Source organism: Tursiops truncatus, chromosome 20 (assembly GCF_011762595.2).
Source record: "Tursiops truncatus isolate mTurTru1 chromosome 20, mTurTru1.mat.Y, whole genome shotgun sequence".
Taxonomy (NCBI): domain Eukaryota; kingdom Metazoa; phylum Chordata; class Mammalia; order Artiodactyla; family Delphinidae; genus Tursiops; species Tursiops truncatus.
Genome location: NC_047053.1, coordinates 50,445,726 through 50,560,414, shown reverse-complemented (window position 1 = coordinate 50,560,414; position 114,689 = coordinate 50,445,726). Strand labels below are relative to the sequence as shown.

Sequence of the window (114,689 nt, the reverse complement as noted above, 5' to 3'; positions counted from 1 at the left end):
CCAGCCTCTCCTCTGTATACCTGAGGAGTTGAAGCTGGGGTGGGGGAGAGCAGCGCTCTCTAGCCCTCTCCTGCCCATGCTCCCTCAAAGCCCTTTCTTCTCTTTTTTTCATATTTTATTTATTTGGCTGCACCGGGTCTTTGTTGCTACATGCAGGATCTTTGTTGCCACGTGCGCGGTATTTGTTGCGGCATGCGGGATCTTTTAGTCGTGGCATGCGAACTCTTAGTTGCAGCATGTGGGATCTAGTTCCCCAACCAAAGGTCAAACCCGGGCCCCCTGCATTAGGAAGGCAGAGTCTTAGGCACTGGACCACCAGGGAAGTCCCTCAAAGCCCTTTCTATCACCCCCAGCTTGAGCTTCATCCGAGCCCTTTTACAGAGAGAAGCTCAGTGCGTTCCTCCCCACCTCGTGGTGACCTTCAGTGCCCTCACTCAGACCTGAGATGCCCTGGACAAGGTTTGAGTCTTGACTCCTTCCCAAACCCCCAGACAGTGTCTCTTTACATCCAGGCTGGCGAGTGGGGTGAGCCTGGATGGAAGCGACTGCCTGATTTTCATTTTCATAATTGTTGAATGAAAAAAACCCTGTATTCCCCAATGGAGAAACCCCCTTCTCTCATGGCCCCAACACCTAGCCCTTCTTGGCAAAGAGAGATGCTTCTTGGGAGAATTTTGCTTATTTACAAATGTGCCTGCCAGAAGCTGAGCTAGCCTGGCCACTCCCCTTGCTTAGGAGCTGGCCAGGTGCAGGAGGCAGCAGAGCTGACAGCAGAGTGAGCTGATCTCTGGGAAGCAGGCCGTGTCTTGTCCCTATCTTAACTGGCCACTGGCTGCCTCTCCAGACCCATGCATGAAGTGTGCACGGGCCCCACACCGCCCGCTGGGGGTGCCTTACCCTGCCCAGCCTCTCCAAACCTCCGTGTAGGAGCAAATTCAGATGGGCTCAGAGAGGTCCTTCTACCCTGCAATGAGTGTTTGGGGGCTCTAGGCTGGCTTCAGCACTGGGGGCTTTAGTTCAGAAAGTGGGACAGGAGGGGAGCTGCCCTGGAGAGTCCTCCCACACCTCAGTGGCTGGCTGGAGAAACGCCTCTGAGATCCAGCTGTGTGTTGCTCTAGAATCACGGGCTCTTGGAGTTAAAGGGGCTCTTCTTGTCCCTGGAGCCTCACCTCTCCTTGCATTGATGCCCTGGGAGAACCAAGTGTGGGGTCTGCCCAAGGTCACCCTGCAGTTCAGTCAGAATCAGGACCCAGACCAGCTGGCTTTTGGCCATTCTCACTCCTGACTCTGAGGATGGGTTGCAATCCACTGCGTGAAACACTTTGTGCTGAGGGCAACAGTGGGAAGGCTGAGCCATAGTGAGAGCCCAGGCTTGGCAGGCTCATCCTGCTTCCCTCCTCCTTGAGGATACAGGGGCCAAAGACAGCAAATCCACCAGACCAGCTTGCAGAACAACAGGGCTGCAGTGGCTTAATCAGGCCATGCTCTTCACCACCGACAACCCAGCACCAACACGTGGGTGTTTCCTGGATGACCAGCCACGGGTGCCAAGTGGCATCTTCTCCCCAGACCCCTTCCTTTTCCCAGAGTCCTCATCCAGGTTGATGGCAGGGTCACTTACCTGGGTACCAAGTTGGCCACCTGAGGGTCAGCCCTCGATATTGAGCTCCGTAAGTCATCAAAGCCCAGGTCATGGTCCCTCTACCCCCTTTTCACAACCCCAAATCCAGAGCTGCTCCGCGGAGGGCAGCTCCACGGGGGCTGGTGCAGGAGTGGTGATGGGATGGTCCAGTGGCTAAGGCTGGGGTTCTGCCGTTAGATGAACGTGGGTTTGAAGCTTGTGCTGCCGCTGACTCACTATGTGACCTTGGGCAGCTTATTTTACTTCTCTGAGCCTTGGTTTCCTTTCTGTAAAATGGGAATAATAACAGTACCTACTAGATAGGGCTATTGAGAATTTAACTGACATGATGAATGGGAGGTGCTTTGCACCTGCCTGCACAATGTAGGCGCTTGATCAATGTTACCTGCTGCTATTAATTCATCTCCATCCCTTGCCTACGCCATTGCTGTAGTCGCCTCACCACCTTGTTCCCAGGAGATTGAAAATATAAACATGATCATTCGACTTCTTTGTTTAGCGTCTTTCTGTGGCTTTCCATGGTCCACCAGAGAATGGCACAAGGGCCCCTTCATGAATTGGTTCCTTCCACCTACCTCCCACCCCGCCTTCCGGCTCTGCACCCCAGTGCACACAGTCCACGCTCTGGCCTCAGCTGCTCACGCCAGGATCCCAACGTTTTGGGGCCACCATGCCTTTGCACTTGCTTCACCATCTGCTTGTAATTTTTTCTTTTTTTTCTTTTTTTTTGGGGGGGGGGTACACGGCCCTCTCACTGTTGTGGCCTCTCCCGTGGCGGAGCACAGGCTCCGGACGCGCAGGCTCAGCGGCCATGGCTCACGGGCCCAGCCGCTCCGTGGCATGTGGGATCTTCCCAGACCAGGGCACGAACCCATGCCATGTCCCCTGCATCGGCAGGCAGACTCTCAACCACTGCTCCACCAGGGCAGCCCTGCTTGTAATTTTTTATTCCTCTACTTCAACCCATGGTTTTACCTAAAGAACTCCTTTTCATCTTACAATACTCAGCTTGGGGCTTCTTTTTATTCTATCTATCTATCTATCTATTTATTTATTTATGGCTGAGTTGCGTCTTTGTTGCTGCGCACGGGCCTTCTCTAGTTGCTGAGAGCAGGGGCTACTCTTCATTGCGGTGTGCAGCCTTCTCATTGCAGTGGCTTCTCTTGATGCGGAGCATGGGCTCCAGTACTTGTGGCTTGCGGGCTCTAGAGCGCAGGCTCAGCAGTTGTGGTGCATGGGCTTTATTGCTCCGCAGCATGTGGGATCTTCCCGGACCAGGGCTCAAACCCGTGTGTCCTACATTGGCAGGCGTATTCTTAACCACTGCGCCACCAGGGAAGCCCCAGCTTGGGGCTTCTTATCTATGAAGTCTTCCAAGAGCCCTATTTTCCCCACTTATTCCCCCACTTACCTTGGTCATACCTGTCTGATTGCATTTATTTCCCTCTATTACAACCATTTATTTGCATGCCTGTCTCTCCTGTGGGACCGTATCTTCTTTGTATCTTTGTATTCCAGCATCCAGCATAGTTCTGATTCATAGTAGGTACTCAAAAGATTTTTGTTGAGAAAAAGACTCACAGACATAGAAAACAGACTTGCGGTTGTCAGAGGGGAAGGGGGTGGGGGAGGGATGGATTAGGAGTTTGGGGTTAGCAGATGCAAACTATTATATATAGAATGGATAAACAACAAGGTCCTACTGCACAGCCCAGGGAACTATATTCAATATCCTGTGATAAACCATAACGGAAAATATATGAAAAAGACTGTATATATATGTATAACTGAATCACTTTGCTATACAGCAGAAATTAACACAACATTGTAGATCAACTATATGTCAATTTTAAACAAATTATGTTGAATGATTGAACAAAACAAACCAACTTCTCTCAAAGGTCCCGATGGTGCCAACAGGTCTCTGGGACACCTCTGTCTTTGCTCAAGTCCCAAGTTCTCCATTTGTCCTAGACACACACCCTACACAGGCACATTCACCCCACGTGCACATACGTACATATACACGTGTATACACACACACGTGCACACACATACACATGTGCCTCCCCCCACCATTGCTCTCTCCTTAAACTTCAGTTTCTAGATCTGGGCTGCCCGCTGCCGTGGCCCCTAACCACCTTGGGCCTTGAGCACTTGAGATGTGGCTGGTCTGAATTGACACTGGATTATGAAGACTCAGTGTATAAAAGAAAAAAAAAAAACAGAGTATGAAACATGTCTGATAATTTTTATATTGATTCCTTGTTGAAATGACAATAACTTTATATATATTGGGTTAACTACAATATTTTTTTAAAATCAAATTAACCTGTTTCTTTTGGCTTTTTCTCGTGTGGCTACTAGAAAACTGAAAATGACATATGTGGCTCACGGGATCTTTCCGTTGGAGAGCTGGGCTCCAGAGGCTCAGGAAGCCGCAGGTCCCTTCTTTCTCCAGGAGGTGGCGAACTCTTCCTGCTTTTGACACCTCCGTTGCAGAAAGGTCTGGAAAGTTCCTGAGGAAACTGCCTGTGTAATATGGCAGATTTTGAACCCTAAATAAGGACGGGGCCACGTTCAGCCCTGCAGTGATGTCAGCCTATCTATGCAAAGGAGGCTTCAAAATAAATCCACAGCAAATCAACGAGCTAAGTGTCATCCTCCTCAACGGAATCGCCACCCAGTTGATAGGCTCCTAGTCTCTGTATCTAGCACATCGCCGCCACACGTTCAATACAATTTCTGTTTTCCAGAGGTTTATACGCTCCCGGGAGCTCGCCCAGTGAAACTCCTGCACACAGTTCTCCATCTCAGCCTCTGTCCCCTGGGGAACCTGCTAGTGACAGACTATGGTTGGAAAAGTAACTATGATTAGGCAAAATGTGCCCCGTGCCAGGTGTGCAGAGCCTATCTTAAGTGCAGGGGAGGACTGAGAAAAGGATGCCACCCTCAAAACCACCAGAAAATGCAACTAGTTGCCCAAGTGCCTGAACTGAGGGCTGCCTTCCCTGCCTGTCCAGGCCTTTTGGTTGCTCTGCTGGGAAAACTGGGGTCTCAGAGGTATCATCAGAGTGTTTCGGGGCCCCCCAAAACACTGCATCTGGTCCCCACCCACCCCACCCCTCTGTCCTGGAAGGACTTTTTTTTTTTTTGCGGTACCCGGGCCTCTCACTGTTGTGGCCTCTCCCGTTGCGGAGCACAGGCTCCGGACGCGCAGGCTCAGCGGCCATGGCTCACGGGCCCAGCCGCTCCGCGGCATGTGGGATCTTCCCAGACTGGGGCACGAACCCGTGTCCCCTGCATCGGCAGGCAGACTCTCAACCACTGCGCCACCAGGGAAGCCCTGGAAGGACTCTTAATGACCATCAGAAGCCTCCTTGTTAGGGGAATCTAAGATCTTTTCTCCACTCTGGGCTGCGTGAGATGCTGCTGGCCACCCCCTCCTTGGGTTCTGGGGTGTGTCCTGATCCTGGGTCTGCTCATTTCCTCATCTTTCTTCCTGTTAATGGTTCCCCCCTCCAACCCAGAGAGAACATCCCCAAGCTTGGGCCCCAGCTTCCCTGTGGGGACACGCGGTCCCTCAGAACGTTCCTCCCATACTGTGACTCAGATGTCCGCTCCATCGTGAGGACAGCCAAGTCTGTATCCATCATCCCACCGCTATGGAGCATTAGTGGGGTGGGGGCTCAGCCGGATCAGAGGCCAGGCTCTGCTGGGGCAGGTGGGCAGTCAGGTCCCATGGCCCTCTGGGGTTCACCATGTGTCCTGGACAACCTGCCTCCAACTGTCATAGAATGTTCTGGAGCCCTGGAGCAGGAGCCCAGCCATAGCCCAGGACTTGCCTGGGACTACAGAGCCTGTAGCAGAGACCTGGCAGCCAGCCACAGCTGATGCCCAGATGTGTGTATCCCTGTCTGGCGGGCTAGGAGGCCCCAAAGGAGACCAGGCTGGAGCGGGTGACGGTGGGACCCCTAAAGGGGAGAAGAAGTGCAGAGTGGGGGCAGGGTGAGCAGAGTCAGAGCTGGGGGAGCTGTGGTCGCAGGACCCTCTCAAGGGAGCTGGTGCTGGAGGGAGACTGTGGCACAAAGAGCAAAACCCTACGAACAGGGGTCTGGAGAGAAGCCCCTGAGCCGTCCCCACACCGGGACATTTGATGACGTTGACTTTACATCCAGCACCCGGACTGTTCCCTCCCCTCTGGGTCTGCAGTTCTAATTGGCCACCAGGCAAGTGCTCTAAATGATAGCACACTCAGGCTGCCAGAGCTGGAAGGACCCTCAGAGCTGGGCTTGCCCAGGCTTCCAGGGGACAGAGGGTGAATGCCTGTGCCAGCCAGTTGGCGCCAAGGCAGGGATTAGAGTGGACCCATGAGTTTAGCCCCGTGCTCTTCCCCCCAAACTCTGGGGCCTCAGCCAGCCACTGTAATCCTCTGCAACCGTGTGCCATCTGAGGTTTCACCCTCAGCACGCAGGGACAAGGCGCAGGGTGGCCGGAGCCCTGCTGACTTCGACCTTCCTGTAAAAGGGAGGCGGGGCGGGTGGGGTATTAGACATCTCTGAGATCAACGTCACGTGCTGCCCGGCCACACTTGCTGCAACAGCCGTGTAGCCAGGAGTCTGGATTTTTCTGGTCCTGAGCCTGTGGATGGCCCCTGGGGTGATTGGCTCTGTGGGGGGAACATTGGAGCCCCTGCCCCACAGTCCTGATAAGTGGGACCCCTGCCCCTGGGCTCCCAGAATTCAAGAACGGGAGTCCCCTGCTTGGGGCTTGGAGATGTGGGGAGAGAAGGTGGAGGAGGGAGGGCAGGGCGACGTGCAGGACGTGGGGCTTTGTAAGGGAGGGACGGCCACCTCTAAGAAGTGCACATCAGCAGACGGTCAGGGAAAGAGACAAACAGTGACCCGGGGACCCAGTGAGCAGGGACAGGGCAGGAAGTGTCCACGCCCTGCTTGCCCGCTCCACCCCAGCCCCCAGATTCCCCACTCCAGGTCCCCTACAAAAGAGGCAAGATGCACCATCACCCTGGACGGCCCCCCGGGAGTTGAGGACCAGACCCCTGACCGTCGCTCCTCCGCAACAGGTGCAGAGGGGCCCTCCTCATCACAGAGGCCACTTCTGAAGCTGGGGCCCCCCAGGGTAGCAGCAGCGGCCAGGAGGTCCACTCAGAGCATCCACTACCTAAAGCCTGTGGCTCTGCGCCTGCCACCTGGGATCCCAGAGTCCCCAAGTCACCAGCGGCGCCACACACTCCCCACCGAGTTTTGCTGCCTCACCCCAGAGGATGCTCCTGGCGTGACTGAGATTGAGTGAGAGGGTGGGTAACCCCCCAACAGGATCCAGGACGCTGCTGAACTCTGTCGCTGTTGCCCTTGGAGAGAAGACCCTCGAGTCTCCTGCCCTTGGCAGTTGGGACCCCAGAGTATCTGACTCTGGGTGTTTCTGTGCATGTGCAAGAGCACATGTGTGTTCAGCAAAGTGGGGGGAAGAGCAGCCCTGAATCCTCTGCTTTCCTGTGGGGGAGGGCTGGGGGCTGAGGGAGCCCACCCCCAGCATCCGAGCAGATGCTCAGTGGACAGTGGGCATGTGGCACGGTGACCACCGAGTCACCACCAGGGCCGGCTCCACAGCCTTCATCTCTGTCTCGGGCATCTGCCCCCTGAACCTGGACCAGGTCCGGCACTTCCTGGCCCTGTGTCCTGAGCTGTCCCTGGACTGGTTCGTGGAGGGCCGCCTCGTGGCCTTCATCGTCGGCTCCCTGTGGGCTGAGGAGAGACTCACTCTGGTGAGGAAGGGGCTGGGGGCAGAGATGCCCAGCCCCAGGAGGGCCTCCGGGGGAGAGGCCACTGCCCGATGGTGCCAGCTCCTCCTGTGCTCACAGAGGCAGCCAGGTGGGGGGAGGAGCCTGGAGGCTGGGATCTCTTCCTCCGAGATAAGAGATGAGCACAGACGTGGGTCCTCTCCAGGGCAAGACCAGTCCTTTGCGGTCTCAAGGCCCTCATGAAGGGACCGCCATAGGGCTGGGAATGTAGGTCCCAATTTGGGGTCTCCTTGGGTAGGAGGGGGGTCCTGATTAGAGGCACTCAGGGGCACCTGCCCTTGGCCCAGGTGGGGGTGGTTTGGGGGTGCAGGTGTCCACAGAGGTGACCTGGACTCGTGTCCGTCTCTTGCCCCCAGGAGTCGCTGACACTGCACAGGCCCGGGGGCCGCACAGCCCACCTGCACGTGCTGGCCGTGCACCACCCCTCCGGAGGCAGGGCAAGGGCTCCATCCTGCTCCGGCGCCACCTGCACCACCTGGGCGGCCATCCAGGCGTGCACCTGGCCGTGCTCACATGCAAGGACAGGCTGGTGCCCTTCTACCAGGGGTTCGGCTTCCACCCTGTGGGCCCGTGTGCCGTGGGCTCACTCGCCTTCGGGAGATGTAGTGCTCCCTGCGGGGCCACGCCTCCCCGCGCAGGCACACCGACTGCTGAACTGGCCGCCCCCGGGGAGCCCACGGACGGGTGCCAGGGGTGTGGGGAGGCAGGCTGGGGGCTCCTACCCAGTCCCGCTGTCCCCTTCTCTGCCCTGCTGTCGCTCAGCTCAGCTCAGCCTGAAGGGAGACAGTGATTCCCAGAGGGTCCTGGGGTGGGGGGTGGGGGTGAAATAAAGAGAGGGCGGGGCGGCTGCTCCCGGCCCAGGCTGCCCTGTTGGGGCACGAGTGCTGTATCCTCCAGTCTGTCCACGCGAGGCCTCCTGGACCCCCTGCATCCAAACTGTGCCCACACGTGGCTGGGTGGGTGAATTGGGGACAGTGGGAGGCGGCCTGCAGCCCTGCTTCAGCGTCCTCACCAAAGGAGCCGGGTGCCCAGGGGGCCCTTATTCCCCCAGGCCCAGGGCTGCCCCTTCCCATCCTCATCCCTGGAATGGAGGCAGCCGGGAGCAGGGAAGGGCAGGGGCCACCTCCCAGCTTCCCCACCCACCCACCCTGGGCACCCACGGTTACTGTGGGTCCTCTGTCCCACGGGGTGTGATATGAAGGGCTGGGGGGCGCAGGGAATGGACCGCACTGCTTCTGCCAGGACGGCCCTCCTCTCCACCCAGCCAGACCCCTGATGGGGCTTGGGGAACGCAGGGGTCTAAAGATTTGACACCACCTTCTCAAGGGCCCCCTTGAGCCCCTCCATGTGACCCCAACCTGGCTTCTTCTCCAACCAAATCTCCCACAAGACCCACAGGCATCCACTGTCCCTTTGGGCCAAGCCCCTGCCCCCTAGCTCCTCACGGCTGACCCTGCCACCCCCCACTCCCAAAATAAAGTTCCAGTTTTTATTCTATGCGAGGCTGGAGGTCAAAAGACGATACTTTCTTAAAGAATATCATTTAATACATTTCAGACATCGTCCATACAAAGTTAGCGTTACTTTAAAAAAAATTAGGACCATAATATAAACTGGTAAAAAAAAAAAAAAAAGGTCTGACTGACCTTGGACAACCCCTGGACACGGGTCCTTGGGGTGGCCCTGCCCTCACCTGGGCAGGAGTGAGGCAAAGGATGGTTGGCTGGCTGGCGTCAGTCCAGCCCCAGGAGGCAGAACACTGACTTGAAGGAAGGGACTGGGCTGGGAGGGGCTGGGGGGCCTGGGTGCGGGGCAGGTTCAGCCTCTGTTTGCTGAGCTCAGCGGAGGCTCTCGGATTGCCAGTCTGTGTCTCTTGGCTCCTTCTCTGCCCCAGGCCACTGCCAAACCCTGTCCCAGAAGGTTTGGACCCGGAGGTTATGGGCAGGCTCACCAGGCCACGGATGAGTGCAGGGCGTGGATTCACAGGGCAGAGATGGGAGGGGAAACAGGTAGGGGCCGTGGCCAGGCAGGGCTGGGAACCTGGTGGGAACCCCAGCCAGGTCCCCAGGAGGGGCAGGCTCACAGCAACGGGGAGGGGGAACGTACCAGCAGAGCCAGAGGTGGGAGATGGGCAGCAGCCCAGGACCTTGGGAAGAAAGGAGCCCACCCCCCCAGGAAGTGGTCCTGACAGCAGGGGAGCAGGGTGATGTCAGGGCCTGGGCCCTGAGCTGCAGAGAAACACATGTTCGGAGTGTCCCCCAGCCCAGGCCTGGGGAAGGGGGCCCTCAGTCCCCCAAGGAGCCGCCCTTGATGACCGTCTCCCGCGGACTCAGCCTCTCCTGGGGGCAGAGCTCCTGGGAGCAGGGCCGGCCCCACAGGGTCTCTGGAGCGGGGGTGGGCGCTGTGCAGGCAGGCAGCCTGGCCCGGGCACAGTCTCCACGTCCTCAGAGCTGCGTGGGAGCAGCCGTGCCAGCCCCGCCAGGCAGGTGGTCAGTGCAGCACCTGGTCCAGCTCGTACTTCTCGCAGAAGTGGCTGGTGAAGGGGAAGCAGGTGAGGTACTCGATCCAGGGCCAGTGGATGGGGTAGACGTAGAGCCAGATGACCAGCGAGGCGAAGAGGCCGGCGAAGACCAGCAGCGACACGAGGATGAGGGCGCGCTTGCGGTACTTGTCACTCGTGCCGAAGGTGATGTAGGGCAGGAAGGCGAAGGCCAGCAGCAGGCCGCTGAGGAAGCCAAAGATGTGGGCGATGTTGTCGATCCAGGGCAGGAGGCCGCAGATGAACAGGAAGAGCACGATGGCCGACAGGTTCAGGAAGGCCTTCCAGGGCCGCTCCAGCAGCTGCCAGCTCTGGAAGAGCTCCACGAAGAGGCAGGCCAGGAGGCCGAACTGCGACCCTGCCGGGCCCACCTGCGGTGGGTGGATGGGGAGGGGACAGGGTCACTTCCGGGTGCCACGTGGGAGCCTGTGGGGAGGCCTGGGCACAGCCGGGCTGGAGCCCCAGGACCTGGGTCATCCTCTCCGTGAGCCCCTCCCAGGGTGGGGACCCCGAACCTGATGGCCGGGGGGCAGGAGAGGTGCAGCTGGAGCTGCTGGAACAAAGCTGGGCTCGTTCCACCCACCCTTTCTGCGACACTGAGCACCTACTACGCGCACGCCCAGTGCCATAAGCAAGACAGACTGCTCCAGGCAGCGCACGTGGGGAGGGACAGACCGACACTGAACAAGCCCACAGCGTGAGGCTGGCTGATCAAAACACTGCCGTTTCTTTGGGTCAAGAACGGTTGCACGAGGGCAACTTCATATGGCCCAACTCACAGCTATGGGACGCGCTGCAGGCGGTGGTCATGGTCGCGGAGAGAAATGAAGCAAAGAGGCAGAGTGAGGGACGGGGTCCAGGTCTTCCTGGAGGTGACCTCTACACGTGACCCAGGGGCATCACTGCTCCCTCGCGCCTCGGGATGGACTAAGGAATTGGCTGGGAAGCCCCCAGCTTAGCTGTCCATCCGCTGTTGAGCCTGACGTGGCAGGGGCTGTGCGTCCCTCAGGCCAAGCCAGGTGGGAGGCGTGGAAGCAGTAGAGCTAGCCCTCCCTGCCGCATCCTGGGTCCCTACCTCCGCGCGGTACGGGAGGAAGATGGCACTGGCAAGGTTGCCGGTGATGCCGCTGAGAATGAAGATGATGGCGATGCGGTGCCAGCCGGCCAGCTTCTCCAGGTCCCGTAGGATGGTCATTTGGAAGATCACAGACACGAGGCAGTGCACCACGCTGGGCGGGGACACACTGGGCATCAGCCCCCCGCCCCGTCTGCCAGCCAGTGACTTCGGGAGCAGCGGGGTCTGGCAGGTCATGCCAGCTGCACCCTGGCCCAGGGGCCCCTCCTCCGGGAGTCCAGGTGGGCGGGCACCACAGGGGTCTGGGGGGTGGGCAGCGAGGCACCTCTTACCCAGCGTGGAGGAACAGAGACAGCCAGAGCCTGTAGAACTGATCTGGGACCTCAGGATTGAGGAAGGGCAGCAGCCCACACACCTTGTCCAAGCAGTGCACCTGGGGGTGAGAGCACGGCAGTCAGCGCCTAGGATCCCGCTGGGTCCGAGGCCCCGATGTAGGGGGTAGGACCAGATACCCGCTGCAGGAGAGCATACAGGCTGCTGCACCTGGCTGCTCGTGCCCAGGGCCCCACCAGACCCCACCTCACCTGGGAGCAGAGCGTGGCCTCTTCGTGGAAATAGCCGTGCACGAACTCGCAGTATTCCCGAGTGGTGACCTCACAGCTGGGGGACAGGGAGGCAAGGCGAACGCCAGGGCCCTGAGTCCTGCCCGCCCCCGCCTAGTGCCCAGTGCCCGGCCGCAGCAGGCACCACTGGCAGGACGCGGTGCCCCTCTGCAGGAACCTGCCCACACCACGGACGGCCCCCGAGTGGGGAGGGAGAACGCCAGCTGGGCGGTGGGTGACAGAGGGGGAGCACAGGGGCTCCGGGCCCAGGGCCCAGGCCAGCTCACCTGCCCTTGGTGCCGATGCAGCAGGGGCGGCCCCGAATCTGGCAGTCCATGTGCGGGAAGCCCGAGCGGTTACTCTTGGCCTGCTCCGTGCAGATCTGCCAGGAGGGGCACAGGCAGCGGCTAGGGCTGTGCAGCAGCACGCAGGCCCTCCCCACCCTTCCCGGACCACTCTCCCCCCTGGACACTCACCGGCCACTTGGTGATGTCATCGGGCCAGATGTGGGCACCACTGGAGGCCGGCTCCTCGCAGGTTCTGGAAGCAGAGGTCGGAGAGGGGCAAAATGAGGGGCCACGGCATCCCCGGCCTGCCACGCCCACTGGCCAACATCCCCATGGGTGGCACAGACCACGTGATGCTCAGCCCCATCTCCTCAGCTCAGCTGTGGGTCTCCCGGGACTGTACCTGGGGTCCTGGTTGCACACGGCCCCCGATGTCCGCTTTTGGCCCAGCGCAGACTTGTCCATGGGGGGCCCCGTATCATCCTGCCACTTGACAAAAGTGGCCAAAGTCTCCTGGAGGATGGAGGCAGGCTGGTCACGGCTAGGACAAGGTCACCACCATCAGAGTGGGCAAGGGCCCCTCCAGGGCCGGGGCTCTTGCCCTGCTGTCCAGGGCTCAGGCTCATCTCCCAGACCCCCACCCCCACTGACACTCCCAAGACCCAGCTTTCACCGCTCTGGGGCTGGGGAGGTTGGCACCCTCCCTGTGCTGAGCTGCGTGCAGGGGTGTGTGATGCCAGGGAGGGTAGAGGAAGGACAGAGGCCACGTAGACACTGCCCTTGAAGGGCCCCTCCCCCAGGCTGGGGCAAGTGGAGATGGTGCAGGGGACCAGGGTGGGGCTCGCAGGGGTCGGAGGGCCTCTGCCCCCACCGAGCAGTCCTGCTGCAGCGTCTGGATGCAGCCCGAGTGGTCATTCTGGACACAGCAGCCCGAGTCCCGCTCCAGGTCTCGCTCCCGCAGCACCAGCTGCTCGATCTGCTGGTCCTTCCGGATGCAGGGTGAGAACTTGGCTCCCAGGTGGATCAAGTCAATCTGGGGGCGGAGGGTGGTGGGGAGTGAGCTCGGGTCCAGACCTGGCTGCTCCGTTGAGAGTCTCCCCCTGGGGGCCCATGATGAGGGGGGCTTCCAGGCAAGCCAAGCCCCTTCCTGCTCAGCTGGGGGTGGCAGAGGCCAGAGGCTCCCTGCTGAGATGCTGTCCCTGCCTGGGCCCCTTACCGAGCTGGGGCCAATCCAGAAGTTCTCCTGCTGGATGTACTTCATGCTCTCGTACACACCTCTGTTCCTGAGTACCTGGTGCAGAGGTGGAAGGACGGGGGGGTCAGGGGTTTCTCTGTCCCAGGAAAGGGCCTCCGGGGAAGGGGCTGAGAAGCAAAGCAGTGGTGAGCCCAGAGCACCCTCCTGCTTGGGCCAGGTTGTTGCTGTGGGAGGGCCTGGGTGGCCCAAGATGCTGCCGCCTCTTGGGGGAGGCTAGGATCCCCAGGGCGGAGCCCCCCTTCCCTAGCCCCACTCACCAGCTGGGTGGTGACGTGCTGGGCGAAGCCCACCGGCGCGATGCCGTACGTGCAAATCACCAGCAGTGTGATGATGACGTGGACGAAGGTCAGCCAGTAGGTGAAGTAGGGCCTGCGGGCAGAGGCCTCGGGTCAGCGGAGCCAAAGTCACATCCCAACCCTCAGCCCCAGCCGCCGACAGCTCGCACCTGCTCCCTATCCTCCACTACTCCCCTCCAACTCATCCTTCTCCACAGCAACTCTTAAAATGCACCTCTCTGCGTCTCTCCCAGCTTAAATCCTTTCCATGGCTTCTCGCTGCCCTGGGGATAAAGTCTAACATGGCTCCTTCCCCACTGGTTGCAAGGCCTTGCTACGTCTGCCCACCTCCCTGGCCTCCTTCCTCTCCTTCTCCTGCAGTTCCTGGAACAAACCCCAATCCCCGCAGCCCCAGGGCCTTTGCACATGATGCTTCCGTTGCCTGGGATGCCCTTGCCGTCTCTCTTCACCCAGCTAACTGCTGCTGCTCCTGACGACGCTGCCCCCCACCAGTTGTTCACTCCCAGTCTCTGTCCTCCTTCTCCAGGACACTCACCACACCTGCTATCACTTAATTTTTTTAAACTTAGGGTCCAATGTCTAGCAGGTTGCTGCTAATTGTACGTTCTTTGAGAATGGCCTCTTCCCAATCCTCTGGCTTCCCCCAAGGTCTGTGTGCAGGCCTCTTCACAGTCCCTTCACTCGTGGTCACAGCTTCTAACTGCCCCTCTGACCTACCCCGCCCGCCCTGCTCCCCGCAGAGGAAGCAAGTCCAGAAAGCGGGGAGGGTGGAAAAGAGGCAGCAACAGCCGACAACCCTTCCCAGGTGACGTGCATGCTTGTAGGGTGACCCTAGGGGCCGTCCCTGCTCCCCTGACCCAAAGACTCGATGAACAATAAGGGGAGATTCGGGAGGGGCCCCAGGGGAACCTGGAAGCTCCCAGGCCCTCCTGGATGGCTCTCAGCCCTTCTCCCCTGGGCCTATGCCTGGGAGTGGCTCTCCCCGCACTGTCACAGAGTGGGTGGGGCCCCAGGCCCGCGTGGCTCACCGGTGGCTGTCGAAGCTCTCCAGCTGGCGCTGCACGGTGCTGCTGATGCTGCGGCGGTAGCTGCGGTTCAGCCAGTTGCCCACAACACCCAGGCCGTAGTGCCGCTTCTTCCGGTCGAAGGCGAAGTGCTTCACCTTGGATGCGATACGCTTGCCACGTTTGGCCGCGGGCACCGGGGCTCGGTCAGACTCCTTCCTGGTGAGGATGGTGGTCTCAGCCTGGTGTCCTCCCCTCCCACATCCCATGACGGGGGTCCGGAGGGACCTGTGGTCTAGGGAAGCCCCCTGGCAGGGTCGTTGGGCTCTTCCTCCACAGTGCCACCTCCCTCCACCTGGAGGATTGCCCAGAACTCACAGAGGGATCTGCACCTCTTCGGGGGAGACCGGGGAGGCCGAGCGTGGGATGCCCCGGAAGTAGCTGGCAGAGAGTGGGGGCGACTCAAACACATCGTCAGGCACGGAGCTCATTTCTTCCTGGAGTGGGTGTGGAGTCGGGGACACAGAAGGAGACAATGTGAGGAGTCACTGTCTCCAGCACTGCCCCCAGTAGCTCAATCAAAGGGCAGGACAAAGCCGGACAGGCTCTTTGGAAGGGAGGTAGAAGGCACGTGTTTGTGGGCCCTGATGGGGACTTTCCCGGCTGGCACCCTTCCTCACCCCAGGTCCTTGCCCTGCCGACAGAAAGACGCACCCCCATCCCACCGACGGGCCTTTGGACATCCCAGGGGCTCCCAGCAGAGCATGACTGAGGCCGGGTGACCTCTCCTGGCTCCCACCCACCCCGGTCCCCCGACCCCGAGGGCCCACACACGCCATGCTTGCCTTACTAAAAAATGAGGAGTAGAATGTCTCTGCTCCATCGACCGCGTCCTCCTCCAGGAAGCTGGGGTAGGCAAAGCTGCGCTTGACCACCCGACACCGCTGTCCTGCGGCATCCATTACCGAGCGCCCCTGTGCCAGACAGAAGCATGGGCGTCAAGCCCAGGTCAGGTACCCCTGCCCCTGACACCAAAGGAGTCTGTCAAGCCCATCTGTCTGGGGAGGTGGGACCCTGCCCAGAGCATGTGCATCTGCGAGAGAGGCCAGGACCGGGCTCCGGCTCCTGCGTAGCCTGACTGCAGCAATCTCTACATGGTTGGCTCTTAACTTCTCCCTGGTGACCTCCGGCCCTCTGGCTTGGGCACCTGACACCCCACCACTCATCCTGCACCCTTATTCCCACCGGCTTCTTGGCACGGCACACCAGGGCCCTGCTGACCTTTTGATCCCATCTCCTGTCATTCCTCTTGTAAACACACTTCACTAAAACCACCTGCTACTCCCTCCTACCTCCAGGCCTTTGCACAGGCCGTTCCCCTTGCTGACAATGCTGTTCCCTTCCTGGCAAACCTTTCCTTATATTTCTCAAGTGCCTTCCCTGACACCAGCCTCTCCTATGGGTGGGCCCCAGCACTTATCACACTGAATGGTTGACACCTGCCCTCACCCGAGCTGAGGGCTCCTCTAGGGCAGCGACACTGGCTCAACTCACTCTGTAGCCCCTGTGCCCAGCACATAAGGGGGTTCAGTAAACACAGGTCAGTGAGTGGTGCCTGCACATTTCACTTCCTACTTTCCACCTTATGTGTCAGTGCAGAAACCAGCTGTCCACACTAGGGACAACTAGAAGTGGACCACTTCTAGTGGGACCACTAGAAGGACGTGGGTCTGGCGCCCAGGGATCCCGGAGCAACCACTGCCCTTGGCACAGAGGAAGATGCCTGGGGACAGAGGTGCTCTGGAGAGAGAGATGCTCTGGGGAGAGAGATGCTCTGAGGAGAGAGATGCCTGGGGAGAGAGATGCCTGGGGAGAGAGATGCTCTGGGGAGAGAGATGCTCTGGGGAGAGAGATGCTCTGGAGAGAGAGATGCGTGGGGAGAGAGATGCTCTGGGGAGAGAGATGCTCTGGGGAGAGAGATGCCTGGGGAGAGAGACACCTGGGGAGAGAGATGCTCTGGGGAGAGAGATGCCTGGGGAGTGAGATGCTCTGGGGAGAGAGATGCCTGGGGAGAGAGATGCCTGGGGAGAGAGATGCTCTGGGGAGAGAGATGCTCTGGGGAGAGAGATGCTCTGGAGAGAGAGATGCGTGGGGAGAGAGATGCTCTGGGGAGAGAGATGCTCTGGAGAGAGAGATGCGTGGGGAGAGAGATGCTCTGGGGAGAGAGATGCTCTGGGGAGAGAGATGCCTGGGGAGAGAGATGCCTGGGGAGAGAGATGCTCTGGGGAGAGAGATGCTCTGGAGAGAGAGATGCGTGGGGAGAGAGATGCTCTGGGGAGAGAGATGCTCTGGGGAGAGAGATGCCTGGGGAGAGAGACACCTGGGGAGAGAGATGCTCTGGGGAGAGAGATGCCTGGGGAGAGAGATGCCTGGGGAGAGAGATGCTCTGGGGAGAGAGAGGGAGCAGGCTGGGCAGAGGTGTCTTTACCTTGAGGAAGGCCGTGGCAGCTTGAAAGCTCATGTGGGCCACAGAGATCCTCTTGCGGTGGGGCAGGTGGGAATAGCCGCTGGAGCGGACGCTGGTGAAGGAGGTGAGGGACAGGACCCCAGGGGTCAGGGGTGGGTGCGGGGCGTGGGGCCGGTCCACCTCGTCCGTGTGGCGGAACGCCCGTCCTCGGGCCAGGGGATCCACAATCTGGACGGGAGGGAGGTGGTGAGCATAGTCAACTGGGCCCTGGGCCAAGTCATCTGCCGCCCCGCAGCCCCCGCTGGAGCCCACCTTGGGCATCTTGCAGGGTCTTGGAGACTCGGTGCCCTGGAAGGAGGGCAACTCTTGGCTGGGGAGCTCCAGGTCCCGCTGGCATGAGGCCTTGAGCCGGCCGTAGCGGGCGCTGCAGTGGCGCAGGCTCCTGCGCTGCCAGTGCTGGTGCTTCAGCTCCCAGTCGCTGCTGACCCCGAACCACTGGGCCGTGCCCCTGCGGGAGCAGATGGGGTGGGGAGCAGGCAGGTGTGTGACAGGGGAGCGACCGCAATGAGAGAAAGGCCATGTGCGCAGAGAGGTGACAAGAGAGGTGACAGGGCACGTGTGTGTGCAGGGGAGGTGACGGGCACGTTTGTGTGTGCAGGGGAGGTGACGGGGCACGTGCGTGTGTACAGGGGAGGTGACGGGGCACGTGCGTGTGTGCAGGGGAGGTGAGGGGGCACGTGTGTGTGCGTACGCAGTGGGAGGGGCAGATCAGCTTCCCCTTGACCCCTGGTTCGGTGCCCAGGAACCAGATGGGCAGAGGGGGATTCAAGTCAAGAGCTTGAGGGCTGAGCTGGGAAGGCCCCGGGAGCTGCTGTGAAGGGCAGGGGTCCACCCCCAGCTCCCTGACTCCCCTCAGCCTCCTCACTGTGGCTTCCTACCAGGCACAGAGCAGCCTGGGCCTCAGTTTCCCCACCTGGACCATGGGCTGCCTGCCCGTGCCTCCCGGGAAGGGCCCAGGGCCCAGGTCCCAAGAGTTGACTGGCCCAGGGTGGGTGGGGAGGAGGTGGGGACGCGGCGGGCGTGCTCACTTGCGGATGCTCTGGGACAGGGAGGCCTGTCGGCGGCGGAAGCCGGGGCGCTTCTCCGAGCCGCCCTCCTGCCATTGTGCCCTCGGCTCCTGGAGGCTGACGCTCTTCAGGAAGGCTGGGTTCCTGGGCCTCTGTGGACAGCGGGCAGGAGCATGGGCTGTGACTGCCTGCAGCCCAGATCCCAGGCTGGCTCTGCTCTGGCTCCCAATGTGAAGACCCAGACAGAACAAACCTCGACCCGAGTCTACCCCAAGCTGCTTTCATTCCGAGGGTCAAATCGTCATTTTCTAGTGTCTTCGGCGATCCCAGCACACGCTTCCCTAGCTCCCTATCCAGCGCTCCTGCCTTAGGCCTTAGCCGTGGCTAAGCCTTGGCCTCGCCTGGCTTTACATGTTTGAAAGAGCCCTTGGCATGAGTGGGCGGCATGAGACAGCCTCCCCGGTGCCCCAGGCTGCGCGGGGAGCCCACGCTCTTTTTTTCTTTTTTTTTTTGCGGTACGCGGGCCTCTCACTGCTGTGGCCTCTCCGGTTGCGGAGCACAGGCTCTGGACGCGCAGGCTCAGCGGCCACGGCTCACGGGCCCAGCTGCTCCGCGGCATGTGGGATCCTCCCGGACCGGGGCCCGAACCCGTGTGCCCTGCATCGGCAGGCGGACTCTCAACCACTGCGCCACCAGGGAAGCCTTTTTTTTTTTTTTTTTTTTTTTTTTTTTTTTTTTTTAGCCCACGCTCTTTGCAGCTAGTTCTCAATGAGCTCTTTATGGAACGCTGGTCCGGACCGGACTGCTGGCAACGTTGATTCCCCCCCCCCCCCCCCGTTCCCCCGCAGGAGCTGGGCGCTGGGATCCAGCTGCTGGTGCTGCAGGCGCGCTGTGCCCCTTCCCCCAAGTCACAGGCAGCCCACCGCCCGCAGAAGGGCCAGGGCTCGGGCAAGGGAACGGAAACAGCCAATTCCCGGCGGAACCGGCAAGTGTTTCTTATTTTCCCTGGCCCACCATGAGACAGAGACTGAGCTCAGGGCCCACCCCCTGTGAAGTGTGGGGCCAGGAAGGACGGGGTACAGCCTACAGCAGGGACACAGGGCAGCTGTGGCTCCAGAAAGCCCTCCTCCGGGAAGTGAAACTGCCCGAAAGGTGTCATGGGAGCACAGCGGTGGCCGGTGGCAGGGCGCCGAGCGCCCAGCTGCTCCCTTACCTGGGGCAGCATGCTGGCCTGCTCGCTGGGGTCCGGGGTCCCGGGCGGAGGGATGGCGATGGATAGGTTGGGTGGCTTCCGGCTCTGCAGGCGGCTACTGGACACCGAGGAGACGCTCTCGCCATTCTTGTCAGCGGAGGCCATGGTGGGCGGGGGGGTGGGGCAACTGGAATGGAAACAGGGAGGGGGCACAGGTGTGTCAAGAGGCGGCAGGACAGGAGGGGACACGGGGACAGTCCAGGGTGTCAGGGTGGTACCTGGGCAGGCAGCCCAGACTGAGAACAACCTGTAGAAAGTTGGTTCAAACCTAACTCTGGATTTCCGGGAAGGGAGGCGAAGGTTGAAAGAAGTGCAGCCGAAATTGTAACCAAAGGAGGCATTATGCTTCCAGAAAAATCACAAGGAAAAGTACTGCAAGCAACGGTAGTAGCTGTTGGATCCGGCTCTAAAGGAAAGGGTGGAGAGATTCAACCAGTTAGTGTGAAAGTGGGAGATAAAGCTCTTCTCCCAGAATATGAAGGCACCAAAGTAGTTCTAGACGACAAGGATGATTTCTTCTTTAGAGACGGTGACGTTCTTGGAAAATACGTCGACTAAAATAAGTCACTATCGAAATGGCATCACGTGAAGCTGCCACTGAAGTTCTGAAATCTTTCATCATGTAAATAATTTCCGTGTTTCTTTTACCATAAAGTAATGATATCCAAACTCATGATATTCAGTGTCTCTGAAATTTAGTTTCTCTGTATTGATTTAAACATTCTCAAATAAAAGTATATCAATGAAAAAACAAAACAGAACAAAAACCTAACTCTGGACACTAAACCATGAAGCAGAGACTGACTCTGGGCTGTGTGGGGCAGGGTGAGAAGGTGTATTTTCATCCTTCATTTGCATTCCAGGGCAGCAGGGGTCTGGGAGGTCCCCAGCTCACCACCTCGTTCCATTTCCAGTCTCTCTGCTTCAGGCAAGGACCTCACCCAGAAAGGAACATTGAGGGCCAGGGATGCAGAGCTGCCGTGATCTTGGCCACCTTATCAGCCTGGCCAGAGCAGGCCAGGGGGCCAGAGGCAGCTTCCTTGGCCAAAGAGCCCTGCCTTCGTCCTGGGGGCAGGGCTTGGGGGAGGACAAGGGGAAAGGCTCCAGGCAGCCCACAGACAAGGGGCCCACAGCTGTGCAGGGAGCAGGTGGTTCTCAGAGGAGAGATCCCTGGGCTTTGAGCAAGGAAGGAGCAGCTCAGCCTAATTCCCAGGTAGATGAGAAAGCCAACGTACCGGTCCCTGTCCCCCAGGGTTGGCAGGTTCCTCTTTCAAAGGAAAGTGAAACTGCCACCTGTCTGGTACTTTTTTCTTTTCACAAAGGAAGAATATTATATCTTAATGATAAAGATGATATATGAACCTTGCCAAAAAAAAAAAAAGACTCAGAAGACTGTAAAGCAGAAAAGTGAACTCCTGGCCCGCCTGTCACCCCACGTTCCAGGAAAGAGCTCGGTGTGCACCCCTCTCCAGGTGCCTCTCTGCACTTGGAAAAGGACACGTGTACTTAACATTTTACACGCACTCATACCTTTTCTTCTATAGCGTGGACATCCTTCCCTGTCAATGCAGACAGATAGCTTTACCTGATCTTTCTTGATGACTGGGAAGGTTTCACTGAGTGGAACGTACCAAGATTTACTTAATTCCAGACTGATGGTTGTTTAGATTCATGTCCAGTGTTAACGAACACCCTTGCCTATACCGTGTGTACTTGTCCCAGTATTATCGCAAGACGAACTTCTAGAAGTGGAGTTGCCGGATTGAAGAGTAATTGCATCTTGAATTTCAATGGATCTTGCCAAATGGCCCAGCCAGGAGGAAGTAGCAGTTTACCTCCACCTGGGGCTTTTCCATAGCCATCATGGTGCCACTGACACCCACACCCCCCTTGACCCACCAGAACTAACACCTCCGCCTCATCTATTCTCTCCATTTCATCTCTCACACTGCCCGTGACTTTTTTCTTGCTAAAACCCTTCACTATTTCCTCTCCCCACGTCCCAAGGCTGCTGGGGCAGGTTTGATTTCTCTCCCCTCGCACAAGGCCAGGGACCTCACATCCATCTGCCAACTCAGGGGAGAGTCACACAGGAGCCCTCCAGCCATGGGACGGGCGCCGAGGTGTGGGACGGCCGGGCAAGGCAGCAGCCACCTCTGTTCCCAGTCTGTCCGCTCCCCACTCTCTGTCCAGCTCCTAGAAGAGCCACCGTCGCCTCTCATCTGAAGGACCACAGCCTCCAGATTCCTCTACCTGCTGCCCCCCCGAGCTCCCACCCCGGGACCATTTTCCACACGGCGGCAGAATCCACCTTTGAAACGTGCAAATCATACCATGTCACTCCCTGCTCAACGCTAGGCCAGGATCTCCAGCTCTCACTTAAAGCAAAGTCCAAACTTCTCACTGGGGCCTCTGGACCCTTTGTGGCTTTGTCTCCTCCTTGTTCCTTCCCCACCCCATCAGGGCACCCTGGGCCCCTCACCGCCCCGCACCTACCAAGCCTCTGTGAGGAGGTGCTGAGGGCTTGTGGTCAAAAGCACAGACTGGAGCCGGGTGGCCAGGGTTTAACCTGCACTTGACCATGGGTCACCCAAGTCCTCACCTTACGAGGGAGGAATAACCCGCTCCGCCGGAGAGGTGTCCTGGGCATCAAACGACTGCACGCATGACACACACTCAGGCAGCGTGGCCACAGAAACTTGTTCAGGAATGTTCACAGCGGCCTGTTCATTGCGGCCCAAAGGTATAAACAACCCAAATGCTCACCGACATACAAATGGATGGGGGGAGGGATAAATTAGGAGGTTGGGATTAACATACACACGCCACTATGCATAACATAATCAACAAGGACCTCCTGTATAGCACAGGGAACTCTATTCAATATTCTGTAACAACCTATATAGGAAAAGAATCTTAAAAAGAAGAGATAAATGTACACGTATAACTGAATCATTTTGCTGTACACCTGAAACTAACACATTGTACATCAACTATAATATTAAGATTTTTTTTAAAGTGTACTATGATCTGTGGGAAAAAAACATACAAATGGATACAAAAAATGTGTTAATCCACACAGTGGACTATTACTCAGCCACGAACAGGAATGCTACGCTGAGACGGGCTACAGTGTGGATGAACCTGGGGGATGTTACGCCAGGTGAAAGAAGCCAGACACAGAGACCACTTACTCCAGGGGTCCAAATACAAGTCCAGAAGAGGCAAATCTATAGACAGAAGGATGAGTCGTGGCTTAGGGCTGGGGGAGGGGGCTGGAGGATGACAGCTAAGGGGCGTGGGTTTCACTCTGAGATGATGAAAATGTTCTACAGTTGACAGTGGTGATGGTTACATACACCTGTGAATATACTAAAAACCATTCAACTGTACACTTTAAATGGATGAGTTTTACGTGAATTACATAAATTAAATGTGAACTATATCTCAGTAAAGCTGGTTAAAAAAAAGTCTCCAGCAGGTGCTCCATAAACGTTGGGCCTCTGCCCCTGCTGGTCCCTTCCTCCCCAGATAAGATCATCACACAGCAGAGCAGGTAGCTCCTTCTCATCATTCTGGTCCCAGCTTGAGCGCCACCTCCTCCAAGCAGCCCTCCCTGGCTGCCTGAGGCAGCTCCCCCTCTACCCCATGTGCCTCTCCATCACTTCACCCTGCTCACCTCCCTCGCTGCCCTCTTTCTGTCTCATTCGCGCTGCATCTCCACTGCCAGAAGAGTGCTGGCCCCCATGCGGCATTAGGACGTAGTTGTTGAAAATCAGATAAGCAAGCAAGCAAAGCAGCTGGTACCTGGGGTCCAGCCCACTCGGCTACCCAGATTCCTACCTTCAGGGTCTGGGTTGAGCTCACACCTTCCTGGGTCTTGTTGCAGAGGGCTTTAGAGCATGTTCTAGTCCTTTCCTCACTCTGCACAGATGCTCTAGGGTGAAGCCTCAGCTCTGCGGAGAGGTGGATGGATGCAGAGACAGAAGGAAAGATGGACGGATGGCTCCAGGTCAAGCAGGGCAGCTCCCTTGGTGCTCACAGCCTATAAGGAAGGGAGTGCAGGCTCAAGGGTGTCAGGACTACTGCACCTTTTGATCTTATTGACCTCAGTCTCCTCATCTATAAAATGGGGATAATTCCACCAGCTTCATAGGTGAGGGATTAAGAGATATATTCTCCTCCTCCTCCCCCTGGAGTAAAGGCCCTTGTGGTGATGAGCTGGATGCTTCAGAGGGCCTGGAGGCCAGCAGCCTCTGGGCATTTACCTAATAAAACCACCTAAAGACCTGGGCTCTGGGCTGGGAACCATAATCAAGATGGTCCCTACTTTCTTTTCCTGTTTCTACAGAACTTTACTAGAAACATTTAACTTTAAAACACGCAGGCATTATTGCCTATCTTCTGATTAAGACCTGTTTTCAATTAAAGTAAGCCAAATATTCAAGGCAGTGTTCAAATGATTCGGAAATGTTTTGCTGTTGTTTTGGTTCTTTAAATTAATTTTTTTTAAGGTAAAATCCACACAACATAAAAGTAAGGATTAAAAAGCGAACAATTTGCGGACTTCCCTGGCGGTCCAGGGGTTAAGAGACTGTGCTTCCACGGCAGGGGGCACGGGTTCTAGCCCTAGTCGGGGAACTAAGATGCCACATATGCAGCTTGGTGCAAAAAAAGGGAACAACTCGAGGGCAAGCCTTTGTTTTTGAGAAGTCCCGCATAGGGGACATTACCGTGTAGCAGAGCACCCGGCAGCCCCGGCTTGGTAGAACGCCGAGGGCCGTTGGGGGCAGGACAGGGTCAGGGCCCCAGGTGGGCCAGGGCTTCCTCGGCCCTTCGCGTGCATTATCCCGCTTTGTCCTCAAAACACCCTTCGAGATAGACATTATCATCGCTTTCATTTTGTGGATAAGAATGGAAGCTCAGGGCTTCCCTGGTGGCGCCGTGGTTGAGAGTCTGCCTGCCGATGCAGGGGACACGGGTTCGTGCCCCGGTCCGGGAAGATCCCACGTGCCGCAGAGCGGCTGGGCCCGTGAGCCATGGCCGCTGAGCCTGCGCGTCCAGAGCCTGTGCTCCGCAACGGGAGAGGCCGCAACAGTGAGAGGACTGCGTATGGTAAAAAAAACAAAACCAAAAACAAAACAAAACAAAAAAAGAATGGAAGCTCAGAGGGGTTGAGTAACTTGCCCAAGCTCACACAGCCAGGAAGGGGAGCAGCTGGGACTCAAACTGCTCTGGCTATAGGGCCTGAAGTCTCCTCGGAAAACAGGCGCCCCCCCCCCTTAAAGCTGGGGTACACTTCAGGCTGGACAGCCTCCTATCAGGGAGACAGAGTAGAGAGTCCAGCCTGGAGGGAAACTTGGTCGGGCATCTCAGCACTTTGCTAACTGTGTTCCTCAGCGGGCTGGGGTTACCCAGAGGTGCCCAAGGGGCTGCCATGGGGTGAACTGGAGGCCGGGGGAGGGTCTGGGCTCCCCTCTGATTCCATGGGGCAGCACCCCTCTGGCTTTACATATTAGAGCGGGGTCTTTCACTTGGTTGCTGAAGTCATCCAACTACAGGTGAGAGGAACTCTGGGTGTGGAGGGGGTGCCAGAGAGGGATCTGAGGCAGAGCTGGAGGCCCAGGACGCTCCCTGCTTAAGGCCTGAGCAAGACCTGGACATCACCCTTCTACGCTTAGTGCAGGGAGTCCTGACCCTTCATCCCAGGGGGCAGACAGGCCGTGGATGATGAAGCCACTCGGAGATCACAGACAGGACGTGGTGCTGGCCTGGCTGGCGCCTCGGACGCCACTCTGCACCACTCTGTGGACAGCTCCAAGACAACAGCCTCACCTGGGACGCCTGCACAGAAAGTTCTCCAGCTTGGCCTCCTCTGGGACCAGGGTACAGTGAGAAGGCACCAGGTGGGCACTGCCCTTGGAAACTGGCACCAAGGAGGGAGGGATGCAGTGGAGGAAGGCTGGTGGTAAGCGTGGAGCTGCCAGGTTTGAGCTTGGGTAAGGTCACCAAGCAGGTAGGATCCTTCTGGAGCTCACAGCTGATTACATCTCCCCACAGTCAACACCAGTGCCCTTCAAAACCTGCCCCACACACCACTGGACACACCACATCCCCCACAGCTCCCCAAGCTCCTGCTTCCTCTCATCTGAGGCCCTGCACCTGGCCCACCAGGCTCCACCCCATCTGCCTGGCCAACACCTACCAGCTGCTTTAAGGAGGGTAAAGTGTCATCTCCTCCAGGGAGCCTGTCGCGTTACCACCAGCCAAAATCAACCACTTTCTCATAGCATCCTACAGAGATCTGCCTACAGGTAGGTATCTCCCACCCACCCCTGGGCAACACAGGGTCCACAACCCAGTTAGCCCTGGTAATGGCTAACTGGATGGAAGGCGGGGGAGAGGGTGGGCGCCTGCACGGCTGCAGATGGTAGGTCCACACTGACCCTGAACAGAAACTGTCTTCCGGAATCCTGCAGCCAGCCCAGGAAGCGGCTCATTCCGGAAGGACCTACCGAGCGCTGCTTGCCCAACCCCTGCTCTGTGACCACTGCCCGGCCAAGGATGGAGGCTGCTGTCCCAGGATGAGTCCCTAGAGGACCTCCTGTTTCCCCCCTTCTCCAGCACAGCCCAGATTCCCCAACTAGCCCTCCCATCCCAAGGCCATACCACCCCTGGCTGGGACCCGTAGCCCAGGACTTGCCGTGCTGCTGGCATCTGTCCCAATCTTCTGACGGGAAGAAGGGCAGACTCAGTCCAAGGCCGAAGGACTGGTGAGACTGGACCAACCCCAGGGAAATCCTAGGGGTCCCAAAGAGAAGTGGCGCGGCCCTGGAGAGCAGAGGCAGGGCTGGGGCACATTCTCCCGGGGAGCCACTTAACCGTCCTCATAGGGCGGTGCTGAGAGCCCTGGCCTGTAAGCAGCGTGACCGGCACAGCCTCAGTTTCCTTCTCTGTTAAGCGAAGGGATTGGACAAGGTGATGGCCCAGCTTTGACACACGTGAGGCCCACACGTTTGGCATAAAAACACCACTTTGGGGACCTCCCTGGTGGTCCAGTGGTTAAGCCTCCGCGCTTCCATTGCAGGGGGCACGAGTTCGATCCCTGTTTGGGGAACTGAGATCCCGCATGCTGCAGGGCATGGCCAAAAAACAAATGCACAAAAACACACCACTTTGCCCCTTCGCTCTCCACCACAGACGGGAGGGCCTGCTCCTGAGGCCGCGTGCCCCCAACTTGTGCAGAGATGGTAGGCAGGTGCACCAGAAGCCCAGCCCCTGCCTCGGGGCTCAGGGAGGGAGGGGGAGGGGGCGGCAAGTGCTCGGGGCAGATGCAGGGGTCGTCGGACCCACTCTGGGCACCTGCGTAACCCAAGTCCAGGGCATGGGGCAGCCCAGACGGCAGAGACCAGACAGAAAAAGTGCTGGAACACTGGGAGCACCGCCCCGCCCAGCCCTTACCTCCCGCACCCTCAAAGTGCTTCCTCACTGCAGAGGAAGCTGTGACAGCCTGGGACCAGGCTTCCTCCTGGCCCAGTCACATCCGCTGCTCTCTGAGACCCCCAGGCTTGCGGCGGCACCCAGACCGTGGGCGGGGGGGGGCGGGGTTTGAGGGCCTGGCCCACCCGGCTGGCCACTGTCACTTGCCCGCAACAATTTTGGCTTCGGTGGGGCCTTCCCCAGAAAAGAGCCTTCAGCCCCAGGATACCTAGGAGACCCCCAAAAGGCCCTGGGTAGAGAGAGGGGGTCCAGCATGGGGTAGCAGGGGGTGCATATCCAAAGAAGCAGCGCAGTAGAGAGTTCACATCACCCGAGGCACCCACGGGTTGACCGACCCAGGGTCTGAACCACCACTATGCCCACACCCAGTAGCCTAACCCCTTTAGCAGCATCCAGGAGCTGGCACATGTGGCAGAAACACAGACTCAGAAACTACAAGCTGGTGCCGCTGGGGAAGCCGGTTTCCCCACAGAGGGTGGAGCTGAGCACGGCCGGCTGAGCCCGTCCCGGCAGCCACGGCCAGGGTGAGCCGGGCCTCCCCCGCGGGTCCCCCGCCAGAGCACTACCAGGGCACACGCTGGCAGGGTGCCCCCTCCCCAGGCTGCATGGGCCCACTGTCCCCTCCCCACCTGCCCCCACGTGTGCTTCCGCGGTCCTGAGGAGTCTGGCTCCGGCGCCCGCCTTCCCTCTCTACCTGCCCGCCACCGACACACTAGCAGGTTTCTGAAAGCTCCCCTGGTCTTGCTAACGGTGGATGGATTCTCCATACCCCCGGCTGTGAGGACCTCATGAGCCGGAAGCAGGCGACTGACACGAGGACTCAGCCTGCGTGTGGTCAGAAATGGGGACAGAGAGAAGGGAGGGGTCCTTGGAGGAGGGGAAACAGGCTTTCTGAACCACGAGACATGGTCAGGAAGTTTACGGGACCCCCACGGGGAGGGCCTCAGGCCCCCTGAACAGAGAAAGGGAAGAAACCACCACCTGGCCCAGAGGTTCCGCCCAGCTGGCGGTGGGCAGGCCGTCTGCAGGGAAGGGAGGCGGCCAGGGCCGCTGGGACCTGCCTGTCCCCCGCTGAATCACAGGATGTCGGGGTGAGGGCAGGGGGCAAGGAAGTGGCCTCTCTCCCTGGCTTCCCTGTCACAGAAACCGAAACCCGATGTTTCCCTCCCCACAGCCCTTCTGGGAACTGGGTCATTTTTAGAAAGCAGCAAGGAGGAAGCTGGCCCTCGCCCAGGGTGCAATCCCCAGCGGAACCCCTGGTTCTGCTGATCTCGGAGCCACTCCGGCTGCCACGAGGCCCGGCAGGAGCAGCTTATGTAAAGACTGCAACCTCGCCCAGGCTCCCTACCCGCTGGCCCGGCACGGCCGGTGACTCACCAAGGACGCCTCCCTGCCCTGGCGAGAGCCGGTGGGGACAGGAGCGCCGGGCAGGAGGGAGCAAAGGCACCCAGCTGGGGGTCACGCAGGATTAGGAAGACAAAAAATGGACAGACCAAGAGGGAGGGAAGTAAAGTGCGCCAGACCCAATCATCAGAGCTAGAGAAGGCAGGGGGGGAGGGGACACCTATCTATCTCCAGAAGCCGGCAGGAGCCGTCCCTGTGGCCGCTCTCCCTCCTGGCAAGCGGCCACTTCCCTAGAGGTGCCAGTCGGCAGACACACTTCACAGGCTGCCCCAGCGCACGCCCGCCCTTCAGCCCAGCTGCCCCCAATGGAGAGGAAAAATGAAACCACCTGTGGGTTTGTGCTCCAGCCGCAGGGAGAGGCCCCACTCACAGAGGGCCCCGGCCTGGGGAGGCCCCGATTTCTCCTCCACCTTGAACGGCTTTGCTCAAACTCTAGAAGATAAAGAACCTGGGGACAGGTTCAGGGACCTGGTGACCGTCCCCATCAGACCCCAGGCTCTGGGCTCCCCGTGACCCAGTTAGAGTGGCTTGGGCATCACGGCCGACCCCAGACACGGGAAGTGGGAGCTGGGCACATGCTCTTGGTGGCAGCCTGGAACCCAGTGTCCGCCAAGAGCGTGTGGGTGCGAGGAGGACGGGTTGCCATGTTCACAGCCCCACTCTGTTCCGCCCGGAGGCTTTCTCAGGACCACACGTCAGCGGGGCTGGCAGCGATGTGAATACCCCCATATTCTGTGGGGACCCCAATTCCAGAAACCCAGCTGGGAGTGCCCGAGCCCCATGTCCCCACGGCCTAAGGTGTGGCAGCTGCTGGCAACATACAGGGACAGGCATTATTGGAAGTGGAAGCGGCACCAGATCTCCCCAACTGACCACAATGCTGGGCCCTGCCCACCGTGGTGCCCTCCCAGAGGCCCCTCTGGGAATCTCTGGACTCCAGAAGCTGCTGATGGAAGCAGATCAGGGGAGAGCAGCTGAGCAGAGACCTTCCAGACCCCAGGCAGTAGCGGCTTCCAGAGCCTGGGGGCCGATGGCAGCTTAAGGACAACAGCGGGAAGGGAGCAGAGTGGCCGGGTCCTAGGATTTTCTACCCAGCAGCCCGGCCTCCTTTGGGAAGGTGGCCTATTCTGTCCCAACCCTGCTGTTCCCTGAGCATTGCTGTGAAGGACAGGAGTCAGAAGTGGCCCCTAGGGGCCCAGAAGCCTCTGGTCCTTCCAGGCCAGACACCAGGGCACAGGAGGGATCCTGGAGAGGAATCAGCACCTCTGGGCACCATGCTGTCCCAGGTGTGAGGTGAACCAGGCTTTGCTCCAAACACTCATGAGGATTTGCCTCTCTTGGGATCTTGAAGTAGTGGGAGTGGGGTTTCCACTGGACCTTGGAACAGGCAGAGGCTTAGCACATGCTCAGTGGTGGGGGAGAATGGGGTGCAGCATGGGTGGGGGAGCAGGAGAGGCCCACCTCACTCCTGCTGGGGCTCCCACACCCCGAGGTGCGACCAGGCTGTTTCCAGACACGACTAACCTCGGCACACAGAGCAGGCCTCTGTCCCGTGCTTGCAAGGGTGGAGTCCACCCAACTTCCACCCACTCCTCGTGGCCTGGCTCCAGACAATGAAAACACTGTCCAGCTGGGGGAGGCACAGGGTCAGAGTCCCAGCCCTGACCGCTGTGTGATCTTGGGCAAGCCGCTTGGCATCTCTGAGCCTCAGTGTGTTTATGCATAAGACGCTAAGGAGCCTCCCAGGGGTCTGAAATCTAGGTGGCTTTGTCACCATTAGCCAGGGGTCACCCTGGGAGCACAGGCAGCTGAGGGACAAAGTCTGGCCATATCTCACAGAGAGGTAAGCACCTCACGCAACGTCACTCAGCCGGAAGTCAGGCCCTGGGCGGCCCTGAGTCCCTCACCTCAACACACTCAGGACAGGGCGCTGGGTGCCCCTCACTGCTGGAGGCCCAGGTCGGCTGTCAGCAGGGAGGGAACATGCCAGGCAAACACTTTTCAGCTTGTAAACAGTCATTAAGGAGCTAATAAACCAGACTTCCCAGAATCCTGCCCTGGGGCTTTGCTCCTTCCCTGGAAGAGGCTGGCCCCAGTCCCAAAGGCTGCTGCGAGGGCTTCGGGGTACATGGACGTGGGCCATCCAGGCCACTCAGACCAAGGGAGCTCTCCACACACGTCACTAACCCCATCCCCCCATCTTGCTTTGGAGCTGTATGGGTTCTCTTGTTGAGAAATGAGGGCTGGGGAGCTGGAGACAGGGCTTAAACCCTGGCTTGGCCACCTACCCGCTGGGAGACTGCGCAAGTTATCACTTCTGAGCATCAGTTTCCTCTGCTGCAAAATGATATGATGCAGCCCCCATCCCCAGGGATGACACGAGATCATGAGTGAACAGTGCCTGGGACACAATTGGTGGCTGGTAACTGGTAGCTTCTATTATTCCCAGCTGACCTCTGCCACCATCGCTCACTTGGTTTCTACATCTGAGCCAAGAGTTCCAGAGGTGACAGATCTCTGTTTGACAGGTGGGGAGACTGAGGCTCAAAGAGGTGAAGTCCCCTGTCCAAGGTTACATAGTTACGTGGTGGGGCTGTGGCCTCCTGCCACCTCGGAACTGGTCGAGCAAAGTGGCAAAAGAACGGGCAGTGGGGTGGTGACTCAGGCGCTGCGGACGAGTTTTAGGTGCACAGGCCTTTGACTCATGAGTCCCTCCCAGCCCGCCAAGCAGAAATGACATCACCTAAGGCTTGATGCCACTTCCCAGCTTATCTAAGGACTTTCACAAGCATCCTCTCACCCTTGTCCTTATCTCACGATTGTCATTGGCTGATAAAGCCATGAGCTAAACAGCCAGGGCTCAGGCCAGACTGCAGTTCCAAGTCCTGCCTCTGCCCGGTCCCACGGCAGCTCTCCCACCTTCTCTTCCAGGCCTTTGGGGCCCACACTAGAGGCATGACCTGGGGAGAGCCACCAGGAGGGGGAAAAGGTGCTTCTTGCTGGCAGCCGGGCAGGACCACCTGAGGACCCTCTCGCCACAAGCTCCGGGGCCACACGTGGGAGGCAGAGAAAACCAAGCTTACCCTGCTCCCACCTCCAAGAAGCCCAGCCAGAGGGAGCAAGGGCTGAAGGACACGGCCTCCACGACCACCACCCCCACCATCATGACGCACATGCTGGAGGGCGGGGGCCAGCAGTTCACAGCCTGATCCCCCACTCCCAGATGGAAACCCACTCACTGTTCCCATGGCCTCCGTGGTGCTGGGGGTCCCCTCCCCCCCGACACAGCCACTTCTGCAGGATAACAGCAGCGCTGCCGTTCTGCAGTATGTTCTCACGTCCTCCTCCCAACAGCTCAAGAGACGAGGTAAGACCTCTGGCATCACCATGAGTCTGTGCCAGGGCACACAGACACGTTCCTGTTACTGTGACAGCTCGCCCACTGCATTCTTAGTGCAGCCGGGCACCTGCCCAGGCTTTACATGAGTCGCCACTGGAATCCTCACAGCAACCCTCCCAAGCAGACTACTGTGAGCCCACTGGGGAAACTGAGGTACGGACTACTTAAGTGACCCCCATCCTACTGACCACACTCTCATAGCCCAGGTGCCTGCCAGCCTTTGGGCCTGGCTCCCCAAGCTGGGAATCACCCCCTCCCACTGCTGCCCCTCACCCTCCAGACCAGCGACCCTGATGGCCCACCTCGTCTGCCCTGCCCGCTTAGCTCCAAACACTTTCCTAGAGGGGCTTGGAATGTGCCTTCCCGTAGCTTTGAAACCTCAAGTCTTGCATCTGGGTCCCTGGATAAACTTACCGCGTGAGGGAATGTGGACACAGTGGCTGTCTATACTGCCCTGAAGTTGAGAAGAAACTGTTTCCTTTATGCCAGTCCTGAGAGCTGCCCTTGCACGGCAGCCTCCCTGCCGGGGTCCCCACGCGCTAGGTCAGCCTGCACTGACGTCCCCGCCACTCCTCCCCCGGCCTGGCCCAGCCGGATGGGAAACTGGGAGCAGAGGCGTGAGCTCACTCTGGAAATCCCCACTGGCCGGGGCAAAACTGAGGCCTGCTCCAAAGTGGGTGTCACAGAGACCCAAGGGGAACCGCAACCTGGAGAGTACATCTCCCCTGACGCTGCACCAGGTGGCAGGCAGGGGGCCGGGGCCACCCCAATCCCGACCCAAAGGGAGGCGCCAGGTGGCTCATCTCAGTCACATGCACAAACACACACCCCTGACTTCCTGCTCTCATCTGGGGTCTCGCCTGGGGACAAGTGTGCACAGCAAATCAACAGGAACCCTGTGAAGAGCTCTGGCCACAGTGAAAACACCACCACTGACCCAGAGCTGGGCTCGGACCCCAGCTGCTCCCACAGTGCATTTCTGGTGTGATTATTCCTCCTCTTCGAGGGCCAGGAGTCCCCATCTAGGCAATGAGCGTGTGCCTGTGTGCATATGTGCGTGTGGGTTACACCAGGTATGGCTGCAACTCAGAAATGAGCACATCAGGTAGGAGTCACCTGGTACTCTTGCTGGCAGGTGGCAGAAGGTTTTAGGGCTGGGCCTGGGAACAGACAGCCCAGGTTCAATGTCAGGCCCTGACAATTACTTCCTGAACAGCTCTGTCCAAGTCTGAATGCTGCTTTGTGCCTTGAGAGGCACACAACAGATGGGGGTCACTATTATGGGGTTGGTTTTTTTTTCAGCTGAACAGATGAAAGTCTCACTCCAGCCTTTTAAACTTAAAAGACCAAAAGAAGCCCCCAAAAGCAAAAGTCAAACCAGAAACTGCCACCTGCCCTCTGACCCCACCAGGGTTCCCAGGTCAGGAGGCCAGGGTCCAGAAGTGAACAGGGTGGTGGGGGGAGGGAGGGATGGATATTGTCAGGGAGTGGGAAGGGAGGGCAGTGAGGTGGCCTGGGCTCCTGGGCATGAACGGCTGCTTCATCCCATCCTGCCCCTCTGTGACAGCCCCCCGCCCCAATTCCCTACAAAGCGGGAGCATACTCCTTGAGTCCAACCCAAATAATTCAAAGTCATGCCTACCGGGGGAACCCCAGGCCTGTGGCTCTGCTGTCCTCCATCTCTCACTGGTGCTGAGCTAACACCACGAGCAGGGGGCGCATCACTCCACCAGCAGCTGGGCCCACCCCGGGCCTCTTGTCTCACCCAGGGTTCCCACAGCCACGGTGGAACTTCCTACTGCAGGAGGGAAGCAGATTGGGGAGCCGCAAGGAATTAGGCGCCCTGTTATTCCTCAGATGTTATTTTCCTGGTGTAAGTGACTGAGGAGTCAGGTGTGGATTCAGAAGGGAAAATTACAGCTGGTCACATGGCGTCAGGCGTCCAGGCCCACCTAGCAATCCAACGTTGGGAAAACCTATGAGAACAGAGCTCTGCGCCCCGGCCCCCCTCAGGGGTATTTGACCTCCAGGGTTGCCCTGGCTCACCCTGCGTGGGAGGTGCCCTAGGGGCGAAACACTCCAGGACAGAGCTGTGAGAGGGCCCCTGTTCCCAGCGCCTCCCCCAGAGCACCGAGAACTGCTTCCTGCAGGGCTCGTGGTTTAAGCAGGGAAGAGGCCGGCTTGTGGCACCAAGGGAGGCCTACTGCTAGGGCGTAACTGCCCTCACACCTCCTTACCGCTTATCTCATTTAGGCTTATTCCAAGTTCCTCCTCTAACCCCTGGGGAAACTGAGGCAGGGAGGGGCAGTCAATGAGAAGTAACTTGGTGGCCCGGGTACTGCGCCAGGGTTGCTCAACCTCAGCACAGCACTACTGACACTTCGGGCTGAGTAATTCTTCGTGGTGGGAGCTTCCCCGTGCACTGCGGGGTGTTTAGCAGCATCCCTGGCCTCTACACCCTAGACCCCCTCCCCGGAGTTGTGACAACCAAAAATGTCTCCAGACACTACCGAATGTCCCCTGGCAGGCAAAAGTCACCCCCTGCTGAGGACCACTGCTTTAAAAGAAGCTTCACGGGCTTCCCTGGTGGCACAGTGGTTGAGAGTCTGCCTGCCGATGCAGGGGACATGGGTTTGTGCCCCGGTCCGGGAAGATCCCACATGCTGCAGAGCGGCTGGGCCCGTGAGCCATGGCCGCTGAGCCTGCGCGTCCGGAGCCTGTGCTCTGCAATGGGAGAGGCCACAACAGTGAGAGGCTCGCGTACCGCAAAAAAAAAAAAAAAGCTTCACTTTCCACTCTTTGCTCTGCTTTACCTACAGCAAGTGACAGTAACATAACACAGACTCTGGGCTCATTATGCCACCCACACAGGGTCCTAAATCTATAGCCATTGGGAAAGAGAAGCCAGTCCACGTGTGGGGTCAAACCCGCAAGCCCTCCCCTCCTTAGACACTCCCTCTTAGGGGCTCCAATTCGAGGCCTCCCCCTTGGCCTTTCACCCAGTTAGGCTGAGACCTGGACTCCCCTCTGCTCTGGGGTGGTGGGTTTATACTCTAGGGACATACTCCTCTCTAACCCAACACAGTGCCCTGGGGAACGGAGGAGGGGCAGCCTTTCCAAGCCCCTCTGTCCGGAAGTCAGGAGTCCTGGGTCCAATTTCTGAGCTCTGGTCCAGCCTGGCTGTGAGCCCACCCTCCCGCACCTGTTTCCACCTCAGCTAGACTGAATGGACAAACTCCGCCCCGACCGCGGCTGCTCACCCAGGAGAAAGGGGAGGGGAGGGGAAGGTATGAATTCCAGGCGCTTCTGGGAGGAAGGCGGGACTGCGCGGTCCTGCCCTGGGGCGGTCCCCTCTCTTCCTCCCGGGACTTTAAACTTCTGCCCAATCGGCATGCCCCCACCTCTGGTGACCCGTGGCCCAGGGACCCCTGAGGCGTCTTGTCCGAGCTGAGTCCCAGGGGCCGGGAGACCCGGTCCAGCGGCCCCGTTCGAGTAGAGCCCCGGCCTCTGGCTCGGCCCACGTGGGGCCCGAGTGACCCGCAGCGCCGGCCCCTTCGCCAGCCGCGCACCGCCGCCCCAGGGCACGCTCGGGCGCGACCCCACGGCCCCTCCGGGGCCCGGAGTCCGGCTGCCGCGAACCCGGCCTCGCCCGTCGCCCCGCGCTCACCTCCCTGCGGCCCCAAGTTCCCGGGACTCGGCTCCTAGCGGCGCCGGCTGGCGCCTGGGCGGTGGCTCCTGGGGGCGGGGCCCCAGCGCTCCGCCTCTTCCCTACCTGCGCGCGGGCGGGAGGGCGGGGCCTGGCGCCGGGGGGCGGGGCCCGTGGGGCCCCGCTCGGTCCCAGGCGCAAGTGTCCTGCTCTGCTCCTCCCGGCTCGCGCCGCTCTTCCGCGGTCGGCCTAGTGGTGTCCCCTACTGGGCAGAGCCCTATTTTCCGCCGGAGCTGGTCTCTTCCGGGCGCCGTCCTCTCCTCCCCCGACAAAGCGTATAATCTAGGTCTGAAGTACCATCATCAGGTCAACCCCCAAGAAGAACCCCTCCAATAAATGACAGCCACCTTCCATACCCCTCCCTCCAGAGCCTTCATCCTTAGGCCAAACGGGCCTGTTCCCTCGAAACTTTTAGCCCTCACCCTTTCCCTGAAGCACATTTGGAGGGTCTCACCTACAAGTCCTGCTGCAGCTCCCGCCTCCGGGACGCCTTCTCTGATCTCCGCCACTGCCCTCGCCTCTCCTCTACAGCGAACGCGCCCTCCTCCGCATCCTCCCGAGGCGGAGGCTCCTTCCGAAGCTGAGCCCAGGTATTGCTCAACTTCCCCCGCCCCCACCCGCCCTCGGCACTAAGTGCAGAGCTGGCGCAGACGACAGAAGGGTGCCTAGGCTTTGCTACTAGGAGAAGCCCTCACTGAGTGCCTGTGTGGGCGGCGGGGTCTCTGGAGGAGTTACAGGAGTCTCCTTTAGGGCAGACCCGGTAAAAACCCGCGATGCCTCTGTCCCCACGACACAGACCTTCCCGATGGGGCAGAACCTTGGTTCACACGGGTGTCTGCAGCGGACGCAGAGGAAAGCGCTCAAGATCTGGAGATTCGGCTGCGGGGTCAGCCTCCAGGACGGGGTCGCCTGGCTCAGGCCCTAGCCCGTCTGAGGCAGTTCTCAACAACGTAGTGACCCAGGTCCGGCCTTCTCACCTGTGAAATCACGGGCGGTGGGGTCTCTACAGCCAGCGGAGCTGAGTTCAGATCCTGACTCTGCCACTTACTGTCAATACCTATGTGGCCTTGGACAAATCCTTCAACCTCCCTGGGCCTCAGGCTTCCTCCTCTTTAAAATGGGGGTAAAGGGAATTTCCTGGCGGTCCAGTGGTTAGGACTCCGTGCTCCCACTGCTGGGGGCCTGGGTTCGATGCCTGATCGGGGAGCTAAGATCCTGCATGCCCCACAGAGCGGCCAAAACCAAATAAATAAATAAAATGGGGGTGAAAATAGGCCCTGTCTCTTGTAAGAAGCCCCTTGAAGGGCACGTAGCACGGGCTCATAACTGTTAGCAGCTGCTATTGTAACTACTGCTGTTGTTACTATTATCACAGGAGGACCTTAATGTCTCCTCAACTTTGAGCCAGTCTCTCTACTTGCTCTCAGCCCAGAGAAGCTCAGCTTTGATTCCTGATCTCCCTCCTATGCTGCAGCCTCTCCCCTAGCCCTGCTGCTCCCCTGGGGTGGGAAGAGGCATAGTCCCCATGGCCCCAGGCGCCCACCCCTGTAATGTCCCTCAAGCATCTGCCCAGCAGCCGGGGCCACCTTCCTGCACCTTCCTGCTCCCAGAGGCATTATCCACAGGGCCCACCTAACTGGGACCTGCTGGGTGGGTGGGGCCCTGGTTGACCCCTGCTGGTGCCCAATCACTCCGTCCTTCTGTCCTTCCCACCACTCGGCTGGGGTCTGATTACCCAGGTGACCCCTTCTCCCTCCTCCTAGCCTCCTGCTTCAGATTAGATGAACAAAACCATTGCGGGGGGGGCCAGGGGGGTGAGACCTGGGGTGAGCTCCAAGGTCCAGATGCCCCTTTCTTAGCCCTGGGCAGGTTCTTATCTCCCCCCACCCCCGCCCTAGCCTTGGGGAGGCGTGGCTGGCCTGGAGAAGCAGAGTTTGGAGTGAGACTCAGGCCTGGCAGGAGGGGGACAGGGTCTGGACCTGTTGGGACCAGAATCAGGCAGTGGTGTTGGTCTCAGGGTGCGTCAAGACCCTGGCCCTTTAAGGAGCTCCAGACCCCCGCCGCCCCACCCTCCCGGTGTTTATCGCTGACCTGGATGGGGGTGGGAGGTAAGGAAACAGAAAGAGGGGGAGGGCCTCCGGAGTGCTGTGGACATCCAGAGAAAGGCATCTCGCCTCCTCCCCTTCCCAAGGGCAAAGCTGGAGGATTGCTCCTCTGTAGCACGGGCAATGACCATTTATTGTGCACCCACCGCATCCGCATCCCGGGAAGCTGTGGGGTGCAGAGAGGACAAGGCCAGGGCCCACATGCAAAGAGCTGGTACTCTGTAGGGTAGATGGAGTACAGGAGGCACTATGACGGGAAGATTAAGGCAGCTAGCCATCCCGAGTCCTTTCCGTGATCCAGGTGCTGTGATAGTTTATCGCATGTTATCCTTGAGACAACTCCGGAAGTGATACCATGATTATCATCTCCATTGTAGGGATGAGAAAACTGAGACAAAGAGAGATGTAGGGAGAGCAGCTGGGATTTAAACCTAGCCACCATCTGACTGTAGACTCTGGCAAATGTTCCACACACCTGAGCTCTGTGCTCACCCCTGGAACTCCAAGGAAAGCTCTGTAGGAGGCCCAGCAGGGGAGGGATTCCTGTGGGGGGGGGGATGTCATGGATTCTCCCCATAGGAACATGGCACACTGCCCTGCCACATGGGTGTAGGGATGTTTACCACAGCCTTGGCTGCAACAGCACCTGTCCAGCCCGAGGGAAGGGTCTTAAATAGAGCAGGGGGATAATTTGTACTAATGTCACCCAGCTGTTAAAAGCAGGGAGCCCACTCTCTCTGTGCTCATTTGGAATACGTCCAAGATACGTTAAGTGGGAAAGAGCAAGTGTGTGTTCTGTATAATTCCATTTACCTACGTTTAAAGAGAATATACACGTACATGCTGGTAGAGCCACAAAAACTTTCTGGAAGTACGTGTGTGCAATGACCTCGCATTTGGAGGAGGGGGATGAAGACAAAAACAGAGACTTGCTTTTTATTTCGTACCGTGTGCACATATTACTTTTATAACTGACTGAAAAACAGTCTAAAATTTTCTTCTAATAGGTGTGAAGTCGTAGGGAGGATCTTGACAGAGAGGAAAGAGGAAAGGGAGTTTCGGGTGGAAAGAACAAGAAGGAAGGCACAGGAGTGAGGAATCCCTGGTTACGGCAGGGAAACGTCTGCTCCCGTGGTTTGGCTGCCTCACAGGATGTGTTGGGAGGATGACAGGCGGCGACAAGTCTGGGAAGGCAGGTGGGCGTGTGCTGGAGGCTCTGATGGATCAGGGGAAGGTGTTTTTATTTTATCTTGTAAGTAATGGAAGATTTTTTGGTTGTTTTTTTTTTTTTTGGCTGCGTGGCATGTGGGATCTTTGTTCTCCAACCGGGGATCAAACTCACACCCCATGTATTGGAAGTGTGGAGTCCTAACCACTGGACCGTCAGGGAAGTCCCAACGGAGGGTTTTTTTAAACTGGGAAATTGCATCCTAATACTTTACACTCACGGAGCCCTCTGTGAAAAGTGCTTTGTCAGACATGATTACATTTTTAAATCTTGACAGCAATCCTGCAAGGTAGGTAGGGAGAGTTTTACAACGAGGAAACAGGCTTTGTGACTAAAGGCCACAGGCTCAGTTTTAAAATGAGAAGCTTTGTCCTTTGTATGCACTGCTTTGCAGGAAGGCAGCAGAGAGGAGCCGCCACCGGCCGGTTCCCCAGCTCTGCAGAATGACAGGCTTCCTTTCATATCTGAGCAATCTCGAGGACCCCTCGTGACATTCAGATCAAGAAGATGAGATATCATGACCCTCGAGAGAAAAGGGCAGAGGACCCTGAAATCATACGTTCACAAACTCAAAAAGGCTCTGATGACATACCTTTCAAGGATGTCCCTGTTTTTGTCCTGGGGAGTAAAATATTAGGGGTCTCTTTGTTAGCTGAGATTTAAAAATTTTTAGAACACAATGAAGTTCTATTGAATGAAGGGATGCTGACTTTCTTGTCAAGGTTCAGAGAGGTTTAGGGCTACGCCTAAGGCCACACACCTGGTGGAGCCCAGAGGCGGGCGCTGGACCCGAGGCCAACCCTCTTTCCGGCCATCATGGACCATATACAATATCAGACTGGTTTGGACGAAGATGGGGAGGCCAGTGAAGAGGCTACTAAGGGTTCAGAGACCCAGCCAGGAGGAGGGGGCCAGGAGAGCCAAATGGTGAGGACTGTTGAGAAAGGCATCCCCTCTCTCCAGAATTTGGTGGACACAAGACCCCACATTTCCTTTCCATTTATGCTCCAGGTTTACCTCCTCTCACCCACGGGCTCCACGGGACAAAGTCAGGAAAGAACGGACTTGGGTGGGGTGAAGCTGAGGGGTTTTCCTGAGAAGGGAACCGGTATCTCCCGCTCACCTGCAGCTGGCGTTGATGGTGCAGAGTTGCCACCTAGTGTCGATAAGGGGTACTGCACCAAGGAACGCCACCTGTGATCACAAGAGCTCAGAGGAGCCACTTTTCCTCTTCCTCCTTCTACCTGCCTTCTCCGCAGAAAACTTGGCAGTCCCGTCTAAAGGTTACAGGCAGAAGGCCTCGGGCTCACTCTTTTTTGTTTGTTTGTTTTGTTTTGTTTTGTTTTTTGCGGTACACGGGCCTCTCACTGCTGTGGCCTTTCCCGTTGCGGAGCACAGGCTCCGGACGCGCGGGCCCAGCGGCCACGGCTCACGGGCCCAGCCGCTCCGCGGCCCGTGGGATCCTCCCGGACCGGGACACAAACCCGCGTCCCCTGCCTCGGCAGGCGGACTCTCAACCCCAGCGCCACCAGGGAAGCCCCTCAGGCTCACTCTTAAGAGGGCTTGTGAGTCTTAGTAAGATGCTACAGCCTCTGTAACTCTTCTCCCCGCCATCCTGCCTGCCTTTCAGGTCATCATGTGACCCTCTATAGGGGCGCTCAGGTGCTGCAAGACCCCAGGCACCCTGAGAGCTGCCTGCCCCTCAAAAGAAGAGCCGGGGCACCCAGTGTCCTAGGGTCTGATGTGGTCAGGCCTTGGGGCCCCAGGGATGCTTTTCAGCTGTCTCCTCCTGGTGCCGTCTCCTCCCCCATGGCAGCCTTGAAATCCCCACCTCCCTCCCAGCAGCCTGCTCCACGCACATGCTCTTCTCACCCCTCATCAGGGTCACCCTCGGGGTCATCCTTGTCTCAGCCAGGGTTTGGTCATTCCAACTGACCTTTGGGAATGGACTTTGAATGTTACTCCATTGCTCATGTTACATCCCACGTCCCTGCAGGGCTCAATCTGCAGGCCTTGGATCGCTACTGCATCTTCCCTCCCCCTCCCCCCTGGGAGGGCCCTGTGAAAGGGCACTCTGGCTTTGGTGGAAATACTCAGGTATACCCAACTCACCACTTACTAGCTGTTTGACTTGCGCCATTAAACTTGAGGCAACGAGGCCTCCCTAGGAAGACACCTTGCCCAGAAGCTCCACCCAGTAGCCATAAATGAAAAGATGGACAGATCTGGTGACATAAAAACTGCAAACTTCTGTGCCGTAAAAGGCGCCCTAGACAAAGTTAAAAGCCAAGCATATGGGAGAAAATATTTCCACTGCATGGAACTGATAAAGGACCAATAGCTAGAAACGAAAAAAATGGGTCAACAAGTCAATCTTAAAATTGCAAAATAATCTAAGAGAAATGTTCATAAAGCCTAGGAACAGATAATTCATAGAAGAATCAGTAAAAATGGTCAATGAAGGTAGGAGAAGAGGCCCAACCTTACCAGTAATTAGGGAAACACCAATTAAAACTACGATGAGCCCCCTAGCATCCAGATCTCAGCGCCTAGAAGGAAGGCGCCACTGTTGGAACCAGGGCTCCCTGGAGAAATGGCTGCTCCAGGCCTGGGGCAGGGAAAGTGCATGGGGAGCCTGGGACATCTTGTTTGGGGCAGAAAGCAAGGCAGCTTTCAAAGATTAATGGGGTCATGTCAGAAGGACACGGGAACCAGCTGGAAGGGAGTCCCACTGGCCAAATTGTAACAATTTGAAGCTCAAAAAGAAAAATGAGGGCTTCCCTGGTGGCACAGTGGTTGAGAATCCGCCTGTCAGTGCAGGGGACACGGGTTTGAGCCCTGGGCCGGGAAGATCCCACATGCCTGCCACGGAGCAACGAAGCCCGGCGCCACAACTACTGAGCCTGCGCTCTAGAGCCCTCGAGCCACAGCTACTGAAGCCCGTGCGCCTACAGCACGTTTTCCGCAACAAGAGAAGCCACCGCAATGAGAAAACTCCGCACCGTAATGAAGAGTAGCCCCCGCTCGCAGCAACTAGAGAAAGCAGGAGTGCAGCAATGAAGACCCAATGCAGCCAACAATAAATAAATTAATTTAAAAAAAAAAAAAAAGAAAGAAAAATGATTGTTGGCAATCGAAATACATCAGGCTGATGAAAAGCCATGTGCTCCTAAGGAACTCCGACAGTAGAAATCCAGAGAAAGTCTTGGGACCCCATTGAGGCATCTACTAAACCAATATCTTGATGAGTACAAGGTGTGTTGAGGGAGCCGCCGGCTTCCATACGGAGTCTTAGTAGCATCAAGACGCGAAATAGGGACTTACCTGGCAGTCCAGTGGTGAAGACTCTGCTCTTCCAATGCAGGGGACACAGGTTCGATCCCTGATGGGGGAACTAAGATCCCACATGCCGCGTGGCCAAACAAAACAAAAAACAAAATAACGTGAAATAAAAAACACTTTATTTAGTTCTGTGCAGTGTTTCACCATTCATTCTAGTAAGAATGACACACAGTCATATGCATGTATCAAACTATGAGCTACCAATTGTGTAAGTTTGATGATTCTGCAGGTGAGTTTCGTGCTCTTCCAGTAGCATTTAAAAACTGGCAGTAGAGGACCTCCCTGGTGGCGCAGTGTATAGGACTCCGCTCTCCCAATGCAGGGGGCCCGGGTTCTATTCTTGGTCAGGGAACTAGATTCCACGCGCATGCCACAAGTATGGAGCTGGTGCAACCAAATAAATAAAATAAGTATTAAAGGGCTTCCCTGGTGGCGCAGTGGTTGAGAGTCCGCCTGCCAATGCAGGGGACACGGGTTCGAGCCCTGGTCTGGGAAGATCCCACATGCCACGGAGCAACTGGGCCCGTGAGCCACAATTACTGAGCCTGCGCGTCCAGAGCCTATGCTCTGCAACGGGAGAGGCCACAACAGTGAGAGGCCCGCGTACCGCAAAAAAAAAAAAAGACTAAAAAACACCTGGCAGTGCACAATATGAAGATGAACTGTTAAAATTCATGCTAATAATTTAAACTTTTATTTTATTTTATTTTATTTAATTTTTGGCCAAGCCATGCAGCATACAGGATCTTAGTTCCCTGACCAGGGATCTATCCTGCACCCCCTGCAGTGGAGGTGCAGTCTTAACCACTGGACCGCCCAGGAAGTCCCTAAACTTTTGTTTTAAAGTAAATGGCATTCATAAATGACATTAAATAGCAAATAAAAAACACCAGGAAAAAGTTTTATATTTTATAACTTTTTTAAAATTTTTATTTATTTATTTATTTTTGGCCGCGTTGGGTCTTTGTTGCTGTGCGTGGGCTTTCTCTAGGTGTGGTGAGCAGGAGCTACTCTCCTTTGTGGTGCGCGGGCTTCTCATTGCGGTGGCTTCTCTTTTTGCGGAGCACCGGCTCTAGGTGCGCGGGCTTCAGTAGTTGTGACGCGAGGACTCTAGAGTGCAGGCTCAGTAGTTGTGGTGCACGGGCTTAGTTGCTCTGCGGCGTGTGGGATCTTCCCGGACCAGAGCTCGAACTTGTGTCCCCTGCATTGGCAGGATGATTCTTAACCACTGCGCCCCCCTGGGGCCTCTTGAAGTAACTCCCAGAGCAGACTCGGTTCAGCAGAAGAAGGAACAACTCAAGAGCCAGCAGGGTCCCAGTGGTCATCTGGCCCCTCACTTTCGACCGTGGTAACCGAGGCTTAACTGAGGGTGAGACCTGCTCGCGGTTGCACAGTAAGTCAGGGGAGACGGGAATAGCCTGCCTCCCCTGACCCTGGTCTGAAATGGTACCACCCACCATCTGGCCCTGAGAAACAGACGGTTCCCAGGAGCTTTCCTGTCTCAAGGCTCCCGAAGGCCTTTCCAGGTCCCAGAAATGGGTGGCCTCGGGCCTCTCCTCCTGTGGAAGTGAAGCCGAGCTGGGACCCACTGCTTCTCCTGTGTGTGAACACCTGGGCCCCCCACCATGGCCCAGATCTCAGTTCGGGAGTAAGAAGCTGTGCACATGAAGTCTAGAAACACTCCCGCTCTCCCTCCAGCTCCCCTCGCTCTCAGATCCCAGGTCCCTACTCGACTTCCTTAACCTCCCCCATCAGCTGCTTCTTTTGTGGGGTCCTTCTTTTTCCTCTTTGGCCCCGCCCCGTGGCTTGCGGGCTCTTAGTTCCCCCACCAGCGATTGAACCCACGCCCCCCGCCGTGGAAATGCGGAGTCCTAACCACTGAACTGCCAGGGAAGTCCCAAGTGGGGTCCTTCTTTTGTGGGGTCCCAGGACCCATCTAGGACCCAGAGGCCATTGACAGGTCTGAGCTGCGGCCATGATTAAGAAATCGTTGCTGGGCTGCTGGGCGGAGACACACTGCAGCGGGTGGCAGCTCCTGGAGTTCCTTTGATAAAGACACTAGTCCCATCATGAGGGCTCCACTCTCATGACTTATCACCTCCCAAAGGCCCCACCTCCAAGTCCCCCCACCGTGGGGATTAGGTTTCAACATACTGATTTGGGGGGGGACCCAACATTCAGATTCTCCTCCAGCGCCATCAGAGGGAGTGCGGCCCTGCCCACACCTTGTTTTCGGACTTCTGGCCTCCAGAACTGCAAGAGAAGACATTTCTGCTGTTTGAAGCCACCCAGTTTGTGGTAATTTGTTCCAGCTGCTACAGGAAACCAACATGATGAGTAATTCAAGTTTCCCAACCACCACCGACTCTAGCTCTGACCTTCCTCACCAGAGCTCCATGCTCTCCTGGAAGAACCCCAACGTATAAGCAGATAGGGTAGGGGGTCCCTGGAGAAAGAGAACCAGGCATGGCTTTCTTGACAGAAGAGAAGCCATTTTTGGCCTAGGCCATTTTGTGATCTAAGCCCGGCCACGATGCTTGCGCTTCAACGGGTCTCAGTAAGTAATGATTTTAAGGGAACAGGAAAAGCAGGAAAACATTATCAGGCAAGAGAAGTAACAATAGCAAAGAAAATGAATCAGTTGTAAAGACTCCCGGTTCTGTTCCAATGGTAAAGATGAGCCTGCAGCACTTTCTTGAGCTGTTTTGCAGAATTTAACCCACCTGGAGCGCTCAGCCACCAGATGAACCAGAACCTAAAGAATGATGCTGGTGTCCGTTTCTGACCCCGGTGACTTCAATCAACTAAAGCTTGGACTCTGTTGTCCTTTGCCCCCATTGGATGCTTTAATTCTTCTCCGCTCGAGCCCCTTCATGAATATGCATACGCCACCCAACCCCCTTCATGAATATGCATGAACGCTTAGCTTAAAACTTCCCCAATTTTGCGCTTTAGGAAAGATCCCCGGTGTTCCTTACTTGCTGGAAGTAATAAATCCTTCCTTCTCCTGCTGTTTGACTTGGTTGTATCTTCTGACTCAACACCCACCAAGAGGCGAACCCAGTTTTCGGGGAACAAACTCATTGTCTCTGATCCCTGCCCTGTTCTCAGGGACCCACCTGACCTCTTCCCCCCACTGCTTCCCCAGGCAGGGGGCTCCTCAGGACTCCCAGCCTGGCCCCTCTCGGGGGAGACCCCTCCTCTCTGTCCCTCCTCCCTCTGCCCACCTGCTTCTGTCTTTTGCTTTCACCCAGCACTGTTTTCTCCCCTGCTGTTCCTAACTCATCCAGGGACTGTTTCCGAGCATCAGCTGTGGCTGGACGATTCTAAATAGGACAGAAGGGCAAGGAAGACAGATCCTGTCTTCATTAAAAATGTTGATATTGTTTCATCGTGGATTTTGTGGGCATTAATTTCTATTTTAAAAGATATTGGGACTTCCCTGGTGGCGCAGTGGTTAAGAATCCGCCTGCCAATGCAGGGGACACGGGTTCCATCCCTGGTCCGGGAAGATCCCACATGCCGCGGAGCAACTAAGCCCACAAGCCACAACTACTGAGCCCGCGTGCCACAACTACTGAAACCCGCGCGCCTAGAGCCTGCGCTCTGCAACAAGAGAAGCCACTGCAATGAGAAGCCCGCGCACCGCGACAAAGAGTAGCCCCCACTCGCCACAACTAGAGGAAGCCTGGGTGCAGCAATGAAGACCTGACGCAGCCAAAAATTAAAAGAAAAAAAGGGGGGACTTCCCTGGCGGTCCAGTGAACTTCGTGCTTTCACTGCTGAGGGCGCTGGTTCAATCCCCAGTCGTGGAACTAAGATCCCACAAGCCGAGGGGGCAAGGCCAAAAACAAACCAAACAATTGCATTAAAATATGATTTCTCTTGATTCTTGGGGGTTTGGGGTGCCCCTGTAAGCTTTGCCCCTGAGGCGAGTGCCTCACTCATCTCATCCTAGGCCAGCTCTGGCAGGCGAGGTCCACGCCTTCATGGCAGGCTGCGCTAATGAGGGAAGCAGACAGTCCAAAAGTACAATATCAGGTCATGATCAGAGCCATAGGAAACCTAGACCAGAGCAAAGAGAGAGGGATGAGACAGGGCTGTTGTGTTGGAGGGGTGGTCAGGGAAGGCTCCTCTAAGGAGGTGATGTTTGAGCAGAGACCTGAGTGAAGGGAGGGACAGAGCCATGGGATGATGCAGGGGAAAAGCATTCTGGCACAGGGAACAGCAGATGCAAAGGCCCTGGGGCAGGAATGTGCACGTGCCTCTCAGGAACAGCAGGGAGGCAAGTGCGGCTGGAGCACAGAGAGGAAACTGAGGCTGGAGAGATGGGCCCTGGGCTAAATCGTGCCACCCAGTGGGCCAGGCCAGGACTCTGCATTCTGTTTGAGTGTGACTGTGGGAAACTGTGGAGGGTTTTGATGGGGCGGGGAGAGGGCTGACACAATCTTATTCACATGTAAAAGCATCCGCTGGGTGCTGAGTGGAGAACAGGACGCAGGGGGCAGGAGTGGAAGGTGCAGGCTGTAGAGGCCTTGCGGTTGCCTGGGAGGAGATGGTGGGCTCCTTCCCTGGGTCGTTTCAAACAGGGGACCAGCCAGAATCCCTGGGAACATGTCTAGCACGCGTGCCACCATGGAGTCAGCTGTCATTGTTGTCACTGTGTGACCCCGACATAAACCATTACTTGGGTAAGAGCTCCAGGAGGCTCCATGTAAGCAAAGAGATCTTGCTGTGAAACAAACACGTGCCAGATGATCCCAACTTAATAAAAAACGCAGTACATGTATGCCAGGTGTGATGTACGCCAGGTGTGATGTACGCCAGGTGTGATGTATGCCAGGTGTGATGTACGCCAGGTGTGATGTACGCCAGGTGTGATGTATGCCAGGTGTGATGTACGCCAGGTGTGATGTACACCAGGTGTGATGTATGCCAGCGTAGGGACGAGGCTGCGAGGATTTACACCAAAACGGTAACAGTGGTTGCCTCTGCTTGGCGGGATCACAGGTAATTTTCCCTTCTTTGTGTTTTCCTTTTGTCCCCAAATTCCCTGCAGTGATCATATGTTGCTTTTGGAATCATGCAGAACCCCCGTGAATGCTATTTTTATTGTTTTGTTTTGTTTTGTTTTTTGCGGTACGCGGGCCTCTCACTGTTGTGGCCTCTCCCATTGCGGAGCACAGGTTCCGGACGCGCAGGCTCAGTGGCCATGGCTTACTAGCCGCTCTGCGGCATGTGGGATCTTCCCAGACCAGGGCACGAACCCGTGTCTCCTGCATTGGCAGGAGAATGACCAACAGTTCAGATGAGGGAAGTGTATCAGTGCCAGGTTGTGGGCCCCCCCCGCCCCATGGCTGAGGAGCTCGGACCATCTTTGTGAGGTCTTTGTGAGGTCATCGGAGCCACTGGACACTCTTGAGGAGGAACAGGGCCCCTTTTGTCCCCAGCAGACTGAGCCGGTGGCCGTGTGAGGATGGACTGGAGAGGGCAGGGAGGCTACAGTGGGGGTTAGGCCTGAAATAAGAGGGCAACAAAAGAAAAGGACAATGGTTAGAGGTGGCGGCTGACTGCTCCGGGTTGAGGGTTTCATGTGCGACAGAGAGGATCTAAGACCAAGAAACTGAAGTGACAGGGAGTCGTCTGGGGATGGAGTCTCTCTTTGCCGGGAAATACTGCAATTGGCCCTTGGTGCTAGTACCGTGGCACTCGCCACGTTCCCTACCACATGGCCATTGCCGATTGGACCACAGGTGGGCACCTCACCCAGGGCAGCCAGTGGCTTCTACAGTGGCCTCAAGTGAGAGCTTTGTCCACAAACACTCACCCAGAAAAGTGGGATCAAACAGCATCTCTCTGCTGGGGGGTCCGAGAGCTGATTCCTCAGTGGGAAGCCGTGGAAGGCTGAGAGGCTGGGTCCAGAGGATTGGAGCCCCAGGGACTGTGCACACTGCAGTGGGGATGCTCAGGCCCACACTGAGGGCCGGGAGATTATGGGGCCTGGAGCTGTCCTCTCCCAGGCGACCACCCAGTTCCCAGGCCCCTGGGCAGCTGTGCTGGGGTCCCTCCTTCTAGCGAGGCCGGGCCATGTGGTTTTTCCTGACTCCCGGAGGCCTGACTCCCTTCTTTCAGCATGTCTGTCCTTCACCATACAGCACCCCTCACTTTGATTTTCCTTTTTTTTGGCCGGCGCTGCGCAGCTTGTGGGATCTTAGTTCCCCAACCAAGGATCGAACCCAGGCCCTTGGCAGTGAAAGCATAGAATTCTAACCACTGGACCACCAGGGAATTCCCCAGCCCCCTCTCACATTGGGAGCCTGAGTGGACCTCTGTTTCCTGCCACAAAAACCTTCTGACCCAGTGTCTCCAACCCTAAGGGACTGCCAAAGTCCAAACTCTTACCCTGGCGTGGCAATTCTTTTATCAAAGGTATCAGCTGAGCCACTCTGAAACCTACTGCCGTGGGAAGTGTGGAGGGGGCACTTTTTGAGGTCAAGTATGAGTGTTTTTCAGCTGTGGTACCTCGAAAGGATATTCTAGGAAAGCTCTGGGAATAGGGTGAGATGAATGAGGCACTTGCCTGGGGCACAAAATTTAAGGGGGGGGGGGGCAGTAAACAAAGGAAATAATATTTAAATACAATATTTAAAAAAATCTTTACTGGGAAGTCCCTGGTGGTCCAGTGGTTAGGACTCTGCGCTTGCACTGCCCAGGACACGAGTTCGATCCCTGGTCAGGAAACTAAGATCCTGTAAGCCCAGAAAACAAAAGAAAGCCTGACTGTTAAAGAAAAAAAAAAAAAAAAGATCTTTATTAAAACAAAAATATCCATGATGAACAAAAAATTCAAAATTTTAAACAAAGACAGGCCGTTGTTTCTTTTAATGACCCCACGTACGTGGCTCTTGTGTCCCCAACTGGGTTTATAAGTGTTGACATAGGTGAGCTAACAGCTTGGGAGATGTGGGGTTTTATGTAGTCTTTTTAAAAATGGAGCATTTATTAACTTTTTCCACTTGGGTCAAAACACGGGAGGATATTTTCAGAAGTATACATGCGGTGCACATTTTTTTCTTTTTGCCTCAGGCCCCGTTAGGGCACTACCTCCTTTAAAGCGAGAGAGGAAGTTGTGCTCCAGAGGAAGGAAAATAGGAACGTAACTTCGCCAGCCTCTCAGGCAGCGGCTTCCCGGGTGATGTTCCTGTCGTGGCCAGCAGGGGTCGCTGTGGGGCTGCGCGGCCAGAACGGCTTGGCCGGGAAGGTGCCTCACAGCCTCTGCACCCCCGTTCCTAACACCCCATCGCTCACCGCTCGAGCACGCCAAGGGGGTTGACACAGTTGCTCAGCTCTTCGGCGACAAGGTTATCCCTGAGCATAGAGCACAAAACAAAACTCCAGTCGCTGCTCCTGTACCCTGTAGCCCCCTGCCCACAGCCTGCAGCCCACCAGGACACACGGGCCCTGCCCAGCATCACCTCTGTTTGGACCTTACCTGCCCCCCTACTCAAGCAGCATCCCTTGCTCAAGTGTAGGATGAATCACTAGTTGCCAGTGTCCTCTCTGTGGGGGGTTGGGCAGTGGAGAGAACCATTCTCAGGGGCCACATTCCAGAATGATTCCAAGCCAACCGAAGTGAACTGGGGAGGGGTTTTTCTTCCTAAAGACTACCCCCCACCTTCGACCACAGATGCCCCTTTTCCTCTTACTCCCCTCGGCCCCACTGTCCCCACAGCCCTCTGGCTCCGGCTCAGCCTGAGCCCGCCAGGGGCCATGAACTGGAAGTCTCTTTCAAGAGTCATCGCTCATCTTGGCCAGCAACCCACCCCCCGCCCTCCATCTGCTGCTTCCGGTGGCCTGACCGTCACTCTGTCCTGAGCATTCCCATGTCCCCAGCACGGTGGCGTGCATCCTCCGTCTTGCTCCTGGTACCTGCCTCGCCAGACAGGCCTCACGTTCACTCCTGTTTTAAATTAGAGGTGACCATGGCTCAGAAAGTGTGAGTGACTTGCCCAAGGTCACAGCATAGGGAGACAGCCCAGAGCCCGGGGCTCTCTCTTGCAGCGCCGCCTCCCTGGAAAGGTCTTGCCTCGCTCTGTCCTCTCCACACTGCGTGCCCGTGTCAGTGCACACAGCTCACTCTTGGCCCCAGGTACTGGTTTGGCTTTCTAAGAGTGGTATTTATTTAGTCTCTGGATTGCTATCCAGCACCTCTGCTGTGCCAGGCCCAGGCGATGAAGGCCTGGATTCAACAAGTTCACGGCCTGGGAGACAAGACCTTTCTTGTGTGTCAGCTGAATCTTCCCAGGCAGCCGGGAGCCCTCCCAAGGGACAGAGGCTGCTTCCTGCTTCTCCTGCAGCCCACCGGGGGTAGTGACCTCCTGGTCCCTCCTCAGGGAGTCGATGCTGCTGACTGTTGCCTCCATCATGAGTGAGGGCTGGGCAGGCCTGGCCCGAGGCTGTGGGGTGGGAGATAGGAGGGGCTGGGAGCAGAGAGCTCAGGGAAGGTATTGGGGGCCTAAGGCTAATAAGGACACACTTCCTCTTTCTCAAACGCCCAGGGGCTGCCCCACCACTCGTACCTTGAGCATAAGGCCGGGCCTCAGCTCTTGGTGTGGGATGCCCAGCTCAGGTCCAGAAGGTGAAGGTCCTATCCTTGGCTGGCTTGGCTCACTGAACTAGCAGGGCCCTCCTTTCTGAATATCTCTCCCTTGAGTTCTCTCTCTCTTCTCTCCCCCACGTGAGGGAGGATATTTCCAGAACAAAAGAGGAAAAGCCCCCGGACTATTTTTTTTTTTTTTTGCTGTACGCGGGCCTCTCACCGCTGCGGCCTCTCCCGTTGCAGAGCACAGGCTCCGGACGCGCAGGCCCAGCGGCCATGGCTCACGGGCTCAGCCGCTCCGCGGCCGGGGCACGAACCCACGTTCCCTGCATCAGCAGGCAGACTCTCAACCACTGCGCCACCAGGGAAGCCCCCCCCGCCGGACTTTTTTAAACAAGCAGACTCCCTTCTCCCCTCCCACCTCTAGAGCCCAGCTTCCGTTCTGCAGCTCTGTGCTCCTGAGTGAACAAGCCGGGGCCCCCCACCACCGTCCTGAGCCCCAATCAGAAGGGCCCATGACCAGCCAAGGCTGAGACACAGGTGAGGGGGACCCTTGGGCTGGGGGGTCGCCTTTCAAGAAAAAGTCCCAAGTCGAGACTTGAACTAAGGAGGGGAGACAGAGGCGAGGGGCAGGTGGCAGGAAAAGACCAAATGAGCGTGCACAGACACAGGAAGAACGAGTCTGTTTAATGACATGGCTGGGTCTAGTTACAAACATCAGAAACTACAAAAGGAGGACAGGCAGTTACACGGATGGCTGCACGAAGATGGGACAGGAGGACACAGGCACAGTAGCCACAGCAGTAAAACATCCTTGAGGACAATACACGTGACCAAGGGGCACACATTGGGGGGGTCCCCAGCAACGCTGACCTAGATGGATGGAGAGGGCTGACTGCAAGCCAGCAGCCAGGGGAGGCAGGGGAGGGAAGGCCCTCAGCCCTCAGAGCCCCAGGAAGAGACAGAGGCATCTGGTCCCGTCACCACTGCCCCACTGACAGCAGCCTGGATCCCCCTCCCGCCAGGGCCGTCTGCCTTAGTGGCAAAGGCAGATGGAGCTGCCATCCGAGGTTTCTGGACCATGGCCCCTCCCCTGCTGCAGTCATCCTGTCCAGAGCTTCTGGCCCCCTTGCCCATTTAGGGGCAAGTCAGGGACCCACCTCCTTTTGTGGGGGCAGAGGTAGGGAACACCAAATCCTTTCTGCCCGAAGTGGAAAGCAGGAATGTGGGGAGCTGGTCAGAGAGAATGGGCTGGGCTTTGCTGGCAAGCTGGGTCACCCCAACCCTGCCCACGCAGGCCCGGGTCCCCTCCGTGCTGATGTGAGACCCCGTCATCTCTGCCGGAACACTCTGTTCTCTGCCCAGGAGCTGCCAGGACTCCTCGGTGGGCAGAACCGAGGCTTCACTCGTGCTTCTGGGCCTTACTGATACACATTATAGATATGTATGTGTATATATATAGATATAGATTTATATATAGATTGTATATAGAATATATCTGTATATACGGTAGACGTGTGTGCGTGGTATTCTAGATAAGTGATGTGGAGACCTGTGTGTGGCCAGGCAGATAGAAACAGGGCTGGTTTGCTCCTCCAGTGACTCACAGGCCTGCCCCCGATTCCCGCTGGCCGCTCAGCTAGGTCTCTAACAGTGAGTAGAAAAGCTAAGAAGGGTGTGCCCGGCTCTCCAAGGAGGAAAGGTCCCCCACCCCACAGGCCACCCTCTGCGCCGCTGAGCTGGGGTCAGCAACTAGGCAGCTGATGCAACCTTCCGGCGGCTCCAGGGGGACTGTGGCCGAGGCCGAGGCAGCCTCTTTCCAGGAAGACGAGTCAGGGATTCCTCCAGCTTCCTTGGCACCCAGAGATGGAGGGTCAAGGAGTGTCTTCAGAACTCGGCCTTCTGCTCAAGGTGCTGCCAGGGAGCGGGGAGGAGAGAGGGGGTCCTATGGCCCCGAAGAGGGCAGCGTGGCCGGCGGGCTGTGGACGAGATAGGAGATGTAGGTAACAGGTTACTAGGGCCTCGGAGTGGGACCAGGGAACCTGGGGAGAGGGCAGAGGAATCAGGGGCTGCAAGGCCAAACGGTACCAGCCGAGAGACCCACAGGGCCCGTGAAAGACGCCCACTAGACCCAGCTTCTAGGCCCTTTTCCGCCAAGACCTCGGCCGGCCCATCTGAACCTCAGCTCTTTTTCTCTAAAATGTGAATCATGTCTGTGGTGCCCACCTCCGTGGGATCTGAGCTACAGAACTGCCTGAAAGTGTTCCACAAACTGCGAACAGTGAGCTCTCTTCCTCTTAATTCTGAGACATGCGCACTCCCTGGTTGGCCTGTGGTGCCCCCTTGGGCCACCCATGGGCATTCTCTGCACACGCAGCCCCTTTGCACTCACCACCCCCAAACTCCGCCACCTCCTGACCACACACACACACACACACACACACACACACACACACACACACGAGTGCGAGCATACCCTGAAGCAGAGACAGTTCAATAAACAGTGGCGTCTGGCTCGCTATTACGTCTCTGATAAGCGAGGCTGGATGGAGCCTTCTAGAACTCTGCCCTGTAACTCTCTCTCGCCCTCCGAACCCCTATGGACACTGGCAGTAGTGGGGTCTGCAGGCCCGGGCCCAGGGAGACACGCCCTCTTGGGGGGGGGTCACACCGTGTTCCCAGGAGACCAGAGGTGGCACCAGAGCGTGCAAAGGGATGAGGGGACAATTCCCCTCAGCTGGGGTAACCCAAATGTGGGGTGCTCAGGCCCAGGAAGGCGCAGGGCCCCGGGCAGTCCCCACGGTGGCCCATCTCCATTCAGTGCACAAGGAACAGAAAGGGGGAGGCATGAAATTTCAGCGGTTTCCTAATGCTTGGGGTTTGGCGAGATTTAAGTCCCAGGGGTCCAGCTACGGCAAGAAAGGGGAGGGGACAGGGCTTCGTGTCGGGAAATGCTGTCCATGTGTTTCTGATTCACTGGGGCTTGCACGGGCCAGCTCTCTCTCTTCCGTCCCTCTAGGCCCCTATAAAAAAGCCCTTTTCTCTGGAAGCAGGAAGTCTTGTCTCCTGGCTGTAAACAAACTCATCTTTGGCGGCAGAGCCTGCCTGGGGAGAGGCGTGGGAGGGCAAGCCCCCTCCCCCCACTGACCCCTCCACTGCCCTCCGGCTGCTTCCGGGCTGCCGGCTCTGCCAGCTCCTCCTCCGACAGGTAAAAATCGCCTGCCTGCTTCCGTTTACTCTGAGGTCTGGGGCGGCCCGGGCCCAGCTGTGAACATCTGGAGTCGCTGCCTGGCCATTGCCAGCAGCCCCCGAGGGCTCCGCGCTCTCAGGGTGGCGAAGGGAGCGGCAGCAAGCGGGGGCCAGTATGGTCAGAGGCAGGAAGGCCGGGAGGCCGGGCCTCTGCAGGCTGCCCTCGGGGGACCTACTCCGCGGAGCTGCGCGGGGATGCCTGTGTGCAGGAGGTCCGGCCGGCTCCGCGGACCAGCTCGGAGCCCGGGGAGGGGACGCCGCCTTTTCCCTGGGAAACTGCTGGGAATGTTTCTCTCCAACGCGTGTCCCGAGCCGCTGGCTGACCCCTGCTTCCCATTCCCGCCTCCGCTCCTCTCCCCCCTCCCTCCTCCAGCCCTGCCTCCGCCCCTCCATTGAGCTCCCAGAGCCCCAGCCCCTTGGGGGCCCAGGGAGGCCGGAGTGTTCCCAGCCGCCAAGTCTGGGGGCCAGCCCTCCCCTCAGGAGTCACCAGGCCAGCCACCCTCCTGGAGCCCGTTCCCCGGGGGCCCTCACCCCAGAACTGGGAACCCGGCCTCCGGGGTCAGCCCAGAAGTAAAACCCCCTGCCGGTGTGCGTGGGAGGGACACCCACTCAGGCCCCGGGTGGGCCCCGGCACGTGCGTGCGTCCTCGTGATTCTCCTGGCTCCAGCCTTGCTGAGGCCAAGGCGGGAGGGAGCGCGGTCAGCATTAGATGCAAAACAGCCCCATGTGATTGGTACCAGGGAGGAAGTGGCCAGAGCCGGCCTGGGCTGCCTCTGGGCCCGATGAGCGGCCTTCCCGCCGGGAACCTTTGGAGCCTCTCTGCCCGGGGCGGCCTCGGTCTTGGGGTGCCCTGAGTGTCCACTGGCTCCAGGGAAAGAGAAGGCTCTGCCCGAGGAGAATCTGTGGGGTCCTCGGCGTGAGCGGGCCTTTTCCTATCATGCCTGATCTTTAATGTGTCAGACCCCAGGCCCACCCTCCTGGAACTGTTCCTGCCCCGGTGGTCAGTCCCTGGGCGCTAGGAGAGGTGGGAGGCCAGGGGACGGGGGAGGATGCGGCAGGGAGGCTGCCTCCTCACGTGGTGGCGTTGGGGACCTGCTGTACCCAGCCCACTTCCTTGTAGGCAGCGGTCACGTGGCTGTAGATGAGGCCGCGAAGCTTGGCCCAGGCTCTCTGCGTCTCGGGTGGGAAGTCATTGGCAAATTCCTCGGCAATCACCTCCAGGATGACCCCAGAGAGGATCTGGGTACAAAGGAAGGAAGGGGGAGTAAACGCCTGGGCATCCTGCCCTCTGCAGCCCCAGAATCCCTTCTGTCCTGTGTTTGGCCAAGGGGATTGTTCATGAAACAAGAACCTGGCAGCTTTGGGAACCAGACACCCTCAAGACACAGCCCCCATCCTGCTGCCCCTCCCGGGAACAGCCATGCCAGGGGAAGAGGCTGGGTGGCCCAGTGGCCCGCAGGCTGTCATTGGTTATGGGGCTCTGGGGTGGAACAGGGTGGGTGGTGGGTGGCAGCACCCATCCGGTGACATACCTTGAAGTACACAGGCTCCACCTTGTGCTTGAGGGCGTGGGCTTTGCCCACGAGGGCGAGCACAGAGGACACCTTCTCGGGGTCGTGCAGATTCTCCACCACGGTGTTGAGGGCCCCCATGACCCGGCAGGCGTGCTTCCGCAGCTGCGGGCTCCGCTCCATTTCCAGGGGCTCCTCCATGTGCTTGAACTGGCTGAAGTACTGCTTGGCCGACGGGAAGTTCACAAAGAACCTGGCAGGTGGAAGCAGGTGGGTGCTGAGCAGGGGGTGGCCTCAGGCCCCACCCTGAAGTGTCCAGACGATGGTGGGGGGGTGGTACGGAGGTGGGAGAGGCTGAACCCACCCTCACCCCACCATGTGTAGCAGTTCCTCAAACACACACCCTTCCTCTGGACGACCTGGCTTACATGCAGACCCCTCCCCAGTCCCGGCCATTTCTATCTGCCAGGTTTGCAGCTTCCTCTCCCAAGGAAGCAAGCTTCCTTGCTTTTTGCCTTCTTTCCAAACTCCACACACCCTTCAAGCCCTGCTCCAGTCGCAGCTGAGAGGGTAAGAGCCTGCTTTCTGGAATCCCCAGCCGGTGTGCCCTTGGGCAAGTTAACTTTTCTGCGGTCAAATGCTCTATCCCTGAGATATACCCCCAAGTTAACTTTTCTGAGCCTCAGTTTCCTCATCTATGAAATGGGCGTCACTGTTCCTATCTTGGTTGTGAGTCGTTGTGGTTGTTGGGAGGATGAAACGAGAAACAGCATGTGGAGCCCTGGCACAGTGTGGACACAGGGGGCTCAGTAAATGCCACCCTTTTTTATGAAGTCAGAGCTCTCCTCCTAAACAAAGGAAGGCCCGAGCGGCTTAGCTGACTTAGCTCAGGTCATGGAAGGGATGAGACTCAGTCCTCCTCCCAGCCCAGTCCCTTCCCTATTCACTACCCTGCTTCTCTCCTCAGCCTGCATAGTCATCGGTTGATTTAATTAAAGATATGGATTGATGTCACCAGCCTGGTGAGTCCTTCACGTCTGTCTGTACATCTTACCTCTCCAACCAGCCTGTGCACTTCTTGGGGCAGACCCCAGGGCTTTCTAACCCTTCCCTCTCCAGTTTATCTGAAATTGTCTATCCCCCCCGCCCCCGCCTAATATCACATTCACTGGGTCGCTCTCATGCTTGAAAACATTCCATGGCTTCCCACTGTCTACCGGACAAAGTCAAAACTCCTTAACCTCAGATTCCACGCTTCTTAGAAACTGTCCCACACCCGCTTCTCCAGCATGGGGTCCACATTCTTCCCTACGCTCCAGCCCAACAGCTTCACTTACCATGGGTTAAAGAGTCCTCGGCATGCTGGGCCCCTTCCACATGGTGGACCCACCCCTCCTTCCCCCGTGTCAGCTGGGCCTCTCCCTGAGCGCCCGGCCTGGCCCCGGGCGACCGCTTTCCCTCCAAGGCCATTAGTGTGTTCCCTGCCACCTTTCACGGCTTCTTCCTTGTGTGTCTGTCTGGGTCCTGCAACCCCAGGGCAGAGCCCGGGTCTCATGCACACTCTGACCCATCACCTTGGCCCAGAGCCCTGCACTTTGCCGGATGGTGGTGATGACATCTGCGATCCCTCACCCAGCTGGGGCGGGAGGTATGTGGCCAGACACAATCAGAACTTACATAACTGAAGCCTCAGAAAATGGATGGAATGTCCTGGACCTGTTTTCTCAGGTTGTTTCACACTTTTGGAGTGTCCCCTTTGTGATTAGAGAGAGCTGATAATTTGCCAAAACAGCCCTTGGGGCCTGGGGTCGGGTCTCAGATCTGAGAGCTGGAACAGATGCAGGGAGAGCATCTGGCCCCGGCCACCCTTTCAGGCTACGAGGAGGGCCCCTCTCGGAGGCCAAGTGTGACCTCGGGCAAATCGCTTCACAACCTCCTGTCTGCAAAAGTGTGAGAGAAGTCCATGCACCCCTGCTTGCTACTTCACAGCTGTACTGGTGAGGACAAATGACGCGATGGGTCTGAAAATACATTGGATTTCTCTGGAGAAGCGTCGTAATGAAGGACAGATACCCAGTCTGGATTTAAATGAGGATCTCTGACTTTAGAGGTTTTACATTGCAACAAAAATACTAATTTCTATTTGGCTGGTGAATAACAACGTGCAGAGCCTCTCCACTTGTTATTTCATATAAAGCCACAACGAAGTGGGTATTACGTCCACTTTACTGATGACAAAATAACAGGGACTATTTATTGAGCACTTACTATATGATCTCATTAATTCTCGCGATATCCTCCTGAGGTTGGCACTGTTTTTATTCCCACGTTCTGGATTAGGAATTGATGCCCACGGCTGCATCAGTGGGCCAAGCGGAGTGGGTGGCAGGACCAGGAAGGAGCCGGGGCAGCCCCGGCTATGATGGCTTCCCCGGACCGCCTCAGAGGCTGCTCTGCCGGGGATGGTAGCCTGGGACCCGGTGGGTCTCCCGTTGTGGCCCTAAGGATGGTCCCGATGAGCCCTTCTTCTGGGCCAGGGGAGTCAAGGGGCCTTGCGCTCTGCTCCTTCATCCTGGCGTTTCTCTGCGCCCCCCCCCCCCCACCCCCGTGTTTACTCCTGACCCTCCCAGTTCCGGCCTGCGCTGCTGGGAGAAGCCTCAGCAGCCAGCTTGGGGAGTTTCTCAGCTTCCAGAGGCATCTGGGCTTCCAGGAGAGCCTGAAATAGGCTTGTCTGAGCGTGAGGGGGAAGGCGGCAGAGTTACAACCGGGAGAGGAGCCTTCCTAGAGCATGCATGCTCCCTCTTGGTCTCCTCCCGGCAGGGAGAGGAGGCGTGGGGTCTGGGCAGCCCCTCTGGCACCATCCTCCAGGCTGCTACCTCCTCACAGGAGGAGTGTTGGGGTGTGGGAGTGGGGAGGGAGGAGGTGAGAGTGCCCGGTCAGAGGGCAACTGTCTCGGGCTCTGTCCCGCCCGTCCTTGTTGATGGGGCGTAAAGACAAGAGGGGTCTGTGACAAAACTGAGGGGCACAGGATCTGGGGAGGGGCCTTATCTGAGAAGCTTATCAGTCGAGTCCCCCTAACACCCCCTACTGGGGCGGACATCAGGAGGAGAAAAAGGAAAGGGAGGCTGGTGGGACTTGGGGCTGGGTGAGGGGGTGCCGGGCCAGCTTTTCTTCTGAGCTGGGCTGAGCTGGGCTGGGCTCCCGGCAGCAGAGGTGGGGTCCGGCGAAGTGTGCCTGGGGTTATCAGCGGCCCAGATCTAACTGCTATCTCAGGCTTTCTCAGGTTAACTGTGGGCCTCCCTCTGAGCCCTGAGCACTAGGCGACCACCCCCTCAGCCCAGACCTAGTGCCCATTGAGGAACGAGTTCCCCTCTGGGGAACTAGAGGGGTACAGAGAGAGGATGAAACCCTTGCCAAGAGCTCAGACTCTCCAGAAACACCTCAGGGTTCAGTTCCTTCCTCGGCACCCCCCATTCCTGGGGAGGTTGGGTGGGACCCTAGGCGCGGGATCTTGGACACATCCCTGACATGTCCTCACCGGCAAACGGCAGGGCGTCGGGACAAAAAATCTCCAAGGTCCTTTGGACTTTGCCTCATTTCCTCTTGGTGACCCATGTGCACACCCGGCTGCATCCTGAGGCCTGGGGGGCCCGCATGTGCCGACAACACAGCTGAGAGCAGCCCTCCGGGGACGCAGTCTGGCGCATCTGTGACTCCACTGTCCACGGTGTGCTTGTGTGGGTGCTCGCACGTGCAGAGCTGCACCTCCCAATGTCTGATGGCTTCGGGATCTGAAATCCCCTCTTAGCTTCCCCACCACCCCCGGCTGTTTCTGGGCCTGGGAGCTGCCCAAATAGCTGTCCCTTCCTCAGGAATCCTCCTGGAACTCCTCAAGAGTGCTTCTTGCTCTTTTTTCTGCAAAATCTGTTTCTAAGTTGGAATCAGGGCACATCGATATGGAGCTGAGTAGGTCCCAGGCTTGGGGGAGGCACAAAGGAGAGAGTTCGGGAGAGAAAGAGGAGCCAGAGACGGGGCCAGGACTGGGAGACAGGCATGCACTTCAACTGTCCTTTCCACAGACAGGTTTCACCCCATCTTCAAACAATCAGACTTTCCAGATCTGCCCTAGATTTGACAGCTTCCCTCTGCCAAGGACAGAGGGTTAAGGGGACCTCCCTGCCTGCGCCCCCAGGGACCGGCATGTGTGGGAAGAGAGCACCGATCTGTAGCTGTAGTCAATTACTAGCTTGTGTGGCTTGGGGACATTAACTATATGGGAATGGTGTGCATGTGCACTGGTGTGTAGGTGTGTGAATAACAGTGTCACTCTGTGTGTGTGCGTCCCTCGGGGGCATGTGGTGCCTGAATGACCCCTGAGCCCAAGACACATGACCCTTTCTCCCCAGATCGGGGTTTCAGGGTGGGGCCCTGTCTCCTGAAGCTTCTCCCTTTCCCTCCACCAAACTCGGCAGGGACTGTATCCTAGGGGACTGTTTGCTTCTCCACTCACCTGCACCTCACCTGGGAGCTCCCTGCTGGCCTGGCCCCAGGGGCAGGAAGGGGCCAGCTGGGAAAACCGGACCTCCAGGGTCTACTCCTTCTGACCTCTATTCTTTCGCCCTTTGCTCTGTTCTTCCAAGTCTCTGAATACAGAAAGGGGCTGAGCTGGAGAAAGGGGTTTGCTCCTTTGTCCTCCTTCTTGGCTGGTCCTCAGTTTTCCTGTCTCTAGAATGGGGAGCCCCCAAGGCCCCCACTGGAAAGGCTGGTAAAATGTGTGTCCATAACAGCTCGGTTGCGTGGCTGGGGTCGCTGGTGAGGAAGGCATGGCTGGCTGAGCCAGGAGTTCAGAGGCCCGGGAGGGGAGGGAGATGGAGGTGCCCTCCTTCTGCGTCTGGCTCCTAGTTCCTGGTGAGCACCTCGCCCAGAGAGAGCTAGGAAGGGCTCGGCCAGGGCTTCGTCCACCCCAAGGCGCCCCACGCTGCCCGCACCCCGACCGGCCCGGCCCCAATCGCAGCTGGGGAGGTGGCGCCCGAGCTCGGACCCGGGCCGAGCCCACCTCTGCCCGGAGCCGCTGCCGCCGTCCCTCCCCCGGGCCCGGCCGGGCCGGGGCGACACCTACCGCACCAGGATGGCCACCCCCACGTCCTCGCAGTTGGCATAGAGCCGGGCCCACGTCGCCTGCACCGCCTTCCTCTCCGCCTCGGACAGCTCCTCGCTCCGCTCCCTGCGCTCTATCTCCATCTCGCCCGGCACTTTCTCCATGAGCAGCTCCCAGCGCAGCCCGGCTACGCTCGGCGGCGGCGGGGCGCGGGGAGCCGGGGCCGGCTGCGTGTGCCGCTGGCGGGCGAGTGGTAGAGCGCGCCGGAGGGAGGGAGCGTGTCTGTGCGCGCCGGGTGTGTGTGTGTGTGTGTGTGTGTGTGTGTGTGTGTATGTGTGCGTGCGTGTGTGTGTGTGTGTGTGTAGGGTATATGTGCAGGGGGCGGGGGACCGCGAGCGGGGGGCGGGGATGTGGTCTGCTGGAAAAACATGAAAAAAAAAAAGATCCGCTCCAAACCCCCAACCCCTTGTCCGTGAGCCAGTTCCGGCAAGGTGAAGGCTGGGCGGGGTGCCCGCCCTCCAGGCCACCGCGGAGTTTGACTGCCGGGCGGGGCGTAGGTGGGGCGGGTGTACTGAGGGGTCCCGGGAGGAGGAGGAGGCGGGCAGTCACGGGGCGCCGGGCCGCACGGGAGTGCGCCGCGGCGCGTGCAGGTCTGGGGGCACCGGGTCGCGGCTCACGCGCTGGGCGAGGCCGGGGCGTCTGCGCGTGTGCCCCCTTCCCGCGGCGGGGAACTGACTCTAAGTCGAACACTCCCAGGCATTTGCGGCGTGGCCGCCAGCCCGAGGGGGCGGCGCGAGCCCCTCCAGCTGCGCCGCGGTCCGAGCTGAGTTCCCGCTCGCTCCCGGCCTCTCCCGAGCCAGCCGGGGGGCCGCGGCGCCACCCGCGGAGCTCCGGACCCCAGACTCTGGAGGGTTTAGGACTGGGGTCATCTCCCTACGCCAACACCTTACAGGAAAACACCAATGCGGGGATGGGGGGCGGCTGTCGAACTTGAGCGCCAGAGGCCTGCGCCAGCCTTTCCTTCCCGCCAGCACTCCTCCCCCTCGGGGCACGCACGTGGCGTCAGAAAGAAGGCCCTGGGTGGCTTACTGATGACACAGGCAGGCCCAAACCTGGCGCCGCTCCTAATTCTGACCGTGGGGGAGAAAAGCTCGAAGGAGAGGCCGCTGGGCCGGGCAGAGCGGACCTGCGGTGGGTGGGTCGGTGGGGTTGCTAGGAAGTCTTGGTGGTGGGGGAGGCCCAGGGCGCTGGAGACATCTCAGCCACCAGGACCTGGATTAGGGAGGGGTTCTGTGGGTGGAGGAGACAAATTCTTGTCCTGGTGGCCTTCTCAGGGAAGGGGATTGGACCAGAGGTGGGGACTGTGCCTCTGAGAGCCACCTGGTCCCCACCCTGCAAGCAGCTGCTCGATTCTGGTATGGAGGGGGTCCCACCTCTGACTCCCAGTTGAAGCCTGAGGCCAGACCCGGGCTGCAAGCATCTGAAACATGTGACACATGTGACGGCTCTTGTGGGGTGTGTCCAGTTCTCCCTAAGACTCCCTGCTGACACTGCCCTTCCCAAGTCTGTGTCCACTGCTCAAGTACGGCAAGAGGTGGCGGCTCTCCTCTTCAGCTTTGGTTTACGTGTTTATTTTTAAAAATTCTATTTCAAAGCAGAGGGCCCTAGGGCACAGCCCTAGCTCCGGGCCTTGCTGGAGCCCAGGGTTCAGGTACGTTACTGGAATCCTGGGCGGGAGGCCTCTTGCCGCTCAGGTCTCAGTTGAGGGAGGGAAACTCTAATGCCCTCTTCTGGGGGTCTTGGAGAGAGATGGAGGAGAGTGTGTGGGCTTAGTTTCTTACGCCACTCTCAGACCCGTGTTCTCTCTTTTGGCCTGTGCTCCGCGTGCTTCCTGGGCCGCCTCTGATAGCTTCCCAAGAGCCAGTGCAGTGGCCGTCCAAACGGCTGCCCAAGAGGTTCCCCTGGGATGTGGACAGAAAGTAGGAGAAATCTTGATTCTATTCACTTTGATCTCACCCTTTACAAGTTTTATGTATGTCTCTGGTGCGGGACTAATACAGTTTGCACAGTAATATAGTATATAATTTATGAGTGGATGCATATGTCCCTTTTCCTGAGTGCACACTTAGATTCTGCCTTTTACTGAAGAAGGTATGTAATCAGAAACATTTGGAAACGGCTGTCCAGAGGTTAGAAGTGAACCACTTAGCCAGCCCTTCACTCCCTGGCCTCCCTTGTCTTTCTGGCTTCATCATCTATATTCTTCCCCTGTCCTCCTCCCCTCCCGATGCCTCCCCTGTGACATCATGACTCCACCAATACTCAACTTCCAGTTGCCAGAACATGCCCTGTGCTTTCACGTCTGCAGCCCTGGCGGAGTCTTCTGTCTGTGGGCCCACCCTTCCTTGAGCTCCTGCAAATACAGATGAGCCCAGCTCCTCTCTGAAGATTCCCCTGATGCTTGCAACTCCCAGAGTGCTCTGCAGGCACCGTGAATAGCCTAAGTCTGTCTGTGGTGGTCATTTGTTTAACTTGCCCGTGCGTTTGTCTAGACTCTAAGTCCCTTGAGGGTCAGGCCCGGGGCTTACTTATACCTACGTCCAGAACAGACTGAGGTCGATTTACCCTGCCACGGGGAGGGGGGACAACCGGGTCCAGTGAGGTCAGTCAGTCTTCACAAGGTCGGGTCTGCTGACCCCACTAATCAGCTTGAGCCTCCTAATCCGTCGCCTGCAGGAGCCTCAGGAAGGACCGCGGGGGCTCGGGAGAGCTGGCAGGGGCCATCTTGGCCTTCTCCTGCGGACGCGGTCTGGAGGGGATGGGGCAGCTGAGCCATGTGCACTACCCTCTTCCTGCTCAGCACCTTGGCCATGCTCTGGCGCCGCCGATTCGCCAACAGGGTCCAACCGTGAGAAACTGACTGGGCCATGGGCTGGGGTGGGGGAGAAACTACTGCGCTGGGTTACAGCCAAGCTGAAGGCGGGCGGGGGCTGCCTGGGCTCCAGGGAGGCTGGGAGGGACTTGCCAGGGAGCCCTGAGAGGTTCCCCCTCGAAGTAGGGGGAACTTGGAGCCCTTCAAAGACGCTGGCCACAGCCTCCGGTTCCAGAGCCCAATGTGGCTTAGGTCTTGCAGAGAAGCAGGAGCGGGGTCTGGGGTCTGGGTGCTGCCCACAGCTCTGCCTGCCTCTTTTCCCTCCCACAGAGAGCCCAGTGGAGTAGATGGGGCAGTTATGGGCAGCAGCTTGGAAACAGACCTCCAGTCCTCAGGCAGGTAAGGCAGAAGAGTCTAGGGTGGAGGAGGAAGGGTGTCGCTAAGGAGGCTGCCGCTGTCCCCTGTCCCTGCCCAGGCCCCGGGGGTGTTCGTGGGTATGTGTGTGTGTGCGTGCGTGCTCCACGCTGGCCCCTCACCCCAGCTACCCTGCTCACTGTATGCCTAGTGGGCAGGCCGAATGTCTGTTTTCTCCAGTTGGGAATGGGACTCCCAGCTTCTCCTCTGGACCAAAATTTCTCTGCCTTGCTTGTCCTAGTGCGGGGTGGTCCCCAGGGTCCCTTCTGTTGGAAGGTGCAGGGGGAGTGGAGAGAGGGATGAGGCAGAAGCAGCTCTGCGTTGCTTTGCTTGCCTTCCCTTCCCCCTCCCTCTCCCGCTGCCCCCCCCCGCCCCCCCAGCCCCCCCAGCCCCCCCAGCCTCGGCAGCAGCGGAGCTGCCTGAACCTCCAGCAGGATTCGCTGTCCAGTCCCCAATAGAAGGCGCAGGAGGAGCATGACATCATCAGCACTGAGTGCCATTGGCTGGGCAGTCCCTGCGGGCAGGACACTGTCTCCAGTGGCCAGAAAGTTAACTCTTCCCTATTCTGGAGCCATGTGGCCTTTACCAGGGGTGAAGATTGGGGAACTTCTGGACTTTTCCTTCCCCGCTGACTAGTGTCCTTTGATGATAGGGGCTCTATGCCCAAGAAGACACTGAAAAGTCAGCACATATTTCTGAAGAACATACAGTTGGAAATGTTCATTTGTGCCTTTGGGCCCATCTAGTGTGGGGGACCTATCTGAAGAGTGAAATTCTCTGCTGTGGAAGCATCTTCTAGCCCCCGGCACTGCTTCTCTCACTCCCCTGAAAGGAGGCTCAGACGGCTAAGACAGTGAACATGCATGCTCGCCTGTGCACCCCACGTCTCTTCCAGGGAGTGGGCGATGTGCCTGCAGTGTGCCCCATAAATACGTCAAGGTTGGCAAGCCGAGAACTTGGGTCTTTCTCTGTGTCTCTGCTCTGACTTCTCAGTCCTTGGGTTCCCCCAGGTTTGGAATGTCAGAGGGCCTCCTGGGAAGCCCAGGGCCTGTGCAGGAAGCAGAGTCATTTCTGTGACGCCCTTCCTCGATAGCTGGGCTAGCTGAGAGGGTCACAATGGTGCCTAATTATGGCTACCGGTGAAATGGGCTGACACGTTTAAAATGACGATCACTGGGCCCTCAAATGCTGACTGGTCCTCACTGTTGAGTTTGGGTCTGGAGCGGGGCAGCCTGAGTTTAAATCCTACCTCCGCTCTTACTGAGAGGCTGTGGGCAAATTATGTAATCTTTTTATTCATATGTATAAACTGGGATTAATAACGGACTGGTTGTGAGGTTTCTGTGAGGTTTAAATGAGATAACCGTAGTAAAGCACTCAGCACAGAGTAGCTGCTCAGTTAGCGCCAGCTCTACTCTTGCTGTTATATGATCAGTGCTTTATTCTTCCGCAGGGGTTTCTCATACATTAACTCACTCAGAAGTCTCCATGGCCCCAAAGGTTTGGCAGTTCAGGTGTTTCTAGCTCTTGTCAATGGTGCAAGAAGCTGAGGGGCAGGGAGACGTAAATGACTTACTCAACATCGTCCACCCAATTTGTGGCTGATGTGGGACTGACAGGTCCCTGACTTCAGGCCGTCCATCTCCTCGACTGAAATGCCCCTGGACCTCCTGTTGGGAGAGAAAAGGCCAAATCTGGGACCATCTGGCTGGGCCTGGTCTGCTGTGGCCTTGCCAGAAGGAAGCAGCTGCCTGTTAACTCCTTGGGACCCAGCTAACTGGTCTACCAACCAACCCCTTCTGCCAGTGGTGGCTCCACAGAGGGCTGGCCCAGCGGGGCAGTAGACGTGAAAGTTCTGCTCTCCGGTTCCACAGTCATAAATTCCAATTGGCTTCTGGGGTGTTGCTGTTCCTCAATAGTGGGGTGAATCGCTAGGCTTGGGGGCAGGAGGAAGGGGAAGGCTGGAAGCGTGGGAGGGTCATCCTCCAGTCTTCTGACTCCGTGCTCTTTTCTGTTTAGAGAGAAAGAACCGCTGAAGTAAGCCCTCGCCTCTTCAGGAGGAGCTCCGCGCCAGGGCCTGGGATCAGCTGGCAGGTAGGGCAGGGGCTGCAGCCTGGAGGAGAGAAGGCAGGGCTGGGGACAAGAAAGGAAGAATACAGAGCACGCAAGGCCTGGCCATGTGGGAGCAGAGCAGGCTGTCTTCAGCTCTGTGGTCACGATGGAGGTTAAGGGTAGGAGGGTGGACTCCTTCCGTCGGCTCCTACTTTGAGCCTGTTATGTTCCAGGCCACAGGGCAAGGGTTAGTTTTAAGAGAACTACGTGTGGTCTCAACAGCATTTTCTAGGCCTGGGGATGGTGGTCCTGCTGGGGGCCTGTAGGCTGTCTAGAGGACTTCTCAGGGAGAGGCAGTGCTCTGGGATGCCCACTCTGAAATACAAGGCCCCGCTCTGGGGTGGGAGAGAGAGCCGACCCGGCTTGGTTTTCTCTTTCAGCTCACGTCCTGGTGTGCCCCCCACCCCCGAAGGACACCGTGGTGGAAGGAGCTGCAGGAGGGAGACTAGGGAAAGCAGCCGTTGAGAAGGTAGACTCCCCTTTTCGGCCCCCAGACCCACCAGTCTGCGCTTCCCCCAAGGCCCTGGCTCTGGGGCTTCTGAAGCTGGGCCTGGCCGGGCAGGCGGGAGGGGCAGAGACGCTCAGGCTCTGGGACGGGCTCCCTTCCTCTGAGGAGGCCCAGAGAGAGGGACTCAGTGGGGTCCCCCCATTTAACTCGGGGGCAACCCCTGCAGCCCGGGGCTAGAGGAGGGAACAAGTGGGGGGCGAGGAGACTCCAGAACTGAGGGACAGAGATGGTTCACATTCACAAAGGAAGGGCTGCCCTTTCACCCTCCTCTGAACCCTCGCAACAACCCACGGAGGCTGGTCATGTTATTGTCCACGGTTTAGAAATGAGGAAACTCACAGAGAGCTTTGCTGATTTGCCCAGCGTCACCCAGCTAGTAAGTGGAGGACCCCAGGCTCACAGGCAGGTTGCAGAGCCCATGCTCTTCACGCCCACAGCGCAGGCCTCCCTGAAGCCGCCTGCAAGTCTGCAGCTGCTCAGTGGAAGACGCGGTATTACTGGCCTGGCCGCCCATCTTTGGCAGCTCAGCTTGTCCAGGGCTGTGTGGTGTCACTTTGCGATGGTGGCACTCACTTCCTATGACATTTGCCTCTCCCTGGTCCCCAGAGGTCACCCTGCCACTGGCTGCTCTGCTGAAATGATCAATAGGAAATGCCGTTCGGATCTGTGACATGTCTGCCTACAGCTGGATGGAAGCAACTCACAGCTTGTCCTCGGAGTGTGTCTTCTGTGTGTGTGTGTGTGTGTGCACGCGTGCCCGTGTCCCAGATGGGCAGTAGCATGTGGGAAGGGAAAAAGCATGACACTTGCTTCCGTCAATCTGCTGACTGCTCGGTAACGGCGGTGGCCTCCTTTGCCCCCAGCTGCTCTGCCCTTTCTCTCTCTTTACCATCCTGCCTGATCCTGAGCAGACAGAAAAGCAGATTTCCGCTTCTGCTCCCTGCGGTCCAGGCGCAGACCCTGCAGGCTGCTGCTGCCAGCTGCCTTGCAGCCATTCGTCTTCCAAAGCCCCCCAGACTCCCCCCACGTGCATCTCACCTCCCCATCCAGCCCCCATTGCCCATCCAGCAACGAGGTCTCTGCCCGGCTGGGCCCCGCCCCTGACTTTCAGGAAAGAGGAGCTGGGGGAGTTCTCTAGACAGCAGGAAAGGGTGAGGTGCAGCCGACTGGACTCGGGGAACCCACTCTGAAGTGATGGGGAGTTGGGGGGGCTGCTGCAGGGAGCCTGGCGGTTCTGTGGGAGCCTCACAAAGTAGGGCAGGGCGGAGGCAGGGGAAGGGTCTCATCAGGGGAAGGAGCTGCACCCCTGACGCGGGCCACGAGTTCGTGACCACCTGTCTCAGCTCCCGTCAGCATGTCTTTCTCCCTGGGAGGCATCAGCCTTCCTGGTGACAGGACTCTCAGGCTGAGGGCCGGAGCGCACTGCTCTGGGACCCAGTCTGTACTCCGTGATCCAATGTATGCATCCATTCTCTAATCTACTTGCCATATTCCTGTCACTTCATCCTTGCCTCCGCTCTCTGCCATTTTCAAGTTGCCTGTCTCCTTCCACTGGGCTGAGGAATTGTCAGACCAAGGTCGCCTAGCGGCACCGGGGCTGGCTCACGGCCCAGACGCACATCCACAAAGTGACACCCCTTTGCAGCCCTGTTCTAAGAGCCTGCTCAGGAGATGAAGGCTCCTCTGGGGACTGGTTCCAGATGGAGGGAGGGAAAGCAAGAGGAAGGGGCTACTGGAGGTGGGGGGATGTGTCTGCCTGGGCTTGGAGGCTGCCCAGGCCCTGGCAGCCGGGGTGCCATGTGGGCTGGGCGGGAGGGGCTCTCTCCCCCAGGGAGCAGGCTGGCTTCGGTGGGAGCAGATTGTGTTTACACCTTCCCCACACACCCGGCCCACGCTCGCCTCTTCTTCTCAGGGCTCTCCCACCCCTGGGCTCTCTGCACAGTCTGCACATTGGCAGCTTCTGCTGCAGAGAGTTGCCACCCTCGGCCTAGAGAGCCTCTACGGGAGGCTGCCCGGGACCGAGGCGCCCCTTCCTCGGCCCACCATCTCCTGTCACAGCAGCTGGTAGGAAGCCCATGCTGGGGGTGGACCCAATGTTCCCAAAAGGCTGAGTCCTTCTCCCCTCCCATTTCCTTGGAAAGAGCCGCTGCTTGGAAATGGGAGCAGGAAAATTCAGGGGCTTGGTAGACTGACCATAACAGGAGGGGGGGATTAAGGGCAACTCGAGAGACAGAGCTGGGTCACTCCTGGTCCGGGGTGTGGGCTCTTATGAAATGATGATAAAGGATCTGAGAGGGAGGAGCCCCGAGTCAGGGCACCGGGTTGAAATCTTGACGCCGCCACCACGTCCTACCTCTGTGGCCTTGGGTAGGTTACTGAACGTCTCTATGCCTCAGTTTCCTCATCTATAAGATGGAGATAACAGTAAACCTTCTCACAGGATTATTGTAGTGTTAAATTAGATAATGCGTGTCAAGGGCTTACCATGTTTAGTGAGTGTTCAGTATATGTAAGCTAGTGTAATTGTGTTTATAAACTGTCAATTACTGAACAGTTAGTCATTTCAGAACAGTTAGTAGGTTCAGAACAGCTAGAGTCCCTCACCCCCTCCCCACAGCCCTTTCTGGCCTGTCTTTCCACATACACACCAGCTGGGCAACGGGCAACCCTGAAACAAATGAGAGGAGAGCAGGAGGTGGAACTTCTGGGTGGGGGCCACCTAGTAAGACCCAGCACCCAGTGAGATGGTACCAGAGTGCACCGCTGTTGCTTCTCGGTATCTAGAACCCTGTCCCAACCTCCAGTGGGAGGGTCCTGGCCCGGATACCTTCCCCGCAACGGGCTCTGCTTCTCCGAATGAATCTCAGCTCCCAGAGAAGACAGGAGGTGGTTGTCCTGATTCTTTTCCATCCTCCGTCTGAATGCTAATCTCCCTACTGATGGGAGCCTGAGTGACAGGGAAAAGGCTGCTCGGAGCTGCAGGGTGGCCGAGGGCAGCAGCCGGGAGCGAGCGGGGAGGTGCTGTCTGCTACTTCTGTGGCTGCAGCTCAGGGCCGCTGCCAGTCTCTCCTGGAGATTGGGACACGACCAGAGAGCTAATGAGGTGCCAGGGGTGGGGCGGGGGAGCAAGGGAAGCAGCTGCCACAGCTGCCTGCCATCACCCTAGGGTGCAGATGCAACCGGGGAGAGTACCCGCCCATCCCAAACGTGTGACCGAGTGTCTACAGGCAAGATAGTCCTGGGCAGGGGCAGAGAGCACAGGCCCCGGTCCTAGACTAGGGGGCACGGCGCCTATTGGAGGCTGGCACAACGGCAGGGGACCCAACTGGTTCCCCCAGGCTCCCAGGGCCCCTCTGCAGGGCCCTCACTGTTAGGAAGAAGCCCAAGACCTTGAGATAGAGGCAGTAATGCTTCTCTGTGAGCCTCAAAAGAAGGAGAGTAGCCAAGTGGCTCATATTAAGGTTTACTTGACTATCGTGATGATGACACTACTCATATTATTAATACTGGCTAATGGGTCTCAGACACTTACTCCGTGCTAGGCGCTGTACCAAGAGCTTTATTCATAAGCACTGTCTCACTTATGAGGCAGGAACTGCTGTTAACCTCATTTACCCAATACGGAAAGTGAGGTTCACAGAACCCACTCAAGGTCACGCGCCGCTGGTGGCAAAGCCAGGACCTGTGCCTGGGCAACGCTGATGCCAAAGCTTGTGAGGCTGTCGGGCGAGGAAGAAACTGAGTCCAGAGCGGGGCCTGTGAGAAAGCCTGGGGTGACCGTCCTCCAGGCACAAGGCATGAGAGCTGCGGCCTCAGCCCAGCAGTGCCTTTGCAGGTGGGCCGGGCGGGGTTTGCCAGGGTGATTCACATGCTCTCTCCTCAGGAACCTGGGGTTCAAGGGCAGACCAGACTCTGGGTCCCGAAAGGCCAGTCCTTGTCTACCAGCTGAGGGGAAGGAGGAGAGTGGCCCCTCCAGGATCTGTCATCCCCTTCAGGGAGGAAGCAGTGGCCACCGGCAGGGGTGACGGACGGCGAGGCCAGCACTGAGAGCCACTGCCACTGCCATTCTGCTACCTCCTTCAACCAGGGCAGAGCCCCTGGGAGGGAGACGATGGCAGCCAGCGGCCCGGCTGGAGGCGGAGCTAGAGGAGCGGGGAGCTGTTTGTTTTTGCAGGGGGAGGGCGCAGGGCATGTGGACCAAGGAGGTAGCTTCAGGAGGGATCCACGGACAAACTGGAAACAAGTCCTGGAACTTTAGAACTGCAGACCCTCTCTGTGGAATGCACATGCCCCCTAGTGGGGACTAAGCCTAGAGGGTGGAGAGAAAATTAAAAGAAAGAGTTACAGATGACCATGACCTACGAGCCTGGGTAGGAATGGCCAGTCCTATCCTTCTGTGAACACACACACGCCCACATAACATCACACGCAGAAGCCAGCTATACTAAGTATTAGAGGAAACTATTCCATTTATTCACTTGCTCCTATCTAACAAGCACGTATTGGGAGCCTACAATGTACAAATCCTGTGTGAGGTGCTGGGAATGAGACAGTGATAAGAGGCAGTGCCTGCCCTGCTGGTTAGTACAAGACCAAGATCCTGGCCTGGGAGGTCCAGTTCTGCCAGCCCAGCCACTGCCTGGTCACTTGACCTTTCCTTCTCTGGACCTCAATCTCCCCATTTAATAGGCATGTGTTGAACCCAGGTGGGCTGGCGCTGGGGACGTAAAGGACTAATGACCATCCTCAGGAAAAGAACTGTCTACTAAGATGCAGGGGATGGACCAGATGACCCCTGGGGGCTCCACAGCTTCTCCCAATCAAAAGAGACTCTGGGGCTTCCCTGGTGGCGCAGTGGTTGAGAGTCCGCCTGCCGGTGCAGGGGACGCGGGTTCGTGCCCCGGTCCGGGAGGATCCCACATGCCGCGGAGCGGCTGGGCCCGTGAGCCATGGCCGCTGAGCCTGCGCGTCCGGAGCCTGTGCTCCGCAACGGGAGAGGCCACAAGAGTGAGAGGCCCACGTACCGCAAAAAAAAAAAAAAAAAAAGAGAGACTCTGGTGGACTGTGTCTGGAGGTGCTAACAAGGGCTCGCTCACTCAACAGACATTCACGGAGTGTCTGTGTGCCAGGCACTGTGGATGCAGAAATGAATTAAGACTTCCTGCCACAAACAACCAGAAAACTGCGCAAAATATAAGAAACAGACACTTGACAATGCACAGCACACAGGACGGTGACCTCATGATTGCCTCAGCGTCTGCCTCAGACAGTTCCCTGCCTGCGGCGCGGGGAGGGCAGACCACGCAGACCACGGTGGTCTCACTAGGATGAGGAGACATGATGAGAGTTCAAGACGGTGCTGGGTGGGGGGCTTTGCAAAGGACATACATACAGATCAATGAGATCCAAAGACAGGACAAAGGTGATTCAGTGGAGAAAGGAAAATCCTTTCAATAGAATACAGAAAGCACTAACCATAAAAGCAAAATGGATAAACTGGACTTGATCAAAACTGGAAAGACTGGGAGATAATATCTCCCAAGCAAGTATCTGAGAAAGGACCTGTATCCGGAATATTTAAAGAACTTTCACAACTCAATAAGAAGATAGGCCAATACAAAAAGGGAGGGTTTTAAAAGACACTTCACAAAAAAGTATACATAGGGCCAACAAACACACAGAAAGATGCTCAGCGTGATAGTCAACGGGGAAATGCACGTTAAAACCACAATGAGACATTATGACACACCTACCAGAATGGCTTAAAGACGGACCATAACAGGTGTTGGTAAGGGTGTGGAGCAAGTGTAACTCTGTAATATGTTGCTGGGGGAGTGTAAGCGTCACAAAGCACTTGGGAAACCCGTTTGACAGTTTCCCCTGCAGTCATCTAAGAGGGATGAAAACTTATGTCCACAAAAAGGTTTGTACAAAAATGTTCATTGCAGTTTTATTCATCATAGCTCCAAACTGGAAACAGCCCAAAGGTCCACCAACATGCACGGGAATAAAAATGTTGTGGTCTATTCATACAATGGAATGATATTCAGTAATTAAAAAGGAAATGAACTACTGATCTAAGCCACAACACGGGTAATTGAGAGAAGCCAGACACAGAAGAGCACCTACGGTATGACTCCATTTATATGAAATTCTGGAACAGGGAAAACTAATCTCTAGTGACAGAAAGCAGACCAGTGGTTGTCTGGGGCCGGGGCTGTATGGAGACCTGACTGTAAAAGGGTGTGAAGGGGATCTCCGGGCGATGAAGATGTTCTCAATTGTGATGGGGTCGTGGCTGCATAGGTGTATTCCTTATTGGACTACTGCACTGTACATTTTAAATGGATGCATTTTATTGTATGTAAATTACACCTCAAAAAAGATGACTTAAAGAATTTCAAAAAAAAAAAAACCAAAAAAAACAAGAACGAAGACTTGATTCTTGCCTTGCTGTCTAGTAGAAAAGCCAGACACGAAAACAAATCATCATAAAACAGTGAGCATTAAAAGAAGTATGTATGTTCACATAATAAGAGTGCCGCTTACTGAGTGCTTCCCTCGTGCCCGGGCGTGCTAGATACTCTTTGCGTGCACAGTCCTAAGACCGTCGTGTGGGGTTTGGGAGAGCCTCTGCCTCCTCCTGTTGCAGATAAGGAACCTTAGAGAGAGGTGAAGTCATCTGCTTGGGGTTACTCAGCTCAAAGCAGCAGAGCGTGTGCTGAAACAGCCTGCTGTGGACGCTGAGGAAAGAGCTAGGGGACTGCTCGAGCACCTCAGGTAAGATTTCTCAAGGGGGTACTGAAGCATGAGTTGGGATTTGCTACGCAGAGGGAAGGATGAAGGGAAGGAAATGTCAACGCAAAGGAAACAAACAGCATGAGCAAAGGTGCTGCAGCAGTTGTGAGAAGGCAGGGTTTCTGGGAAGGAGAGATGTGTCCAGAAAACAGCAGAAGAGGTCAATGGGATATTACCTATTCTTCAAATTCACTTATTTTTTTAAAAACCCATTAAGTAATAATTTTATGAGAGGCAACAGATCTTCCGAGCAGGCGAGTGAAGTGTGTGCTATTGGTCAACACAGGAAAGAATCCACCGCAACCCAAGGTCATCCATCCTCAATAATTAGGGTTCGTGTTGTTCTGTTTCTTCTCCTCCAGGAAGTTAAAGCTATGTTCAATGGTCCCAGATCCTGAACAGGATTTGTGGCCCTCTTTCACAGTCCTGAGAAACTGAAGGGAAAACATCCCCTATGCTTTTATGATGGGCTTTCTAGCTGGATGAATTAAAATCACCAGAGTTAACAAAACATGATCCACTGTCATAGCGTATTTTTCCAGGAAATCCAGCATAGCAGTTAAAACCATAGGTTTGGAGGCTAGATTGAGTTCTCAGTGCCCCTACTTACTAATGACTTTCATCTTTCTGCACTTTGGCTGCAAAATGGGAGGATAATGACAGGGCTGTTGTGAGAGTCAAATGAGATAGCAAACTGAAGGTGCTTAGAATCGTCAAGTTTTATACATTAAATATGGGCAGCTTTTTGTATGTCACTCAGATCTCAATAAAGTGGTTTTTTAAAAAAGGTGTTTAGAGCAGTGCCTGGCACGGAGTCAACACTAGACACCAGCTGTTATTTTTTTCAGGATGGTAATTTGAGTGTGTCAGTTTGTCTTTATTTTACCACGATCCATCCTTCCAGAGAATAATCATTAAAAAAAAAAAATTTCGGAAAATGTCGATCATATCATTTAGGATGATTTTGATTCTTTTTTTGGCTGAGTTGGGTCTTTGTTGCTGCGTGCGGCTTTCTCTAGTTGCAGCAAGCAGGGGCTACTCTTTGTTGCGGTGTGCAGGCTTCTCATTGCGATGGCTTCTCTTGTTGCGGAGCACGGGCTCTAGGCGCACGGGCTTCAGTAGTTGTGGCACGCGGGCTCAGTAGTTGTAGCGCACGGGCTTAGTTGCTCCGCGGCATGTGGGATCTTCCCGGACCATGTCTCGAACCCCTGTCCCCTGCACTGGCAGGCGGATTCTTTTTTTTTTTTTGGTGGTACGCGGGCCTCTCACTGTTGTGGCCTCTCCTGCTGTGAAGCACAGGCTCCGGACGCGCAGGCCCAGCGGCCATGGCTCACGGGCCCAGCCGCTCCGCAGCATGTGGGATCTTCCCGGACCGGGGCATGAACCCGTGTCCCCTGCATCGGCAGACAGACTCTCAACCACTGCGCCACCAGGGAAGACCTGGCAGGCGGATTCTTACCCTCTGTGCCACCAGGGAGGCCCAGGATGATTTTGGTTCTAACAGAACACCCAACTTGAGATGGCTTAAACAACACGGTGGTTTCTTTCTTAAATCTCACACTCTGTATTTCACTGAAACTACGATGCCATTGCTCAAAAGATGCCTCCCACATTCAGAAATACTAACATGTAAAAATACGTGTCTCTGAATCAAACAAAAGGTCTGAAGGCAGGGGGTTTGGGGACTGGTTTCTCCAGCAGTTCAAAAGCATCTTCAAGGGTTCATGCTCTTTTCTCCTCTCTGCCACCACAGACCTTCCGCTCTTGCTGGGAAACGGGCGTCATGGATACAAGATGGCTTCGGTGCTCTCAGGCATCTCCTCACGATGTCCCAAAGCCGGAAGAGAGGCTACTGTTCTTAAAAACTAGAAAACGTTCCCAAACCTGGCAGAACTGCGCCGCAGGCCCTTTCCTGAAACAATTCCTGGCAAAGGGAATAGCTTTCTATGGCCGAGATGCACTCCTTTGGGCAGGGCAGGGGCTTGCTCAGTAGCTCTGCTGTTTGTAAGACAGAGGAAGGACAGCTGCAGGACTAGGAGTGCCTGCCACACGGGTGAACTTCCCGGGATATCACTGGTGCATCTGCTCCCAGTTAAGCAGCCAGCTGCTTGGGATATACCTACCCTCCTCATGCTTTTACTAATAAAATTAAAGATTCCTTTTCAGGTTAAGAAATTCACCTCAATATTTAAAGACTCTATTTTCTATATGTGGGTTTCGGATACCATGTCTTAAATCCTAGCAGTGACTGGAACTCAGTGAGCTGACCGCTTGAGCACAGCAGGCCAGCTGACCAGATTTCCCCTTTGCACTCAGAGTCGAGGTCCCTTGAACGGCGCTGGGGACTCTTGCCCTGTTCAGCTTGTGATCTACTTCTGTCACTTATCACTAGACTGTGTGACTCTTTCCATGTAATAAATAGAGGTCTACGCCGGCCTTGAATAATGTAAAACTCAAACGTCCTAGACCTCACCAGCAACGAGTGCAAATGAAGGCACACTGGCCTCGGCATTTCGGTCTCAACAGCTCTGAGCCCTTGCCAGCTCATTCAGGAATTCTGGTGCATTCTTTGAAGTCTTTCTCAGTTATTTCTGGATTGCCTAAGCAGTGCACCTGACGTGTGCTCAGACGCAGGCCTCTCATTGCATTTTGCTCTGGCCGCTTGGCCACAGCCCAGCAGCCCGTGACACCGCCATCCGCCGTGAGCCTGTTGCTGCTCCACCTAGTGCCCTGTCAGGTGTGAAAGCTACACTGTGGCCTCTGGCACAGTGGCCCTTCTCGAGCTGCGACAAATGGCCCTCACTGCACACTGGGTGGCAACTAGTCTGGGACCCAAAACAGACCTGCCAGGGCCCAGAGCCTCTGCCTTTCACTGCAGCCTTTCACTGCAGGCTCTCACCCTCACTCTTCCTGCCAGAAAGTGGCTCGAAACAGTGCAACAGGTGCCCATCATTCTCCCCCAGTTTCCTCCCTAACCACCCATGCAAACACACAAAATCCCTCTTCCTTCCCCTTCCCCCCAAACCAAAAACCCTTATATATAAGATCCATTTATATATATACACACACGGTGCAGTATAACTTTGTGGTGAAAGCACAGACTCTACAGGCTGGGATCAAACCCTGACACCACCAGTTACTAGTTGTGTGAACTGGAGCAAGTTACATCATCTCTCAATGCTTCTGTTTCCTCATCTGTAAAAAGGGGGTAGCGATAATGCACTGCACTGTGCAGTGGTGAGGATTAAACGAATTAATATCCGTAAAGTACTCAAGGAGTGAGTGGCATACAGTAAGTGCTATGAAGTGTTAGCGATCATCATTGTTTTGCCTGCAGATCACCTGCCCACACAAGCAGTTTTTGGCAAATTCCGCACTTAGGGTCTGAGATGAAAGGAATTTAGTTTGCAGGGAGAGACCCCATTCTTTCTTTCGGTATTATACAAAATAATCTGTCTTCAAGGGTAAGATAGAGAAACGTAAGGGCCAATTTCACACGATAGAAGCTATTGCTAAGTTCGTGATTATATTTGTGAAGTACTTACTGTGAGCAGAGGCAGTGGAATACCAACTAGGCCTGTGAGGAAATTAAAAAGAAAAAACAAATTAAAATAGACTTCTGCCTTGAAGAGCTCACAGTCCAATTGAGGGAGGTGAATATTAACAAATGTGGTAACTTGAAAATAAGTACCCACAGTGTATTACCACATACAGAACAATTTAATCCAGACTAAATGCCACTGAGATCATTGCTGAGGGCTGATGAGCACGGGGAGAAGGTAATACAGAAAAGGCTTCGTGGTCTTGCAAGTTTAAACCCATTTCCAAATAGGTGTAAACTCTGGCTCTGACTCTAGTTGTTGTTTTGCCCTTTTGTTATTTCAAAACTGAAGCCGGGGTGATTACCTGAAAATCAACACTCAGGAGTAGCAGAGGGCATTACACTATTCTCAGTTCTTTTCGTAATTTGATTATTTTTCCTTGTCGGAATTAAAGCCGCGCCCCGGCGGGGCGGCGGGGCGGCGGGACCTGAGGCGCGGGGATAAGCCCCCGGGTTCAGGGTAATTTAGAGCCCGGCCCAGCCCGTCGCTCTCGGGCGCCCTCTGCCGGCCGCGCCCGTGCCCCACTGCTCTCGCCCCAACTAAGAGCAACTGAGCGGGACGTCGAACAATTTCCCGGGAATCTCCCTCCTCTTCGCTAACGCAGCCAACCACCCCAGACGAACTCGCCCCGCCCCAAATAAAATCCGCACAGCAATTAAGAACGAAATCCGGCAGGGCCTCAGTTCCCTCAACCGTTCCTCTCGTGAAGTCCCCTCGAGTTTTCTGAGACCTCCACCGCCCACCCAGTCTCGGCCAGGGACACCCTGTTCACTCAATAGATAAATGACTTTGTGGACGAGGCGACAGTCCACCTTCGTTTTCTAACGGCCGTGGTTCTATACAGAGCAGGCCTCTCACCCCGGGCTCTCTACTGTCCCTGGCGGCGGCCACCATCTAATCCCGGGTCCAGAGCCGCGCTGAGGACGCGGCTGCCCCGCAGCGGCGAATGTTTGCACTACATTTCCCATCAGCCTTTTCTCAACAGCGCGAGAGTTCCGGCGAGACTGCCGCGAAGACTTGCGCGCAGGCGCGGCCCTTCTCTCTTTTCGGCGTCGGTCTCGTGGCGGGAAGTCATGGTGGCCTCAGGCTGGTCCGAGCTAGGCCGGCAACCTCGGACCTTTGGCGGCGGTAAGGCTGCGGAGGTGGGAAAACGGGGTCTTTCTTGACACGGCGCTAGCACACTCGGCCGCCCCCTCCTCGAAGGAGAAATGGTGACTCTTAAGCCTGGTCTCGCCCCCAGTAGGGTGGTTGGGAGGATTCGCTGAGATAACTGGGGAAACGCTTTCCAAAGGGCGCGAGTGTTCATTAGTGAGCGGGGAGAGCCCAAGCCCACCTTGGCGTCGGAGCGGCCCTCCTGGGGGAGAGCGGCCCTTCCGTATTGCGCAACCCTCGCGCCCCCCTCCCCGGCTTTGCAGACACCCATGTGCTGAGCTCGCAGCCCCGCGGCCTTGGCAGGTCCCCAGGTCTTTACACGGAGCAGGCTGACAGGGACGGTTCTCGGTTCACTTCAGGGGTGTTAGCGGCTGAACGGCCCCAGTCAGTTTTTATGTAACTCCAAAGATGGTAATTAGGGGGATGGTGGACTTTGTTTGGAAAGCCGTAGGCCGTAGTTTTACAACGACCCTTAACACGCTCACGTTTTCGTTCCTCACAGGCCTTTGTTTGGCAACTGCAGAGATGGTGAGAAGCTGACGTGCACGTTGAAGCTTAAAACCAGCGAATGGAACCCTGAAATGAGTAAGAATGGATGCAGGTAAGACCTGGGGGGGCACCAGAAGTGAGAAGGGGGAGGTGGTGTGAAGGCCTACCGCATACCGCGCCCTCACGCTCTGGTCTCAATTCTGAAGTTCGGCTCTGTGAATCCGGGTGGACCCAGAGGTCCCGTCAGGGTCCTGCCTAGAATCCAGAAATGAGGATGGCCTGAGCCAGCGTAATCGGGGCCACTAGGTGTCACTGAAATGAAAGTGGATGCCGCTGCATACAGGGGTGAAAGGAAGACTTGGAAAATGAGCTCTGCTTGGCTGGGATTTAGAAATGTTTTGTCACTGGTTGAGCTGAGGTTGGTTTGAAGTTATCCCTGTCTGAAAGGACATCTTTTGTGAGGAGTTCTGACTCGTTTAGGTTCAGCTTTTTTAAACACCATCGAGAATCAATATCTTAAGTTGGTTTCTGTTAGAATGAAGTGTGTTATCCGTATTTCTCTTTTAGATTAAAGATGTTGGCTGTGGACTTGGAAAAAAGTCACATGAAAACCATCGTTCAAAGATACTGAGTGTAAGGATCTTTGTGATGAAATTTCTATGAATGGTAAGATTTTTAGCTCTTTCACGGAATTGCATAGGTTATGATCCCTTTAAGTGTTGGTCAGTTAGATTCTGAGATGTGTGGGTCTTCCAGGATTATTAGTGGCTGGATAAGAGAAGTGGTATGGAACTCTTTGCTAGACCCCTGCGAAGCAGCCTCGCAGTGTTTGTTACAACCCGACATGAGGTAGATATTTTCCCTGAGTTGCTACTGAGTAAGTAAACCGAGACAATGAGTTCACTCACCCATAGTACGCGGCTAGGTGTTTTTTTGTTTTGTTTTTAAAGAACCATAAAGATATAGCTAATTGATTTTGGGAGGTGGGGGGGGGGTGTTATTATTACTATTAAGCTTTTTTTTTAATTTAGAAAATGTCACTGATGTAATATTGTCAGTTGTAAAGAGGTGTGTCTCAACCAGATTGTAACAAAATTACCACAGCTTATTCCAAAAGAAACTATTAAGCTTTATTGAGGTGTTAGTTGAACAACTAGTTACTGAGTTAGGCCAGTGGTTCTCAGCTTGGGGTCGGGGTGCGCTGGGACGCAGTAAGTACCCCGAAGTACCCTGCAGTGCGCAAGACAGCCCCCACGACAAAGAGCTACCCACCCAAAGCGTCGGTAGGTTGAAATCCCGTGTTAGACTAACTTGAGAGATCTAGACTCCAGTCTCAGCCTGTTACCAGGTTGACCGCACCAGAGCCTTATTTCTTCAGTTTGTAAAAACAGGAATGGTGCTTCTCAAACCTGGCTGTGCACCTACAGAGGTTTGAAGTAGTATACATGTTCTGGACCCCACCTCTGGCCATGATGAGATGGCTCTGGTTTAAGAGCGGGTACGGAGGAACAGTTAGATGATCTGATCTACTTTTAGCCAGGGATTTTTATGACAGCAAGATTATAGTACTGGCTGTTTTTAAGTAGCTCTCAGGGCAGATCTATAATCCCTGTCTTAAAGCACTGAAAGCCACATGGTTGCTCTGCAGTATCCTTTTGCACACAGAGGTGAGTGAAGGAGAAATGACCTTGTTTGATGTCGATTCCTCTTGGCATCAGGTACCCTTTGTGCAGCTGACCTTCAGTGGTCTGGCTGAAAGGAGTAATCCACACTGTCTCAGGCATTTTACTGACACCAGAAAGATGCTGGAATGTATATACCGTACTTGGCTGCTAGACACTTTGTGCTAAGGGAGACCCTGGCTTTAAAAGGACAGGAACTGTCAGCGTGTCGGGTCTGGGATGCTGGGTACAGCTAGGCACAGTGCTGCGGGCTGGCTGCTGGGTGGGAGCTGAGTCCATGATGATGTGAAGTTATCCCTGTCTGAAGGCAAAGAAGGGCCTTTCTGTGTGGAATTTGTATATCTGAGACTCAGTTTCCCAAGTTTTTTTAATGCCTGATTTAAAAGTGAGCTACCTGAGAGAGATTGTGTATATCTTCTTGAATAGGTTTTTCTTTGCAATTTCTCCTCGCCAGGTACAGTCTCAGCCTCAGTTTGAGGCCGAAAATGATGCTCCAGAACAAGACACTAACTAGCAGCAGTGCCGTTTCCGCTGCCCTGGACCCGAGGCGGAATTTCTCTCGTGTGTGTAATAGAGAAGATCTTTGGAACAGGCTTGGGGGGAGTGTTCTTTTTGCTTCCCCTGTCCTGGCCTTTGAGTTGTGCTGAGTGGCAGGGAGACTTTTACTTAGGTTTGTCTTCTTCGCCGGGTGTCTGCAGTGAGTGAGACAGAATTGAACTGCTTTGCCTGAAGCAGGTGAAACGATGATTCTTCTCGTGTTTGTAAGCTTTCTCTTTCTTCTTACGTGTCCCAAAGAAGCCCCACAAGCCTATGATGGTTAGTTATCCCCGTCTGAAAATCTCAACTGAGGGAAAACCATCTGTTCTGAGGCTTAAGGGGCTGGCCCTGTGCTCTTAGAAGAAGTTCAGGCTCTAAGGGATCGAATTGAATGGACTCCACAGGGAATTGTGCACACCCTGCCAAGACCCCAGTCCTAATGCATTCACCCCTCTGCAGCTTGAAAAGCAGTGGTGTGGCTGCCCTGTCACACTTTAGGCCCCTTGATTAATGGCTCTGAGGGCACAGGCTGTAAGAGGTGGCAGAAGTGGGCAAGTGGCCCAGATTTGGTTTATACTCTATTGTGGAATGAAAGAGTGCTTGTCGCATATTTCGAGAAAATGAATGTGCTGTTTGAAACAGACGGGAATGGCAGCTGTGGCAGTGAGAACACTTCAGGACTATCTGACCTCTTCCCCTCGCACCGTATCCTGACATGCAGGAAAGAGGGTACAGTGGCACTAGCAGAGCGATTTGGTTTCCAGGTGCTTTGTTAACACCAGGGAGCTCTCCTGGTGTTCGCTCAGCTCTGTCTGAATGGCATGGCTGGCATGTGAGCAAGAGAGTAGCAGAGTGGAGCTGGGCTTTGTTCCCATTTAAATGCCAGGCTTGAACTGGACACAGATTGCCTTTCTTTTCTGTTGAAGTTGGGAGGTGTGTGCAGCTCTTTATACGTAAGGTCACATATTTGTTCGGTCACCAAGGAAGCTGTATTTGGAGTGAGATTTAAAGAGCCTGAAAACCGGTCCAAGCAGCTTATAGCTGGGAGTAAAACAAAGCAAAAGGACGTGTTAGCAAGTGAGAAAGTCTACCTCCTGGGTTATAGCCTGCTTCTGCGTGGACTTGACTGCTCTGTGGGACCCAAGTGAACCTGTAGGTTTGTTTCTGTTTCTGTTTTTTTTTTAAGCTGCGCCGCACAGCTTGTGGGATCTTAGTTCCTCAGCCAGGGGTTGACCCCTGGCCCTTGGCAGTGAGAGTGATGAGTCCTAACCGCTGGACTGCCAGGGAATTCCCGAACCTGTAGGTTTGACTCCAGAAGGGGTTGAATATAAATGTGGCCAGCACTTCATGGCCGCTCTTTACTGGTACTGGCCACTTGCCAGATTCTGCTTCCTCAGATCACAGTCTCCCAAAAAGGGGAGTCATCGGGAACCACCAGGCTGCACTGAATTGATCTGGTGGTGCCTTACACGCACACACACATGCACGCACGTGCGTAATGACTGATTGCCCAGAGTTCCTCTAGGATCACCTTTTTTTCTCTAGTTTTTTCTTTAAATTTAACCTCAGTTTTGAGTCTCTTAGTTGGCTGCTGCATCAAATGATTCTTTGGTTTTTTTGTTTTTTGGTTTTTTTTGCGGTACGCGGGCCTCTCACTGTTGTGGCCTCTCCCGTTGCAGAGCACAGGCTCCGGGTGCGTAGGCTCTGCGGCATGTGGGATCTTCCCGTACCGGGGCACGAACCCGCGTCCCCTGCATCGGCAGGTGGACTCTCAACCACTGCGCCACCAGGGAAGCCCGATTCTCTGGTTTTATAGGTTGCCTCCCAGTGATGCCAGAAGGGATCAGCACAGCCCCAGGTGCTGGTTGCTAACGCCTATAAAATACCACCACCCCCTTCAAAGGAGAATCATTTGAGAGTTCTTTGGACTTCATCTTCAAAAGTAGCCAAAGAATTCAAGTGACAGGGTATCCCAGAAGTGAAATCCCAGTTAGTGAAATCAGGGTATAACTAAGAACATTCAGAATACTGCACGCAGTTTAGGTGATCTTGGTATAGTGGCGGGACAGCAGTGAATACAAAATGAAAGTAATTAACATGTGCATGCTCTGTTGGGGAGACTAAAAGGAAAGAGGTGTTCAGCCCAGAAAGACATTTCTCAGTGGATTTCCTATGAAGTCAATGTGTCTTGGGTATAACTTTGAAACAAATTTAAAAATTTTAAAACTGACTTACTAGCATTTGTGGATTTCAGATTGAGACCCGTGTAAAAGCAGTGTTTTATTCTGTGACTCAGCATATTCTTTTATAAGTGAAAGTTTCAGAATAGTTGCGGGTAACAGGATGCAATCAGATGTTTTGGTGTTTATAAGTTTCCCACTAAATTGTTCTTATACCCCTCTAACCGGTTGACAGGTTTTGGTAACTACAGATGTGATGGGAATAGGGGAAAATAAAGTATGGATAAAAATGGGTCCAGGCATCGGGAAGCTATGGTTTCTCAAGTAGCTGCTTTAGTCATTAAAGCCTAAATGTCCTTTCACTTAATCACATGTCTCAATTTCTGAAGTAGCATTTTGATTCATCCCTCTTGTTAGGTGTGCTGATAGGATCGTCCCTTCAAAACCACAGACCCAAGGGCCAGGTTTTGGGCAGGGAGGCTCTTGCCTACCAGACCTGTGGAGACATCCCCCTGTCCCCTCCACTGCCTTGCGGGGTAGGGTGTAGCAACATCAGACTAGACATCAGGACAGTAAATCCCAGGGTTTGCTTAAGGGGTAGTATGGTGATAACTCAGTTGGTTTACACTTCTATAGAAGCCCATGTAATCTAAAATAAAACTGCCTATATCAAGTCAAATTATTGAAGCCATGACGTTTAGTGTCCGATAATGAGGGTTCATTACCCAGTAATGTCCTTTTGGTGACAAGGTGGTAATACATCTCCAACGGGACTTTAATCAGGGGCCAGTGACCTTCTGCATGGTTGACTCCCATCAAATTCCCGTGGTTCTTGGATTCTGAATTCTTTGTGCTAAACACCCTGCATGATATACTACTTTCCCCAACACACACAGACACAATGGTTATCCACCATTTATGCAATTATCTAGTTCCAAATCACATTTATCGGGGCAGAAGTGAGTCGGTCCTGTTCTCAGAAAGGCTGTTCCGACATGGCCTTGAGTTGAACTGCTTTGGAGTTTGCGTGAAGCTGGACATGCTAGTGGGAGGATTTGGGCTGAGAAGCGTGCGTTTGCTTCTACTGCTGCTTGATCTTTGTTAACTGAGAGACCCTGAGCCGCTCCACTGACCTCCTAGTCACCTCGTGCCACTACTGTCTTGGGAACGCTCAGCCTATGAAGGATGCCTGCCTCACGCTGGTGAGGGGCAGTCTCACCTTGAGAGTGTTATCTTCGGTTTTAAAGACAAATCCAGCACAGAGCAGTCCGTTTTTTCTTGGCCAGGGTTGGGATGTCTGCCTCAGACCAGATGAGCTGAGGACAAGGTGGGGTGTCTCACAAAGAATAGGCTTCAGTGACAGTCACTCGGTGTCCTCTGTAGGGAAGAAGCGGGGGGAGGGTCAAGGACAGTTGGAGCCCCTCTCAGGCTGAAAAGACCAGAAGGCAGCTTTGGCCACTTGAGGGGCCAAGGGCCTCAGCTCTGCAAAAACACAAAGGTCTTGGGTGCTTCAGGGTCAGCGCTGGTACAGCCAAAGGATGCCAGCCTTGTGCAGGTCCTTCCACAGGGTGGCTTCCAGGGACAGATCATGGTTCACGTAGAATATCAGTGGCTGCTTTATTCGTTCGAAATAGTGGTCAGAAAATTTCTGGTAGTTGCTTGTGATGAATCCATAGGCACTAACCTGGACGAGGACAGTCACTGAGTTAGCATTTACTGCGCTTCCACTATGTGTAAAGTGACGCGAATGTAGAAGCCACGTCCCCCCATAGCTGCCTTGTGTTGTGTGAAGGGGAGGATCAACGGCTCTCGCCACACTTTAACACCCTGAACTGTGCTCTTTCCACACATTTTCTCACTCAGCCTCACAACCATCTTGGGTAGATATCGTCCCCATTTTACAAATGGGGACACAGGCTTAGAAAGGTAACCAGACATGTGTCCCCCGTCACAAACTAGTAAGTAGCTGGGCTGGATTTTGAACTTGGGTCTGTGACACCAAAGCTGTGATCATCACTGTGCTCAAGATAGAGGCAAAAAGCCCCTTACCTCCTATTCTAGTGGTGACTGCAGACAAGAAGACTCCTGTTTAAAACGGGGAAAAGGTGACCAGAGTCCAGTGGTGCCTGGCCTCAGTTCTTGCGCTGGCTTCAGTGTGGGTCACTGCCTTTTCTTGAAAACCACTTCTCAACCTCTGTCTCTGCGCACGTCATGTGGGCACCACCCCATTGAGAATGTCTCATACAGTGATTTCAGAGATTCCTTGTGTGGTTGGCTGCCCACCTTAGTTCTAGAATGTCTTCACAAAAAGATGTCTCTGCCCACTTTTGTTAAGAAGATTTTGCTTTCACAAGAGCAGTTGGTTAAAATGTGCCTTAAATACCATATGGAGCAGCTGCCCTGGGGCAGAGGGGGTGAAAGAAGCCAGCCCAGGGGAAGGTGGCTGTGATTGGGAACTCAAGGCTGGCACAGGGGACTGTCCTATAAGGGACCCTGAAGACCACTTCTGCCATCCCGTTCCCGAGACCAAGATCACTCCTGCAGCTGGGGCATCCTTCCGCCACAGGATAGAGGCCCAGAGTCCCAGATCTGGGCTAGCAGGCCTCTCATGTAGGGGATATCATGGATCGAATTAGGTTCCATTCAAACCTACTTTGCTGCTGTGGGCTCCTGAGAGGGAAGACCTCTTACCTGGTCACAGGTATGCAGTGCTGTCAGCAACATGAGGGCTCCAGTACTAGGCATGTATAGGTCTCTGAATTTTGTGTTAATCCACTTGGATTTCAGAAACCTGGAATCAAAAAGAGCCATCAAAACTCAGGACTTTGGGTCCTGCCGGTCCTGCACACCAGCTAGCTTGATGGTTGCGCCATTACACCAGTTTGGTTGGAAAACTGCAAAAATTTCCTGCCCCTCTACCCCAGCCCACCCCCAAATGAACTATACACAAAAATCTTTGGTTGAGATAACAAAGAGGAACAGGTCCTCCCAAAGGACCGCAGGTGAGAGCCTTCCCCTTCCTCCCACTCTCTAGAAGCCTGAATCCAGTCTAACTCACCTTTCCTCTCTACAACACCCTCCTGCACCATAGTGTCTAGGGCAAAGGTGGCCTAGTTAATTAGCCGGATATCTAAGCTTCTACCTCCAGACTTTGGCCAAGCAGGAGCCACGTATGAGGACAGAGCACACAGGTCCTATGACTGGAGGCACGGGTGAGGTGATGAGGGGGGTGGGGTTTGAGATCTGCAGGCAGGTGTTCCCCAGGCTCCTCCCATGGTCTCCTGTGTTTGAGCTGTGATCAGGCCCGCAAGTGATGACAACTCGGCCTCTAGCAGTCCCAATACACCCCCACATCTATGGTCCCCCCATGCCTGACCTAAGGCTTTCTGAGCTTTCCTAGTAAGAAAACCTGATGAGTTCCCTCTCCATTTCCCATCTACCTTGACTGATAGAACACCACCTCCATCAAGGTATAATACTCAAATAAAGTAGTAAGTGAGGCAGTATAAGTGCTTGCGGCGTCCTCGTACATGGCCCCCCTGTGGGTTTAGTCCTTGGGGGGATAAAGCCGGTGCTGCCGGTGGGTGTGGAGCCAGGGGCGGGGGTGAAGCAGTTCTTCCCAGCACCACCCCTGCCCCCACCTACCTCTCTGTCAGGTAGCTGATGAAGTCTGGATGGAGTAGCTTGAATTTGCTGGCAGAGGCTTCTGGTCCAAAGTAGGTCTGAGGCCTAGGACCCACGATAGAAGTGGACAGAGGGGCCGGTGCCGTCTTACGGCCCGTTGGGGAATGAGGAGAGGGGAAGGGCGCTGGGACGGTGGCGGCGTGTGGACCGGTAGGGGCGGGGCTGGACGTAGTAGCGGGAAAAGGGGGTGTAGAAGGTGGCGGGCAGCACCGTCGGGACCACGTGCGGCTTCCCGCCCACCAGGACCTCCAAGGGCGGGGTGTACGTGAGAGAGGAGGGGGGTGTGAACAGAGCGGGAGGGGTCGGGTAGCAGCAGTGGACCGGGTGGTGGGGAGGGGGTGGGAGGAGAGGGAAGTAGAGAGACTCAGAGGGGGCGCTCTCTTGGTTCTCGGAAGGGCAGGGGAAGCACTGGTTTTGGGGGAGTGGTGAGGTGGGAGGCTGGAAGAAGGGGGGCTCCTTCAGGAAGTGGGGCACGTAGGGGGCGATGTAGGGCGGGATGCGCCGAATGGGCCCGATGTAGGAGGCCGAGGGTGCAGGGCTGTAGGATGGAGACAGAGCGCTGGGCACGGGGGGAATTTGGGAAGAGTTTCGAGAGAGAGATTTTAAGCCAGATTGGGAGGGAGATTTGGAGGCGGGTGGAGTGATGTTTTGGGCAGACCCTCGAGGCTGGACATGAGGGCTAGGGTTCAGGGAGGAAGACCGGGAAGAGGGCTGTGAGGCATTTGGGGTGGCAGGGTGAGAGGGGAGACGGGAGGAAGACCCCCGGGTGGAGGACGGGGAAGGGGCTGAGCCACCGGCGCTGGCGTAGGGCTGCTGGTTGATGTGGTTGGATCGGGATTGAGAGGGGGACTGGGAGGGGGAAGGATTAGGGGTGTGGGAGGGGGAGCTCATTGGTGTTGGGGAGGCTTATGTCTGCTCGATGTCTTTGAGCCAGCCCCCCCAGAGCCAGTCCTGCCCCGCGTCACATAGCCCACCCTCATGACCAGCTGCATTGTGAGCTCTTGCAACGGATTGTTAGGTAATCACGAGGGGGGTGGGGCACAGGGCAGGGCTGGTGGAGCCCCCCAAGGAGGCCTCAGCAGCTGCTCTTTCATGGTGGGTGGGATGTCCTGGAGCCACCGAGATGGGAGGCTGGTCATTGTCACGGGGGTGGCACAGATTTCTAAGGACCTGACTCAGGGACAAGAAATTGTCTCAGCACCACAGGGAGGAGGTTTAGATGAGGACAGGACATGGTTCAAAAGAGCTGGACACAGGCCTGCTGCCCAGGAAGGTGGGGGAGAAAAGACAGAGGGCCCTTTGTTCCCACTTCGCCGGACACTGGACTCACGTCGCCTGCTCACCCATTTCATGGGCAGTCTTGGGAGGGTGCCCGCCAAGAGGAATGGAATGGATACTGGCCCCCACTCTTGGTTTCCAGACACAATGTGCTGGACAGGTCCTGCGGCTGCCACTGGCTGGGTGGCTGGGTTGTTTGTGGGGACAGCAGCCCGAAGCTGAGGGGCCAGGCCTGCCTGCTCAGGAAGGAGCCCCTCGAACCTACAGCCCACCTTGTCAGGAGGGTCCCTGGGGTCCAGCAGCGTTACCTAGGCTTTCCTGGGGGTAGGAAAAGAGCTTAATCTTCTAATGCTCTGTTGAACTCGGGGGTTTTCTTGCCGCCTTCACCCACCTTTCCCATCTGACAGTGGACCCTGGGAGCATTACCATGCCCTGCCCCCTGCCTGGCTGCTCACCTGTCCCCTTTATCGGGGCCCTCAGGGACAGGCACACCTAGAATGGCCGATCTTAGCATCATGTAGTCGCGGATGTCTGAGGGGATGAAGATATAGCGCAGGTCCTGTCGGAGGGACAGAGAAACAGCCGCAGTGGGAACGAGACCACGTCAAGATCCTGCTCAGAGTGGACCGCTCTCCGCCCAGTCTGTCTGCCCTGACGGGAGCATTTCCCTCTTATGCCTGTAATTCCCACTTTCAGGTACCCTGCTGGTTTCAGTACTCAAATCCTTCGATACTCTTCCCTTCAAGAAGTGATGCTTAATTGCCATCCCCTTGAGTGTGGGCTGGACTTAGTGACTAATGAACAAAATTTTTCTAACGCGTAGGAAAAAGTGGAAGGAAGGAAGGGTATGTGACCTTGGAAAGTGGGTCATAAAAGGCACTGGAGCTTCCTTGCTCTCTGGGATCGCTCACTCTGGGGGAGCAAGGGCTGTGAGGGAGCCATCTGAGCTCCGGCCAGAGGCAGGCCTGAGGACTGCAGCCCCTGCCCGTCCTGACCGCGACCGCTGGGGAACCCTGAGGAGACCCCGCTGAGCTGCTCCTGAGTTCCTGACCCGTGAAAACTGTGAGATAATCGGTGTGTGTTGCTTAAAGCTACTAGGTTTGGGGGTAGTTTGTCATGCAGTTATAGATAATGCCTACAGGTTCTGTGGCTACACCAGAAGTGGAGCTGTCCCGTGTTGTTCTGTCACGAGCTGAAAGAGGCCTCGGTGCACAGACACTGTGGCTAGGACACCCCTGAATTCCCTGGTCAGAGGAGGAAGCATCTAGAAACTCAAACCAGTCCTACTGAGCATCCCAGAACCCTTATCCTGGGACCTCCCTGCTGCATGTGGTAACCAGCCCGCTGTAGAAGCGAAACACTGTGTTACAACAACCAGCTGTGGTTGAAAGAACCTGGAAGCGGCAGACAGATTCAGATTCCAGTTCTCCTGCTCCGAAGCTGCGGCTCTGGGCGTGTTTTCCTCGATTGCTCAGCTGAGCCTCAGCTTCCTGCATGGTCTGCTGTGAGCCCTCAGGAGGGCACACATCATTCTTCTAGTGGGCAGCGTGAGAGATGGAAACAACCCTGCACTGCGGTCAGAGGGGCCTGGATTTTGATGATTCTGGCTGGGTGGTGGCCTTGGACACACCGCCCTCTGGAAAGGGGCTGCTGTGATGCCTGTATCCGGTGCTGGGAAGGAGGGAGGCACTCAGTAAATACTGTGTGTAGCCTGAGCTCTGGGTGCGGGGGAGTCTGGATTTGAATCCAGCCCCACCGCTGCTTTACTGACTGAAGGGGCCCTGAGCCTTAGTCTCCTCACCAGTAAGAGAGGGCTGGCATGGCCTCTGTAAGTGCCTGGCATTCCATAAGCTTTCAGTCAATACTCATTCGTGTTCCACCCCAGAGTTGTCCTGAGCCACCTGAAACCACAGGGCGCCCCTGCCCAGATCCGCCCCTTCAGTGGCTCCATTGCGTGGGCCCAAGACCCTGGCACAGCCTCTCTATGCACTGGGCTGGGGCTTGGGAACCCTGTGGCCCACCCCTCAGATGCGGGTTGGGAAACAATGGCACCGACTGTCAGTGGCAGCCTCACCTGTCCCTGCGGCACAGAGGTGAAGCCCAGGTTTGAGTAGGAGATGAGGGAGTTCTTCATTGTGTTTACAGTGAAACCGTAGAAGGAGGTCTTGGTGCCCACGTCCTTCTCAAAGCCTTTGATCACAGCACCATTGAGTCTGGTCCAAACAGAGGCCCATCAGCCTGCTTGTGGCTACACGATGCTGCGTGTTTACTTCCATCCCCAGGGGGCCTCACCTGTCCCTGTTCCATCCCCAGGGTTCTGTCACTCCCTCTGCCCACAGCAGCCCCAGTGCCCGGTCACTAGCCCCATCCCCACAACTCGGGACCTGAAGGGATGCCTTGTGAAGTGGACAAAGCTGACCCTGGCAGCTCCTTCCTCCTGGGTCCCCTTAGCCGACCACACCCTCGCTTATCTTCAGGGCCTGTTTCCGTAATGCCTTTGTCCGCGCCTGTCTGCGCATTACAACTGCTGAGCTGCCTGAGGCCACTGCTGCCTTGGCCCATGCCCTCACCTATGATGCTCCCCCCCCCCCGCCCCCCGGGGGCTGGCTGGGGACCAGCTCTCCACCCAGCTCCTCTCCTGCTTCCTCCCTGGCCCCTGCCCCACATACCTGAACACGTAGTCATGGGCATCGATGTTCTGGCCCTGGCGGGAACCATTCAGAATGCCTCCGTTACCCACCACGGCACACCGGACGCAGCCCGGAAGCAGCTCCCTGGAGACGGCAAACAGCCTGGTGCTCTCAGAGCCATTCAGGAGGCTCAGGGTGGAGGCGATGGCTGTGGGTGTGGGACAGGGTGGGGCACCACGAGGGGTCACATGGGTCATTGGGGCCTTCCCAAGACTTCCTGGCTCCCCACCTGCCCGAGGCCTGACACCAGCCCCTCTCCAGAGGCACAGAGGGTGGAGGACAGTGAAATGCCAGTGGGAAGAGGGTGGTGGGGCAGGGGGTTTGGCTGTGCCCTCAATCATCTCAAGAACTCATACCAGTCCTCCCAGGACCGTGTGTATTCCCAAAGAAAATAATCGGAGGCATGGTGGGACGGGGGGCAGATTTAACGCGGAGGGGGCTCTGGGTGGTCTCCCACAGAAGCAACCACCCGCAGGCTGTTTGAGGCCCCACAGCCGCTGTCCTCGGCCACCTTTGGGCACTGGCATCTTTCACACCAGGGAAGCCCCAGGATGGTGAGAGCCACCTGCAGGGGCAGCCAGGCCCCTCTTCTGCACACTGTGCTGCTTATAGAGATGAGGGGGGAGGGAGTCAGGAGTCGCACAGCAGGGGTGTCGAGCCCTGAGGCCCGCCTGGGAGGAAGAGGCAGGGGGTCCACATCTTGGTGCTGTGAGGGAGGAGAGGCCCATTCTGCACCAAGGCCAAAAGCAGGAACAATGGACTAGTTGAAGCCAGAGGGCTGCAGGCTACCTTGGCCGGAGAGCCCCTGCCAGCCGTAGGGGGCTTTGTGCCGGCTCAGGCTGTCCCAGAGCTCCTGGGTGAAGAGGTTTCCTGACAGCAGCACTGGAATGGAGAGATCAAACAGATCCCGGAAGTGAGGGTGCCGTTGAATGGCGAGATAAAGTGGGTGTCGACAGGGCAGGTTCTGTGGGTGAGAAGAGAAGAGGGCTGTTTCTGGGGGTTGGGGTGGGTAGGAGCCACCAGGGGGCTGGAAGGGAAGTGCCGCCCTTCTCCCTCTAGACTTGGGCAACCCCCCGATCTGCAGGCCCAGGTGGCCTGTAGTGCAGCAGCCCAGTGGGGCTGGGAGCTTTCTGGATTTACCCTGCCCAGCCCTTCTCCTGGATGCCACATCTGGGGCCTGATGGCCTCCTACAACTTCACCTCACACTAGGGGGGGAACTTTGAGGCATTTTCCCACAAATGGATAAGACCTGCCTGCCCTGTAGTGGAGGAGGAGGTCCAGCCTGGGCTTAGGAGTCCGTCAGCCTGGATCCAAATCCTAGCTCTGGCAGTCCTTGCCGTAGGATTCACGTGGAACAGGCTGCTGGGAAGACTTATGACATGTTTCTGCCAGTCGGTGCCTATACTGAATTGAAGAGTGTCCCCTCCCCCAATTCATGTCTGCCCAGAACCTCAGAATGTGACCTTATTTGGAAATAGGGTCTTTGCAGGTGTAATTAGTAAGATGAGGTCATACTGTATTAAGGTGGGCCCTAAATTCAGTGACCGGTATCCTCATAAGAAGGCATGTGCTGATGGGGGCAGAGATTGAGTGATGCACCTACAAGCCAAGAAACACCTGGCGCCTCCAGACGCCGGAAGAGGCCAGGAGGGGTTCTTCCCTAGAGCCTTCAGAGGGAGGCTGGCCCTGCTGACACCTTGATTTCAGACATCTGCCCTCTAGAACTGTGAGAGAATCCATTTCTCTTGTTTTAAGCCACCCAGTTTGTGGTAATTTGTTCCAGCTGCCATAGAAAGCCCTCGAGGGCCTCTGCACACAGCGACCTTGAAGGAGGGCAGTGTACCAAAAAGGCCTCAGCTCCCTCTGCCTGCAGCCCCCATGTCAGAATCCCGAACAGCCTCGGCTTGGGTGGAGCTGTTCTTCCCACTGAAGGGGGCTCTTTGTTAAGCCGTTGGTTTGATCAAAGGACAATGCAGGAAAGAGCTGTACAGTCATTTCTGCTCTTATGTGACATATGAGTGCCTAAAAACCATTATGCAGAATTGTGCAGCCAAAACCACAGGGCTTTGGGGAAGGGGTTAGCAGCGCAACACTCACAGACTTGATCCGTGACGCATAAAATAAGAACGTGGGTAAGATAGAAGCAGTTTTACATACATTCGCTGGTTAAGGAATATATAAGTACTACTAAGAATATGGCACTTGACCTTGGAAAAGACTTGACATTTGCTTGTGGATGTGGGTGTCGGAAGGGTGGCAGCTTGGGAGTTTTCGTGAAGTGGTGGAAAGCTGGTTATAGCGTATGCGATGAAGCGGATGGCTATCTGAAGTGTGCATGTGTGCCTTCTGTGTATTCCTACATGGCTCCCTTTGGTTGAGTGTGGTTTTCCGCATTTACCAGTGTTCTTGCTGACAAAATCACTGAAAACACACACGGAATTTGGATTATGCTCATATTGGTTACTAATATAGCAAATACTTATGGAACAAATTCATGTTTTCAAAGCAAGCATTAAGCCGAACTGACAGCGCTAATGTCACTACTATTCGGTTTATCATAGGGATGTTTTCCAGGGCCTTCTTTATGAGGCTCCAAGAGAAAAATCTTCAGGTCTCTGTATCTGGAAAGGCTGCACTTTCCTTGGGCAGCTGGCTTGCTTTTTACCTCATGGACAGGGTGGCAAACTTTCCTTCTTTGCCGTGGCCACTAGGAAGCTAAGAGCCGGATATATAGCCCATCTCTTACACCCTGTGGCACATTTTTCATGCACTTATCTGACGTTGTCTAATTTTCCTCCCTTTATTTTTCCTTTACCTGCTTCTTCATTTTATTCTTTTTTTTTTTTTTTTTTTTTGCCATGTCATATGTATCCGAAAGCCACCTCAAATCCTTTTTTTAAATGAGGTGGGGAAATATGTCAATTAGCACCAAGCAGCTCAAGGTGAAAAGGACTTTAGGAAAAGTAAAGGTGACCTGACCAAGCACTTATAAGACCCTCGACGCCTCTCTTCAGCCCGCTGGCCAAGTGTCCACCCGGCCTCTGTTATCAGGAAGGGGTCCCCATCACCTGCCCAGGGTTGCCTACTCTGTCTCTGACCGCTCAGCGGTCACTAAGTCTTGCATGGGGTGAAATCTTGCTCCCTGAGGCTTCAGTTAACAATTTCCAGTCTCTGGGGCATTAAAAACAACTCTTAAACCCGAATCAAGCCAGAATTACACAGTCATCACCCCTCCCAACCACAGCACGCAGAGGGGGTGAGGCCGTATTGCTCAGTGGTTCAGAGCCAGGCTCTGGGGTCGAATGAGAAGCTCGAACCCCTGTACCACCTCTTCTCCATGAGTGACCTTAGCCTTTCTGCGCCTCATTTTACTCATCTGTAAAACTGCCTCACAGGCTTGCAATGAGGCTTAAGTGAGAGAACTCACGTAAAACGCTTGAGACGGTCTTTCAGGCCACAGTCAGCGTGATCTGTTATAGAGCAGGGCCCGGAAGTGCTCAAAACCGTCTTCCCAGGGCTTGGTGTTTACTTCATGGTGAGCAGTTTAAATGTGACTTTTACAGTAAAAAGACATTTTGAGGAGTAGAATGTAAAGGTCACAGGACTTTTAAAGACAAATCAAGACTTCCCAGAACTTTTCAGCTGGCTACACCCCAAGGAGTAAATATGGAGTCACCCTTCTCTGCTGTTAGGGTTCAGGGAACCTCCGTGGTCAGGTCTGAGGAGCCCTGACTGGCTGGCTGCTCAGTTCTCTGCTTCCTTTGGGGGAATGGCGGGGCGGGGCGGGGGGGTGGTGGTTCCAGAGTGCTCCCGCCAGCAGGCTCCTGAGAATGTTCTCATTTGTGCTTCTCTTTCCCCTTTTCCCCCGAATGCTAACTTGAGAATGTGAGAAACCGCCCCAGGGTAGCTGGCCCCAGTACCTTTCTCGTCGTAGAATTCGATGCCTTGGGTCCAAAGAAAGCTTGAGACGATGTGATGTTCCTGGGGGAGAAGGCAGAAGTAAAGCAGGGATCTCACCTGCCCCTGGAACCTGCTGTCTGGCTCTGTTAGCTCTGGGGGCTGACATTCCATCAGGGTCTGATTGTTTTTTCTGTGCTCCGATTCTTGCCCATCCCTCTCTCTTTGGGCACACAAAATACTGTCCTATTACTATGTTCTACCCAGAAACCAAGAAATAAAGAAGCCCCTTGGTAAGCGGCTGAAATGTGGAGAGTATAGGAACAGTGAGGTGGTGGTGAAGAGATGAAAAGATAAAACAGGAAAGATTGCCAGCCCCCTGGGATTGTGACCATCTGAGGGGTCTCCCTGCCAAAAGGCCCCAGAAACAGGTGTTAGATCCCGGGTGCCTTGGGCCCCCTTCACCTGGTGAAGGGCATGGGTCTGAAGCCTGACTCCGTGGATTTGTATCCCAGGATCTCTGGAAGCTACTGAACTTCTCGGAACCTCAGTCTCTGTCTGTTCAGCTGGGGTAATCATACAAGTGTGAAGATAATCACATTGAGACAGGCTGGGACCTGGGGGCCTTTGCTGCAGTGCTTGCACGTGGACAAACGACCCCTCGAGCCACAGAATGCAAAGAAACTTATAAGGGACTAAAAATAGCTGGGTGCGTGTGCAACTGGGGCAAATTATGAACAAGATACAAAAAGACCAAAACCTCAGCAAAAGCAGGGTGTCGAGCAAAAGCAGGATACTGCACAGGTACCCTGCACAGGTAGTACCACCAAGGGGGTGGGCACCTAAGCACCCCCTCTGGCCCAACGCCTGGACCCATTCCTACTGTCACCCAGTATAAGGAACCAACTCGCGCCCCCGCCCCCCCCCCCCCCCCAGGGAGCAAGCAAGGGAACCTGTTACTTGTTTTCGCTTCCCCCTACTGCAGCAGGGGCCCCAGTAAAGCCTTGCCTGAACTGTTGGGAGGTGCAAACACAGAATTTATGTTACCTTACATAAAAAGCCTGCCTTCAGATTTGTGAAAGACCATGGAGGAGCAGGCCAGGAAAAGCAGGGTGATCCCTTCCCCCACCTGTCCCTTGTGCCCCAGAGGGGCCACCCACATAATCCTGTAGTTCGTCTTTGAGGAACTGGGACTGCGGTGCTCAGCCTAGGTGGCCTTCGAGAATCCTAGGGAGCTTTTGCTCCCTCCCCAGTGATTCTAACACGCAACCAGGCTTGGAACCTGATGGAGGAACTGCTGAATTGGTGGAATAGAGACAGAAGGGACAGAGTTGTGGGGCGGGGCTGGGGAGCCCCCCAATCCAGTTTTGCTGCTCTGAATTGCCCCAGCCTCAGGGAGGCCTGCTCCTCTCTCCAGAGCACCCCTTACGCCCCTCCCACTCCGGAACCCATGGGCATTTACACACCAGCCTGGGAGCTGGGAAGGAGTGGGGAAGGGGCCAGCCCAGCTCACCCGCACCCCTATGGAAAATTTAACCAGCCCGAGGAGAAAGGAGGTCGATGTTGTGCAGTTTTTCATAAAACTAAATTTACTCAACTTAGATCATATTCTTAGGAATTCTTCGCCCTAAAATAGCCTTTTCTTTTACAAAATAATGTTCACGGTAGATGGTAACTGGCAGGTAACTGGCGTCCTGTAGTATCCTCACCCCCTCCTCCAGAAAAAAACAAGTCTAGAAATCCAAGCCCAGGAACTACTGATTCAGATTCTTCTGTGAGTAAATTCCTGAACCGATTCCACTGTCTAACCTGCAAGGAGAGCCCCGTCTCAAGTGTGGTAGGCCTGGTCCCAGGGCCTTGCTTCCCTGGACTCTCCACTGTAGCCAGCCAGGTAGGTCCGTTTTTGGTCCCCAGTTGGGGAGGTCGCACAGCCTGCTGTCCCCGCCCAGATTTCCATCCCACCTGCCACCCTGCTTACCCACCTCCTACCGAGACTGAGTCTGGACCTGGCCCCTGGGGTTTAATTACAGCACAGACGTCACCAAAACAACAAGGATATGGACAGGTTCTTGGGTTGTACTAGATTTTTGAAAGATGAAAGATCTTTAAAAAAAGCTTTGTTGAGGTGTAATGGATGTTCAGCAAACCTCATGTTTTGAGTGGTATTAGTTACTTTCAACAGATGTTCAAGTGTGTTTCAAAACATCCTTACATAAAACTGACAAGGATCCCCTTTCTTAATACCCTCAATATTCTCAGTCCTCCTTATGCAATTTCTGACTCCAGGGAGATGAAATAACTTCAGGTATTGCCTGTTAGAGCACCTTTTGTTCTAAAGGGACCGGACTCATCATCAGTGGCAAGGGTGTTTCATATTGTTTGGAAATTTGGGTGGCTTCTGACCTTGTTTCCTGATAGCAGACACTAATTTTGATTTCATTTCCTTATTCCTGGAGCAAGGTTTAGTAAGGACTGTGCCGGTGGGAAAGCGCTGGGAAGGGAAAGACACGCCCCGCAGGCCTCAGAAATCTAGGCTCTGGGCACAGCTTGGCCCACCTTCCAGAAGTAAAGCTAAATCCTTTTGAGGCTTCTTCAGTAACTGGAACCAGCAAAGGCAGGCTCTCAGATTTCTCCTCCTGGGGCACAAATGAAAGAAAGGTGCCCAGGGTCGGCGAAAGGGAGCGGAGCGCAGGAGGAGGCTCAGGGACGGGAACTTGGATGGAGCCCAGGATCGGCCCCAGTTCGCCGATCGCGCCCGATTGCGCCCAGACGGTGCTTATCAAAATAAACGGAGCAGAGAGCGGGGAGTTAAGGGAGCCCGGCGCGGGGAGCGCGGGGACTACAGCTAGAGGGAGAGGCGACCCGCCGCAGCCCGGCCGAGGAGCCCGGCCAAGTTGGAACCGGGAGACTTGGATTCCTGCTCCCAAGGAGAGCTTGAAAAAAACGTGACGTTAGCGAGGGACAATGGGTGGCAAAAACGGGGCTGTTTTTAAAAGATTCAGGTGTCCTAGCCAAATCTGTACAATAGAAAGGGTTTCTTCTCAGGGCCGGAGGGAAGTAAGCGTAAGGTTGTCGGGAGCGGATCGCCGGTGCGCAAGGGGCGAAGCTCCTCTCCGACCCCGGCGGAGGCTGTGGGGCCCCGGCAGCACGCCGGGGTGGAGGCTCTGGGGACAAAGGGCCGCAGCCCGAGTGCCCGCGGCAAGCCACCCCGGAGGGCGGCCCAGCCCTGAGCTGGGCGCCCCGCGCGTCCCCTGCGCCCTCCAGACAGGTCCCGCGCGGCAGCCCCTACCTGGCTCCGGTCAGGGGCCCCGGGTATGACTCCACCGCCGAGGAGTACAGGGCGACGAGGATCCCCGAGCAGACAACCGCGAACAGGAGCAGCAGCCAGAAGACAGGGACGCGCGGGAGCCCCATGCAGCCCCAGCCCGCGGGCGCCCCGTCGGCCGCAGTCCCGGGCGGAGGGGAGAGGCCCGGGTGGGCCGGGCCGGACTCCTGGACTCGGCCTCCCGGCCCCTGGGGCCCCTCCCCGCCTATCCCCGTTCTGCCCGTGCCGCACCCTCGGGGCCTGCGCGACGGGTCCCGGGGGCGGGGGGGGGGGGGGGGGGGGAGAATGTAGCGCAGGCGCCGGAACTGCCCTCGCCCCGCCGGCGCCCAGCCCGGGGACACCGCGCGAGCCGTGGTTGGGCAGGGCGCTTCCGGGTACCTTCAAGGGCGGGCGTGCGAGGTCCGGGAGCTGCGGGGCGCGGGGAGACGCCGCCACCTGCCGCGTGGGCTGCGCACTGCGCCCCGACGACCCCCGAGGCCCATGGGAGGGGCGGCGAGGATGGAGGAGCCAACGCTGACAGCCCAGACCCTGGGTAGAGCTGGAGGGGGTGAGGTAGGGGGCCTGACCGGTTGGGATGGGTGGGGGAGCTGAGGCTGTTCATCCTCCTCATTTGGTGACTGGCTGGGGCCCTCAATCGAACTGCCTTCCTGTTACAAACCGAGGCCAACCTGGAGATCTCAGCAGTCCATTGACACCTGAAGGGTGTAGCAGGGGATCCGGTGTCAGCAGGAAGGGCTGGGGAAGCTCGGGCACTAGTGCTCTGGAAGCAGAGCCCTTCCAGGGAGTGAACAGTAGGTGACACAGTGTATTCTCCAGTGGGCCACGTCCTGGCCTCAGAAACCTGTGAAATACCCCAGACTCCCCCGCCCCCCCCCCGCCCAACTATCAGAGCCTACAATGACAGGGACCTTGTCCGTTTCTACCGGCTTTCTGCTCTTCCCTGTTCTTCACGTATGGGAGCAGGTCTGGGTGCAGCAACAGGTATCTGTCCAACTGCAGAGCTTCCCAGAAAGCTTCCTGGAGCCTCTGCTCGTGGGCAGGAATGGGTCTTTCAGGCTCAGTTCTCACAATTTAAAAAAATGCACCTTGCCACCCTGCTGATGGACACTACTTAGAATTGATGGTTTCGAGTCTTTTCCTTTAATCTTTATGGTTTTCAATCGCCAAAATCCCTGCCCTTGTTACTTATCCCATGATCAGCACCTTCTCCCATTTCTTCAGTGATTGATAAAACATCAAACATCTCTCTAAGCCCCCCAACTGCAAACCTATCCCTCTCTCTCGTGACAGCCTCACCTACTTCATGAAGAAGGGGAATCACTGTTGCATACATACGAACGAGTCACCTACATACAAACAAGTTCTGTTCGGAGAGTGTGTTCTAAGTCCAGTTTGTTTCGTAAGTCCAACGAAGTTAGCCTAGGTACCCAACTAACACAATCAGCTATATAGTACTGTACTGTAATAGGTTTATAATACTTTTCACACAAATAATACATAAAAAACAAACAAAAAATAAAACATTTTTAATCCTACAGTACAGTACCTTGAAAAGTACAGTAGTACCAGCTACATCACCGCTGCTTTTACACTTGCTTCCGGACATCCTGGGTTTGAAATAAAGATACTGTACTACTGTACTCTATACAGCACTGTACAGTAAAGTACACAAAAGCACAACCACTTGTAGAGGATGCACGCACGTGACAATGTACGCCAGACACATAAACTAACTTACGTGATTGGACACGCAAACGCATGTTCGCATCTTTGAAAGTTTGCAACTTGACGGTTTGTATGTAATGTCTTCAACTTTCCATCTTCAAACCTACAAACGTGGCCCCCACCACAGTCCAGCTTCCACCTGCCTGGACTCCAGCCTCAAGTTGGCGAGGGCTCTCCTCCTGTGTCGGGTTGACCCTCCACCATCTGTGTTAAGGATTTGGATCCACCTCCAGTGCCTGAAAAGCAGTACCCCGCTCAGACCAGAGTCTCCTACCCACCATGTGGGGTTCTCCTTCCTGTCTGCAGCTTGCAGTCTCTCCACCCCTCCTCTGTCTGCCAACAGATCAGCCCTCTCCCCGAAGCTTTCTTTCTTATCCAGCCAGGACCCGGGGAGTCATAATCTAAAAGCTACTCTCTCATGGTAACCCAGATTCTCTTGTCTTCCTGGCTTTCCGCCCAGCAGAACTCCAACCTGGATTCACACTCTGATCTGCCTGTGCAGTGTCCCCTCCCCCATGCTGCCTACTCCCCGGCCTGGCTGACAGCTGCTAGCCAGTGTCTTATTCCAGAGTGGAATGGTGCACATCGTGCATCAGCTGGGCTCCCCACACCAGCCGTTTCCTTGTACTTGTCCAGCTTCCATCCTGCTCAATGGTGATTCCAGAGCGTCACCTCTTTCCTCAAGCCTCCTCTTCTCCCTGCCATACCTCTGAGAGAGGAGCTTCAACTTCCCATGCCCTCAACTACAAAGTCACCTCTGGCCAGAACTGTGAAGGGTCTGGGGTTTACCCTATGTTCAGGCTAACAGGTCAGCCTGTTACAGTTTTATGGACACTGGCAGAAGAAACGAGACTACAGGGTCAGAGACAAAGGACATGACTACTCATGACACAGCAAGCAACATAGACTTCATGAGAAGTCTTGCCCCTCCTTGCCCCTCAGACCCCACAAGGGTGAGGCAGAGAGACCTAGGAGGTGCCACACAACGGGTTTGCTGCACACTCAATGGGTCTGCAGCACAGCTGAGGAACCCTGAACGAGGAAAAACAGAATCTTCTACAGTGGGCTGCAAGCAAACCTGCCCTTGCCCTAGAGGGAGGCATTAAAAATTATGCTGGGGGGCTTCCCTGGTGGCGCAGTGGTTGAGAGTCTGCCTGCCGATGCAGGGGACACGGGTTCGTGCCCCGGTCCGGGAAGATCCCACATGCCGCAGAGCGGCTGGGCCCGGGAGCCATGGCCGCTGAGCCTGCGTGTCCGGAGCCTGTGCTCCGCAACGGGAGAGGCTGCAACAGTGAGAGGCTCACGTACAGCAAAAAAAAAAAAAAAAATTATGCTGGAAGTAAGAAAATCTGCCCTCTAGTCCAGGTGGGGGGCAATATCTGTATCTTCCAAGACCGGTTGCTGTCTACTAACGTTCTTGAAAGAGTCTAGGACAATAGGCAGTTAGAGCCTCTGCTATCACGTGCAACATATGCCCCACCCATTGAGGCCTCCCAACGTACTCATACCCACGCATCTTCACCTGCATCCCTGCAGGCTCTCCTCCAGGGAAAGCCGGCCTCCCTGCTGTGTGCTCCCACCTCTTCTGGTCTTGCTTTTGCAGCCATCTCCTCCCTATCTACAGGGTCCTTATCCTGGCCTTTGAACATGTCCCCAAATATCTCATCCTGAAAAGCAAAGCAAAGCAAAAGAAAGTCAAACAAAACCTCTGTTGAGCTGACCCTCTTAGCTACCCTTTCCTTTTCATCCTTGTCCTTGGTGGGAAGTCCATGCTGTCACCATTTCTTTCTGAATCTGGTTTCTTTACCTACTTCACCACTGAAACTGTCCCCAGTGAGGCTACCAGGGCCTTCATCATTCCCAGTGGGACAATGGAGCAGACATTTTCCAGTTCTAGTCTTGCTGTGTCTGCCTCTGCCTCTGAATTTGGAAAAAAAAAAAAAAAAAGAGTCCGCCTCAGGGCTTTTTAGGCTTTGTTAAATCCAGCATCCAGCCACTCCCACGAGGTGGTTCCTGCTTCCTGCCTTTTTCCAATGTGAGTTATGCTTTCTTGTGTGGACCTGAAACAAGCAGACGGACAGATATTTCTCCAGCAAAAATGATTTTATCTGACCTACTGTATAGCACAGGGAACTATACTCAATATCTTGCAGTAACCGATAATGGAAAAGAATCTGAAAAAGAATGTATATATAGATATCAATATGTACAATATATAACTGAATCACTTTGCTGTACACCTGAACCTAACACAACATTGTAAATCAACTACACTTCAACTTAAAAAAAAAATTGGAATCAGCAGAGAATTGGAATTCAGGGTCTGCAACTATGGACCATGTGCAAGTCCCCCAGGGCAAGGGAAGGAGATGGCTTTTCTAGAGGGGAAAAGGGAGTTGGGAGGGCTACTCCATGGCTTTTTCATTGGCTGAGTCCTTGCCAGGAAGGAAGAGGAGTCTTTCTTCTTCCTGTTGGGTTCTGCAGCCCTCGCAGGGCATGAGAGCTACCCTCTTCCGTCTCCCGGCTCTATTTAATTGAAGTTTCTGTTTATTAATTTTTTACGCCTGCTTCTTTGCTTGTCTCATATATTTTTGTTGGAAACTGGACATTTTAGATAATATATTGTAGCAACTCGGTGCTGGTTCCCACCCCCACCTCCTGGCCCCAGGCTTATTGTTACTTGCTTGTTTGTTCAGTGACTGGCTGGCTTATTTTAGTGACGCCTCCACCCTCACTCCCCTGAAGTGTTAAAGCTCTGTTGTCGCTCCGCAGGAGTGTGCAGTTCAGGGTCTGTCCACAGTCACCCTGGGACTGCACTGACTGGCTAGACTCTCTTCCCCTCTTTCCCTGACCACACCCAGCTGTCAAGATCCATTAATTGACAGGTGTTGATCTATCGCTTACAAAAATGCCCTGGGACATAAACTGGTCTACAGGCTCAGGCTCCTTTGAAGGAGTAGCCCCTGAGGTTGGTGTCTGCTGTTTCCCTCCCTGGTTCTCTCCTGCAAACTAGCTGGCTTACACTTTAGCCTGTATCTTCATGGACTCTACCAATCTCCTCCCAGTTGCCTTTCACCACAACCTCCTTTTTTGAGAGCATCCTTAGGCTTGAACTTCTTCACTCTCTGTTGCAAATGAAGTCAGTTCCTTTGGGAAGAGATTAGACCTGTCTGTTTTATAGCCTGCTTCTATCCCTAGGCAAAATCTCTGAGCCTGGACTCCAGCTGGGGGTGGGGACAGTGATGTGTTTCTCTCTGCCTGATACCCCTGTTTAGGAGTTGACCATGTGGCAGAAGAGAGGCAGTAGCCTCAGGTCTTCTCTGCTTGCCTCTCCTGGCATGGAACCACCACTTTATAGCCGGGGCAGGGATGACCAAGGGCCCAGTATCCTCAGTGACACAATGCCCGAGGTGGAGCCCCCATTCCATGACTGGGGGCTGAGCAGAAGGGAGTCCCACCTCTGGGTCACACTTGCCCAGAACTTAGCATCAGCAACAGGTAGCTGGGGCAGGATGAGAAATGCTGATGTATTGCTCCTCCCAGAAAGCAAGCCCTCTGACCAGGAACTGATGGGAGAGGGAGCCCTGTGCGCTTGGCTGTGACAATCTAGAGTGGAGTTTTTGTCTCCACTGGGCTGGGAGTAGGGAAAGAGGACGCAATTTTGGCTCAAAGACTCTTATCAACTTTTAGTAGATTTCCTTGAATAGATGTTTCTTCATTTGCTGTATATCCTTAAGACCGTTTCCAGATACTTCAAGTGATCATCTTTTTATACTTTTCACCAGTTTCACTGCATAGTGGGTCTGTAGAGTTCCTTCGGCTGTCATGCTGGAAGTTTATCCCCTGCAATTGCTTTTCTGTTGATACGTTATCTTACAATTCTATTGTTTGAGTCAGGGAAATTTGAATACAAACTGGATATTTGGTGAATCTAAGGAACTGTTAAATTTTTTAGGTGTGATAACATTATTTTAAAGAGTTCTTACCTCTTAGTAATACATACTGAAATATCTACAGATGAAACAATATGATGCATGGGATTTGCTTAAAATAATCAAGTGTGGGCTATAAGTGGGGAGGGGATGGGGACTACAGATGAAACAAGATTGGCTATGAGTTTATGTTATGTTGTATTAGTACTTATAGTAATTATTATTAATATGAGCTGCATAGTAGGAGTTCATAACACTATTCTTTCTACTTTTGTATATGTTTGAAATTTTCCATAATAAAAAGTTAATTTTTTTCTTTTGTCTACATGTGAAATATACTTCATTAGATATCTTAGAAATATGTCATCAATTGAATTAAAATCCTGAGCATAAATACATACGTTTCACCTAAGATTAAGTTTTACAGAACCGAGAGATCAAACTTCAAGTACTCTAGGTTCTGAAAGAATTTTTATAAGCATCTCTGTAAAAAAAATTTTTTTTACTAAAATCAATTATTTTTCAGTATCTGAAATGGCATGAATTTAAGCAAGTTCCTAATCAAAATTTATCAGATGTTCTAGTTATGCATCAGAAGCTAGTTTTGTCATTTCAATCAAATCCATTTTTAGATGATTAATTATTTTATGAAAAAAAGCCATGATGAAAATTGTTCCAGTTGTATTTCAAGAATTTATAAGGAGACAGATTTATGCACTGAATTGAAGCTGAGTAGAAACTGAGCTTACAAAAAGAAAATACAGCTGATGACAAAATTCTGAATATCATCTGGGATGTTCTGGATCAGTCAGAATACGGATTAGCGTTTGTGATTCAAACAATTAGTGCCTAATGCTTTTCAAGATGTAAAACGTTTCTTTTTTTTACATTCTTCTCTATAGACCTCTTAATGGGAAGGTTTTTTTTTTTTTCAATCCCTTGAAAATGTCAGGTTCTTGAAAAAATAAATGTTATTTTGTCAGAAATGAGAAACTAGTTTTGACAATAGATAATTTGCCTATTTGTATGACAGTGCAGTTGATAAAATTTTGCACAATTATAATTGGTCTCGGTAACAATAGGAAACAAAACTGTTAAAATTATGAAACTTAAAGTGATTTCGTCATTAATCTCAATTGTGCGTCCATAATATTGTGTTTATTATAATGAATTAACTATTCCCAAAATAAATCACAGTGATTTATTATTTTTCTGTTTATGATGCTTAACACTGTTCACCGTGATTTTGTTTTTTATTAGTTTGGAATCCAAATTGAATCCATTTGCTATCTTTTTTTAAAATATATTTATTTTATTTATTTATTTATTTTTGGCTGCGTTGGGTCTTCGTTGCTGCATGCGGGCTTTCTCTAGTTATGGCGAGCGAGGGCTACTCTTCGTTGCGGTGCGTGGACTTCTCATTGCGGTGGCTCCTCTTGTTGCAGAGCGCGGGCTCTAGGCAAGCGGGCTTCAGTAGTTGTGTGTTGCAGGCTCAGTAGTTGCAGCACATGGGCTTAGTTGCTCCACAGCATGTGGGATCTTCTCGGCCCAGGGATCAAACGTGTGTCCCCTGCATTTGCAAGCAGGTTCTTAACCACTGTGCCACGAGGGAAGCCCTGAAATACATATATTTTAGTATACAGTTCAATGGATTCTGAAATTGCATCTGCTCATGTAACCCACACCCGATCAAAATGTAGACATTTCCATTATCCATCCAATCAATCTGCCATTGCCTCTAGACACAACCACTATGCTGCTTTCGTTCAGTATAAATTAAGTTTAGATTGTTCTAAACACACGGTCAGAATCACACAGTCTGTATTCTTTGTGATTATGTGCATTAGCAGTTTGTTCCCTTATCTTGTAAGTATTTATAGTTCCATTGTATGAATATACCACACATTGTTTATCCATTCTCTTACTGATGGACATTGAGGTTGTTTCCAGTTTCTGGCTGATATGTACTATGAGTACATCCGCTATGAACATTGTTGTACCAACCTTTTTGTGTGCAAATTTTATTTCTCTTGGGTCAATATCTAGAGGTGGAATTGCTATGTCATATGGAAGGTGTATGTTTAGCCTTAGAAGAAAGTGTCTGACTTATTTCCAAAACAGGTTTGAATTTGTCTGTTTCTCTTTTCAGTTTTGTCAGTTCTTTTTTTTTTTAATATTTATTTATTTATTTGGTTGTGCTGGGTCTTAGTTGTGGTGGGCAGGCTCCTTAGTTGTGGCATGTGAACTCTTAGTTGCGGCATGCATGTGGGATCTAATTCCCTGACTAGGGATTGAACCCAGGCACTCTGCATTGGGAGCGCAGAGTCCTATCCACTGCGCCACCAGGGAAGTCCCCAGTTTTGTCACTTCTTGTTTCACGTAGTTTGAAACTCTGTTATTTGACGCACTGTTTCTGATTATATTCCTTGTCCTGAGGTCTATTTTGTTTGGTATAGCCACTCCAGCTTTTTTATTACTAGTGTTTGCATGGTTAACTTTTTTCATTCTTTTAATATATCTTTGTTTTTATATTTAATGTGCATCTCTTATAAACATAAGACCACATATATGGTTGGTCTTGCTTTTTTGTCCAGCCTGTCAATCTCTGTCTTTTAGAGTATTTAGTACATTTATCTGTAATATAATTATTGATATGATCGTGTTTATGCCCACTGTATCATTGTATGTTTTCTATTAGTTTCATGTATTCTTCATTCATTTTTTTTCTTTCCTATTCTATTTTATCTCCTCTATTGCCTTATTGGCTGTATTTCTTTGGGCTATTTTGAAAATGGTCGTTCTAAGGTTTACAATATTCATCTTTAGTTTATCATAGTCTACTTTTAAATGACAGCATGCCATTTCACATATAATGTAGAAACCGTATACTTCCATTTCCCCTTCCCATCCTTTGTACCAATATTATTGTACATTTTGCTTCTACATGTGTTAAACACCCTATAGTTCATCACTGTTGTCTTTGCTTTAAATAATCATCTTCCAAAAACACTGAGCAATGAAATATTTACCCACGTGTTTATCATTTCCAGAATTCTTGCTGTCTTCTTGTAGATCCGAGTATCCATCTGGCGTCGCTGGCCATGACTTTTTGAGCTGTGTGAGCTCTGGTTCATTCAGCTCCCCGATTCTTAGTAGTTGTTCTTTCTTTGGTGGTTTTCCTTTGCTTGGCTTTGTGTACTCTTGCACTATACTGGCTCAAATTTGTATTCACCAATAGACTCAGATTTCTGTGAAGATTTCTGACTCCTTCCTGCGCAAATCCTTGTCTCCAGTACCCTGACCTTTTTTGTCATTTTGGCTTCCCAAGGTATACCCTATGAATGAGCAGCTTACAAGTCAGGAGAGTCTGAACTCTTAATCCCTCTGCTACACTGTTTCCATGGAAATTCTTTTTTTTTTAATATATATTTATGCAACAAGATCTCTTTTTAAAAATTTATAATTTATTTATTTTATTTTATTTTTGGCTGTGTTGGGTCTTAGTTGCGGCACACAGGATCTTCATTGCGGTGCAAGGGTTTCTCTCTAGTTGCAGCACGCGGGTTCCAGAGCATGTGGGCTCTGTAGTTTGCGGCACGTGGGCTCAGTAGTTGCGGTGCATGGGCTTAGTTGCCCCGTGGCATGTGGGATCTTAGTTTCCTGACCAGGGATCGAACCTGCATCCCCTGCATTGGAAGGTGGATTCTTAACCACTGGACCACCAGGGAAGTCCCATCCGTGGAAATTCTTAATGCTAGCTAATACCGTGGACTGAGGTATCCTTGAAATGGTGTATGATTACGGTGTGAATGTATGTCTGTGTTTTAGTGGATACACACCAAGTACATACTTCCTTTCCCTTTCTGTCTTATGATCTGTGTTTATTCTTTCCTATCTATCCAAATTTATATACAACTCAGAACAAAATATGTTCCCATTTATCTATACTCTAAATATCATAAAAGCTATCAAAATACCATAGAGAATTTACAGTAATAATTTATGATCGTAGTGGGGGACACTTCAAAGTCTTCATGTGCAGCCCGAGTTCCTGGAGAAATTTAAATTGTGTCAAAGTTGCTTTACTAGTCTGTAAACTTTGTGGTATTCAAATTTGCTAACCTACTGTGTAATGTTCAGCATAAAGCAATGCACTAGAAAATTCTCACTTGGGTTGTAGATGGACTTCAATTTTGTGTTTATATTTCTCAGTTGAAGAGATAAAGTGCCAGTTCCCACAGGAGCAGGGGTGGGAGCAGCCCCTCTTCTTCCCTTTGGTTTTCTTTTAACACTAGCCACCCCTTAGTATACTTGTATTTAGTTGAGCATTACTATGGCATGTACACAGGTCCAAATGCAGGAACTGGTCCTCTGCGAATTCACAATTGAAATCTGCTCATCTGTAGAAAATACAGTCATTGGTAAAAGTGTCCATTACGTTTTGAATCCGCAAATCTGAAACCAATTTTCTTTTTCTTTTTTTAAAAAATTATTTATTTATTTTTGGCTGCATTGGGTCTTCGTTTCTGCGTGCGGGCTTTCTCTAGTTGCGGCGAGCGGGGGCTACTCTTTGTTGCGGTGCGCAGGCTTCTCATTGCGGTGGCTTCTCTTGTTGCGGAGTATGGGCTCTAGGCGTGCGGGCTTCAGTAGTTGTGGCACGTGGGCTCAGTAGTTGTGGCTCGCGGACTCTAGAGCGCAGGCTCCGTAGCTGTGGCGCACGGGCTTAGTTGCTCCGCGGCATGTGGGATCTTCCCGGGCCAGGGATCAAACCCATGTCCCCTGCATTGGCAGGCAGATTCTTAACCGCAGTGCCACCAGGGAAGTCCTGAAACCAATTTTCTTAATGTAAAAACGAATCTGTTTCATCAACAAATGTACTGCTCTTGTGGGGATGCTGGTAATGGTGGAGGCTGTGCATGTGTAGGGGCAGCAGATCTATGGAAAATCACTGTGCCTTCCTCCCAGTGTTGCTGTGAGCCTAAAACTGCTCTAAGAAAATAAAGTCTTGGGAATTCCCTGGCGGTCCAGTGGTTAGAACTCTGTGCTTTCACTGCCGTGGGCCCGGGTTCAATCCCTGGTCAGGGAATTAAGATCCCCCAAGGTGCATGGCATGGCCAAAAAAAAAGTCTTGAAAACAACCACACAAATCGATTCGGCTAATACTGAGTGGAAAACAATAAAATTCATATGTAATGGAAATTTGCCTTATACTCAGCTGTCTAGAATCCAAACACCTGATTGTTTTGCAGTTGTCAAGTAAACAGAGGGAAGGGTCTCCTTCCCACCATGGGAGCTGAAGGACAGTCAGTCCTCTCCCTGCCGGCCGGCAGCCAGAGCACAAGCTCAGGTGGAGAAGCTTCTGCCCCCTGGATGCTCCACCTGGGCCAATTGGGAGATGCAGGGATAAACATGGATTTCTTGTAAGTGATGCAGAAATTTACAAGGATTTCTTGTACATGATCAAAGCCCATTGGAGTTCTGGCAGATACCTGGTGGGAGTGACACAGTGGTGTTGTCCCCAGTGGACAGTTCCAGTGGCAAGATCGAAGTTGGACACAGGCTCAGCTCATGTGACAAGTCACATGACCACCTATTTGGACTTGACTTTATACCTGAGAGCACTGAGAGCTGGGCTCAAAAAAAGAGGACATAATTGAAATTGTATGTGTGTGTACACAGGGGTATATGGTGAGGGAAGTGCTAGCCAGTGGCCTTCAGTTGGTACCCAGAACTGCACAGACCTGCCCCACCCTCCCGTCTGCTCTGGCTGAGTCCTCGTGGGGAACCTCACGTACCTGCACTTTCCCCAGAGCACAAGATCAGGCAAGGTCTCCTCTTTGCTGCTGGTCCCTGTTGACAGTCGCCCACCTCATCAAAACAAATCAAGTCCTCACTGCCTCCTTCCCCAGTGAACCCTGGAGCTCAGATGTTCACGCCACGCCTTGTCTGCTGGCCTCCCTGGCTGCTGCAGTCGGGGAGAGAGAGGGGCAGGGATATGAGCTCCAGCCACCATCCCCCTCCAAATCACTGGACTTGGCCCCCTCGGATTAGACAAGGAAGGAGAGAGGAATGCCAAGACAGAAGATACCTCTAGATACCTCCAAGGCAGACCCTCAAAAGGCAGTAGAGTGGGATGCTCAAGAGGGGGGATTGCAAAGCCCACAATCTCAGCTCCACTGTTTACTGACTGTGAGCTGGGACAAGTTCCTTAAGTCACTATGCCTCAGGTTCCTCATCTGTAACATGGGAATGATCACAGTACCAATTTCATAAGAATTGCTACTCTCATTAAATGTGCCTTCAACAGTTCCGGAAATGTAGGAAGCACTATATAGATGTTAGCTGTTTTAGTCCTGTGTAGACTGAAAAGTGACATGTCAGGGACAGACACTGGACCACGAGAAAGATGGGGCTCTTTTTGGTGAAATGCTGTATCTGCCCACGCTACCAGGCATCCGATGGTGTGATAGGAGTGCTACACATGAAAGCCTGGTGTCACCAGGTGTGTTGCTGGCGGATATGCTGCAACAAGTCCTCCCACCCTCAACTGCCTTGAGTGTACACACTCCTCCCAACAAGAGGTCAAGGCTGTTTCCCCACCCCTTAACTCTGGGCTGGCCTTGGACTTTCTTCAGCCACTAGAATGTGGCCAAAGTGACAGTGTGTGCCTTCTGACAGTCGGCCTCAAGTGGCCTTGTAGCTTCTGCTCCTGTGTTCTTGGAACCGTCTGCCGCCACGTCCAGGAGCTCAGGCTAGGCCCCTGGAGAATGAGAGGCCTCAGAGAGGAGGATGGAAGCTCCCAGCTGAGAACCAGCATGAACCAGACAGAAGTGTGAGGCCATCTTGGACCATCCAGCTCCAGTGCAGCCTCTGGAGGCCTGCAGCTGCATGGGTGACCCCAGACCACAGGAGAAGGGAGCTGAGCCCAGCCCCAGTTGTTGATCCATAAAATCATGAACAAATATGTGGTCATTTTTTTAAGCCTTCAGAATGTGGCAGACCTGGAGGACAGCTCCCCAGGGAGCTGGGTTGTTCCTAGGCCCTGTCTTTGGGGTGAAGCTGCTGCTGACATCTGGGGGCCCCAGCAACAGTGGCACTTCCTCCCTCGGTTTCCATAGGGGGCTCATGCTGTGCCATTTGTCCAGCCCTTGTCCACAAATGTGGAAGCAGTTTTCTTATCACATCTCAGATCCTAGACTCCTGGCCTGCTTGCTGAGGAAATGCTAAGTTCTCAGCAGCCCGAAGAGGACGGCCAGTTTAGGACGATTGCACACCAGAGAGCAAGCTGAACACCCCAGGTGTCATCACTGAAGTAGAAGGCGGGATGGGAGGGAGGGGAACTTTAACCAAATGGTTATGAGTCCTTTCATGGAGATTCTATTAGAACATTAAGAAAAATGTTCTGGGACCACCTCTCCCCCCAAAAAACACCTTTATATATATTTTTGCAATTTATTATTTATTTTTAGCATTAAAAAAATTTAAGTACAGTTGATTTACAACGCTGTGTTAGTTTCAGGTGTACAGGACTTTTATTTTTATATTTCTAAAATTTCTATTTATTTATTTTTGGGTGTGTTGGGTCTTCATTGCTGCACACGGGCTTTCTCTAGGTGCGGCGAGTGGGGGCTACTCTTCATTGCGGTGTGCGCGGCCAGGCCGATTCCTCTCTGCTCGCCTTTCCCAGAGGCACATGCCGGAAACCCCGATTGCCCAGTATAAGGAGTGACTGGGTCAGGGAGAAGGCAGTAAAGCCGTAGAAGGACGTCCGAGTACCCACATCCTGTTCGTAGCCCTTAATGACAGCTCCACTCAGTCTAGATGGAAAGACAAAATCAGACAGAACACGTGCGTGCGGAAGGGGGATGCATGGAAAGGAAGGAGAAACCGGGAGACAGCACTGATTTACAGAAACTCTCTGGAGAGCCCAGGAACCCCGCCTTCCAGATACAGGCACGGAACACCCTCTCAGATCTCTCAGAAGAGCCCAGCTCTGCAGGAGAGGGGGTGGGAGGGGGCCGGGGAGGGGAGCTCACCGGAACAATTAGTCATGGCCGTCTATCTCTGGGCCCACTTGGGAGTTGTTCAGGATGCCCCCGTTGCCCACCACGGCACAGGTGATGCACCGGGAGCTCCCAGCAGGGAGGCTGGCCAGGAGCAGCTGCTGCTGGGGCGCCGGGTGGGGGGAAGCAGGGCACGACCTTCTGCACCACTGCAAGGAGGCGACTCCATTCAGAGCCCTGGAAGGGCCAGGGATCCAGTGGCATTTCTCCCAGGGCCGGTGGCCCCCAGGGAAGAGGCGGACCAGACACAAAAAGCATGGTCCTCTGCTGGGGCCTAGCACACACCCCGGCCCCCGGGGCCGAGGACTCACAGAAATTGAGCTCCATGAAGCCGAAGGGTGGAGCGAAGTGCTCCAGGCGACCCCACTCGCTCTGGTCGAAGTGTCTGGAGTCCAGGAAGAGGGTGACGTTGGGCAGAAAGAGATTCTGGAGCCGGGGTGACTTGGAGGCTTTGATCTTCACTGAGTCAGGGCAGGTCTACATGCAGGAGGATGGGTCAGGCAGGGAGAGGCCCAGGAAGGCCATGGCCAAGGGCTGGCTGGGTGGGGGTGGGGTGGGGCAGGGGCTGGTTGGGCGGGGGTGGGGTGGGGCAGGGGCAGAAAGCAGGCCTCAAAGCTGGGAAGGCGTCGGTCTCTGCTACCCCTTTCATCCTGTTCCCAGGGCCTTCTGGCGCCCCCCTCGCCATCGATCGTCCCAGCCCACTGTGGTCAGGAGGGCTCCCAGGGAACCAGTGGTCCTCAGCCCTCAAGGCAAATGTACCTTCCTATGTGTGAGAGGAGTGGACCAGTCTGTGAACATGCTGTGGGTCCAAGGGCTGTGCGTGGTTGCCATGACGTGTGTGAACATCCATGCTCTGAAGGCTCCCTTCCCAGCGCTGTGGGCCCCGGCTGTTTCCCTAAGGGCCGTAGCCGAGGCAGAGCTTAGGATGGGAGCCTGGGAAGGAAGGGAAGGTGGGGCCTCGGGGAGGTGGGGGGCAGGAAAAACTCCCCGTCTGGAGGCCGCTCACCTCCAGGCTGTATTTTCCTCAAAATCTCAGTGCGGCTCAGACTTGAAGTTGGCGGCCCGCAATCTCTGGCCTCTCTGGGTGGTGGGGCTCTGGAGAGGGGCTGAGGACACGGGTGGCCTGGGTTCTGTCCTTGGGTGGGACAGTCTCTCTGGTGGTTCCTCTGACTCCTTTCCCGTTGGCCGCGCTCCCGCAGGGGTCTGCACCCCAGCCTGATTTTCTGGAAGGGGTGTCCTTGCTGTGGCGGCTGCGTTGCCCTGCAGCTTCGTGGGCACCATCCTTTTGGCCGTCGGCCTCGCGCTCTGGTCCCCTGACCCTTTGGTCGTCCTCGGGTCCTGACTGTTCAGCGACGGCGCCTCCGTCCAGCCAGAGGCCACCCCCTCGACTTGAGCTCTCAGGGGCAGTGTGTCCCCCACGGCGTCCTTGCTCGCCTATGTCTCTGTTGCTGCCATCCTGGCTGTGCTGGTGCTCTGCCTGGCTCCTTTGGCACTGGCCTTGCCAGCCTCCGCTCCTCTGCCCTCTCCAGCTGTGTTGGCTGTGGCCTCGGGCGGTGTGTCCCGCATGCTGGTCCCCTCACTGACTCCACGTGGGTGGTTGTCCTGCTTCCAGTAGTGGGTGCCTGGGACGTAGCCTTTTGCAGCAACTCTGGAGACCTTTCCTTAATGTTCTCTCGATGCTGATTCCTAGAGACAGAGATGACTTTGGATGAAGGCTGAAGGCTGTAGGGACTTGAGAAACATATCTAGTATCTATCTTTGTGTCTCAAGTGGACATCAAACCAGTCTCCAGGAGAGACGAGGGACGAGCCCTCACCATCCACTACCCAAAACTAAGCTGCACTTGTTGGCCATGGGTCTGGAAACTTACTCTGACCAATAAAGAACCTTTAGTGGTGGCACGGAGTTTGGGGAGGTGGAACTGGTTGCCAAGGGCAGAAATGAACTGCTCACCCCCAGCTCTCCATGTTTGCACCTTTGTGGCTCCTAGCATCTGCTACATTCCCAATTGTGAGTCTAAGAATGAGTTTGTGTGAACTAGTCCTGTCATCTCATATCTGTATGATTCAGTGGACCTTTTTTTTTAAAATAAATTTATTTATTTTATTACTTATTTATTATTTTTGGCTGTGTTGGGTCTTTGTTGCTGCGTGCGGGCTTTCTCTAGTTGCGACGAACGGGGGCTACTCTTCGTTGCGGTGCGTGGGCTTCTCATTGCGGTGGATTGTCTCGTTGTGGAGCACGGGCTCTAGGCACGTGGGCTTCAGTAGTTGTGGCTCGCGGGCTCTAGAGTGCAGGCTCAGTAGTTGTGGTGCATGGGCTTAGTTGCTCCGTGGCATGTGGGATCTTCCCGGACAAGGTCTTGAACCCGTGTCTCCTGCATTGGGGGGCGGATTCTCAACCACTGCGCCACCAGGGAAGCCCCAGCCCAGTGGGCCTTTTTTAAAAAAAAATAAAGCATAGGTAACAAAGGTAACTTTGTCCACAGGGAAAGACGCATTCCTGTTAAGACCATAGCTGTCAACCTTGATTTTTTTTTTTTTTTTCGGTACGCGGGCCTCTCACTGCTGTGGCCTCTCCCGTTGCGGAGCACAGGCTCCGGACGCGCAGGCTCAGCGGCCATGGCTCACGGGCCCAGCCGCTCCGCGGCATGCGGGATACTCCCGGACCGGGGCACGAACCCGCGTCCCCTGCATCGGCAGGCGGACCCCTAACCACTGCGCCACCAGGGAAGCCCCAACCTTGATTTTGGAAAGATTGATGCCTACCAGGGCCCTGTGGGGCTCCCAGGCATGGAGGCCTTTTTGTCCCCCATTTCTTGTAGGCAAGACTCCAGCCTCCATGACCTTCGCTGAAAGGGCAGTTTCGAACAGTTGCTAATCAAGGGAGGAGCAGCCAGGAAAGCACCTGAGGTGAGATTAAAGGGACAGAGAAGCTCATCAAGATTAGGAGAAAGACGACCACCTGAGGCCCTGCACGCACCCTAATCTTGTCAGCAATCCCACCCTTTTTTTTTTTTTTTTTTCCTTGGGCTATGCAGGCCTCTCACTGTTGTGGCCTCTCCCGTTGCCGAGCACAGGCTCCGGACGCGCAGGCTCAGCGGCCATGGCTCACGGGCCCAGCCACTCCGCGGCATGTGGGATCTTCCCGGACTGGGGCACGACTGTGTCCCCTGCATCGGCAGGCGGACTCTCAACCACTGAGCCACCAAGGAAGCCCTTCCTTTGGTTATTAACGCATACTTATAACTGCTGCCTTGAAGTCTTTCTCAAATGTGTTCAACTTTTGGACCTCTTCAA

The 114,689-nt window shown here is 55.1% G+C and overlaps 5 protein-coding genes, 1 long non-coding RNA gene and 1 other non-coding gene across 17 annotated transcripts; 4 read left to right on the top strand and 3 right to left on the bottom strand.

Moving 5' to 3' along the window:
* Positions 1–5,511: 5,511 nt before the first annotated feature.
* AANAT (aralkylamine N-acetyltransferase) lies at positions 5,512–8,117 on the top strand. The gene is given in 6 exon segments (XM_073797275.1): positions 5,512–5,607; positions 6,726–6,959; positions 7,273–7,427; positions 7,820–7,883; positions 7,886–8,056; positions 8,059–8,117. Coding segments are annotated over 6 exon segments (747 nt in total). The 5' UTR covers positions 5,512–5,543.
* An 871-nt stretch (positions 8,118–8,988) lies between these two features.
* Positions 8,989–35,866, bottom strand: RHBDF2 (rhomboid 5 homolog 2). 5 transcript variants are annotated; one of them, XM_033847804.2, is made up of 19 exons: positions 35,772–35,837; positions 23,151–23,352; positions 19,269–19,434; positions 18,077–18,207; positions 17,301–17,496; positions 17,010–17,216; positions 15,367–15,495; positions 14,900–15,018; positions 14,546–14,740; positions 13,479–13,590; positions 13,183–13,257; positions 12,838–12,999; positions 12,370–12,479; positions 12,156–12,219; positions 11,967–12,061; positions 11,662–11,737; positions 11,410–11,510; positions 11,078–11,231; positions 8,989–10,373 (listed from the first exon to the last, which is right to left on the bottom strand). In XM_033847804.2, exons 3-19 carry the CDS (start codon positions 19,410–19,412, stop codon positions 9,954–9,956), a joined length of 2,490 nt encoding a protein of 829 aa, XP_033703695.1. In that variant the 5' UTR covers positions 19,413–19,434; positions 23,151–23,352; positions 35,772–35,837; the 3' UTR covers positions 8,989–9,953. The 5 variants fall into 5 exon arrangements, with proteins under 5 accessions (XP_033703695.1, XP_073653490.1, XP_033703694.1 ...); XM_073797389.1 differs by lacking the exon at positions 35,772–35,837 and adding an exon at positions 35,279–35,358; XM_033847803.2 differs by lacking the exon at positions 35,772–35,837 and adding an exon at positions 33,254–35,259.
* A 15,393-nt stretch (positions 35,867–51,259) lies between these two features.
* On the bottom strand, positions 51,260–60,821 carry CYGB (cytoglobin). Of its 4 annotated transcripts, XM_033847511.2 has the most exons (5): positions 60,471–60,821; positions 59,862–59,994; positions 55,373–55,604; positions 54,916–55,079; positions 51,260–52,570 (listed from the first exon to the last, which is right to left on the bottom strand). In XM_033847511.2, the coding sequence occupies exons 1-5, from the start codon at positions 60,508–60,510 to the stop codon at positions 52,537–52,539; spliced, it is 603 nt and encodes a 200-aa protein (XP_033703402.1). In that variant the 5' UTR covers positions 60,511–60,821; the 3' UTR covers positions 51,260–52,536. The 4 variants fall into 4 exon arrangements, with proteins under 4 accessions (XP_033703402.1, XP_033703403.1, XP_073654538.1 ...); XM_033847512.2 differs by lacking the exon at positions 59,862–59,994 and having other exon boundaries at positions 60,471–60,812; XM_073798437.1 differs by lacking the exons at positions 59,862–59,994; positions 60,471–60,821 and adding an exon at positions 58,890–59,834.
* Positions 60,822–61,738: 917 nt separating this feature from the next.
* On the top strand, positions 61,739–75,332 carry PRCD (photoreceptor disc component). Of its 2 annotated transcripts, XM_073798438.1 has the most exons (6): positions 61,739–62,160; positions 63,186–63,357; positions 63,652–63,720; positions 65,755–65,829; positions 66,228–66,316; positions 74,907–75,332. In XM_073798438.1, exons 2-4 carry the CDS (start codon positions 63,284–63,286, stop codon positions 65,774–65,776), a joined length of 165 nt encoding a protein of 54 aa, XP_073654539.1. In that variant the 5' UTR covers positions 61,739–62,160; positions 63,186–63,283; the 3' UTR covers positions 65,777–65,829; positions 66,228–66,316; positions 74,907–75,332. The 2 variants fall into 2 exon arrangements, with proteins under 2 accessions (XP_073654539.1, XP_033703989.1); XM_033848098.2 differs by having other exon boundaries at positions 61,739–63,357.
* A 2,432-nt stretch (positions 75,333–77,764) lies between these two features.
* LOC109550503 (uncharacterized) lies at positions 77,765–80,671 on the top strand. Its single transcript, XR_002177027.3, has 4 exons — positions 77,765–77,883; positions 78,410–78,508; positions 78,964–79,062; positions 80,533–80,671. It is a non-coding gene; the product is annotated as an uncharacterized lncRNA (long non-coding RNA).
* On the top strand, positions 80,348–80,431 carry LOC117309847 (small nucleolar RNA R38). The gene has a single exon (XR_004524137.1). It is a non-coding gene; the product is annotated as a small nucleolar RNA R38 (small nucleolar RNA).
* Positions 80,672–81,772: 1,101 nt separating the features above from the next.
* Positions 81,773–97,896, bottom strand: LOC101317101 (alpha-N-acetylgalactosaminide alpha-2,6-sialyltransferase 2). 3 transcript variants are annotated; one of them, XM_033848096.2, is made up of 9 exons: positions 97,635–97,896; positions 94,369–94,429; positions 91,237–91,411; positions 90,427–90,595; positions 89,832–89,970; positions 88,213–88,316; positions 86,441–86,524; positions 85,487–85,586; positions 81,773–84,479 (listed from the first exon to the last, which is right to left on the bottom strand). In XM_033848096.2, exons 1-9 carry the CDS (start codon positions 97,757–97,759, stop codon positions 84,312–84,314), a joined length of 1,125 nt encoding a protein of 374 aa, XP_033703987.1. In that variant the 5' UTR covers positions 97,760–97,896; the 3' UTR covers positions 81,773–84,311. The 3 variants fall into 3 exon arrangements, with proteins under 3 accessions (XP_033703987.1, XP_033703988.1, XP_033703986.1); XM_033848097.2 differs by having other exon boundaries at positions 81,773–84,172; XM_033848095.2 differs by lacking the exons at positions 81,773–84,479; positions 85,487–85,586 and having other exon boundaries at positions 86,442–87,017.
* Between the last annotated feature and the right edge of the window lie 16,793 nt (positions 97,897–114,689).

Coding starts and splice junctions, on each gene's coding strand:
- RHBDF2 (XM_033847801.2), bottom strand. CDS start 33,291: ATGGAGGACAGCAGAGCCACAGGCCTGGGGTTCCCCCG. Junction 12,062..12,155: donor ATGACATCACCAAGTGGCCG/GTGAGTGTCCAG, acceptor CCCTCCTGGCAG/ATCTGCACGGAGCAGGCCAA. Junction 11,511..11,661: donor AGGCCACGCTCTGCTCCCAG/GTGAGGTGGGGT, acceptor TCTCACCCCCAG/GTGCACTGCTTGGACAAGGT.
- CYGB (XM_073798436.1), bottom strand. CDS start 56,906: ATGAGACCCGGGCTCTGCCCTGGGGTTGCAGGACCCAGACAGACACAC. Junction 55,080..55,372: donor TGGAGCCTGTGTACTTCAAG/GTATGTCACCGG, acceptor CTTTGTACCCAG/ATCCTCTCTGGGGTCATCCT. Junction 52,571..54,915: donor CAGGTCCCCAACGCCACCAC/GTGAGGAGGCAG, acceptor TCTCGTCCACAG/CCCGCCGGCCACGCTGCCCT.
- PRCD (XM_073798438.1), top strand. CDS start 63,284: ATGTGCACTACCCTCTTCCTGCTCAGCACCTTGGCCATGCTCTGGCGC. Junction 63,358..63,651: donor TTCGCCAACAGGGTCCAACC/GTGAGAAACTGA, acceptor TCCCTCCCACAG/AGAGCCCAGTGGAGTAGATG. Junction 63,721..65,754: donor GACCTCCAGTCCTCAGGCAG/GTAAGGCAGAAG, acceptor TTTTCTGTTTAG/AGAGAAAGAACCGCTGAAGT.
- LOC101317101 (XM_033848095.2), bottom strand. CDS start 97,759: ATGGGGCTCCCGCGCGTCCCTGTCTTCTGGCTGCTGCTCCTGTTCGCG. Junction 91,412..94,368: donor CGAATTCTACGACGAGAAAG/GTACTGGGGCCA, acceptor TCTCACCCACAG/AACCTGCCCTGTCGACACCC. Junction 87,018..88,212: donor GGCCCCGATAAAGGGGACAG/GTGAGCAGCCAG, acceptor TCCATCCTACAG/CCCTGCACCCTCGGCCTCCT.